General features: G+C 41.0%; 3 protein-coding genes and 1 non-coding gene across 6 annotated transcripts; 2 read left to right on the forward strand and 2 right to left on the reverse strand.

Annotated features, from left to right (window-relative positions):
• Positions 1 to 37453: 37453 nt before the first annotated feature.
• Positions 37454 to 61624, reverse strand: CGAS (cyclic GMP-AMP synthase). The gene is made up of 5 exons (XM_002690020.7): positions 60819 to 61624; positions 54699 to 54918; positions 49133 to 49375; positions 41297 to 41399; positions 37454 to 39392 (listed from the first exon to the last, which is right to left on the reverse strand). Exons 1-5 carry the CDS (start codon positions 61440 to 61442, stop codon positions 39041 to 39043), a joined length of 1542 nt encoding a protein of 513 aa, XP_002690066.3. The 5' UTR covers positions 61443 to 61624; the 3' UTR covers positions 37454 to 39040.
• An 11784-nt stretch (positions 61625 to 73408) lies between these two features.
• Positions 73409 to 103714, forward strand: MTO1 (mitochondrial tRNA translation optimization 1). Of its 3 annotated transcripts, none has more exons than XM_059889783.1 (12): positions 73409 to 73734; positions 75781 to 75980; positions 76079 to 76196; positions 80687 to 80976; positions 82858 to 82970; positions 83062 to 83252; positions 83489 to 83619; positions 84276 to 84480; positions 84563 to 84734; positions 88869 to 88987; positions 91707 to 91867; positions 94064 to 103714. In XM_059889783.1, the coding sequence occupies exons 1-12, from the start codon at positions 73518 to 73520 to the stop codon at positions 94070 to 94072; spliced, it is 1926 nt and encodes a 641-aa protein (XP_059745766.1). In that variant the 5' UTR covers positions 73409 to 73517; the 3' UTR covers positions 94073 to 103714. The 3 variants fall into 3 exon arrangements, with proteins under 3 accessions (XP_059745766.1, NP_001069537.1, XP_005210702.1); NM_001076069.1 differs by lacking the exon at positions 94064 to 103714 and adding an exon at positions 93710 to 94056 and having other exon boundaries at positions 73497 to 73734; XM_005210645.4 differs by having other exon boundaries at positions 73642 to 73825; positions 93710 to 103714.
• On the forward strand, positions 94207 to 94279 carry TRNAR-UCU (transfer RNA arginine (anticodon UCU)). The gene has a single exon. It is a non-coding gene; the product is annotated as a tRNA-Arg (tRNA).
• An 11190-nt stretch (positions 103715 to 114904) lies between the features above and the next one.
• Positions 114905 to 121404, reverse strand: EEF1A1 (eukaryotic translation elongation factor 1 alpha 1). Its single transcript, NM_174535.2, is given in 8 exon segments — positions 114905 to 118294; positions 118397 to 118631; positions 118715 to 118971; positions 119069 to 119219; positions 119298 to 119594; positions 119713 to 119892; positions 120149 to 120326; positions 121251 to 121404. Coding segments are annotated over 7 exon segments (1389 nt in total). The 5' UTR covers positions 120293 to 120326; positions 121251 to 121404; the 3' UTR covers positions 114905 to 118169.
• Positions 121405 to 144179: the final 22775 nt, after the last annotated feature.

Consider the following 144179-nt stretch of genomic DNA (forward strand, 5'->3'; position numbering starts at 1 on the left):
TTTCATCAGGCAATGCGTAGACGCAGGACCAGCAATGATGCAGGGTGTTGCCATAGCAGCGGCCGTAAAAGGAGATTCTTATCAACAAGCAGTTCAATCGTTTCTTACAGGCAAAAATTCCAGCAATCAAGGCCGGAATGCTGGCTTGTCCAAAGCCTGCTTTTCTTGTGGCCAGGAGGGGCACTTTACTCACGCCTGCCCCCAAAGAACAGCTAATTCTTCTCGGCCAAACCCTGCCTCCACGACTATGACTCCTAATCTCCCTAAGTCACCTGTCCTCGTTGTCAGAAGGGATATCACTGGGCAAAAGATCACATAAAAATGGAACCTTGCTAGTTCCTGACAAGCAGTCAAGAAACAGGTTGAAGGGCCAGCCTCAGGCCCCTATAACGATTGGGGCAACGACAATGAACCCATTCATACCCTTCGTCCCATCACAGAGCTCATCAGAGCAACCCCAGGCAGCGCAGGACTGGACCTCAGTTCCACCACCTCAACAATATTAACACCAGATAGTCCCACTATAAAAATCCCCTACAGGGGTTAAAGGCCCATTACCAACAGGCTTGGTGGGAATTATATTAGGCAGAAGCTCTTTAGCCATGCAAGGACTTACAATTATCCCTGGAGTAATTGATTCAGATTATACAGGAGAAATTCAAATAATGATTTCACCCCCAACTAAAACTATACAAATTTATAAAGGACAAAGAATAGCTCAACTTTTACTTTTACCTTATCACACTGCCATAGGGCACATTGCTACTCAAAGTGAGAGACAAGAGAGAGGATTTGGGTCCAGTGATATGGTCTTTTGGGTGACAGAGATTACTCAGAAATGCCCTATGAAAATTATCTTGGTTTGTGGCAAGTCTATTGTAGGGCTGTTAGATACAGAAGCAGATGTTTCCTGTATTGCTGGAAAGGACTGGCCCAGCTCCTGACCAACACATACTACTGAAAATGAATTAGTGGGAATAGGGAGAGCCCCCGCAGTAGTTAAAAGCACAAAAATGTTGGATTGGCGATTTGAAAATACCTGTGGAACTTTCCAACCCTATGTAGTTCCTTCACTCCCCTTTACCCTATGGGGGAGGGACATACTGTCTCAAATGGGAGTGCTGCTTTTTAGCGTGATGAAAAGGTGACCTCCCAAATGCTCCATATGGGCTATGATCCATCAAAAGGATTAGGTAAACAACAGGAAGGAATAATTGAGCCAATTTGCTCAACTCCTCGACAACTACGTGCTGGATTGGGGTATCCAAATTTATAATGGAGACCATTGTTTTTGCTGCCAACCCCATTACATGGAAATCTCAGGACCCAGTGTGGGTAGGACAATGGCCTCTGCCGCAGGAAAAATTACTGGCAGCTAAAATGTTAATCTCTGAACAACTACAATTGGGACATATTGAACCCTCCAATAGCCCCTAGAACACTCCTATTTTTGTCATTAAGAAAAAATCTGGCAAGTGGTGACTTTTACAAGATCTAAGAGCTATTAATGCCACTATGGAAGATATGGGGGCCTTACAACCTGGGCTTCCTTCCCCAGTAGCCATTCCAAAAGGACATAATATCATTGTGATTGATTTACAAGACTGTTTTTTCACCATTCCCTCAAGCACTGAAGACAAAAAGCAATTTGCCTTTAGTTTGCCATCAGAGAATTTTAAACAGCCTTATTTAAGGTTTCAATGCAAAGTGTTACCCCAGGGAATGAAAAATAGCCCTACTTTATGTCAAAAATTTGTCAATGCCGCTATAGAAGATATTAGGGCTAAATATAAACAAGTATATATGATTCATTATATGGATGATATTTTAGTAGCTCATCCAGATAGAGCTCATTTGCAAACTGTTCTCCAAGATTTGACTCAGGCACTGTCAGCCAGAGACTTAAAAATTGCCCCAGAGAAAATTCAAATCAATCCACCTATAACTTATTTGGGAAGGGTTATAAACTCTGAAACAGTGACTCATGAGCTGATACAACTAAGAAAGGACCATCTTGTTACTTTAAATGATTATCAGAAACTTTTCAGATCAGATCAGTCACTCAGTCGTGTCCAACTCTTTGTGACCCCATGAATCGCAGCACCCCAGGCCTCCCTGTCCATCACCAACTCCAGAGTTCACTCAAACTCACGTCCATCAAGTCAGTGATGCCATCCAACCATCTCATCCTCTGTCATCCCCTTCTCCTCTTGCCCCTAACCCCTCCCAGCATCAGAGTCTTTTCCAATGAGTCAACTCTTCGCATGAGGTGGCCAAAGTACTGGAGTTTCAGCTTTAGCATCATTCCTTCCAAAGAAATCCCAGGGCTGATCTCCTTCAGAATGGACTGGTTGGATCTCCTTGCAGTCCAAGAGACTCTCAAGAGTCTTCTCCAACACCACAGTTCAAAAGCATCAATTCTTCGGCGCTCAGCCTTCTTTGCAGTCCAACTCTCACATCCATACATGACCACAGGAAAAACCATAGCCTTGACTAGACGGACCTTTGTTGGCAAAGTAATGTCTCTGCTTTTCCATATGCTATCTAGGTTGGTCATAACTTTCTTTCCAAGGAGTAAGCATCTTTTAATTTCATGGCTGCAGTCACCATCTGCAGTGATTTTGGAGCCCAGGAAAATAAAGTCTGACACTGTTTCCACTGTTTCCCCACCTATTTCCCATGAAGTGGTGGGACCGGATGCCATGATCTTCATTTTCTGAATGTTGAGCTTTAAGCCAACTTTTTCACTCTCCACTTTCACTTTCATCAAGAGGCTTTTGAGTTCCTCTTCACTTTCTGCCATAAGGGTGGTGTCATCTGCATATCTGAGGTTATTGATATTTCTGCCGGCAATCTTGATTCCAGCTTGTGTTTCTTCCAGTCCAGCGTTTCTCATGATGTACTCTGCATAGAAGTTAAATAAGCAGGGTGACAATATACAGCCTTGGTGTACTCCTTTTCCTATTTGGAACCAATCTGTTGTTCCATGTCCAGTTCTAACTGTTGCTTCCTGACCTGCATACAAATTTCTCAAGAGAAACTTTTAGGTGATATTAACTAGATAAGGCCCTATTTAAAATTAACCACTGCTGAGGTAAAACCTGTCTTTAACATTCTATGTGGGGATCCTGATCCAATTTCAAAAAGGCAATTAACTGCTGAGGTTCGGGAAGCCCTAGACAAAGTAGAAAAGGCTTTATCTGATAGCTATGTAAAAAGAATTGAATTAGCAACTGCCTGGCAATTCCTTTGCCTGGCTACCCCAACTGTACTGACGACGGGAGTCTTATGGCAAAACGGCCCCTTAGAGTGGATCCATCTTCCCGCTCAAGCTAAAAAGGTAGTGGCTTCTTATCCAGGTTTAGTGGCTACTTTAATATTAAAGGCGAGAAAACGAAGTATTGAGTTATTTGGTAAAAAGCCATCAGAAATTGTAATTCCATATAATAAAGAACAGCTTGATGCTCTTCTAATGTTTGATGAAAATTGGCAAATTTCTATAGGAAATTATGTCGGTCAAATTTTACATCAATTACCTTCACATATTTTGCTAAATTTTATATCTAGACATCCAGTTATTTTCCCTGTTAGGTGTAAATACTCCCCCATTCCAGACGCTCAAATGGTTTTTACTGATGGTCAGCTAACAGCAGAGCTTCTATAGTTACAAGAGATCAGCATAAGGTTTTACAAACACAGGAGACTTCAGCCCAAAGAGCTGAACTCACAGCTGTTATTAAAGGCTTTTGTTATGTTTGCAGAGGAGGAATTTAACCTTTACTCTGACTCTCAGTATGTGGTCAGGCTGTTTCCACACATTGAGACTGCGGTTCTTCCCGAGAACAAAACTGCAATATTTCACTTGTTAACTAAATTACAGCAGCAAATTTGGAAACGAAACCGAGCATATTTTATTGGCTCATTCTGGATTGCCTGGACCTTTAAATGCCTTAAATGATCTGGCAGATTCACTAACTAAGGTCACGGTGGCTTCTGCTTTTGAAGAAGCCCGAGCTTCTCATTCACTTCACCATCAAAATGTTACTGCATTAAGATATCAGTTTCAGATTCCTCGAGAATCTGCTCAGGAGATTGTTCGTTTCTGCTCTCACTGTCCCACTGCTGTAAATAATTTACCTATGGGAGTTAACCCTCGCGGTCTCAGACCTAATGTACTTTGGCAGATGGATGTAACTCATGTCTCCTCCTTTGGAAAATTGTCTTTTGTTTATGTAACCGTAGATACTTTTTCTCATGTCATTATTGCAACTGCTCGCACTGGAGAGGCATATAAGATGTAGTACAACATCTCTTTACTTGTTTTTCATATTTGGGTTTGCCAAAAGCTTTAAAAACTGATAATGCCCCTGCTTATACTTATACTTCTAAGTCTTTCCAAGAGTTTTGTATAAAGTTTCATATAAAACATAACACAGGCATCCCCTATAACCCACAGGGAAAAGCTATAGTAGAAAGAGCACATCAAACATTAAAAATACAAATTCAAAAATTACAAGAAGGGGAATTTAAGTATAGTTCCCCCACCAGATCCTGCAGCATGCTCTCTTTGTAATAAATAACCTGAGTGTTGATTCATCTGGAGCCACTGCAATGCTTCACCATTGGTGCCCAGAACCACAGAATAAAAAGCCATTGAAGTGGAAGGACCTCCTCTTTGGACGATGGAGGGGTCCCGACCCATTATTAACTAGCGGCCGACGATATGCTTGTTTTTCCACAAGACGCAGGTTTTCCAATTTGGATCCCGGACAGACTGATTTGTCATGTCGCAGCCCCCCAGACACATGGTCCGCCCATTGCCTCGACCACAAAAAAGGAAGGGGCCTCCTCTACCTCCACTCCCTCTACCAATACAGGAAGTCCAGCTGACCTCTAGACAAATGACACCAGATATCCCGGATAAATAGGAAGAGGAACCACCCACCAGACAGATGTCACAACTCGGTATAAAAGATATTGTTCCCCCTAATTCTTTACCCCGCAGGAGACCACCGGGACGCCCAGCTCATACAACTCAACAAGCCTCCATACCCACCTGGGGACAGATTAAGATGCTCTGTCACCAGGCACATATGATATCTTCTCCGCAGGGCTCTTCAACTTCCCTTGAGAGAGTGTTTATTGCTATGCTTGCCTTGCTATCTTGCCAGGTAAGCGCCTCCTCTCCTGCTCCAGAAAATTATTGGGCATATTTCCCAAATCCTCTGACCTTCCAAGTAGTTACTTGGAACAGTGACCCTATACGGGTCCACACAAACCAGCCTCATCTTTTGGGAGGATCATATGCTTCCTGTACAAAGGATCAATACCCTATTAATTTCAATTATACCTTTAGGGGATTAACAGACGACCTTCCTGTTTGTTTTAACTTCCCCTTTGGTAATAGAGGAAGCTTTATTACTCTTACCAAAGAAGGATGTTTGGGAGCCTCTAAAAAGGCAATTCTGACAGATTCCCCATCCTTAAGATATCGGTCAGTTTGGATATTACAGGCTCATATGCCCGGGGTTCTTGACCCCTATAAATCCCTGCTTTTCAAATCTCCACCAGAATATCCAAATTGTAATAACGTTGCCCCTTCAGATGTCATATGGAACACCATAGATGGTCACTTAGGGTATCCGATTTGGAAATCTTGTACTTATAATTTGAGAATTGATTACAGAATACTGGGAGGAGGAAATTATACAATTCAGGACTGGAGCAACCCAAATCCAGGTCAGGACCCAAAGTCCAATGATGAATTTACCGGTAAATTTGATCAATTGGAAAGAATATTCAGTTCCTTGGCCACTAGCCGCCACTAGATGGCATCATAATCAATTTGTTCCTCCAATGTTGTCCTATACAGCTAAGGGCAGAACCTATTAGCAACCAGAAATTTGGAGAGCCCTTGCCACTACTGCCCCTATTACTTTAACCTGGCCAGAAAATAATTCTATTTACTCTATTTTAGCTTGTCTATCCTCTCCTTGTTTTTCTCTTCACTAATGACTCCAAAAGACTTAATATACAAATGAATTACTCAGGTGGACCTCATATAGTGTCTTGTGAACAATGTATGCTCTCATCCTGTTTGACCCCCCAATATAATGTTTGCTCTTTTGTTGTGTTACAACGTCCACCCTATCTTATGGTGCCTGTAACTGTAACCACACACTGGTATGATAATTATGGTCTTGCTGTATCACAACAACTACAAGATTTAATGCGATCACAATGGTTTGTGGGCTTACTTATCTTTGGAATAGCAGCTTTGATAACTTCAATTACTTCTGTTACTGTGGCAGCAATATCATTGACTCAACAGGTACCTACTGCTCAATATGTTGATACTGTGTCCAAAAATGTTTCTTTAACATTGGCAACACAGGAAGCTATAGACAGGAAGCTAGAGATGAGGATAGACGCCCTAGAAGAAGCAATAATGCATATTGGAACTGAATTGCAGGCTTTAAAAGTGAAATTGGCACTGTCCTGTCATGCCAACTACCGGTGGATATGTGTCACACCCCTGAAAGTAAACGAGACAGATTATAACTGGGAGAAAATTAAAAATCGTATTTCAGGTGTCTGGAAGAGTTCTGAGATTAGTTTGGATTTAGGGAGACTTCATAATCAAATAACGACCATAGAACACTCCCAATTAGATTTTACTGCCGCAGGAGTAGCAAGTGACCTTTTCCATACATTCTCTAACTTTATTTCAGGAAAAAACATGCTTTCTACTATATTTAGCTATGCTGCTGTAGCTGCTCTAATTCTGCTTCTCATAATTATTCTTCCTTGTATTGTCAGAACTCTTCGACAGAGCACTCAGAAGCTCGCTACTGAATTACATCTGGCTGTCTTAAGAAATAAAAAGGGGGAGATGCGGGGAGCCAGCATGGGAGTTCCCACACATGACAAGGTCATGCGGGAGAGCACTGATGGGCAAGGCGAGTCAGGGCTCGAGGACCCCCCTGGATCTGCCTCAGCGTCTACCCCAAACCCAGAATCTGTCTGTTTTACTATTTTATGACTTTTACCAACTCCTCTGACATTAATGGGGGGTTATCCCCGACCACCTTTCTCTGAAGAAAATTAACTTAGAGCTCTAGTTAATAAGTCTCCTGGGCATAAAAGAGTGTTTCAATTCAAACCCCTCTGATGACTTTCTAGCTTGCCTGACAGGTTTGTTCAGATTCCTGCAGCTACACATGTGATTGTTCACAGCCTCCCAACCACGAGAGGCACGGGAAGCTTAAGATAGTCTAACCATGCAGAGCTTCTCAGAGAGTTAAAATTGTTAGAATATAACTAGTAGAGGATTTCTTTGTTGAGCTAATGCTTGCTGCCAAGTTTCCATATCCCTTACCTACTGTGTCCCTGGGAGTGTATTGATTAATATAGTTGGTATATAGAAATGTAAGTAGTAGCTTTAATGTTTGTAACCTTGGACCCTTGAGTTAATTCTTTTCTTGTTATAGCCCACCACTTTTGCCCTATAGGAATGCAACTTTATCTAATGCTTTCAGAGGGTGGCACCTGACTTTAGAATAATCACCTTTAGAGAAAAATAAGTTTTCTGAAGAAAGGGTCATAAAATGTTAACAGGCCTCCTGGCTAGAAGATGATGTAAATCACCTAAAGCTTTTGCATATGATAAATTTGCAGGAAGAAAACCTGGCTTCGATAAGGATCAAGGACTGCTGACCTTGCATGACTCTACCCCAGCCCCCATTATCCTCTATGCACAACTTAAGGTATAAAAACTACTTTGGGAAATAAAGTGCGGGCCTTGCTCATCAGGCTTGGTCTCCCCGTGTCATTCTTTCTTGTTTCCTTTTCTCTCCTTTTCTTCTCTGTTCTTCCTTCAGGACAAATAATTGGAGCACAGGGGCCCTCTGAGACCACTTATTTGCCCAGGCTTCTAAGACCCACTCGAGAAGGTGCCCAAGGTGGGGCACCTTCCGCTATTCGAGAGGGCACCTGTGGCCTCCATGGTCGGTGCAAACTTGGTGTCACAGGTTTTATTGGCTTTCTGCGTAAACCAGTTATACTGAGTCTCTGATCTTTATCCTTTTAATCGCCAATGCCATCCTCCTGAGGGAATTCCTGGATCCAACCGGGGCTGGACCCCGGCACTTCCTCCCTCTTTTCTTCTCTGTATAATTCCGTGAACATCTCTGAGCAGTCCAGACTAGAGAGCGCATATAAGGAAGTGATTACTGGCTTGCTCTTTCCTCTTTTGATTCCACCTCATCTCATTCGGGTCACCTCTAACTCCCTCCTCCCTCTTCTCTTCTCCATGTAACTCTGTGAACCTCTCTGGGTGTCCCTCACTGTGGAGAAACTTTTCATCTTTAACCTAGATGTTTTATCAATGGTGCTGGATAGATGGAGAAGTCTTGAGACTACTGTAAAAATAAAACTGAAAACCAGAAGCAGGAGGATTAAGTACAAATCCTGAGAACACTAGAGAAATCCTGACTCCAGGGAACATTAATCGACAGGAGCTCATCAAATGCCTCCATAACCTCACTGAAACCAAGCACTACCCAAAGACCAACAAGTTCCAGAGCAAGACATACCATGCAAATTCTCCAGCAACACAGGAACACAGCCCTGAGCTTCAATATACAGGCTTCCCAAAGTTACTCTAAACCCATTGACATCTCATAACTCATTACTGGACACTTCATTGCACTCCAGAGAGAAGAAATCCAGCTCCACCAACCAGAACACCAACACAAGCTTCCCTAACCAGGAAACCTTGACAAGCCACCCATACAACCCCACCCACAGCGAGGAAATGCCACAATAAAGAGAACTCCACAAAGTGCCAAAATACAGAAAGGCCACCCCAAACTCAGCAATATAAAGAACATGAAGAGACAGAGGAATACTTAGCAGGTAAAGGAACAGGATAAATGCCCACCAAACCAAACAAAAGAGGAAGAGATGGGGGATCTACCTGATAAAGAATTCCAAATAATGATAGTGAAAATGATTCAAAATCTTGAAATCAAAATGGAATCACAGATAAATAGCCTGGAGACAAGGATTGAGAAGATGCAAGAAAGGTTCAACAAGGACCTAGAAGAAATAAAAAAGAGTCAATATATAATGAATAATGCAATAAATGAGATCAAAAACACTCTGGGGGCAACAAATAGTAGAATAACTGAGGCAGAAGATAGGATTAGTAAAGTAGAAGATAGAATGGTAGAAAGAATCAGAGAGGAAAAAAGAAAAACGAATTAAAAGAAATGAGGACAATCTCAGAGTCCTCCAGGACAATATTAAATGCCCCAACATTTGAACCATAGGAGTTCCAGAAGAAGACAAAAAGAAAGACCATGAGAAAATACTTGAGATAATAGTTGAAAACTTCCCTTAAATGGGGGAGGAAATAATCACCCAAATCCAAGAAGCCCAGAGAGTCCCAAACAGGATAAACTAAGGCAAAACAGCCCAAGACACATATTAATCAAATTAACAAAGATCAAACACAAAGAACAAATATTAAAAGCAGCAAGGGAAAAACAACAAATAACACACAAGAAGATTCCCATAAGGATAACAGCTGATCTTTCAATAGAAACTCTTCAGGCCAGGAGGGAATGGCAAGACATAAAGTGATGAAGGAAAATAACCTACAGCCCAGATTACTGTACCCAGAAAGGATCTAATTCAAATATGAAGGAGAAATCAAAAGCTTTACAGAAAAGCAAAAGCTGAGAGAACTCAGCACCACCAAACCAGCTCTCCAACAAATGCTAAAGGATATTCTCTAGATAGGAAACAAAAAAACGGTGTATAAACTCGAACCCAAAACAGTAAAGTAAATGGCAACAGTATCATACTTATCAATAATTACCTTAAAAGTAAATGGGTTGAATGCCCCAACCAAAAGACAAAGACTGGCTGAATGGATACAAAAACAAGACCCCTATATATGTTGTCTACAAGAGACCCACCTCAAAACAGGGGACACATAGAGACTGAAATTGAAGGGCTGGAAAAAGATTTTCCATGCAAATAGAGACCAAAAGAAAGCAGGAGTAGCAATACTCATATCAGATAAAATAGACTTTAAAACAAAGGCTGTGAAAAGAGACAAAGATGGTCACTACATAATGATCAAAGGATCAATCCAAGAAGAAGATATAACAATTATAAATATATATGCACCCAACATAGGAGCACCGCAATATGTAAGACAAATGCTAACAAGTATGAAAGGGGAAATTAACAATAACACAATAACAGTGGGAGACTTTAATACCCCACTCACACCTGTGGATAGATCAACTAAACAGAAAATTAACAAGGAAACACAAACTTTAAATGATACAATAGACCAGTTAGACCTAATTGATATCTATAGTACATTTCACCCCAAAACAATGAATTTCACCTTTTTCTCAAGTGCACATGGAACCTTCTCCAGGACAGATCACATCCTGGGCCATAAATCTAGCCTTGGTAAATTCAAAAAAATTGAAATCATTCCAAGCATCTTTTCTGACCACAATGCAGTAAGATTAGATCTCAATTACAGGAGAAAAACTATTAAAAATTCCAACATATGGAAGCTAAACAACATACTGCTGAATAACCAACAAATCACGGAATAAATCAAAAAAGAAATCAAAATATGCACAGAAATGAATGAAAATGAAAACACAACAACCCAAAACCTGTGGGACACTATAAAAGCAGTGCTAAGGGGAAAGTTCATAGCAATACAGGCATACCTCAAGAAACAAAAAAAAAGTCAAATAAATAACCTAACTCTACACCTAAAGCAACTAGAAAAGGAAGAAATGAAAAACTCCAGTGTTAGTAGAAGGAAAGAAATCTTAAAGATTAGGGCAGAAATGAATGCAAAAGAAACAAAAGAGACTATAGCAAAAATCAACAAAGCCAAAACCTGGTTCTTTGCAAGGATGAATAAAATTGACAAACCATTAGCCAGCCTCATCAAGAAACAAAGGGAGAAAAATCAAATCAATAAAATTAGAAATGAAAATGGAAATATCACAACAGACAACACAGAAATACAAAGGACCGTAAGAGGCTACCATCAGCAATTATATGCCAATAAAATGGACAACGTGGAAGAAATGGACAAATTCTTAGAAAAGTACAACTTTCCAAAACTCGACCAGGAAGAAATAGAAAATCTTAACAGGCCCATCACAAACACAGAAATTGAAACTGTAATCAGAAATCTTCCAGCAAACAAAAACCCAGGTCCAAATGAAAATAGCCATGGAGAAGACATACTTGCACTTCCATGTTCATAGCAGCATTAGTTACCATAGCCAAGATATGGAAACAGCCCACGTGCTCATCAACAGATGATTGGTTGAAGAAGGTGTGAAATGTGTATATACACACTCACACACGTGCATACATATATATACATGCATATATGCACATACACAAAATAGAATATTACTCAGCCTAAAGAGAATATAAGAGACTCAGGTTGGATCCCTAAGTTGGGAAGATTCCCTGGAGAAGGAAATGGCAACCCACTCCAGAATTCTTGCCTGGAGAATCCCATGGACAGAGAGGAACCTGAAGGGCTGCAGTCCATAGAGTAGCAAAGAGCCAGACATGGCTGAAGTGACCTTACATGCACACAATAAAAAAATGAAATATTGCTATTTTCATCAATATAAATGGATCTAGAGGTTATTATACTAAATGAAATAAGTCACACAAAGAAAGGCAAATTATATGTATGTAATTTATATGTGAAATCTAAAGAAATAATGCAAATGAATATATATACAGTGAATCTATATACAGAAACAGATTGGCCAACATGGAAAACAAACTTATGAGGAAGGATAAATTGGGAGTACGGGATAAATAGATACAAGCTACCATATATAAAATAAGCAACAATTCATTACTTTATAGTTCAAGGAACTATATTCAATATCTTATAATAACCTGTAATGAAAAATAATCTGAAATATATATAACTGAATCATTCTTGGTACACTTGAAACTAACACAGTATTGTAAGTCAACTATATTATATTCTGTAAAAAAAAAAAAAAAAGACAAGGGAAAGAATAGATATAACAAAAGGAGCATCATCTGATTCTCATGCTTATTTCACCATTATTTCAAACACTTTATGAGATGGTCTGTTTCTAGGAAAACTGGCCTTATTAAGATCTGTTCTGGCCAGCCAGCAAGGGTGCTGAGAGACAGACCTTGAGCAGCGCCGCGCGTGTCCTCAGCTCTGCGAACCCCTCTGGAGTGGCAGGAAGGGATCCCAGGTTCCATCCCTTGTCTGGGAACTACATCCCACACGCCCCAACTAAAGATCCTGCATGCTTCAATGAAGACTGAAGATCTCACATGTGGCAACTAGGACAGGACACAGCCAAATAAATAAATATAAATGAATGAAAGAAGAATGACAATATCCCATAGAAAGATGCAGGAGGAAGAGCCAAGATGGCGGAGGAGTAGGACAGGGAGAACACTTTCTCCCCCACTAATACATCAAAAGAGCATTTAAAAGCCGAGTAAATTCCACAAAACAACTTCTGAATGCCGGCAGAGGACATCAGGCACCCAGAAAAGCAACCCAAGTCTTCGAAAGGAGAGAGAAGAAATACAGCTCCACCATCCAGAACACCAACACAAGGTTCCCTAACCTGGAAACCTTGACAAGCCACCTGTACAAACCCACACACAGCAAGGAAACGCCACAAGAAAGAGAACTCCACAAACTGCCAGAATACAGAAAGGACACCCCAAAATCAGCAATTTAAACAAGATGAAGAGACAGAGGAATACCCAGCAGATAAAGGAACAGGATAAATGCCCACCAAACCAAACAAAAGAGGAAGAGATAGGGAATCTACCTGATAAAGCATTCCGAATAATGATAGTGAAATTGATCCAAAATCTTGAAATCAAAATGGAATCACAGATAAATAGCCTGGAGACAAGGATTGAGAAGATGCAAGAAAGGTTTAACAAGGACCTAGAAGAAATAAAAAAGAGTCAATATATAATGAATAATGCAATAAATGAAATTAAAAACACTCTGGAGGCAACAAATAGTGGAATAACAGAGGCAGAAGATAGGATTAGTGAATTAGAAGATAGAATGGCAGAAATAAATGAATCAGAGAGGAAAAAAGAAAAATGAATTAAAAGAAATGAGGACAATCTCAGAGTCCTCCAGGACAATATTAAACGCTACAACATTCGAATCATAGGGGTCCCAGAAGAAGAAGACAAAAAGAAAGACCATGAGAAAATACTTGAGGAGATAATAGTTGAAAACTTCCCTAAAATGGGGGAGGAAATAATCACCCAAATCCAAGAAACCCAGAGAGTCCCAAACAGAATAAACCCAAGGCAAAACACCTCAAGACACATATTAATCAAATTAACAAAGATCAAACACAAAGAACAAATATTAAAAGCAGCAAGGGAAAAACAACAAATAACACACAAGAAGATTCCCATAAGGATAACAGCTGATCTTTCAATAGAAACTCTTCAAGCCAGGAGGGAATGGCAAGACATACTTAAATGATGAAAGAAAATAACCTACAGCCCATATTATTGTGCCCAGCAAGGATCTCATTCAAGTATGAAGGAGAAATCAAAAGCTTTTCAGACAAGCAAAAGCTGAGAGAATTCTGCACCACCAAACCAGCTCTCCAACAAATACTAAAGGATATTCTCTAGACAGGAAACACAAAAACGGTGTATAAATTCGAACCCAAAACAATAAAGTAAATGGCAATGGGATCATACTTATCAGTAATTACCTTAAACGTAAATGGGTTGAATGCCCCAACCAAAAGACAAAGGCTGGCTGAATGGATACAAAAACAAGACCCCTACATATGTTGTCTACAAGAGACCCACCTCAAAACAGGGGACACATAGAGACTGAAATTGAAGGGCTGGAAAAAGATTTTCCATGCAAATAGAGACCAAAAGAAAGCAGGAGTAGCAATACTCATATCAGATAAAATAGACTTTAAAACAAAGGCTGTGAAAAGAGACAAAGACGGTCACTACATAATGATCAAAGGATCAATCCAAGAAGAAGATATAACAATTATAAATATATATGCACCCAACATGGGAGCACCACAGTATGTAAGACAAATGCTAACAAGTATGAAAGGAGAAATTAACAATAACACAATAACAGTGGGAGACTTTAATACCCCACTCACACCTATGGATAGATTAACTAAACAGAAAATTAACAAGGAAACACAAACTTTAAACAATACAATAGACCAGTTAGACCTAATTGATATCTGTAGGACATTTCATCCCAAAACAATGAATTTCACCTTTTTCTCAGGCGCACATGGAACCTTCTCCAGGATAGATCACATCCTGGGCCATAAATCTAGCCTTGGTAAATTCAAAAAAATTGAAATCATTCCAAGCATCTTTTCTGACCACAATGCAGTAAGATTAGATCTCAATTACAGGAGAAAAACTATTAAAAATTCCAACATATGGAGCCTGAACAACACGCTGCTGAATAACCAACAAATCACAGAAGAAATCAAAAAAGAAATCAAAATTTGCATAGAAACGAATGAAAATGAAAACACAACAACCCAAAACCTGTGGGACACTGTAAAAGCAGTGCTAAGGGGAAAGTTCATAGCAATACAGGCATACCTCAAGAAACAAGAAAAAAGTCAAATAAATAACCTAATTCTACACCTAAAGCAACTAGAAAAGGAAGAAATGAAGAAGCCCAGGGTTAGCAGAAGGAAAGAAATCTTAAAAATTAGGGCAGAAATAAATGCAAAAGAAACAAAAGAGACCATAGCAAAAATCAACAAAGCCAAAAGCTGGTTCTTTGAAAGGATAAATAAAATTTACAAACCATTAGCCAGACTCATCAAGAAACAAAGGGAGAAAAATCAGATCAATAAAATTAGAAATGAAACTGGAGAGATCACAACTGACAACACAGAAATACAAAGGATCATAAGAGACTACTATCAACAATTATATGCCAATAAAATGGACAACGTGGAAGAAATGGACAAATTCTTAGAAAAGTACAACTTTCCAAAACTGAACCAGGAAGAAATAGAAAATCTTAACAGACCCATCACAAGCACGAAATTGAAACTGTAATCAGAAATCTTCCAGCAAACAAAAGCCCAGGTCCAGAGGGCTTCACATCTGAATTCTACCAAAAATTTAGAGAGGAACTAACACCTATCCTGCTCAAACTCTTCCAGAAAATTGCAGAGGAAGGTAAACTTCCAAACTCATTCTATGAGGCCACCATCACCCTAATACCAAAACCTGACAAAGATGCCACAAAAAAAGAAAACTACAGGCCAATATCACTGATGAACATAGATGCAAAAATCCTAAACAAAATTCTAGCAATCAGAATCCAACAACACATTAAAAAGATCATACACCATGACCAAGTGGGCTTTATCCCAGGGATGCAAGGGTTCTTCAATATCCGCAAATCAATCAATGTAATGCACCACATTAACAAATTGAAAAATAAAAACCATATGATTATCTCAATAGATTCAGAGAAAGCCTTTGACAAAATTCAACATCCATTTATGATAAGAACTCTCCAGAAAGCAGGAATAGAAGGAACATACCTCAACATAATAAAAGCTATATATGACAAACCCACAGCAAACATTATCCTCAATGGTGAAAAATTGAAAGCATTTCCTCTAAAGTCAGGAACAAGACAAGGGTGCCCACTTTCACCATTACTATTCAACATAGTTTTGGAAGTTTTGGCCACAGCAATCAGAGCAGAAAAAGAAATAAAAGGAATCCAGATTGGAAAAGAAGAAGTAAAACTCTCACTATTTGCAGATGACATGATCCTCTACATAGAAAACCCTAAAGACTCCACCAGAAAATTACTAGAACTAATCAATGATTATAGTAAAGTTGCAAGATATAAAATCAACACACAGAAATCCCTTGCATTCCTATACACTAATAATGAGAAAACAGAAAGAGAAATTAAGGAAACAATTCCATTCACCATTGCAACGGAAAGAATAAAATACTTAGGAATATATCTACCTAGAGAAACTAAAGACCTATACATAGAAAACTGTAAAACACTGGTGAAAGAAATCAAAGAGGACACTAATAGATGGAGAAATATACCATGTTCATGGATTAGAAGAATCAATATAGTGAAAATGAGTATACTACCCAAAGCAATTTATAGATTCAACGTGATCCCTATCAAGCTACCAACAGTATTCTTCACAGCTAGAACAAATAATTCCACAATTTGTATGGAAATACAAAAAACCGTGAATAGCCAAAGCTATCTTGAGAAAGAAGAATGGAACTGGAGGAATCAACCTACCTGACTTCAGGCTCTACTACAAAGCCACAGTTATCAAGACAGTATGGTACTGGCACAAAGACAGAAATATAGATCAATGGAACAAAATAGAAAGCCCAGAGATAAATCCACACACATATGGACACCTTATCTTTGACAAAGGAGGCAAGAATATACAATGAATTAAAGACAATCTCTTTAACAAGTGGTGCTGGGAAATCTGGTCAACCACTTGTAAAAGAATGAAACTAGAACACTTTCTAACACCATACACAAAAATAAACTCAAAATGGATTAAAGATCTAAACGTAAGACCAGAAACTATAAAACTCCTAGAGGAGAACATAGGCAAAACAGTCTCTGACATACATCACAGCAGGATCCTCTATGACCCACCTCCCAGAATATTGGAAATAAAAGCAAAAATAAACAAATGGGACCTAATTAAACTTAAAAGCTTCTGCACATCAAAGGAAACTATTAGCAAGGTGAAAAGGCAGCCTTCAGAATGGGAGAAAATAATAGCAAATGAAGCAACTGACAAACAACTAATCTCAAAAATATACAAGCAACTCCTACAGCTCAACTCCAGAAAAATAAATGACCCAATCAAAAAGTGGGCCAAAGAACTAAATAGACATTTCTCCAAAGAAGACATACAGATGGCTAACAAACACATGAAAAGATGCTCAACATCACTCATTATCAGAGAAATGCAAATCAAAACCACTATGAGGTACCATTTCACCCCAGTCAGAATGGCTGCAATCCAAAAGTCTACAATAAATGCTGGAGAGGGTGTGGAGAAAAGGGAACCCTCTTACACTGTTGGTGGGAATGCAAACTAGTACAGCCACTATGGAGAACAGTGTGGAGATTCCTTAAAAAACTGGAAATAGAACTGCCTTATGATCCAGCAATCCCACTGCTGGGCATACACACTGAGGAAACCAGAAGGGAAAGAGACACGTGTACCCCAATGTTCATCGCAACACTGTTTATAATAGCCAGGACATGGAAGCAACCTAGATGTCCATCAGCAGATGAATGGATAAGAAAGCTGTGGTACATATACACAATGGAGTATTACTCAGCCATTAAAAAGAATACATTTGAATCAGTTCTAATGAGGTGGATGAAACTGGAGCCTATTATACAGAGTGAAGTAAGCCAGAAAGAAAAACACCAATACAGTATACTAACGCATATATCTGGAATTTAGAAAGATGCTAACAATAACCCTGTGTACGAGACAGCAAAAAAGACACTGATGTATAGAACAGTCTTATGGACTCTGTTGCAGAGGGAGAGGGTGGGATGATTTGGGAGAATGGCATTGAAAGAGGTATAATATCATGTATGAAACGAGTTGCCAGTCCAGGTTCAATGCACAATACTGGATGCTTGGGGCTAGTGCACTGGGACGACCCAGAGGGATGGTATGGGGAGGGATTAGGGAGGAGGGTTCAGGATGGGGAACACATGTATACCTGTGGCGGATTCATTTTGATATTTGGCAAAACTAATATAATTTGTAAAGTTTAAAAATAAAATAAAATTAAAATAAATAAATAAATAAAAGATCTGTTCTAAGACAACAAAATGAATAAACAATGAATCAGTTATTATGAAGATTCCTAGATTATTTTTTATTTTAGATATGGTCATAAACTACAAAAGTTTTTTTCAAAAATAGTACACTAACCATGCAAAATTGAAATGTATTGTCTGTAATTGAAAATGACTTAATAATATATTTGAACCATAGCTTTACATTAAGAGGAAAGCATTTTTACAGATATTTGACTGTAAAAGCAAGTCTATAGTCAAAATTTAGGGACTGCTCTATAAATTTCTAATGCCTTTTATTTTTAATCTCTGTGTGTGGCTTAAGGGATCTTAGTTCCCAGACCAGAAATCAAACCAGGGTCCCAGTAGTGAAAGCCTCAAGTCATACCCACTGAACCCCCAGGGTATTCTCTCTAATGCTCTTAGTAAAATCTTTATTTAGTTTAACATAATTTTCATCTTTCAACAGAATGTTTTTAGAAAAGTTTAAGCTAATAATAAATCAAGCATTATAATACGGTTAATCAAAATGCCCCAAACCAAAAAATAGTAAGGGAAAGATTTATTAAACATATTTGAAAGGTAATACAAAAAAGACGCTATCTTATTAATCCAGAATTTGCTGCAATATATTATGTGCTCAAGTATCAACTACTTTGGCCAGAATTATACATTTTAACAATGAGGACAAATCGTACCAAATTTAGAATGAATAATCTATTATTAATATTAACTTTTTGGTATCAGTTCAGTTCGTCGTTCAGTCATGTTCGACTCTTTGAGACCCCATGGACAGCAGCACAAAAGGCTTCCCTGTCCATCACCAACTCGCAGAGCTTGTTCACACTCATGTCCATTGAGTTGGTGATGCCATCCAGCTATCTCATCCTTTGTAGTCCCCTTCTCTTTCCGCCTTCAATCTTTCCCAGCATCAGGGTCTTTTCCAATGAGTCAGTTCTTCATATCAGGTGGCCAAAATATTGGAGCTTCAGCTTCAGCATCAGTCCTTCCAATGAATATTCAGGACTGACTTCCTTTACGATTGGCTGGTTGGATCTCCTTGCAGTCCAAGGGACTCTCAAGAGTCTTCTCCAACACTACAGTTCGAAAACATCAATTCTTCACCGCTCAGCTTTCTTTATAGTCCAACTCTCGCGTCCATACATGGCTACTGGAAAAACCACAGCTTTGACTATACAGACCTTTGTTGGCAAACTAATGTCTCTGCTTTTTAATATGCTATCTAGGTTGGTCATAGCTTTTCTTCCAAGGAGCAAGTGTCTTTTAATTTCATGGCTGCAGCCACTGTCTGCAGCAATTTTGGACCCCAAGAAAATAAAGTCTGTCATTGTTTCCATTGTTTCCCCATTTGCCATGAAGTGATGGGACTGGATGCCATGATCTTGGTTTTTTGAATGTTGATTTGTTTTAAGCCAGCTTTTTCATTCTCCTCTTCCACTTTCATCAAGAGGCTCTTTAATTTCTCTTCACTTTCTGTCATAGGGTGGTGGTATCTGCATATCTGAGGTTATTGATATTTCTCCCTGCAATCTTGATTCCAGCTTATGCATCATCCAGTCTGGCATTTTGCAAGATGTCTTCTGCATATAAGTTAAATGAGCAAGGTGACAATATACAGCCTTTACATCCTCCTTTCCCAATTTGGAACCAGTCCATTGTTCCATGTCCACTTCTAACTGTTGCTTCTTGACCTGTGTACAGATTTCTCAGGAGGCAGGTCAGGTGGTCTGGTATTCCCATCTCTTGAAGAATTTTCCAGTTTGTTTTGATCCACACAGTCAAAGGCTTTGATGTAGTCAGTAAAGCAGAAGTAGATGTTTTTCTGGAACTCTTGCTCTTTCTATGATCCAACGGATGTTGGCAACTTGATCTCTGTTTCCTCTGCCTTTTCTAAATCCAGCTTGAACATCTGGAAGTTCTCAGTTCACATACTGTTGAAGCCTTGCTTGGAGAATTTTGAGCATTACTTTGATAGTGTGTGAAATGTATATTGAACATATTACAGAATACCTAAGCCACTTTCCTTAAGCTTGTGTTTTATTCTGTATAAGACATAAATAGCATATGTTAGTTAGGGAAAAAAATTGATCCATGAATTAAAATGTTTTATTGTTACCTTTGAAAAATAAATTTTCAACAAATATTTTACTCCTTTATATAATCCTAATTTTAAGATTTTTGTAGGTACAGAATCGGAATACTTTGTTTGATCAAAGTTGTCTCAATTAAAAGAGCTTGGGCAAAACAGCAGGGTCAAAACAGAAGAATGAAAATGGCAAGACTAAATTTTCCTAGCCTCATTTCTCTGTACTTGTACTGTTAAAATAATATTTATATTGATGTAAAATTCACATAATGCACAATTCATCATCTTATTTTATGTGTACAAGTCATTACGTACATTTTAAGTATATTGTTGTTTTCAGTTGCTAAGTTGTGTCCAACTTTTTGCAACCCCATTGACAGAAACATGCCAGGCTTCCCTGTCCTTCACTATCTCCCAGAATTTGCTCATACTCATGTCCATTGAGTCAGTGATGCCATCCAACCATCTTATGCTCTGTTGTTCCCTCCTCCTCCTGCCCTCAATCTTTACCAGCATCAGGGTCTTTTCCAATGAGTTGGCTCTTCGCATCAGGTGGCCAAAGTATTGGAGCTTCAGCTTCAGCGTCAGTCCTTCCAAAGAATATTCAGGCTTGATTTCCTTTAGCATTGACTGGTTTGATCTCCTTGCTGTCCAGGGGACTTTCACGAGTTTTCTCCAGAATTATTAAACACATCAATATTGCTGTGCAACCGTCACCACTCGATCTTCAAAACTCTCATCTTGCAAAATGAAAACTGTATACCACTTAGTCAACAACTTTCCATTACCCCCTCCTCCCAGCCCCCTGGCAAACACCATTCTACTTTCTGATTCTGTGAATTTGACTATCTAGGTTCCTCCTACGATTGGAATCACACAAGTTTGTGTTTTGTGACTGTCATTACATTTAGCATAACAACCTAAAGATTCATCCATGTTGTGGCATATGTCAATATTTCCTTCCTTTGTAAAGATGAATAATGTTTCATTATTTGTATGTATATACCATATTTGACTTATCCATTCATCCCTGGATGATTGCTTCCATGTTTTATCCTTGGGTTGCTTCCATGTTTTAGCTATGATGAATAGTAATGCTATAAACATGGTGTTCAGCTATGTCTTCAAGACTATGCTTTCAATTATTTGAGGTGTATATCTGTACGTGAGGTTTGGGGCTTCCCTGGTAGCTCAGATGGTAAAGAACCTGCCTCCTATGTGGGAAATTGGGGTTCAATCCCTGAGTCTGGAAAATCTTCTGGAAAAGCTAATGGCAACACACTCCAGTATTCTTGCCTGGGAAATCCCATGGGCAGAGAAGCCTGGTGGGCTACAGTTCATATGGTCACAAAGAGTTGGACACGATTGAGTGACTAACACTACACTATCCATAGTGGAATTGCTAGATCATATGGCAATTTTTTAAATTTCCTTTTAGAAATGTTCATACTCATCTCCACAAAACTGTACCATTTTATGTTTCCACCACCATGCACACGGGTTCTAGTTTCTCCACACATTTGTCAATACTTCTTTCTCACTCTTTTTCTTTTTGGCCACACCTTATGGCATGTTGGATTTTAGTTGCCTGACCAGCGATCAAACCCATACCCCCTGCAGTGGAATCACAGAGTCGTAACCACTATACCACCAGAGAAGTCCTGTTGAACATCTTCTCATATGCTTATTAACCCTGCATATATCTTCTTTAAGAAAATGTCTTTTCACATTGTTTGCTTTTTACAGTTAAGTTTAAAAGTTCTCTGTTCCAGACATTAAGCCCTTATCAAATTTATGACTTGTAAATATGATCTCTCATTCTGTCAGTTGCATTTTCACTTGGTTGATAATGTCTTTGAGACACAAAAGTTTTTAATATTTATGAAGTCCAGTGTGTGCATTTAAAAATTTTTATGGCCTGTGTCTAGGGTGTCCTATCCATTAAATCATTACTAAAGCCTACTTTGTCAAGTTGCTAAAAATGATTACTATTGAACTTCATTTCCAGATATAAAAAAAAAAAACAAGTTTGGTTGGTGCTGTCTAGAGACAGCAGCCTCTAGAGCCCGTGGCAAGAGGGATGGGGCCATGACGTGTGACAGCATGGTGAGAGGAATATGCTTGGTGGGCAAGTGTGAGATGTGCACAGAGAATGGTAGCTTCTCCAGTGTTTATACTCTCTACATAATGATGGGAGCAGTGAGAGACACAGCTGGAATTGTCCCTAAGTCAGGTCATCTTCAAAGCTAGCCATTCATTTCACTGATTGCACTGATGTGTAGAGTTTCTTAATCCCATGAGAAGGGGCTTATCTCTTAACTGTAGGGTAATAATGAGAGTGTGGGGTGACTCCTAAATCCAAGAACTCATGATCCTCCTCAGTGTGATGTATCCAGTGTATGGAGTCAATTTTAAAAGAGTTTAGGATGACTGGAAGAGACCCAGTTCAAGCCCAATGGATAAACTGTATGTTATTCACATGCTAAGGAGAGTGAAAAAACTGGCTTAAAACTCAACATTCAAAAAAACCAAGATCATGGCATCTGGTCCCATTACTTCATGACAAATAGATGGCGAAACAATGGAAACAGAGAGAGACTTTATTTTCTTGGGTTCCAAAATCACTGCAGATGGTGACTGCAGCCATGAAGTTAAAAAACACTTGCTTCTTGGAAGAAAAGTTATGATGAACCTGGACAGTATATTAAAAAGCAGAGACATTACTCTGCCAACAAAGGTCCGTCTAGTCAAAGCCATGGTTTTTCCAGTAGTCATGTATGGATGTGAGAGTTGGACCATAAAGAAGGCTGAACACCAAAGAATTGATGCTTTTGAGCTGTGGTGTTGGAGAAGATTCCTGAGAGTCCCTTGGACTGCAAGGAGATCCAACCAGTCAATCCTAAAGGAAATCAATCTTGAATATTCATTAGAAGGACTGATGCTGAAGCTGAAGCTCCAATACTTTGGCCACCTGATGTGAAGAACTGACTGATTGGAAAAGATCCTGATGCTGGGAAATATTGAAGGCAGAAGGAGAAGGGGACGACAGAAGATCAGATGGTTCTATGGCATCACTGACTCAATGGACATGACTGAGCAAACTCTGGGAGATGGTGATGGACAGGAAGCCTGGTGTGCTACAGTCCATGGGGTAGCAAAGAGTCGAGCACAACTGAGTGACTGAACAACAACAAAGCTGGACTGAGGTGAGAACTTGAGACATTGGCTCATCAGCCCCTGTTCTTTTTCACTGATTTCTTCTAGTTTGTACATGGGAGAGATGAACTTATATGTAAAGGTGAGCTGCAGTGCCATTTCTCCTCTATGAATGTGATATGGACACTGACCCCCGTCACCCAGTAGGTGAAAGAACTGATCGATGTCACTAAAGGTAAAACCACTGATTGTGCCACGTGCAATGGGAAACTGAGAAGAGACTTACAGGTGGCATCAGGTGTACACCTGTAGTAGTAAGGTGACTCGTATTGAAGGAAAAACTGTGTTACAACCCAGTTATTTTTTTGTTTGTTTTGGCCATATGGCATACAGGATATTAGTTCCCTGACCAGGGATGGAACCAACACCCCCTACAGTGGAAGCATGGAGTCTTAACCACTGGACCGCCAGGGAAGTGCCTCACAATCCAATTAGGATGCCCATGATTCACACAAAGGGCACGGGGTTAAAATTGAGGACATTTAAAAACGCCTATTAAAGAGACTCACAGACTTAGAAAATGAGCTTATGATTGTGGGGGAGAAGGGATAGTTAGGGACTTTGGGAAGGTCATGTACACACTGCTGTGTTTAAAATGGATAACCAGCAAAGACCTATTGTGTAGTGTGTGGTGCTCTGTTCAATGTTGTGTGCCAGCCTGGATGGGAGGGGTGTTTGGGGGAGACTGGATACATGTACGTATATGGCTAAGTCCCTTCTCTGTTCACCTGAAACTACCACAACATTGTTAATTGGCTGTACCTCAATAATGGCACCCCACTCCAGTACTCTTGTCTGGAAAATCCTATGGATGGAGGAGCCTGGTAGGCTGCAGTCCATGGGGTCACTAAGAGTCGGATACGACTGAACGACTTCACTTTTACTTTTCACTTTCCTGCATTGGAGAAGGAAATGGCAACCCACTCCAGTGTTCTTGCCTGGAGAATCCCAGGGACGGGGGAGCCTGGTGGGCTGCCGTCTATGGGGTCGCACAGAGTCGGACACGACTGAAGTGACTTAGCAGTAGCAATACAAAATAAAAAGTTTAAAGTTAAAAAAAGCTTAATAGAATATTAGAAAGTTATAAAATAAATAAATAAATAAAAACACCAAAAGAATATTAGAAAGTTATAAAATAAATAAATAAATAAAAACACCTGTTGAGGACTGAACTGAAAATGTCAACATTTAGTGAGAGTTCCCGCATCTCAAATAATCCATTTTGTTTCAATGCTAATGGGAAGAATAAAATTGTCTTGTGTTTTTGTGTTTGGGGGGAAAAACCCCACAAATCTCAACTATTCTTTAAGACAATATGTTTGTATCTTTCAAATATCTACTGAATGTTACTCTTTTTAAAATAAGACGCATATCCTTTCACTAAAGGATATGTCCATTGAACTTTGAAAAAGGAAAGTTCTTCATTTTTCCTTCCTCAGTGATCGAGGAACATAATCTTTGTGTCAGGAAACTTTGTGTCATTGTTAAAGTGGTGACTGCACTAATTATTTGTAAAATGGGGGTGAATAGGGATGATAAATATTTTCCAAAAGTTTGCGCTTCTGAGATTCAGTGGGCATATAATCAAGTGCCCATTTGATTAAAAAGATGTTTTAAAATTATTAAGACATAGCCTTGTAGAATCCAGAAGCCAGATGTGTATAGCCATAATATGAATTATTTAAGTGAATTTCTCTACACATAAAATGTCGTGAATAGTACCTTTAGCTTGGAAAGAAAGCCAGGTATGTCTCCTTCCATATTATTAAACTCCACTGTTGCCCTTGGGTCTTTAAATTATCTTTAATGTAGATTTAGTTTCTGCCGGATGTGACTCTTACTACGACTCCCAGGGAGCACTTTCTAACCTTTACTATCAATAATATCCATGAATTCAAAGTCTTACATCCAGATGTAGGGCCAGCTGACTGGCACACCTGTCACCCTTAGTGATCACCAAAGTTGATCTGGCTGACAAGGCAGGTGACCCCCTCCATCCCACCACTCCACGTGTGTGCCTTCCTTTCTGCTTTTGCACGCTCTTGGTTCCCCAGGCCCCAAGCTCTCTCTCCTCTGAGGGACCTCCGTGAGCAGAAAGCATTTTTCCCAAGCTTATACAGCACAGTGGGTCGTGGTTGGAGAACTAAGGTTAACAGACCTTTCAAGCACACAGAACCCTTGGGGTCAGCCAACATAAGCATCCAAGGAAAGATACAGTCCCTCTTGCATGTAGCTTGTCTATCCTAGGAGATAGGGTGTATGTTCAGTCTCTCGGATTTGAGAGTGGTGGGCTGTAAAGCCCCAGGCCCTGTCTCCTGGAGGACACTATGGAAATGGCCCAAGCGCAGGCAGGACTGTAAGTATTTCGAGAATCCCCTTCATGCTGTGGACCTCCAGACGGATCGCCAGGGCAGTAGGTGTGCCTGATCCATGGCAGAGATGTCTCCAACTTCTCTCTCCTCTCTCACTTGTCACTTCTATTGTGTCTGTTCTTCCTTAACTACCCTCCCACAGTCCCCAACTGCAGAGTCTGTTTCTGTTGTGCACACCTCTGCGGTTATGGTAATGCAGAGAGATAAATGGCCTGAATTGTAAGGGGATGGCTCGTGTTCACCAAGATCTTAAGGGGCTTCATTTCCAAACTAAATATGATGGAGGGATTGAGTGGTGGCCTATGAAGCTGGAATCATCTCTTTTCTTCTGGATTCTGCCCACACACGTGCATGCATGCTCACTTGCTTGGTTGTGTCCAACTCTTTGCGACTCATGGACTGCAGCCCGCCAGCATCTTCTGTCCATGGGATTCTCCAGGCAAGAATACTGGCATGGGTTGCCACTTCCTCCTCCAGGGGAATCTTTCCGACTCAGGGACTGAACCCGCATTTCCTGCATCTCCTGCATTGGTAGGCGAATTCTTTATCACTGAGCCAGCTGGGAAGCCCCTTCTGCCCACAAACTGAGCTCCAAACCAGTCTCTACCTCTTGGGGGTCTCAGTTTCCCAATTATACACAGAGTGTCTGGACACAGAATTGCATAAACAGATGCATAGGTGGGCATATTCTCAGGCTCCATCAACACTGGATGGGTCGTGGGTGTGTGTGGGCTCAGGAGACACAGGTGCACAGGCCTCCTAATGTGGGCGGATGCAGGTGGATCTGTAGCAGGAGTGGCCAGGACTCCTGCCGAGGTCCCAGCTAAAACAAGTGGCCATGGACGGGCCCCACAACAGTGAGTGCATCTGAAACCCACCTCCTTGCACAAACACACACCCTGGACCAAGGGCTCTGTTCTGCTCAGGAGGTAAACTCTTTGCAGTCCTCCCACATGCAGCCTCTTAAGTACCTCACATCCTCTGGATTCCAGAGGGAAAACATAATTTTACATGTAAGTAGTTTTCAGTGAGGCAATGGGGGTGGAAGTGACATTTACCCATGTACAGGCTCATTTCCCCCTTAGGACTAAGTGGAATAAACCCAAGCAATGCAACAAGAGTTGAAGTCACATGTTGATTATGGCACATCCACACATTGAAGGTTGCTGATTCATTTCAGTTCTGTTCAGTTCAGTCACTCAGTCATGTCCAACTCTTTGCGACCCCGTGAATCACAGCATGCCAGGCCTCCTTGTCCATCACCAACTCCCAGAGTTTACCCAAACTCATGTCCATTGAGTCGGTGATGCCATCCAGCCATCTCATCCTCTGTCGTCCCCTTCTCCTCCTGCCCCCAATCCCTGCCAGCATCAGAGTCTTTGCCATTGAGTCAACTCTTCGCATGAGGTGGCCAAAGTATTGAACTTTCAGCTTCAGCATCAGTCCTTTCAATGAACACCCAGGACTGATCTCCTTTAGGATGGACTGGTTGGATCTCCATGCTGTCCAAGGGACTCTCAAGGGTCTTCTCCAGCACCACAGTTCAAAAGCATCAATTCTTCGGTGCTCAGCTTTCTTCACAGTCCAACTCTCACATCCATACATGACCACTGGAAAAACCATAGCCTTGACTAGACGAACCTTGGTTGGCAAAGTAATGTCTCTGCTTTTCAATATGCTATCTAGGTTGGTCATAACTTTTCTTCCAAGGAGTGAGCGTCTTTTAATATCATGGCTGCAATCACCATCTGCAGTGACTTTGGAGCCCCCAAAAATAAAGTCTGACCCTGTTACCACTGTTTCCCCATCTATTTCCCAAGAAGTGATGGGACTAGATGCCATGATCTTCGTTTTCTGAATGTTGAGCTTTAAGCCAACTTTTTCACTCTCCTCTTTCACCTTCATCAAGAGGCTTTTTAGTTCTTCTTCTCTTTCTGCCATAAGGGTGGTGTCATCTGCATATCTGTGGTTATTGATATTTCTCCTGGCAATCTTGATTCCAGCTTTTGCTTCCTCCAGCCCAGCGTTTCTCATGATGATGTACTCTGCATATAAGTTAAATAAGCAGGGTGACAATATACAGCCTTGATATACTCCTTTCCCTATTTGGAACCAGTCTGTTGTTCCATGTCCAGTTCTAACTGTTGCTTCCTGACCTGCACATATTTCTCAAGAGGCAGGTCAGGTGGTCTGGTTTTCCCATCTCTTGAACAATTTTCCACAGTTTATTGTGATCCACACAAAGGCTTTGGCATAGTCAATAAAGCAGAAATAGATGGTTTTCTGGAACTCTCTTGCTCTTTCTATGATACAAAGGATGTTGGCAATTTGACCTCTGGTTCCTCTGCCTTTTCTAAAACCAGCTTGAACATCTGAAAGTTCATGATTCACTTATTGCTGAAGCCTGGCTTGGAGAATTTTGAGCATGACTTTACTAGTGTGTGAGATGAGTGCAATTGTGCGGCAGTTTGAGCATTCTTTGGTATTGCCTTTCTTTGGGATTGGAATGAAAACGGACCTTTTCCAGTCCTGTGGCCACTGCTGAGTTTTCCAAATTTGCTGGCATATTGAGTGCAGCACTTTCACAGCATTATCTTTCAGGGTTTGAAATAGCTCCACTGGAATTCCATCACCTCCACTAGCTTTGTTTGTAGTGATGCTTTCTAAGGCCCACTTGACTTCACATTCCAGGGTGTCTGGCTCTAGGTCAGTGATCACACCATCATGATTATCTGGGTCATGAAGATCTTTTTTGTACAGTTCTTCTGTGTCTTCTTGCCACCTCTTGTTAATATCTTCTGCTTCTGTTAGGTCCATACCATTTCTGTCCTTTATTGAGCCCATCTTTGCATGAAATGTTCCCTTGGTATCTGTAATTTTCTTCCTGAATGAAATCAACAAGCAGAATCATTTTTTATTTGAGAGCCTCTGTTGAGGTGTGTTATGTGAAGTAAATAGAAGTTTATAAAAAGTTCAACTAATATGTTCATATACATCTGTTACAGCAGCTAACTAACTTAGAAACAAAAGAATTTTGCAGAGTTTTTCAAGAAAAAGTTTGTGCCAAAATCTGAAAACAGCATATATTGCTTGAGGTTCTGAAAAAGGATAAATAAAAAAATTCTTGGGTTCATTTATTTAAGAAACATAGATTGTATTCTAAGAAATTTTTTGGATATTCAAGATGTATCATATTTCAAATCTATTGCAATGGTTTTGTCTTCAGATGTTTTACAGCTGGAATGAGTGCTGCTTACTTTCTAGTGCATAAATATAATTAAGTAAGAGGGTCATGAGCTTAATGTTCTTCTTTATTTCTTTATATTTTGAGAGCAATTGATGAGAGAGAAGCACAGTTTGACCCCCTCCCTGACAAGCTCCAAGACTTCCCAGATGTATTCCTCTGCTTCAGATAGCTATTGCTTCCTTGGAATCTTCTCTGGAACTCAGTTCCCAGAGAATATTATACAAACAGCATGCCTGAACCCTCTCATTTTTCACCATAGCACTTACTGCTTTCTGCTTTACAAGATAATTATTTTCCATTTGTTACTAACAGCATGTGTGTCCTACATGATTATAAGGTAAAGACTAGATCGCAGACACCTAGAACACTTAGCATGTCAGATGATCAATGACCACTGACTAATGAGAAATGAATCTACATTCTTACTTAGACGGTCTCATCCATCATCAATGCCATTTATATTTACATGCAGCCCAAATGAATCCTCTGATCTCTAAATTCATATCCAACTACATTCTCAACATTCATTTCAATGTATCATAGGAATCTCTAAGGTAACATATCCAAAACCAAACTCTTAATTCATATCCCAGAATGTTACTTCAGACTCCTGCTGATGAAAGTAAAACTAATGACTTGATGGTGGTATTAGAATAAGCACTCAGGGGCTTCCCTTGTGGTCCAGTGGTTAAGAATCCACCTGCCAATGTAGGTGACACGGGTTCCAACCCTGGCCCGGGAAGATCCCACATAACCGCCAGCCAACTAAGCTCCCAAGCCATACCTACTGAGCTCATGTGCTGCAGCTATTGAAGCCCATGCACCTAGAGCCCATACTCTTTAACACAAGATGCCCCCGCAATGAGAAGCCTGCACCCCACAATGAAAAGTAGCCCCCACTTGCCTCAACTAGAGAAAGCCCACGCGCAGCAACAAAGACCCAGTGCAACCAAAAATAAATCAATAAATTTATTTATTTAAAAAACAAAGAATAAACACTTAGATCCCTGACTTTATCTTTTGCTTCAGGGCTGATCATTTATCAAGCAACCTGGGTATCCATGTCTATCAGGGTTTTCTGCATGGTAACAGAGAACAGAGTGATCGACAGAGAGCATTTAAAAACCTTGTACCAGCTACAGTTATACAGTATTGCGGTTTAAAAGTGTACAGTGCCTGGGCTTGCCTGAATGATAGTACCTTTTTATAGAATCCATTTCTGAGATCTGCCTTCATTTGCAGATCCAAGATGTGTAATTGTTAGAGTTCTGAATATTAATCAGATTCTGAAAAATATCTCAGGCTAATGTTTAAACTTGGATATTAAGGTAACAGTTGGCAGTGGGAGACATTCTCCTAATTTACCTGAAAGGCATATATCTTTGAATGGTTCAGATGATCCAGGACCATTTGAATGCAGTATCTATTGTGTTGTAATTTGCCAGCACAATATTGAATACTCTAACCATCACCTCCCAGTTTCATTAAATGTTTTAATATTAGTAGTAGTTTACCAGATTAGATATTAGCCAACAGATATGTCTTGGGTTGGTTTCTACCAGAATGTGTCTACATTTTTTTGGCTTTACTCTTTGGGTAAAATGCAAATACTGATTGCTACAGATTTAGCGTCTTGTGGTCTCAATGTCCATGATGTCACACATCTGTAATTAAGATTTTCCCCAGAACATTGATGAATATGTGCACAGAATAGGGCATAATGGAAGAGCAGGTTAAGTAAGCATAGTCTACCCACAAAAAGAGCTAACCCTGGCTCTTCATTTTCCTGACAATTCTTACCTTGTTTTTTTCATTTTAAGTCGTTCAGTGGTGTCCAACGCTTTGCAAACCCATGGACCGTAGCCTGCCAGGCTCCTCTGTCCATGGGATTTCCCAGGCAAGAATACTGGTGTGGGTTGCCATTTCCTCCTGCAGGAGATCTTCCTGGCCCAGGGATCACTCGTGTCTCCGCATCTCCTTCATTGCAGGCGGATTCTTTACTGCTGAGCAGTAAAGCCAACTCTCTAGCTGTCCCAGAACCTGCTTTACTGTTCTTCCTGTCTTTTTGGCCTGTTCCAGAACCATCAGACCCCTCTATGATTAGTGGCATGTAGCTGTTTCCGATTCCAGTCTTGGCTTTATTTCTATAGTGCCTCAACTTAGCTATACTCAGTGTCAAAGTTGGCATATGTAAGGGGACCTTTTTTTCCCTGTGAGTGTAATCATAAAACCCTTGAAACACGCTGTTTAAATAAGTGTGGATCATTTAGATTCCAAATTGCTGTTTGAATGGCAGACTTGAAGTTTTGCTGCTGCTGTTTTTATTCTATTTTGCTAGCTGAACCATAATGAGTATAAATCAAATTACATTGAAGTTCTTTTCGCCTTTGAAAGAGTATGAGGGTATCTATTACCCTTATCACCAGAAATAATTAGAAGATCACCAGTGAATTAATTTTCTAGAGGAAGCAGAGGCCATCCTCAGGCCTAGAAGTCAGACAGTGGCCCAAGGTAGGGGCACTGGGAAGCAACTGATGGGCCATGTGAGCAATAGAGCAGTATACTTACTGATGGGTGTTTTGTAAGATCAATCTGGATTTTAGAGCTTGAGGATTCAGTGCTTAATGCACAGACGGACATGTTTCACTTTGCTTGGAAGATGTCCTGTAATCACTGTGGAGATTCTCTCAAGATCTGGAGGCATTTCAGCATATTGTAGAAAAGCTGTTACACTGAAAGAATCATCTCAATCCTAATAACATATTTAATGGCTTCAGAGGATCCTGTGTGAGAGATATAAAACAAATAAATGGAAAAAAGAAATGGAAAACAAATTAGGAAGACCTCAAGGAAAACCCAAGTTTTACTGTCTGTTGAAAAGTGGTACCAGCCTACTTAAAAGAGGTAAAATTTGAACACATGGATCTTAAAATACCTATTTTCCTTAACTAGGCTTTGTTAGGTGTGTTTATTGCAATCAGTATTATCTCTAAGAGTTACTAACAGATATTATTCTTTATCTGTTACCTAAATTCTAGTTAATATATCTTAGCAGTAACAATTCAGAGGTGAGAAAAAAACGTTAAGTTGTACAGAAAGATCATTAAGAGCATAATGGACCTGGTGGAGGCATAATTTGGTAGAAACTCTTCTGCAATTAGGTAGTAATGCAGCAATTTTAAGTGCATATACCTTTTGACCCAGCAATTCCCTTTCTAGGAATGTAATCTATAAATATCTCTGTATATGCAAGTAAAGATTTACACATTACAGCAATATTTGCAGCAGGAAGACTATATCATAAATGCCCAGTAGGGGGCCACATGAACAAACTGTGGGGAAAAAACTCTTGCAAATCATATAGCACAAGGGATTAATACCAACATAGATTAATTAGGTCCCATTTGTTTATTTTTGCTTTTATTTCCAATATTCTGGGAGGTGGGTCATAGAGGATCCTCCTGTGATGTATGTCAGAGAGTGTTTTGCCTATGTTCTCCTCTAGGAGTTTTATAGTTTCTGGTCTTACGTTTAGATCTTTAATCCATTTTGAGTTTATTTTTGTGTATGGTGTTAGAAAGTGTTCTAGTTTCATTCTTTTACAAGTGGTTGACCAGATTTCCCAGCACCACTTGTTAAAGAGATTGTCTTTAATCCATTGTATATTCTTGCCTCCTTTGTCAAAGATAAGGTGTCCATATGTGTGTGGATTTATCTCTGGGCTTTCTATTTTGTTCCGTTGATCTATATTTCTGTCTTTGTGCCAGTACCATACTGTCTTGATAACTGTGGCTTTGTAGTAGAGCCTGAAGTCAGGTAGGTTGATTCCTCCAGTTCCATTCTTCTTTCTCAGGATCGCTTTGGCTATTCAAGGTTTTTTGTATTTCCATACAAATTGTGAAATTATTTGTTCTAGCTCTGTGAAGAAATAAAAGCAAAAATAAACAAATGGGACCTAATTAACCTTAAAAGCTTCTGCACATCAAAGGAAACTATTAGCAAGGTGAAAAGACAGCCTTCAGAATGGGAGAAAATAATAGCAAATGAAGCAACTGACAAACAACTAATCTCAAAAATATACAAGCAACTCCTACAGCTCAACTCCAGAAAAATAAATGACCCAATCAAAAAATGGGCCAAAGAACTAAACAGACATTTCTCCAAAGAAGATATACAGATGGCTAACAAACACATGAAAAGATGTTCAACATCACTCATTATCAGAGAAATGCAAATCAAAACCACTATAAGGTACCATTTCACCCCAGTCAGAATGGCTGCGATCCAAAAGTTTACAAGCAATAAATGCTGGAGAGGGTGTGGAGAAAAGGGAACCCTCTTACACTGTTGGTGGGAATGCAAACTAGTACAGCCACTATGGAGAACAGTGTGGAGATTCCTTAAAAAACTGGAAATAGAACTGCCTTATGATCCAGCAATCCCACTGCTAGGCATACACACTGAGGAAACCAGAAGGGAAAGAGACACGTGTACCCCAATGTTCATCGCAGCACTGTTTATAATAGGCAGGACATGGAAGAAACCTAGATGCCCATCAGCAGATGAATGGATAAGAAAGCTGTGGTACATATACACAATGGAGTATTACTCAGCCATTAAAAAGAATACATTTGAATCAGTTCTAATGAGGTGGATGAAACTGGAGCCTATTATACAGAGTGAAGTAAGCCAGAAGGAAAAACACCAATACAGTATACTAACGCATATATCTGGAATTTAGAAAGATGCTAACAATAACCCTGTGAATGAGACAGCAAAAGAGACAGTGATATATAGAACAGTCTTATGGACTCTGTGGGAGAGGGAGAGGGTGGGATGATTTGGGAGAATGGCATTGAAACATGTAAAATATAATGTATGAAACAAGATGCCAGTCCAGGTTCGATGCACAATACTGGATGCTTGGGGCTAGTGCACTGGGACAACCCAGAGGGATGGTATGGGGAGGGAGGAGGGAGGAGGGTTCAGGATGGGGAACACATGCATACCTGTGGTGGATTCATTTTGATATTTGGCAAAACTAATACAATTATGTAAAGTTTAAAAATTAAATAAAAATTTAAAAAAAAAAACCAACATAGAGAACTAAAACTGAACAACAACAACCTGATTTTAACATGTGCAAAGATACCGTACAGCAGAGATTGGCACAGCATAGTAAATCAATTAAACTTCAATTAAAACAATAAAAAATAATGAACTTGCAAAGGACTTGAATGACATTTCCTGAAGACATACAAATGGCTAACAAGTGAAAAGATGTTCACTTATCACTGCTGCTGCTAAGTCACTTCAGTCGTGTCCAACTCTGTGCGACCCCATAGATGGCAGCCCACCAGGCTCCCCCGCCCCTGGGATTCTCCAGGCAAGAACACTGGAGTGGGTTGCCATTTCCTTCTCCAATGCATGAAAGTGAAAAGTGAAAATGAAGTCCCTCAGTCATGTCTGATTCTTAGCGACCCCATGGACTGTAGCCCACCAGACTCCTCCATCCATGGGATTTTCCAGGCAAGAGTACTGGAGTGGGGTGCCATTGCCTTCTCTGCACTTATCACTAGGGAAATGCAAATTAAAGATCACCACACCTCAATTAGGATAGCTGCTATTTCATACTACTGGACTACATACTTTGAAATGGTTAGAACGATAAACTTTGTTATCTCAATTAAAAATTTTTAAAGGATTTGGGAACATCAATTTATGGGATTTTTGTTTTATTTTTACATTTCTCAAGTTTTCTTGGAGAAATTTTAAATAATATATGGAAGTACTGGATTCATGATGGCAGTATGAAGAGACTTGACTGATTCTTAAAACAAGTGTTTAAAAATGTAGAATTCAAACAAAAAAAATGTAGAATTCAGTATTTTATGTTTTTGTAAAACCCCAAGTACTTAAATTTGAGTGGAAATTTCTTGTATGGATCTTAAGGACTATAGCATTTTTTAAGGAGTATATACATTTTTACATAGGGTTTTACTATATTTAAAGAAAAGTAAATTTTATCTCCTATATTGCTGTGTTAAGGTCAGTCTTTAAAGAGTTTAAAGCTTCTTCAATGTTGTCAAAGCAGTGAAAAAGACGCTAACACAGTTTTTTTTCTATGACAAAAGAAACAAATTGATATTCCTCAATAGCAGTCTTTAAAGAGTTAAAAACTTTTTCAATGTTGTCAGTGAAAAAGCTGTTAACACAATAAATTTTTTTATGATAAAAGAAACAAGCTGATCTTTTTCAATAGCCTTTTATATTTACCAAATAGTATTTAGTACTTTAATACTTAACCTACTTTGAGATGAAACAGTGAAAGGATTTCATGGGACCAAAGTATGCAACAGCTATTTCTTACATTTAGATTAGCACCCCATGCTAGAACAAATCCTGGATAAATTCATCTCCATGAAAACATATGACTGATCGTGTTCCCTTACTTTCCCCTATACTTTTGTGTAGTTTTCTATTCCCTATATGATAATTACTATTAACATTTAGTATTTCTATTTGTGTATAATTAGTTAGGCCCTCATTACCTAATCTTACATTATTTATTTATGCAGTTAAGTTTCCTGGTATTACTGATAGGCAGATTGGAGAGAAAAGGAAAGGTGAAAGTAGAAATTAACAAATTAGAAAATACGAGTTCAGTGAAAAACGACGGACTCCTTTTATTTTTGTGTGCACGGAGTCTTCCTTGCTATACCTCAGTTTTCTCCAGTTGGGGCGGGCAGACTTATTGCAGTGGCTTCTCTTGCTGCAGAGACAGGCTCTAGGCTGTGCTCTCAGTGGCTGTGGCACACGGGCTTAGTCGCCCCCAAGCATGTGGGATCTTCCCAATTCAGGGATCTAACCCACGTCCCCTGTATTGCAAGGCAAACTCCTAACCACTGGAACACTGTATGTCAAATATAAACTCACAAGTGTGACTGCATCTTCCTAAATTAGCAAATTTAAGCTGGTAGTTAAATTGAATAGATAAAACAGAAGAAACAGGAAAAGTAATCAAGGGCTTTCAAGAGGGTAAATCTAGCATACCAGAAATAAAGATGAAAACTCTTCCAACTGATGTAAAGCTAGGATGTGCAGTGTGCTGTGCTGTGACAGACCAGAACATTTTTCATTGTACTCAACTATTATCAACCATAATTTATCAATTGCATTTATTAAACTTTAAGGAAATATCTTATCACTTATGGATAGGACTTCCGACTTTAAAAGTTCTCAGATCTTGAGAGTTGGAAAAAAGGGTATCAGGTAATGTTAGATAATTATTGTTAGCATGAGAATAGTATGAGGTAGGGAATTACTGGTTTGGGGAGGATGTTGATCTACTTAGGGATGAAGTATAGTAATACGTATAAATTACTTTGAAATGTTTTGCCAACACATAATGTGTACATGTAAGTAAAATTATACATGTATGTGAAAGTCAAAGTTGCTCAGTTGCGTCCAGCATATGCATATACATATGTCAAAGTGTTAGTCAGTTGTGTTCAACTCTGAGACCTCACGGACTAGGGCCCACCAAGTTCCTAATCCATGGGATTTTTCAGGCAAGAATACTGGAGAGAGTTGGCATTTCCTCCCCCAGGGGATCTTCCCCACCCAGGGATCAAACCTGTGTCTCCTGCATTGGCAGGTGGATTCTTTACAACTAAGCCACCTGGGAAGCCCAAAAGCTAGGATAACTGATAACAAAACTGAAAACATAGCATTAAATCAAGACAATCACTGAGGTCCAATAAAAACTCTCAACTCAGGTGAGCTTCCCTGGTTGGCAGTATTTGTGTTTATTGTTACTCACTAATGACAAGAGATAAAAACATATCCATGACTTCCCAGGCAAAAAGAACAGAACCTCAGTGTTTGGTACCCTTGTGGACATTTTCTTTCCCTTGGCTAATTTAAACCTGTATCTTTACCCTGTAATAAACTGTAACCATGAATATACTGGTTTAAGTTGAGTTCTATCTTCCAGTGACTTATCAAACCTAAGAATGATTTGGAGAACCTCCTCAAGCTGCAATTGGTGTCAGGACTGGTCTCAGGGGAACAGTCTTCCCCCTAACTATACAGTTGTTTAAACTGACCTAACACTCTTCAGTGATTCCCCTCCCTTTGAATATGGGTGGAAATAGTGACTTGCTTTCAACCAATTATGTGGTAATGGTTATGAGATACACACGATTACATGTTCGCTGTTAGGTGAAATAAGACTGTTGCACCCTCTTGCTGGAGTTTTTCCCTCCCTTGCCAGCAGTGAACTGCTGACATGCTGGGGGCTGCCAATGCTGGCCGGTTCACACGGCAGGGAACTGAAGGCAGTTTCTAGCAGCTGAGGACAATCTCTGGCCAACAGTCAACAAGAAATTGAAGTCTTCAGTCTTACAACCATAAGAAACTGAATTCTCTGGGGAAGCCTCAGATAAGACTGCAACCCCACTTACACCTTGACTGAAGTCTTGTGAGATGTTGTGTAGACCCATCCCAGAAGCCTGTCCCAGAGAAATGGTGAGATAATAAATGTGTATTGTTCAAGCCACTAATTTCATGGTAAGTTTAATGCAACAGTAGAAAACCAATATAGCCCAACTCCACCATCATTGTTACACATAAGCACTCGGACTGTTACCCTATCTTCTCCATATAACTAATCATAATTCTGATAAAATTAATAGCCAGTAGTTATAATATTACTTTGACTTCATAAATACAGCTGAGCAATATTCTCAAACTAAACTATGATTAATTTTCTTTTCTTGGACACAATTTTTCCTGGAGTTAAAAGAAGCTTGGATTTTTTTGTTTGCCCGATTTTCTATTTATTTATCATACTATTTTCTATTTATTTATCACTGAAACTCTTCTCCAAATGTCCAATGATTAGTATGTTCAAACACATTTGGTTGTTAAACAAGATACATAAAATTGCACATAAAGACTGATAAGTTCAAGAAGTAAATTTTAAAACCTCACTCACAAAAAGACACAAAAAATATAGACAATCCACACAGAAGTTAATCGTTACATGAGAATGACAACAAAATAAAATGATGATGAGAAAACAATAAAACAGCCAATAAGAAAATGTGCAAAATACATGAATAGAAAAAAGTTAACAAGCAGCAGCTCCCTCAAGTTGAATGCTGAGTAGAGGAGAGAGGGTAACATTTTCATACTCTTTCAGTTTTGTACCATATGTGTATTATTGCTTTTTCAGAAATACATATAAAATATTACTGAAAGTAAAAGAAAATAAGTTATGTTTTATATTTAGCCATGTAGTAAAGTATCCTATATTTTTCTATAAAAGATAATCAATTTCCCAAGACATGCAGAACCGATTTTTTCATTTCCCTCTTACCTATCCTATCACATAGGACAGGACACTACTTCCAAATATATTCATATGTTCAATAAAATCTACCCCGTTCATAGAGGCAATGATCATTTCTAACATTGTCCCTTGCCACCTTCCACACATTTGTGCTAGGTCAGGAGTGCTGTTCAGTAAGTGCTTGATGAATTTAATTGAGGTGATCTGTATTTTGTCCTTTTCACCCCACTCTGATAAAGCTTTTATACTTTAAATACTTCTTTGTTTTTAAAAGATTTACTTATTTATTTATTGATGGCTGGGTCTTTGTTGCTGCATGAGGGCTTTGTCTAGTTGCAGAGAATGAGAGCTATTCTCTAGCAGTTTGAGGACCTTTCACTGTAGTGACTTCTCTTGTTACGGAGCACAGGCTCCACAGGCTCTAGCGGGTACTGTAGCACATGGGCTCAGCAGTTGCGACTTGCAGGCTCCAGAGCTCAGGCTCAGTAGTGGTGACACGTGGTGAGTTGCCCCGGGACATGTGGGATCTTCTCAGAGCAAAGATCAAACTCATGTCCTCTGCATTGGCAGGTAGATTCTTAACCATTGGACCACCAGGGAGACCCTTAAATACTCCTTTGCTTCTATTAAATAATCTCTTTTCTAGGATAATCCATCCTTTTATATTGATTAGACTTGATGAAGACAAACTGATGGCTGAATAATTATATTCATTTTAGTCAATCACTGTTGTGATACATTTCAATTATTATAAAGTCACTCTAATTCTTGGGTTCTTCTTAAAAATAAAATTTCAAAACTCATCAAAAACCGGAAATCCATTGTTTTGCTCATATTCAATTTGCTTTGACAGAAATTCTTTACTTGGCTTGCCAATTTCGTCTCGAGAGAAGAGATTGACATCAGGAATGAAATAGTGCTCAAGGTGTTCTGTCTTGAGACACTGAAGAAAGTATGTCACACAGTTATCAAAGCAGAGCTCCAGGTCTTTGTAGAGCCACCAACTGTCATGCGGGTTCTGGGTACAGACATGAAGGAAGGCAGTCTTCACATGATAAGAACAGAACTTATCCAGTCCCCTTTGCTTTCCAAACTTTTTTTTCAGTTGTTCTAAAAGGTATTTCATCAGCTTTAAACACTCTTTCCTGTTGAATAGAAAACAGAAGCATTTATTTTTATTTCTTTACAACCTTTTTCATTCCACAAACAACTTCAGGCATCTTACAGGAAAAACATACAAAGATGTAGTAAACAATACAGATATATAATACATTTTTTATAAAGACACAAAAAACAATAAAGGTATGTATGTGTGCGTGCGTGCTCAGTCACTTCAGTCCTGTAGGACTCTTTCTGACCCTATTTACTGTACCCCGCAAGGCTCCTCTGTCCATGGGATTCTCCAGGCAAGAATACTGGAGTGGGTTGCCATGCCCTCCCCAGGGGATCTTCCCAACCCAGGGATTGAACCCACATCTCCTGCATTGCAGGTGGACTCTTTATGCTGAGCTACTAGGGAAGCCCAAAGATATGTATAAATAATATAATTATTATATTATATTATAAAACCTAATTATTTTTTCAAATACATACTTTAAAAGTTTCAAAAACATATTTTCTCCTTCCCTCTTCCCCATTCATAGCTTAAGTTTTTATTCTATTAGGATTAATTCAACTACATGAAAACTAACAGATATTTTACATTATTCATCCAGTTTAGTATTTAGAAAAATCTTGTTTTAATTTTTATAAAATCATTGTCTTATTTTGATTTAGATTAATCATTCAGTTATTTTGGTAGCTGACAAAACTTAATGTTTATAAAATTATTAAGCCTTATCAACAATAGACTTTTCTTAATGCTTGCTTCAAAGCCTGCATGTGAAGCCTTAAAGAACCCTCTGTGCCCACACTTTGGGTATCCTTGGTTTAACCTTTTAACTTCTGTGATCCTTATTCTATTCAGCTTTGAAAGTGAAAGTGAAAGTGACAGTCGCTCAGTCATGTCCGACTCTTTGCAACTCCATGGACTATACTCAGTCCATGGAATTCTCTAGGCCAGAATACTGGAGTGGGTAGCCTTTCCCTGCCCCAGGGGATCTTTCCAACCCAGGGATCGAACCCAGGTCTCCTACATTGCATGTGGATTCTTTACCAGCTGAGCCACAAGGGAAGCCCAAGAATACCGGAGTGGGTAGCCTGTCCCTTCTCCAGCAGATCTTCCGGACCCAGGAATCAAACTGGGCTCTCCTGCATTGCAAGCAGATTCTTTACCAACTGAGCTATCAGGAAAGCCCAACTTGAGAAACTGAAATGAATGATTCTTTTCAAAACTCAGTTCTTTATGGTATGTATGCTAATCAAGAAAAATAATTACCCACATCTTAGTGCTGTTTCAAACTTGGCTTGTCATTCCCTGGCCTTCCTCATAGCTAAACCATCTCAAAGCAAGCACCAGCACCCAATAAGAGTGGTCCTTTGGTCTCTTCCCATTATTGCAACATTATTATTCATTGCCTTGAACCAACCAGAACGTTAAGGCAAACCCAACTGTCATGGCTAGTATTCACACCCTCCACTCTTTCCTCCTCTCAGACGTCCATAGCATCCAGGCTCAGGTCTATGCTCCCCAGCAGTCCCTTTTTTTTTTAAGATTATTTTTTTAATATGGACCATTTTTAAAGTCTTTATCAAATTTTGTTACAATTCTGCTTCTGTTTTATGTTTTAGTTTTTGTGCCTCAAGGCACACGGGAATCTTAGCTTCCCGACCAGGGATTGATCCCGTACCCTCTGCACTGGAAGCTGAAGCCTTAACCATGGGCCACCAGGGAGGTCCCAGCATTGCTTCTAACAACATTCTTTCCTTAGTCCCTTGGACCTGGCGTCCTTGGTTTCATGTTTACACTCCAATACCCCTGATCAATCCAGCCATGTGCTGCCCCCAGGACTCAACCCAGCAGTGGTAATCTTCAGGTTTCAACTATGGAGTCAGCAAAGAACTAAGCATTCTATTGGTATGTCTGTCATTTACAAAATAAGGAGGTTACCTGCAACATTTTACTCCTTCAGTTTCACAGCATGTTTTAGTTTGTCCATGATTTGTCAAAATGGCCTTTTCAATGTGAGAGAAGGACAGCCGCCATGTTTCTTCTTAATATCCAAAAGAAAAACATAAAAGCACTTTACCAAAAGCATCCAGTAACAAATATTTAAGTGATTTCCTTCATTAAAATATAATTCTGAAAAATTTCTAGGAGGAGACAGACCAAAAGAAGTGAACGGATAAATAATGTGCTTACATATTAAAACAAGTGATTTGACCAAGCAAACAATGGGCCAAGATAGAGAACAATTAGGGGAAGAAGTCAGAGCTTAATATAGTGAGCTATGGTAAGATCTATTGCTTTTTATGTGTTGCTAAATTCTGTTTGCTGATGTTTTGTCTCTATATTGTTTATTCTTTTATACTATCCTTGCAAAGTTTTAGTATTTATGCAAAATGAATCAGGGAACATTTCCTTTTTTTCTATTTTTGGAATTTTACGTAATAGAATGATTTCCCCTGTCTCCCCAAGTTTTACCATGGATAGCTCTGACCCATCCTATCACTGTTGAGTTTTAATACCAGGCATTGGTTTTAAAAGTCAATCAATTCATTTTAAAAGTCAATCAACACAACCTGTAGCATTAACAGAACAGGGGAGAAACATATGACCAACTCAACAGATGCAGAAAATGCAGCCAATAAAATTTAATATTCATTCATCGTTTAAACACCTTTCAGTAATTTAAATGCAAATGGAACCTTGATCTGATGATAGCAATATGATAATCTAACATAAAAAGTTGAAGTTTTTTCTTTGAAAACAGGAATGTAGGCTGCTATCCTCATTCCGTTTGACATGCAATAGCTATCGTAGCAGGCACAGTAAGAGAAGGAAAAATAGGGTGATAGCACTGGAAAGAGAAAAACAAAGCCATCATTTCTGATCAATGATATAATCGTGTGTATAGAAAATACAAAAGAAACATAATGACAGGTATGTGTGAGTTCCATATATTCTTCAGTCTACTTATCTGTTTTACAATTTTTCATAATGTTACAACTGCCTATGAGTAAATCTGATAAAAGATATACAAAATTTCTGTGGAGAACATTCTAAAACTTCACTGAAAAGTATTAGAGGCAATCCAAATAAACAGAGATGTGCACCTGCACATGAATTAAAGACTCATTATTATAAATACATCACATCTCCCCAAATTCATCTGCAGATTCAATGCTCTCACAATCAAAACTCCAGAAAAAAATGTTTGTGGAACTTGACAATACCAACATTTTTATAAAAATAACAAAGGGTCAAGAATATCTAAAATGCTCTTGAAGAAGGACAGAGTGGGAAAGCAACTATTGAGACTTATAAAGTGACATTATGTATGACATAATGGTATATAGCCCATGGACAGACAAAGATTTTGGGGGGACAGAAAAAAGCATATAATACATACATAATATACAGATAATAAATATATGGAAAAGGTGGCACAGAGAGAGGTGTGCTCACTGCTGCTATATAAATCCATTTACAACAATCCATTCATGCCATTCTGGAAAAGGCAAACTCTGCAGAGATGGTAAACAGATCAGTGGTTGCCAGAGATTTGAGATGGGGAAGGTTGAGTAAGTAGAGGGACTTTTCAGGGAAGTGAAAACATTATGTAATTATAGATAATGATGCAATGCATTTGTCAAAACCAATAGGACTTCATGGCATGAAGAGTGAACCTTAACATACACAAACTGTTAAAAAAAGTCATTTAAGATGGTCAAGGGATCTCAGGAAGGAATGCACACTGTGAAAAGGGGCTCTAACTGTATCACAAACATATGACACAACCTCCCTGAAGGGGCTGGGGGCAAAAGGTGTTGACTGAAGTTGCTTTGGAAACAGGGTCTGTAAGACTGAAGGTGAAAGGAACGGTACATGTGCCCCGTGCACACAGGGGAATGGGTTTGCAATTCTGAAGCGCTCATATGTGTGGGTGGGAACTGAACAAGGAACGATGGGCTAGGTGGGTGGCAGATGGTAGGAGCCAGGTTTCTCACTGTTGGAATGAAAGGTTACAGATAGCAAGGAGGGAGGGCAAGATGACCCACGTGGTAACGGATTACAGTTAGAGGCATCAGCATGAACTCATGTACCACTTGATACAAATACAGGTGGTGAGCTGTGCATATCCTGGGGATAGTATACATACACTTATTTCCTTGCTCCCCTAGCTGAAAGGGATGACACCCTAGCAGCAGAACACACATAGCACCCAGATCACACTTCTACAGTTCTAGTATACATTCTACAATAAAATGATCCAGAAAGTTCCTTGGAGAAATGGCTGATTCTAGGACTGAAGCAGGAATTACGCAAGATGAGCCTGGAGCATCTTGTAGTGCCAGAAAGTGAATGAGTACTGAAAAATAAAAACCAAAAAAACCACAATTATGGGACATATGTCCAAAGGATACAGGAGCCAACTGCAAGAGCTCCTGAAGACCAAAGCTAGAACAATTTAGGCAACAAAATGAAAGCAGTATTGAATTATAGCCCAAAATATGAGACAAATACCCATGAGTCCATACTGATATGGTTTAAGTAAACAGATTAGAGAGAAGAGATAAATCTCCCATGCAGAAGAATTCTGAATAATTTGTGTAAATACTCTGCTCTTAAAGAGGTGAGCTTAAGTGTGAGCTGTGCACAGTGACTTCCTTCCAAAACGCACAGTATGAAAAGGGGGGAAAGAGAAGATCTTAACAGGGAAGAAACCTGGCAAACACTCCCTGAGCCAGGAGATTAAGGTCCACACCAGCAGTGTTAAGTCAGGCCCACGATGTACCATTGACGCAATGTTATGAGAACGGCACTTCATTTCTGTAGTCCTCCTCCCCCAAACCCAGAACTGCAATCTAATCACAAGAAAAACATGAGACACATGCCAAATGAGGGCTGTTCCACAAAATATCTGACTGGTACTCTTCAAAACTGTCAAGGTCACCAAAAACAAAGATTGAGAAACTGTCACAGTCAAGAGGAAACTAAGGAGACATGACGACTATATGGAACGTAGCATCCTACATGGGCTCCTGGAACAGAAGGAGGACATCAGGTAGAAACTAAGGAAATCTAAGTAACAGGACTACATTAATATTGGTTCATTAATTGTGACAAATGTGTCATATTAATGTAAGATGCTAAAATGGAAAATTGGTTATGTGGTATATAGGAATTCTCTATACTATCTTTGTACTTTTTTGGCAAATCTTAAACTATTCTAAAATTAAAAGTTTATTTTAAATAACGACATTGAGGTATCATTTCTCCCTTTTTTGAGTTATTGGCAAACATTCCAAAGTTTAATGAGTTCTGTTGATGAAGCTGAGGGTGAACTGGGTACTTTCCTACACGCAGCTGTTGGGAATGCAAATTGGTAATTCTGTATGGAGGTTACTTTGGCAATACTAGCAAAATTAGATATGGATTTACTATTCCTTGACAAACTGCAAAAATAGACTGTAAAAAGGAATGGGTGCTCAAAAAAACCCTTGGTGGGGTTTTTGAAAAGGTACACATACCTCAATGTTCACAGCCGCATTGTTCACAATTGTCAAGATATGAAAGTAACCCAAGTGTCCATCAACAGATGAATGGATAAAGCAGCTGTGGTATATATACAGTGGAATACTACTCAGTCATTAAAAACAAGAATGAAATTTTGCCATCTGCAGCAACATGGACAGACTTGAAGGGCATTATGCGAAATGAAATAAGTCAGACAGAGAAAGACAAAAACACTCTATGACATGATTTTATACATGGAACTTAAAAAAATAAACTAGTGAAAATAACAATAAGATTCACAGATAAAAGACAATAAATGAGTGGTTACCAGTGGAGGGGGCAATACAGGGGTGAGGAAGTGGGAAAGACAAACTACTGGGCATAAGACTACAAGGATGTATCATCATACAACACAGGAAATATATAGCTAATATTTTGCAATAATTCTCAATAGAAAGTAACCTTTAAAAAGAGCATAAAAATTTTGTTAAAAGAAGAAATGAGTGCTGGTCTTCCATGGTAGCTCAGTGATAAAGAATCCGCCTGGCAACAAAGGATCGGCAGTAGACACAGGTTAGGTCCCTGATCTGGGAAGATCTCACAGGCCTTGGAGAAACTAAGCCCGTGCACCATAACTATACAGCCTGTGCCCCAGAGCCTGGAGGCCACGACCACTGAAGCCTGTGTACCACAAGAGAGCTGCCGCAACAAGAAGTCTGCGCACCACAGCTAGAGAGGAGCCCCCAGCTCTCCACAACCAGAGAAAAGGCTAAGGAGCAATGAAGACCCAACATAGCCAAAAGAAAGTAAATACATAGAAGTATTTTAAAAAACAAAAAAAGGAATGAGTGCTATCTCTATATAGAGCTATGGCGTGATAGCCAAGATATTAAGTAAAAATAGAAAAAATGTACTCATTATCTTAAAAAGGGGGTTGCATATAAATATATATACATACGCATATATATTACAGACAAAAAATGCTTGTACTTTTTAAAAACGAAAGGTAAACCCAAAACAATTAATGGATTTCCAATCGGGAAAGGAGAGAAGAGGGTAGAAGAAACATACAGGGAAGCTGTGTTTCCCTAAGAATACTTTTCTCTGTAGCTTTGACTTTGAGACCATATGAATGCTTTATAAATTTAAAAAACAAAACTAAATCAACATTTAAAATCCAATGTCTAAAATTAGAAACAATAATGAAAATGAATTTTAAGCATGCTGAGTTGGTTAGCTTAACCCACCAGGCTTCAGTAGCTGCAGAACATGAGCTCGGTAGTTGCTGCTCCAGGTCTTAGAGCTCAGGCTCAGTAGTTTGTGGTGCCTGGGCTTAGCTGCCCTGTGGCATGTGGGATCTTCCTGTACCAGGGATCAAACCCATGTCCCCTGCACTGGCAGGTGGATTCTTAACCACTGTACTACCAGGGATGCCCGAGAAAAATGTTATTTTAAAACAAGTTGTGGAATTAGCTAGAATACTTTACCCATAAACATGTCAGCATGATTTTCGGAGGTCAGTATTTATCTGTGTGTGTTTGATACTTAAGGTAAGATTTGCAAACAGTGAAACACACAAATCTTAAATATTGCATTTGATGAGTTTTGACAAATGACTATACCTGTGTAATTTAAGCCGTATCTGGAGTTAAAAAGTTATCATCACTCCAGAAAGTTCTCTTGTGCCCCTGCCTAATCAATCCAGTCACCTCAGGCAACCCATGTTCTAATTAAAAATAAAAAACTGTAGATAAATCTCGCCTGTTCTCAAATGTAATATAATTGAGCTTATACAGTACGGACCTTTCGTTTGTTTTCTTTCACCTGTCTTAATGTTTTTAAGACCCTCTTTTATCAGTAGTTCATTGATTTCTGTTGCTGAGTAGTATTCTAGTTTATAAACATTATATCCATTATCTTTTGATGGACTTCTGGGCTATTTACAGATTTTGGCTGTTATGTATATTCTTGTATAAATGTGTTATGGACTTCATGTTGGATTAGGGAAGACATATGTTTTACTGTATAAGAAACTGCCAGACTGTTTTTCAAAGTGATTGTACCATTTAACACTTCCATCAACAGTGTATGGATTATTCTTTTTAAATAAAGCTTTTCATGTTCATTGACTGGAATATCAGAACTGAAATTGATGAATAACTTTTTTGCATTTAAATGAATTTAAAATGTAGGCAGACAATTTAGATATTTGAGAACGCTGCAGTTTTACTGATTTTTTTTTCTATTTTAGCATTCTTTGCATACATTTTGACATGAGGTATTGATAAATGTGATGAAATGTATAGTCCTTGCCATGCTCATTAAGTATCATTGTGAAAATGATCTTTAATGCAAAGAAATATCTTCTAGTTTTATTTTATACATAATGATACTTGTATTTAGTTGATGTTCAATCTCTTTTGTTAGATAAAGTCAACTATGGATGATTACCAGTTTGAAGGAATTTGTATTTTAATGTTTGTACATTTTAGTGTAATAAAAACTATTATGTTTCAAGTCTTAAGGTCAGAAAATAAACTTAATATTTTGATTGTCTTTTTATCTTAACAAAAAGAACTGCAAATAAAGTTTATACTTTTAAAAAATAATTATATTCTTGGTAACAACACCTGTATTATTATTTTGATAACAATTTTTTTTCATTTTTTGATAATATCAAAATCATTATTTTTGATTCAAAAAAGATTGAAATTTTTGATAAAAAAATCAAAGTATATATTTTAAAATATACCTGTGACCAGGATATTTTTAATAAGATATTTGAAAAGAAAAAAGCTAATATAGGTGTAATACATACCTATCTATTGATAATACAAGTTATTTTCATTGCCCCTCTTAGCCACTCAGATACACACAGACATAGCCACAGGGTTTTGCCTAAATATGAATAATCTGAAATGAGGAGAGATGGAGACCAGCCAAGGGTGCCAGAGCAGAGGTCAGCTGAGTGCCTGACCGCCTCCACTTTTATCTTAGGCATGGATATGAGGAACTATCTAACCACACTGGCCTTTGTATAGCCACATGGCCACTGAAGCATGCTTCCTCATCTCTAGGCTGATGGGTCTCCCAGTCACCCCCAAGGTAGTTGGCCAAGGGCCACAAAGAGAGCAGTATGGGTCCTGTTGAAATTTCTGTATCACATGCAATGAGGGTTTCTTGGGATAGCCCTGCTAGAAACTGTACACCCTTCTCCAGAAAGTTATATTCCTTTCACAAAATCATGATACATGTAATTCCTTCTTATAAACAACTTTTCTTACAGAAAATGACTCCTACATATATGCAATATAAAGTTATGAGGTGTGTCCACAAAACAAGCCATCAAACTAAGCATGATGGACGATTTCTTGGATATGTTCATTTGTTATCTGATCTCATCTGTTATCAGATAACTTGGCTTCTTTTGTTATCTGTCCTCCAATTTCCTTGGAGTCCAGCAGTAGTAGGTGCTAAAAGTCCTTTATAATTTATGAGAGAAAAAGAAAATAATCGGTGAATTTTTTTTCTACCTCAGAAGATATCACCATTATTCAGCTTCACCTGTAGACTATCTCAGCCCAGTCTTCACAACTTGAATGTTACCCAAGACCACCACCTGAAAACCTGTCCTGACCCAGAAGGCCACGGTACACAGGTGAGGAGACCCAACCAGTGGGCAGAATCGCAGCTGAGGCTGCAAGGAAGTTCTGCCAGCGGCATGGGGAGCAGTAGAAGCAGACAGAGGAGAGAGGAATGAGGCTGGAGTGACAGCTGAGGCTCTGGTGATAACATCAGGAATACACAGCTGCCATTAACTCAACTAGGGATTCTACAAGCACTGCCTCATTTTTATCTTCCCAGAATCTTTCAAGTAGTTTTGATTAACCCACATATGCAGATGACCAAAACAGGTTTAGAGGGGCTTGATAACTAGCTCCAGATCACACACCTAATGAGGGAAGAAGCCTCAGGATTCAAATCCAGGGCAGTCAGATTGCAAGGCCAGTCCTGCTTTTCTTTACTAGCAAGAAACAAACAAAAACAACATTCAAACGCAGGCTAGTAAACATTTTAAAGCTGAGTATTCGATATTACTATTAAAATTATGCCCTTTGCAATTCCATCTCTCACCAAACTCCCGTCTTAGCCCAATGGTTCTTGAAATGCCAACAGCACCAGTTGATCTTTCACTGCCCTAGAATGTAACATTAACGACTCTTTTATCTATGGATATCTTTACGTAAAGCTTCATAATCAAGATACCTTGGAAAAGACTTCCTTCCTTTGCGTGCTTGGGTACCAGGTAAAATGGCTGTCGTTTTAGATTGTCCTTAACTTTTGTTCCAAGCCAGTTACTGATGGGCAGGCCTTTCTGGGTGCTAGCAGGCCAGCTGCTTTTTGACTCCAAAGCCAGGATTATATCCACAGATATTTCTCTAGGTTTTCTAATCAGAAGTGTTACAGCAGGGCTCCCTCTTTTCTTCCTCTCCATAATGACATCAGTATCTGTTTAAAGATATAATAAGGAAGAAAGGGCTTATCAATCCATTTTTCTCTGACAACACAGGAAAAATAATTATAATTGGAGACCTGTAAATACTAACTGTAAGACAAAAATTAGTTCTAAAGAAGAAAATGACCCCACAAGGCAGTGTTTTACTCATTTAACCAGTATTGATTGATACCCCTCATGCAGTGGGGTATCATCAAGATTCTGTTTCATATATAAAACAAGGAGCCCCCAAGGATTGTGGGATCTGGGAGTGCTGTGATTAAATTTTCATTTCAATTTGTGTTTGGCAGTTGGAGGAAGGCCTGCATATGAGGTCGGATGAGCAGCACGAAGGAGAGACGTGATTTAGAAGACCTCACCAGGAAGTCCCTAGCAGTCCAGTGGCTGGGACTCTGAGCTGATGCTGTCAAGGGTGGGGGTTCAAACCCTGGTCTGGTAACTAAGATCCTACAAGCCATGTGGGGCAGCCAAATTAAAAAAAAAAAAGATCACAGCAACAGACCAACTCAGAGGGCAGAGGCCTGTCGTACAGAGAGGCAGTGAGCATTAAGACACAGGGAGCAACTGTCATTCACTGTAGCATGATTCACAACAGCCAAGATATGGAGACAATCCACTGACAGATGAATAAGTAGAGACTGTGGCATATACAGACAATGGAATATGATTCAGCCGTAACAAGGAAGAAAATCCTGCCATTTGTTAACAATGTGGATGAATGTGGAAGTCATTCAGTTCAGTCACTCAGTAGTGTCCAATTCTTTGAGACCCCATGGACTGCAGCACGCCAGGCTTTCCTGTCCATCACCAACTCCCGGAGCTTACTCAAACTCACGTCCATGGAGTTAGTGATGCCATCCAACCATCTCATCCTCTGTCATCCGCTTCTCCCACCTTCAATCTTTCCCAGCATCAGGGTCTTTTCAAATGACTCAGTTCTTCACATCAGGTGGCCAAACTATTAGAGTTTCAGCTTCAGTATCAGTCCTTCCAATCAGGACTGATTTCCTTTAGGATAGACTGGTTGGATCTCCTTGCTGTCCCAGGGGCTCTCAAAAGTCTTCTCCAACACCACAGTTCAAAAGCATCAATTCTTTGGTGCTCAGCTTTCTTTATAGTCCAACTCTCACATCCATACATGACTACTGGAAAAACCATAGCTTTGACTAGATGGATTGTTGTTGGCAAGTAATGTCTCTACTTTTTAATATGCTGTCTAGGTTGGTCATAGCTTTTCTTCCAAGGAGCAAGTGTCTTTTAATTTCATGGCTGCAGTCACCATCTGCAGTGATTTTGGAGCCCAAGAAAATAAAGTCTGTCACTGTTTCCACTGTTTACCCATCTCTTTGCCATGAAGTGATGGGACCAGATGCTATAATCTGAATGTTGAGTTTTAAGCCAACATTTTCACTCTCCTCTTTCACTTTCATTGAGAGGCTCTTTATTCTTTGCTTTCTGCCATAAGTGTGGTATCTGCATATCTGAGGTTATTGATAATTCTCCCAGCAATCTTGATTTCAGCTTGTGCTTCATCCAGTCCAGCATTTCACATGATGTACTCTGCATAGAAGTTAAATAAGCACAGTGACAATATACAGCCTTTACTTACTCCTTTGCCGATTTGGAACAGTCTGTTGTTCCATATCCATTTCTAACTGGATACAGATTTGACCTGCATATAGATTTCCTAGGAGGCAGGTCAGCTGGTCTGGTATTCCCATCTCTTGAAGAATTCTCCACAATTTGCTGTGATCCACACAGTCAAAGGCTTTGGCATAGTCAATAAAGCAGAAGTAGATATTTTTCTGGAACTCCCTTGCTTTTTTGAATGTTCAGCAGATGTTGGCAATTTGATCTCTGGTTCCTCTGCCTTTACTAAATCCAGCTTGAACATTTAAGAGAGGCTGACATGGTCTAGGCTTGAGGCCTCAAGGTCTTAAAGGGATTAAGATGAAAGTATGAAAGGAAAGAAAGGAAGAGGGAGCAGAGTGAACCAGATACAAGCAAACCTTTGGGGAGGATGGACCCTTGCCCAGCCAGTGACACAGAGGGAGAGGGAGCTAGAGCCTGGGGAACAAAGCTCCACCAGAATGCTGGAGTCCCCTCCCAAGGAAGGGGCAGAGCAGGGCGAGAGACAGGAGCAGCCCCAACCCCGCCTACTTCCTATCCAGTCTCAGCGTCCTGGGCAGGCCATCTGAGTGCTTCCCATGTGTCAGTGTGTGTAATACCTGCACTGAAACCCTGCTTGTGGGAGCAGGTAACTCAGCTGTCACTCAGCCCTGTTTTCCAGGTTTGCGCATGACCCCTCCATCTCAGGAAACATGCGCACCACTCAGAAGACACTCAGGGACAGCCCTGACAGTCCAGTGGCTAAGATGCCTCGCTCCCAATGCAGAGGCTGAGAAGCACTGGAGCATCTTTGAGGAGCTACCCCATGTCCGGGCAGGGGAGAAGCCCCAGCAAGACGGTAGGAGGGGCAAAATTACATTTAGAATCAAACCCCATACCTGCCAGAGATGCTCAGAGGGCTCAAACAAACCTTGTGCACACCAGGACCCAAAGACCCCACAGAGACTGAGACAGAACTGTGTTTGAGTGTCTCCTGCGGAGGTACAGGTCAGCAGTGGAAGTCATTGTGCTAAGCAAAATGCATGACCTCATTTACACAAAGAATCTAAAAAAGTCGAATACATAGCAGCAGACTATACAACAGTGGTTACCAGTGGTGGGCAGGTGGGGAAAATGGGAAGACGTTCATCAAAGAGTACAGAGTTGCAGTTATATAGGGCGAGTAAGTCTAGAGATCTAACATACAGATCTTACAGTACTGTTAATACTGTTAATACAGTACTGTTAATACAACTGTACTGTTTATGGGCATTGTGCTAAGAGAGTAGGTTTCAGATACTCTCACTTCACACACAAAAGGCAACTCTGCGACAAGATGCTAATTAGCTTGACCGTGCTAGTCAGTTCATTATGTGTATCAAAACATCACGTTGTACACCTTGATTATGGACAATTTTTATTTAAAAAAAAAAAAAGACCCATGTATTGGAAGTGAAAGCAATAAAGAGGTTCAAATTAATAGAACTGGTAGATAAAACTGAATCTGTGAGGTAAGGGAGAAGGTAGGAGTCGGGGAGGCCATCTCGTGATGCTGGCCTGGGAAATGGTTGACGCTGAGTCTACTGTTCAACACAGAGTTGGCTGAAGGAAGAAAGACTGGACTGAGATGAACTTCATTTCATCTACACTGAGTTCTAGGTGCATGTGGGACACCCAACTGGAGATGGCCACTGGCTAGAAATTTGGGAAAGGCTTCTAGAGGAGAGATACTGGCTTTGGGGGGCGGGGTGTACAAGCAGTAGTGAAAGACCTCTCCCAGATAAGACTTTCGCAAAGGACGACAATGGGAGAGAGGACATATCTCCAAGGAGAAAATCCCACCACATACCCTCATTTTCTTTGTCACTAAATCCAGAAACCCACTTCCTTCTTACCCATGACGTCTCCTTTAGTCCTATTACCACCTAGGAGTGTCCATCCACTTTTCAGAGGCCCCCCAACACATGGTCTCTGGATCCCTTCCTTCTTACCTCGCTCCTTCCATCGCTCCCTCTCCTGCATTGGTGGCCTCCCCTCCTACCGGATCATTCCTGTCTTCACACAAAGGGGATCCAGTGTCTCTCATCCTAAAGGACACTCTCCGTTGACCCTGCATCTATGCTGCCTCCCCACTTACCCATCCTTCTTCCTTTGCAGCCAACACTTTCTAAAGAATTACCATTATGCTGTCTCTACAGCATCCTGACCCTTCTCTCTCACGTGCTGAGGACTCCACTGAAACTTCTGAGTCAAACTTACCAACAATCCCCAAAAAACAAACCGAACCAAGTGCAAACATGATCTGGACGTTAGTGCGCTGTAAACACTGAGCATTCCTGCAGAACACGCATAGTCTCCTTTTGCTCCCTCTCTTCTCTCCAGCCCCTAATGAGATCCTCTTCTTATCACTCTGCTTAATACTGCAATTTCCCCCCGGGCCATCCCCCAGCATTCCTGAACCCTCTCATTTTACTATACTTTTTCACCATAGGATTCTCTTAACTTATCCAAAGCCAAACTCTCAACTGCCTTCTTAAACTATCTTCTTCACAGAAGTCAGAGCAAATTTTTAAAAGCGTGAAGCCAATCAATCATTAATGAATGAAAGTCACTCAGTCATGTCTGACTCTTTGTGACCCCATGGACCTTGCAGTCCATGGAATTCTCTAGGCCAGAATACTAGAGTGGGTAGCCCTTGCCTTCTCCAGGGGCTCTTCCCAACCCAGGGATGAACCCAGGTCTCCCGCACTGCAGGCAGATTCTTTACCAGCTGGGCCACAAGGGAATCAATTACCCTCTAATTAAGACCTGAATTCTCAATGGAACATGGCATAAAATCTGAACTCCTTTCCAGGATCCACAAGTCCTCCTAGAATCTGGCCCATAGCCACTTTTACTTCATTTCATGTCACTCCTCCCCTTGTCCACATGGCCCTCTTTTTGCTCCTTGAGCTTATCAAGCTCTTTTCTGCCACAGGGCTTTACTCCACCACCCCCACTCTATCCCAACTGCTACCACGTCTCCCAGTTCATTCCCTTCAAAGCACACACTGTAATTTGCTTTTGCAAATTCAGGAGGGGAGTCCCGCTGATTTTACTCAACCACCTATACCCAAGGGTGCAGGCAGCTTCTCAGCAAATATTCAGTGAAGATTAAAATAGAGCCAACTGGAAATTCTCTGGTGGTCCTGTGGCTAGGACTCTGTGCTTTCACCACCAGGAGCCCAGGTTCAATCCCTGATCAGGGAACTAAGATCCCACAGGGCCACATGGTGCGGCTAAAAAAAACAAAGGCAAACAAAAGAGAGCCAATCAGCATTTAGGATGAATACCAAGAAAATGCAGTAGACGAAAATTAAGAGCAAAAGCTTGTTTCTAGAAGGTAGTTTGGGCTTCCCAGGTGGTGCTAGTGGTAAAGAATCCGCCTGCCAATGCAGGAGACATAAGAGACACGGGTTCAATCCCTGAGTCAGGAAGATCCCCTGGTGGAGGGCATGGCACCTACTCCAGTATTCTTGCCTGGAGAATCCCATGGACAGAGGAGCCTAGTGGGCTACAGTTTCTGTAGGGTCTCAAAGAGTTGGACACAACTGAAATGACTTGGCATGCATGTAGTCAACAGTCTACTGCAGGGAAATCAAAAAAGATCAGGAGAAGAAATTAGTGCATATGATTAGACCTTAAAGAATCAAAAGTCAAAGATCTTACCTTCAATATGTTTAATTTCTTCCTTAATGATTTTCCTGAATTTGAACAGCATCTTAGAAGCCGATAAGATTCCCCCTTCTAAGAACTGATCCAGAGGACTTCCTTTGGGATTTCTTTTGAATTTCACAAAGTAATGAGCACTACTGTTGCAATATTCTTCCAGCTGAATTCGGGGAACCTCCAGTGTGAACATAAGATCAAATTCATTAGGAGCAGAAATCTAAGAAACAGGAAAAATAGCACTGATTGTGTTTGCCTGTAAATATGTTCCAACCCACTACAATCTTTTTCATGAAATTTCCACTTAAAATCATACTGTGAAAAGCAAGATTCCTAATATTTATACCCACTGAGACTAGTAGAGCTGGGAAAATATTATTGGTTTCAATTTTCAGGTTCTATACTCATTTATAAAAACTATACTCATTTTTAAAAACAATTTAAAATAATATTCAAGGTTTAAAATCTGTACCAGTTTTTTTCCCTGAGTTCAAAGCTTGATAAAATTAAAGACCTTTAAGATGCCACCTTTTATGTCACAAGCTACACACTGAGCCACCCTCCTGTCACTGGTCTCAAAAATGTGTGTAGTTACTTCCTGGCTAGTTGATCAAGGCCCCTTGCCTTACAGCTGTCATCCAAATTAAGTGTTAGCTCCAAGTCACACACTAACTAAATAGTGTCTTTGAACCACAGCATTTTAAAAGCTTCAGGGTATTTCCTTGAAGTCCTGTGGTTAGGACTCCAAGTTTTTGCTGCCAAGGGCACATGTTCAGTCCCTGGTGGGGGAACTAAGATATCAAAAGCTGCACAGCATGGCTAAAAAATAAATATCATCATATATATAAAGAGCATCAAAGAATCTTCTTCATCACCACAATAATAATGATAGCAATTATAATCAATGATTACTTTCTTATATTAAAAATGCAGGGACTTCCCCAGTGGTTAAGAATCTGCCTTGCAATGCAGGGCACATGGGTTCAATCCTTGTCAGGGAATTAAGATTGCACACGCCGTGGGGCAGCTGGGCCCAAGACCTGCACCTACAGAGCCTGTGCACTCCAGTCTGTGTGCCACAACTCCACAGAAGCCCACATGCCACCGCATAAGATCCCATGTGCTGCAACTGAGACCCCATGGAGCCAAAATAAATTAAAAATAAATAATATTTTAAATGCACGAGTCTTTCACTCATTAGCGGTAAGCTTCAAATACAGCTACTGGACTGTCTTATTGAACACAATTATCTGGTGGCCGTATGTTTTTTGCCCCCCACATCAATGTGGCTAGTCCACATTGAGATGTACAGGTGCTGTGTGAACTATATCCTCTCCAAATTCATATACTGAAGCCCTAGCCCTCAATGTGACTATACTTGGGAGACAGGGCTTTTAGGAATTAATGAAGGTAATGAGATCATAAGGGGTAGGGTCTTAGTTGACAGGACTGGTGGACTTATAAGAAGTGAGATCAGTCATGTCTCTCTGAACACGTGCTGAGGAACACGGTGAGGATACAGGAACAAGGTCTGCAAAGCAGGCTGAGAGCCCTCACCAGAACCTAGCCATTTTGGTACCCCAATCATGGACTTCCAGCCTCCAGAACTGTGAGAAAATAAATGTCTGTTGTTTAAGCCTCTCAGTCTATGACATTTTGTTATGGTAGCCCAAGCTGACTAGGAGATACTACAAGGGTTAAACAAACACTTGAAGTGCCATCCATGGGAATGAAGTACAAGCCTCTGAAAATCCACTCCTCCAGAAATGGTCAAATTCAGCTTTTTCAGATCTCTGTAAATTAACCAAATGGCCTACAACAATCCAAGGAGGATTTATTCAAGAAAAATGGCTGAATCTCAGTAAGGACAGTGAGCCTTGTGGACATTCTAAATTCTACATTCTACCGCCATGCCCAGCAGCATTCCCACTTCTGATCAGAAACCTCCATCAAGAGTAGCCACGACCCTGACTTCTAACAGCAAATGCTAGGTTTGCCTGTTTGGGAACATCATATAAACTAAATCATATAGTAGGAACTCTTTACATCTGACTTCTTTCATTCATCATTGTGAGACTCATCCAGATCACTGTATCTATAGTGGCAGTTCTCATTCTTTATAGTATTCCAATCAATTAATGGAATATACCAAAATAGGTTTATTTATGTATTCTGTTGTTGAATATTGTTTCCAATTTTAACTACAAATAGTTCTGAGTTTAATTATTATAGGTATTCTGAGCATTCTTACATGTCTTTGGGTGGCCATGGGCACTCATTTCTATTGGATATACACCCAGAATAGGACTGCTGGACCATAGGATAGGCAAACCTTTAACTTTAGAAAAAAATTTTAGTTTTCAAAAGAGGAAGTACCAACTTATCCTCCCATCATCAACATAAAGGAGTTTCAGTTGCTTCACATCTTCCTCAAACTTGGAATTGTCAAAATTTTAAATTTAAAATTTAACATTTAAAATTTTAGCTCAATGAGCAAAAATTAGGTCCATGTGGACAAGAGGAAGATGACATGAAACAAAGCTGAAGAGGAGGCTATGGCCCAGATTCTGCGAGGACATGTAGATCCTGGAAAGGAGTTCAGATTTATTCCACTGTGTTCATTGAGAATGTAGGTTTTAGTTTTATATTTTTGAAAATTTACTCTGGCCTCTGTGGAGAAGATATTACAAGAAGGCAAATAAGGAGATCAGAAAGGCAAAAGTTCAGGTGAAAGATGGTGGCTTAGATGGGGGTGGGGGTGAGGTGCTGGGGACTGACAAAAAGAACATATGAACTGGCAAGCCCACAGGGATTTCTACAAGAAAATTTCCAGATTTTCACCCAGAATTTGATACTACATACAATAAAATGCATGAATGGAAATGCATCAATATGAATCCAAGTGAAAGAGTTAATGAGAAGTATCTTTTACTTCTCAAAGTAATGGAATCAATTCAGAAAGTTTGGAACCCCATTTTGAAATTCAAGTGCATGCATAAAATAAAAAATACACCAAAATAACAGTGAACAAAATAAAAAGCAATAATATTGTTCTTTTATGTGCTTTTCTGAATTTTCCAGGGAAATCAACACAGAACAGTGGCAAATACAGGAGAGGCTGAGGACAGAGGTACAGAGGGTTAGTACTGCTGTGCCATGGTCTACTGGAGGGCAGGCAGTGGGTCAACTCTAAAATGAACATGAAGACCTTTTAGAATCAATTTTTAAAAATCAATAGATGTTTTAGATAAAACAAATTTCATTGGATTTCATCAGCTTGATTTTAAAAAGGAGACTTGTGAATGGATAACAAGGAACTCTGCTCAATATAACAACCTAAATGGGAAAAGAATTTGAAAAAAAATAGATACATATATATGTATAAATGAATCATTTTGCTGTACTCCTGAATCTATCACAACACTGTTAATCAACTATACTCCAATATAAAAGTTTTTAAAAAAATAAATAAAAATGAGAGTGATTCTGACTGGACACCGCTCTCTAAATGTCTTAATTGTCCTTGAGTTCTAACTAATAACTTTCTCTTTTCCTTTGAACCATGCATAGAACTGAACAGTTTGATATTTATGTAATAAGAATCATGCTCTAGACAGATAGTCTGATATAAGTTTTGCTCATTTGGCTTTCAAGTAGCTTTAGATGAAATTATGAGTGGTCTTCAGTGTTAAAAGCATTTAAGATCTAAAACCAGGTACATACACTACATCTTCCTGTGATAAATATCACTGCATGTGTGACTGCTCAGTCCTGTTCAACCTGTTGGGACCCCGTGGTCTGTAGCCTGCCAGGCTCCTCAGTCCTTGGAATTTTCCAGGCAAGAATACTGGAGTGGGTTGCCATTTGCTACTCCAGAAGAACAGTACAAAAAAAAAAAAAAAAAGTCTTAAAAAAAAAAAAGTCTTAATGACTTGGATAACCACGATGGTGTGGTCACTAACCAGAGCCAGACATCTTGGAGAGTTAAGTCAAGTGGGCCTTAGGAGGAATTACTACAAAGCAAGCTAGTGGAGATGATGAATTCCAGCTGAGCTATTTAAAATCCTTCAAGATGATGCCGTTACAAGTGCTTCACTCAAACTGGCAGCAAATTTGGAAAACTCAGCAGTGGACACAGGACTGGAAAAGATCAGTTTTCATTTCAATTCCAAAGAAGGACAAGGCCAAAGAATGTTCAAACTATGTGCATCCATTTCACATGCTAGCAAAGTAATACTCAAGATCCTTCAAGCCAGGCTTCAGCAGTAAGTGAACCAAGAACTTCCAGATGTACAAGCTGGATTTAGAAAAAGCAGAGGAACCAGAGATCAAATTGCCAACATCTGCTGGATCACAGATAAAGCAAGAGAATTCCAGAACAACATCTACTTCTGCTTCACTGGTTATGCTAAAGCCTTTGACTGTGCGGATCACAACAAATTGTAGAAAATTCTTAAAGAGATGGGAATACAAGACCACCTTACCTGCCTCCAGAGAAATCTGTATGCAGGTCAAGAAGCAACAGTTAGAACGGAACATGGAACAACGGACTGGTTCCAAATAGGAAAAGGAGTACGTCAAGGTTGTATATTGTCACTCTGCTTAATTAACTTCTATGAAGAGTACATAATGCAGATGATAGGCTGGATGGAACTCAAGCTGGAATCAAGATTGCAGGGAGAAATATCAATAACCTCAGATATGCAGATGATATCACCATCTGGCAAATTATACCACCTAATGGCAGAAAATGAAGAGGAACTAAAGAACCTCTTCATGAAGCTGAAAGCTAAGTGAAAAGCTGGCTTAAAACTCACCATTAAGAAAACTAAGATGATGGCATCCAGTCCCATCACGTCATGGCAAATAGAAGGGGAAAACATACGAACAGTGACAGATTTTATTTTCCTGGGCTCCAAAATCACTGTGGACAGTGACTGCAGCCATGAAATTAAAAGATACTTGCTCCTTGGAAGAAGAGCTATGACCAACCTAGACAGTGTATTAAAAAGCAGAAACATCACTTTGCCAAAAAACGTCCATCTAGTCAAAGCTATGCTTTTTCAGTAGTCATGTATGGATGTGAGAGTTTGACCTTAAAGAAGGTTGGACCTGTGAAGAACTGATGCTTTCAAACTGTGGTGCTGGAGAAGACTCTTCAGAGTCCTTTGGACAGTAAAGAAATCAAACTAGTCAATCCTAAAGTAAATCAACCCTGAAAGTTCATTAGAAGGACTGATGCTAAAGCTGAAGCTCCAATACTTTGGCCACCTGGAAGAGCTGACTCATAAGAAAAGACTTATGATGGGAAAGATTGAGGGCAGGGGGAGAAGGGAGAGACAGAGGATGAGATGGTTCCACGGCATCACACAATGAATGGACAGGAGTTTGAACAGACTCCCAGAGATGGTGAAGGACAGGGAAGCCTGGTGCGCTGCAATCCATGGTGTGGCAGAGTCAGACAAACACGACTTAGTGACCGAACAAGAACTACTCCAGGGGATCTTCGCCATCCAGAGATCGAATTCAGGTCTCCCACATTGGCAGGCGGATTCTTGACCACTGTGCTAACCAGGGAAGCTCAAATAGAACTGTTCAGTTCAGTCACTCAGTCGTGTCCAACTCTTTGCGACCCCGTGGACTGCAGCACGCCAGGCCTCCCTGTCCATCACCAACTCCCGGAGTTTACTCAAACTCATGCCCATTGAGTCGGTGATGCCATCCAACCATCTCATCTTCTGTCGTCCCCTTCTCCTCCCGCCTTCAATCTTTCCCAGCATCAGGGTCTTTTCAAATGAGTCAGCTCTTCCAGGTGATCAAAGTATTGGAGTTTCAGCTTCAACAATGAACTTCAAATAGCACTGAGTCCACACCAATAAAATGAGCAGCCATATAGCGTTCCAAGTTGTGACCAATAAAAATGAGCAGCCGTATAGGGTTCAAAATGGTGTAAAACATTCTCTGACGGTGCAATTTACAATCTAAATGGAAAGCCAAAACAAATCAGCGTTTTAATGAGGTGTCACAAACCACTCAAGCATTACTTCCGAAAGGAAGTGAGGGGCGCGCAGGAGGTGGGTATTCTCCCGGGAACTGCGGAGGAGGCGCCCGGCGACTCACCTTCACTCGCTCGTAGTAGCTCCCAGTGCGGAGCAGGTCTACGCCTTTGAACTCCGACTCGCGGCTGTTCAGCCGCCGCAGCAGGTGGTCCCCCAGCCTGTTCACCACCTCCGCCGCTACGGATATCTCCTGACGGCTCAACTTCAACTTCTCCAGCACGGCCCGGGGCTTCCAGGCATCGGGCGCCTCCTCCCTTCGCCCGAGATGCGGCGAGGGGGCCCGCGGGCCGAGGCCGGGGCCTTCCGGGGGCCCGGACTGGGGTCTCCGCGCCCGAGCGGAGCTCGCGGTTCCCCGGCTGCGAGTCGAAGCCCTGGGCAGGGAGTGCCCGGGGGCCGCGGGAGGCTCTGCGTCCGCGGTCGGAGCCGCCGGGCCCTCCGCCTGGTCCTCGGCGCGGGCTGCCCGCGCGCGGACCTGCGGCTTCTCCCGAGGGTCCAGGCGGCTCTTCTCCCTCCGGGAGCCCGACGCCCCAGCGGCACCGCACCTGCGTGCGCCGGGCCGGGGGGCCTCGGGGACAGCCGCGGGCTCGCTGGGCTCCGCGGACAAGCCGCCTTCCACGCACGGCGCCGAGACCCCGGAGGCGGTTTCCGAAGCTTTCCGCGTCGCCTTTCGCCGCGGTGGGGCCATGGCTGGCGTTCTCTTGTTCCCCTGAGGGAGACCAGCTCCGGGAACTGGCGGCGCAGGAGGAGGAATCGGCAATCGCGGTAGGAAATGAAACTTAAAAATGTGGCGGGAAATGAGCGAACGCGGTGGGACGCACGCGCGGAAAACCTGACGGGGCGGGGCGGGGCGGTCACGCAGAGGCACGCCTCCGCCTCGGAAGCGCGGGCCCACGCCCGCCCAGGAGTCCGCTGGATTTCCTTGCTTCGAGCGCTGCCTTGTGGCTTGGGAACTAGGCAGAACCGAACCCAGGAAAGCGCAAAAGAGCTTCCCGAGCTTTGAAAGCGAGAGGGGTTTAATGGCGTGTCGCCCAAGAACATTTGGGAAAAAACTATCTCACATATTCGGAGAAGGCAATGGCACCCCACTCCAGTACTCTTGCCTGGAAAGTCCCATGGATGGAGGAGCCTGGTAGGCTGCAGTCCATGGGGTCGCTGAGGGTCGCTGAGGGTCGGTCACGACTGAGCGACTTCTCTTTCACTTTTCACTTTCATGCATTGGAGAAGGAAATGACAACCCACTCCAGTGTTCTTGCCTGGAGAATCCCAGGGACGGGGGAGCCTGGTGGGCTGCCGTCTATGGGGTCGCACAGAGTCGGACACGACTGAAGTGACTTAGCAGCTTAGCATCGAACATATTGAACTTGGCGGAGCAACTTTCTAAATGCAAGTTTAAGTAAAGGATTTTCTTATTAATAGTAAACATATTTTTTTAAATAGGTGGAATCATATGGATTGAATATTGAATAATAATTGGATTGAATAATATGGATTGAATATGGAATAAATATTTATTACTTAACCTTTTTTTTAAACTTATCGTTTTAAAAGCACCCACAATCAAACTGTAAAGTTCTTATTGGTGAGTTTTATCCACTGGTTCTCAAAAGCCTATCAAACATCGGCACTTATATTTTAAATAATTAATACTGCTTTGGCCGTTGTGATTCCAGAGTATTTCAATACAGGCTTTCAAGTATCGATTTCTAAAGCCAAGTCCTTTACAGAAATACATATTTGATAGAAAGTCCTAGGTTTAGCATGCCTTGGTACTTTTTTTTTTTTTAACCATTCTAACCATTTTAAGTGTACAGTTCAGGGTGAAACCATCACCACCATCAGTCTCAAGAACTCTTCATCTTGAAAAACTGAAACTCTACCCATTAAACACCCCATTCCCTCCTGCTTGCTCTGACTTCTGGAAAGCACTCTACTTTCTGTCTCTGAATCTGACCATCTAGGTTCCTTATGTAAGTGGAAACATATTTTTCCTTTCATGATGAGCTTATTCAATATAAAGTCCTCAAGGTTTATCTATGTTGTAGCAGGCCTCAGCCTTCCTTTTTAAGGCTGAATAATTTCATTGTATTATATGTATGTAGCGGGGAAGAGGACGACAGAGGATGAGATGGTTGGATGGCATCACCAACTCGATGGACATGAGTTTGAGCAAATTCCGGAGTCGGTGATGGGCAGGGAGGCCTGATGTGGTGCAGTCCATGCGGTCACAGAGTCAGACACGACTGAGCCTGAGCGACTGAACTGATATGTATGTATATAATACACATTGTTTTCCATTGATCTGTCAAGGGACAAAATGCCTTGATTACTTTTCGAAAAGGTTTCTTTGAAACCAGTATTTTGATGTATCCTTCTCTGAATTTTAAAAGATGTTTTTCTTTTGTAAAATGGAAGGAGGACTAGTGTGTAGTCAGACTTCTTCTCAAGCAGACCAATTTCAGGCAAGAGTAAAACGGAAGCTGAAAGGTGGAAGCCATTTCCTTAAAATCACAGTCCCTTGGACTGTCTTCCAGGATGTGCAGGAGTATGCCTCTTCCACGTTGAAGACCTCTGCTCTGTGATTCTGTTTTTGTCCTCCAAGGGCTCCATGCCTGTCCTGAAATCCTATAAATGCCGAGGTAGCCGGCTTAATGCTGTTTTCTGCTGCTGCTGCTAAGTCGCTTCAGTCGTGTCCGACTCTGTGCGACCCCATAGATGGCAGCCCACCAGGCTCCCCCGTCCCTGGGATTCTCCAGGCAAGAACACTGGAGTGGGTTGTCATTTCCTTCTCCAATGCATGATAGTGAAAAGTGAAAGTGAAGTCGCTCAGTCGTGTCCAACTCTTCCAGACCCCATGGACTGCAGCCCACTAGGCTCCTCCATCCATGGGATTTTCCAGGCAAGAGTACTAGAGAATGCTGTCTTCTAGCTGTTTTCAAAGTGCACTAGTGTTAGCTTCGGAGAAGGCAATGGCACCCCACTCCAGTATTCTTGCCTGGAAAATCCCATGGATGGAGGAGCCTGGTAGGCTGCAGTCCATGGGGTCGCTAAGAGTCGGACACGACTGAGCGACTTCACTTTCACTTTTCACTTTCATGCATTGGAGAAGGAAATGGCAACACACTCCAGTGTTCTTGCCTGGAGAATCCCAGGGACGGGGGAGCCTGGTGGGCTGTCATCTATGGGGTCCCACAGAGTTGAACACGACTGAAGTGACTTAGCAATAGCAGTGTTAGCTTAACCAAAAGCATGCAAGCAACAGGCCACCAGACCACAGTCAAGTACCTCTTCTGCTGACCTGTCAAAAGAGGAAAACTTATTCCTTGCTCAATCTTGTAGCAACAATCAGTGTCCAAATCACAGAAGGAATGACTATATGGAGTTTGGACTTTATCAGGTAGGAAAAAACAAGAGATTTGCTTGTGGGTATATATTTTACCTAGATGATTTTATATCTTTTCTTTTATGTCCCATGTTTATCTCAGTAATTCACTTATTCAACAAATATTTGGCACAAATACTATGTGCCAAGCTCAACCCTAGGCGCTCAGGATATACTGACAAACAAAGATCTTGCCCTCCTAGAGCTTACACTCTGGCAGGAAAAAACACACAATAAAATAATACATACATAAATTACTCCATATCACAGAAAATGATGAGCTGTATTAAAAAAAGGTGGAAGTCACTCAGTCATGTCCAACTCTGGGATCCCATGGACTGTAGCCCACCAGGCTCCTCTGTCCGTGGAATTCTCTAGGCAAGAATACTAGAGTGGGTTGCCATTCCCTTCTGCAGGGGATCTTTCCGACTGAGGGATCAAACACAGTCTCTTGCATTGCAGGCATATTCTTTACCACCTGAGGCACCAAGGAATCCCAAATAACTTATGGAACATGGGACCATTTAGGGTTGAAGTGAAATGTTAGTTGCTCGGTCATGTCCGACTCTTTGCGACCCCATGGACTATAGTCTGCAAGTTTCCTCTGTCCAAGGATACTGGAGTGGGTAGCCATTCCCTTCTCCAGGAGCTCTTGGAGATCCCCAAGGTGGGGCTCAAGGGATCCCGTCTTGCAGGCAGCTTCTTTACTGTCTGAGCTACCAGGGGAAAACAGTGCAAGAAATAACAGGGGAAAAAAATAGTGCAAGAAAAATCAGGAATGAGGAATCATACAATTCTAAAATAGTGTTCAATTCAGTTCAGTTGCTCAGTCGTATCTCTTTGCAACCCCATGGACTGTAGCATGCCAGGCCTCCCCGTCTATTACCAACTCCTGGAGCTTGCTCAAACTCATGTCCAACCATCTTATCCTCTGTCATCACCTTCTCCTGCCTTCAGTCTTTCCCAGCATCAGGGTCTTTTTCAATGAGTCAGCTCTTCCCATTAGGTGGCCAAAGTATTGGAGCTTAAGCTTTAGCATCAGTCCTTCCAATGAATATTCAGGACTGATTTCCTTTAGGATTGACTGGTTGGATCTCCTTGCAATCCCAGGGACTCTCAAGAGTCTTCTCCAAACCACAGTTTAAAAGCATCAATTCTTCGGCGCTCAGCTTCCTTTATGGTCTAACTCTCACATTCATACATGACTGCTGGAAAAACCATAGCTTTGACTAGAAGCTATGAAAGAAGCTTTGACCAAGCTTTGACCTTGGTCAGCAAAGCAATGTCTCTGCTTTTTAATATGCTGTCTAGGTTGGTCATAGATTTTCTTCCAAGGAGCAAGCATCCTTTGATTTCATGGCTGCAGTCACCATATGTAGTGATTTTGCAGCCCAAGAAAATAAAGTCTGTCACTGTTTCCATTGTTTCCCCATCTATTTGCCATGAAGTGATGGGACCAGATGCCATGATGTTAGTTTTCTGAATGTTGAGTTTTAAACCAGCTTTTTCACTCTCCTCTTTCATTTTCATCAAAAGACTCTTCAGTTCCTCTTTGCTTTCTGCCATAAAGGTGGTGTCATCTGCATATCTGAGGTTATTGATATTTCTCCTGGCAATCTTCATTCCAGCTTGTGCTTCACCCAGCCTGGCATTTCGCATGATGTACTCTGCATATAAGTTAAAGAAGCAGGGTGACAATATACAGCCTTGATGTACTCCTTTCCCTTTCTCAATTTGGAACCAGTCTGTTTGTTGTGAACCACACAGTCAAAGGCTTTGGAGTAGTCAATAAAGCAGACACAGGTGTTTTTCTGGAATTCTCTTGCTTTTTTGATGATCCAACGGATGTTGGCAATTTGATTTCTGGTTCCTCTGCCTTTTCTGAATCCAGCTTGAACATCTGGAAGTTCTCGCTTCACGTACTGTTGAAGCCTGGCTTGGAGAATTTTGAGCATTACTTTGCTAGCGTGTGAGGTGAGTGCAGTTGTGCGGTAGTTTGAACATTCTTTGGCATTGCCTTTCTTTGGGATTGGAATGAAAACTGACCTTTTCCAGTCCTGTGGCCACTGCTGAGTTTTCCAAATTTGCTGGCATATTGAGTGCAGCACTTTCACAGCATCATCTTTCAGGACTTGAAATAGCTCAACTGGACTTCCATCACCTCCACTAGCTATGGTTGATGCTTCCTAAGGCCCACCTGACTTCGAATTCCAGGATGTCTGGCTCTAGGTGAGTGATCACACCATTGTGGTTATCTGGGTCATTAAGATCTTTTTTGTATAGTTCTTCCGTGTATTCTTGTCACCACTTCTTAATATCTTCTGCTTCCATTCGGCCCATACCATTTCTGTCCTTTATTGTGCCCATCTGCATGAAATGTTCCCTTGGTATCTCTAATTTTCTTAAGATCTCTGGTCCTTCCCATTCTATTGTTTTCCTGATAGCTCAATCGGTAAAGAATCCGCCTGCAATGTAGGAGAACCCCTGGTTCTATTCCTGGGTGAGGATGATCCGCTGGAGAAGTGATAGGCTACCCACTCCAATATTCTTCGGCTTTCCTTGTGGCTCAGCTGGTAAAGAATACACCTGCAATGTGGGAGACCTGGGTTTGATCCCTGGGCTGGAGAGGGAAAGGGCTACCCACTCCAGTATTCTGGCCTAGAGAATTCCACGGACTGTATAGTCCATGGGGTCACAATGAATCAGACAAGACTGAGCAACTTTCACTCTCAGTAAAATAGTGAGAGAATGACACTTGAGCAAAAGTTAAAGGAGGGGATACCCAGGGGAAGAGGGTGAGTTATCCCCTTAATGCCTCTCAGCTTCAAACACGCCCTTCAATAAAAGCTTACTGATAAACAGAATTCCTCTAAGCATTCCTCTTTTATTTTAAATTAATTATATATTTAAGAAAAATTTTTGCCTTTGCTGGGTCTACCCTCTGGTTGCAATGCTCAAGCTTATAATTGTTGTGGCTTCTCTTGTTGCAGAGCATGGGCTCTAGATGTGCGGGCTTCAGTAGTTGTGGCATGTGGGCTCAGTAGTACAGCTCCCAACTCTACAATAGAATGGGAAGGACCAGAGATCTCAAGAAAATTAGAGATACCAAGGGAACATTTCATGCAAAGATGGGCACAATAAAGGACAGAAATGGTATGGGCCGAATGGAAGCAGAAGATATTAAGAGGAGGTGACAAGAATACACGGAAGAACTATACAAAAAAGATCTTAATGACCCAGATAACCACAATGGTGTAATCACTCACCTAGAGCCAGACATCCTGGAGTAGTAGCCCAGCTCTAGAGCCTGGGCTCACTAGTAGTGGCTCATGGGCCCAGTTGCTCCACGGCATATGGACACTCCTGGACCAGAGGTCAAACCAGTGTCTCCTGCGTTGGCTGGTAGATTCTTTACAGCTGAGCCACCAGGGAAGCCCAAGCATTTCTCTTTGAAAGTGCCCACTATGGTAACTTTTCTCAGCAGAAATTGCTGGAGGAACATTGCAGGAAGATGTTTCCCGCTGTTTCCACATAATAGAGGGAGTGGCAGGGGATTGACAGAATGAAGGTATCAAGGTTCAACCTGACACCCAGGTCTCCTGCATTGCAGGCATTCTTTACCATCTGAGCCACCAGGGAACCCCAAGGAAAAAAACACTAATTTGAAAAGATATGTACCCCTATGTTCACCACAGTATTATTAAAATTAACAATAGGCAAAATATGGAAACAACCTAAGTGCCCATTGACAGATGAATGAATAAAGAAGATGGGTCTATATGTACAATGGAATACTACTCAGCCATTAAAAGATGAAATCTTTCCATTTGCAACAATATTGAGGATATTATGCAAAGTGAGATAAGTCAGATGGAGAAAGACAAACAGCATATGATTTTACTCATAGGTGGGATTTAAAAAAACCAAAATAAGTGAACTAAGCAAACCACAAAAACACACAGATATCCAGAGCAGAGTATTGGTTACCAGAGGGGAAAGGGAGTGAAGGGAAAGTGAATGGGTAAAGGGGGTGAACTCTATGGTGACTGATGGAAACTAAACTTTTGCTGGTGAATACCCTTCTGTGGTGTATACAGAGAAGACACAGTGTGGTACATGTGCTCAGGTCCACAGCTGTGTCTGACTCTCTGCAGCCCCATGGATCGTAGCCCGTTTCTCTGTCCACGGAATTCTCCAGGCAAGAATATTGGAGTGAGTTGCCGTTTCCTCTTCCAGGGGTCCAACCCACGGATTGAACCTGTGTCTCTTGTGTCTCCTGCATTGGTAGGTGGATTCTCTATCACTAGTGCCACCTGGGAAGCCCATAATATGGTACAGGTGAAACACATAATGTTATGATCCAGTATTACAAAAAAGAAACAGCTGTGAAGGGGAAAGTATTAACATACAAATATCCACCTTCTTGCCTACAATTAACTTCCTTTTGTGCTGAATGCTATTCTTTTTTTAAGTATGAAATACCATAAAGTTTGTGGGGAGATGTGGATGCAGGGCAAGAGTTAAAGGAAAACTGTATTACAGGCTGAAGGAACAGCAAATGCAAAAGAAAAAAGACTAAGAAGGTATTTGGAGGCCAGATAATAAGCAATCCAACCACTGTGCTTTCCTTTTAGGATGACTGACTTCAAGTCCATTTCATAAATCAGTTCTTTTAAGAAGCAAGCATTTCCTATCATCTGTCCTGGGCAGGATCATGCCCTCTGTATTGCAGCTCACTTTGGCTTTATTCCAGAGCCCAGGAGCTGCAAATACTGACGCCTAAAGCCTGTCCTCTACAAGAGAAGTCACCACAGTGAGAAGCCTGTGCACCGCAACTAGAGAGCAGCCCCTACTGGCCACAAATAGAGGAAGGCCCACGCAGCAGCACAGCCCAGCACAGCCGATACATACATACATAGTTAAAAACAAATAAATAAATATGCACCATGTAAAGGGAAGAGTCAAATTGAAGATGTAGGCCTGTGATTCTCTAATCAAAGGCTCAAGCTACTAATTTTAAAATACTTATTAATAAAACAGTACATTGTGTAGCCTTGAAAATGACATAAACCTGTATTCCTTGGCATAGAAAAATGTCCATGATAAACTATTATGTGAAAAAAGTTACAAAACAGTGTATATAGATCACAGTATGACCATATTTTCATTAAAAGATAATGAAAATACATTTATAATTAAAACTTAATTAAAATCCAGTGCTGGCTACGATGAGATGAAATAATCTTACACTGTCCATGCAACCTGACACAAAGATTTTAGAAAGTTAATTTAGTAGTTATGAAAAATTTAAACATTGAGGAGTCCTTTTACCCAGAATTTTCATTTATAATGAGTCCCATAACTTTTTTAAAAAATAGTTTTTATGTAGTTATTTTTGGCTCTGCTGTTTTCATTGCTGTGAGGGCTTTTTCTCTAGTTGCGGCAAGCGGGGACTACTCTCCAGTGGCAGTGCACGGGCTTCCAGAAGTTGTGGCACGTGGGCTTAGTCGCTCTGAGCAGGTGGGATCCTCCTGGATCAGGCAGGGATCAAACTCGTGCCCCCTGCATTGGTAGGTGGGTTCTGTACCACTGAGCCACCAAGGAAGCCCAAGAGTCCCATAACTTTTAAAAGATACATGTACAAAGATGACCATAATATCAAAAAATTAGAAATGCGAACTAAGAGTGCTGCCTGCCATATCAGTAAACAAAGGATGTTGGAGCCATCAAGCCACCACACGTCTGGATGGTGAGCCCTGAGGGAACGCAGGATGGAAACCGGGAATGCCCACCATCTAGCAATCAACTGCTATAGCCATCCGCTCAAAAATAAACTATGGTTCATATAAACAACTGACTATATCACTAAAAAGTGAGATAGATTCATACATATTGGCAATAGAGATAGTAAAAAAAAAATTGTTTAAAAAAGTAGCAAACTAAAAAACAATATAGTCACATGTAATATATTACATGTGCAAAATAATAGTAGCATTAGTATAACTATAAAAAATGAGGCACTGGGACTTTGCTGGTGGTCCAGTGGCTAAAACTCCACGCTCCCCACGCAGGGGGCCTGGGTTCGATCCCTGTCAGAGGAACTAGATTCCACATGCTCCAGCTATGTTTGCATGCCACAAATAAGACCTGGTGCAGTTAAATTAATAAATAAAAATTAGGAGGCATTAGCAAGAAGAGATAAGAAAGCCTTCTTCAGCGATCAATGCAAAGAAATAGAGGAGAACAACAGAATGGGAAAGACTAGAGATCTCTTCAAGAAAATCAGAGATACCAAAGGAACATTTCATGCAAAGATGGGCTTGATATACGACAGAAATGGTATGGATCTAACAGAAGCAGAAGATATTAAGAAGAGATGGCAAGAATACACAGAAGAACTGTACAATAAAGATCTTCATGACCCAGATAATCACGATGGTGTGATCACTGACCTAGAGCCAGACATCCTGGAATGTGAAGTCAAGTGGGCCTTAGGAAGCATCACTACGAACAAAGCTAGTGGAGGTGATAGAATTCCAGTTGAGCTATTCCAAATCCTGAAAGATGATGCTGTGAAAGTGCTGCACTCAATATGCCAGCAAATGTGGAAAACTCAGCAGTGGCCACAGGACTGGAAAAGGTCAGTTTTCATTCCAATCCCAAAGAAAGGCAATGCCAAAGAATGCTCAAACTACCGCACAATTGCACTCATCTCACACGCTAGTAAAGTAATGCTTAAAATTCTCCAAGCCAGGCTTCAGCAATATGTGAACCATGAACTTCCTGATGTTCAAGCTGGTTTTAGAAAAGACAGAGGAACCAGAGATCAAATTGCCAACATCCGCTGGATCATGGAAAAAGCAAGAGAGTTCCAGAAAAACATCTCTTTCTGCTTTATTGACTATGCCAAAGCCTTTGACTGTGTGGATCACAAGAAACTGTGGAAAATTCTGAAAGAGATGGGAATACCAGACCACCTGATCTGCCTCTTGAGAAATCTGTATGCAGGTCAGGAAGCAACAGTTAGAACTGGACATGGAACAACAGACTGGTTCCAAATAGGAAAAGGAGTACGTCAAGGCTGTATATTGTCACCCTGTTTATTTAACTTATATGCAGAGTACATCATGAGAAATGCTGGACTGGAAGAAACACAAGCTGGAATCAAGATTGCTAGGAGAAATATCAATAACCTCAGATATGCAGATGACACCACTCTTATGGCAGAAAGAGAAGAGGAACTCAAAAGCCTCTTGATGTAAGTGAAAGTGGAGAGTGAAAAAGTTGGCTTAAAGCTGAACATTCAGAAAACAAAGATCATGGCATCCGGTCCCATTACTTCATGGCAAATAGATGGGGAAACAGTGGAAACAGTGTCAGACTTAATTTTTCTGGGCTCCAAAATCACTGCAGATGGTGACTGCAGCCATGAAATTAAAAGACGCTTACTCCTTGGAAGGAAAGTTATGACCAACCTAGATAGCATATTCAAAAGCAGAGACATTACTTTGCCAACAAAGCTCTGTCTAGTCAAGGCTATGGTTTTTCCTGTGGTCATGTATGGATGTGAGAGTTGGACTGTGAAGAAGGCTGAGCGCCGAAGAATTGATGCTTTTGAACTGTGGTGTTGGAGAAGACTCTTGAGAGTCCCTTGGACTGCAAGGAGATCCAACCAGTCCATTCTGAAGGACATCAGCCCTGGCATTTCTTTGGAAGGAATGATGCTAAAGCTGAAACTCCAGTACTTTGGCCACTTCATGAGAAGAGTTGACTCATTGGAAAAGATTCTGATGCTGGGAGGGATTGGGGGCAAGAGGAGAAGGGGACGACAGAGGATGAGATGGCTGGATGGCATCACTGACTCGATGGACGTGAGTCTGAGTGAATTCCGGGAGTTGGTGACGGACAGGGAGGCCTGGCGTGCTGCGATTCATGGGGTTGCAAAGAGTCAGACACGACTGAGCGACTGATCTGATCTGATCTGAGCAACAAAATACTGACAATTATTACAGAGATGAAAGTCCGAAGGCCCGATGGAAATTACAAGTTCCTTAACTCAAAGTTTTGTATTTCTGTTTAAGCTTTAAACTGTGTATAAAAAAATACTTACTAATAATGTAATGACAAAAATTATGTATTCAATAGATATTAATAATCAGAATAATAAAACAGCCACATGGATCGTTTCACAATCCAACCAGTGATAAGTTTCCTCTCTAAGGAAGGTGTTGGGTTGCACACTACCCTCCTCCCCCTAACCAGGGTGTGTTTGCACAGCTTCAAAACTGAAGAAACATCTTGGAGTCAGCACAGAGACGTCAATGGTTTAAGGGACAGGAGTGCTTGCTTGTCTGCAGCAAGGTCCTCAAGAGACACCCCACTGCGTACCTTGGAGGGGGGACAGACCACAGCAGCAGAATTCGCTCCCAGTGGAAGGGAGAGGTTAGCAGTTACATGGTGAAGTAACTGGGACATGACCCTCTCATTAGCCCTTTGCTTAGCGGTCACCAGCTAAGGCCTGGGGCAAGAGTATGTAGGAAGGTCAGTCATGTGAGTAGGGTGTAGGTGAGGTAGACACTGGCTAACTAGGGCATGCACACAGAGCAGGGGATGTACCTGACCACATAGAGGTTTTAAAACTATCAGTTCCCTAAGGCTGGACATTTAACCTTCAACCCTTCAGTTCTTCTAACTAGGCTTCATGAACCTTTCATCCACAAATACATTTGAATATCTCTGGAATCTATCCCAATCTTCATAAACAGAGGCAAGGTGATGGCTGCACCACAAATTTCAAAGACTCATGTAAAGCAAAGGGACCTAAATTATTGTTTGTAGGCAGTCACCTAGTGATTAGGGCAGCAATTCGCTTAAAAGGACAAAAGATGACTGAGTAGAAGTGCCGCCCCCCGCCCCCCCGCCCCCAAATCCAGAACCATAGGTAATCCAACAGCCTCCGCCAGGAAGAAACGGGGTTCAGTTCAGTCGCTCAGTCGTGTCCGACTCTGCGACCCCATGAACCGCAGCACGCCAGGCCTCCCTGTCCATCACCAACTCCCTGAGTCCACCCAAACCCATGTCCGTTGAGTTGGTGTTGCCATCCAACCATCTCATCCTTCGTCGTCCCCTTCTCCAACCACAGGTAATCCAACAGCCTCCGCCAGGCAAGAAACGAGGTACACACGCACCAATCCACGTGCACACACTCCAACGCGCTTCGCCAGGAAAGTCGCGCCAAACTGCCAATCAGCGGCGACGCTGGACGTAGACGTGACGCTGTGACATCATAGCAAGATGGCTGCTTCCTGAAGGCTTTCTCTCCTAAGTGTTTTCCCCTCGCTAGTGTCAGGATCCGAGTTAACAGACTGCCTTTCTCCAGCAATGTTCTGTATCCGAGGCTGTGGCCGCCGGGTCGCGGCTTCCCTCACCAAACAGCACCTTGCGTCGGTCCGGTTCGGCGGTGACAGCGCGGCGCCCTGGACTCCGCACTTCGACGTTGTGGTCATCGGCGGAGGACACGCAGGGACCGAAGCCGCTGCCGCCGCAGCTCGGTGCGGCTCCCGGACTCTGCTGCTCACGCACCGAGTGGACACCATCGGTGAGTGGCGCGGTGTGAGGCTTGCAGAGAGACGCACGCTGCCAGGATCCTCCTTCTCCCCTTCCCAGTGCCTTTTCCTCCAGTTACTCTGGTGAGAATCCTACCGAATGTCGTTTTAGCCTGATGTGTGTTTCGCAGATCAAGCGGGACCGGGCCAGAACTCTGGTTTCGGCTGTTCTGTGGACCACGAATTGTGCTGCTGTTGACAGAAATAATTAGTTGGAGGAGGGTTGAGGGAGAGGTGCCTTGAGAAAAGAGCAAACTCTTAATACTGGTGATACTTCATTTCAATTTTGCCTTTTGCCCTTTACTAGCTTGTTGTTTCGGTTAGAGTGAATCAACGTTATTAGTGCTCGTTTATTAAATACCCATTGTGTTTTTCTCGAGATTTTGTGGAACCCTTTTGAAGAACGAGGCTACTTTTTAAATTGTATTTTATATTCGTACTGAATGTTTATTCCCCAATTTTATGGTCAGGACCCGACTGTGCTTTTTGGCACTTCACAAGCAGTGGTTGGACGGCCATTATTTAAAGCAAGACCCCTCTGTGGCATCATCATAGATGCCAGCTAGGACACTATCTTGTAAACTATGCATGCCTGTGTCTTTCCTTGTGCATTTTGCTTACGAGGGAACTGTAATTGAAATGTTAACAATGCTTTCTGTACTGAAATACTGTTTAGAAATAACCATTCAGTTTATAACTGTGGAGAAATATATACTTTTGTTAACAGCGATTCTTTTGGATAGAGGCTATGTGATTACCCAAGTAAAAACCAGGTACTGCATTTCAATAATAATAATTTTAAAAGTTGAATGAACAAAAAAGTATTATTGAACTAAGATGATAAGATAATACTATAAGTGGTGTAGCTTTGTCAAGGATAAAGGAATTCCCATCAAAACATGTATTTATATTTTTATACCAATACAATGTGACCTATGTTATCTTTTTAAATAAATGAATTTCAGAGATATGTAATAACTCTTATAAATGAGCTTAATGAATGACAGTTCTATCTTAAAATCAAAGTCTCATTTTTTTTAAGGTACTTTGATGTCATGGAGTATGAAGTATTTCTGCTTGTTCTCAGAAAGATAGCTTTGACTTAGAAGGTTAAACTTCCATAGGAATACAGAATGCAGGAATTGTCCTGTATCAATTCCGTCGTATCATCTGCCATAATAAAGTCAGAGGTAGAAAATTTTTTATTTTATTAATAACCTGGGAAATAGTGCTTTTTGACAAACTCTTGTTTGCCATTCATGACGAAAGAGAAGAGTCTTTTAACACTAAACCACTCACTGGCAAGTAGGAACAGGATTACTTTAGATCAATAAAGATTTATCCCTAAAATAGTTTAGGTCACACTCCCCAAGCACAAAGCCTCATCAGGAAGAGTGTTTACCTAAATAAACAGTGGTTCTGTATCAAAGGAAGGAGGAAGATAATCTATGAAGTTGTCATCCCTGTTTTTACAGTAGGGACACTGAGATACAGAATATTAGACAACTTACCAAGATCACCTAGAGCTTCTAAGTGGTGAATATAGGAGCTGAACCAGAACTCTGCCTTGCTCCTAACCCATGCTCATAAGGACGGCACTATTCAGCCTCCCTCTGGAGACCGTGAAAACTTTTGGAGGCCTTAATGCTGGTCACAGGATCAGCAGATGGCCTTTATGGAAGACATAATTAATTATAACTGTGAACCAGTACAAAGAAATCTCTTAAATTATGCTTGATTTAGGAAGGTTTCATGAGGTAAGGTTTTCAAAATCACATTGTAAAGGAAGAAGCAGCATAATGAAGTGCTAAAAATATGTACAAGAGACAGATTCAAAAGAAACGTCCAGCAGTTGTTTGTCTTCCACAATGCCCTGAATAACTCTTGCATCCCATTGGGACTTCAGCAGTTTTAGTGTTTGCATCATTTTTTATTTTTAATCACATGATTCTAGTCACTTGTACAGACATTTTCCTATCAGGCACGCACTGTGTGCAAGATGCTCGTATATTTATTTTGTTTATGTCTGTTCTCTTTAGGTCAGATGTCCTGTAATCCTTCCTTTGGTGGCATTGGAAAGGGGCATTTAATGAGGGAAGTCGATGCCTTGGATGGCCTGTGTTCTCGAATCTGTGACCAGTCTGGTATACATTACAAAGTATTAAACCGGCGCAAGGGACCAGCTGTTTGGGGTCTGAGAGCTCAAATTGATAGGAAGCTTTATAAGCAGAACATGCAGGTAAGAACAGGGCATGAAAACAGGAAGGATTGTAGTGATTATTTAACATGCAAGTTATTTTTAACAAGTTATTTTCAACTTGCATTCTCTTTTGCTAGAAAGAAATCCTAAATACACCGCTGCTTACTGTTCAGGAGGGAGCTGTAGAAGATCTCATTCTTACAGAACCAGAGCCTGAGCACACTGGGAAATACCGTGTCAGTGGTGTTGTTTTGGGTATGTACTGCTTACAGATAATAATAACAGTATCAAACTCCATGTGAAAATTTTATCCTGAGTAGTGTATGGAGATGTTTTGCTTATTTTAGGAAATTGTTGTGTTTTCTGCTCAAGTATGAGGGAAACTGTATAGAAAAAATCCTATTCCTCATTTTATTTTTACCATGAAGCTCACCTTCTGTACCATCTTATTTTGGGACTCTATAGCCTGCAAAATTATGTATTTTCCTCTTGGTATTTCTGTGGTAATTTTTATTTTTCTTAGTTCTGACTTTAAACATTTTAAATTTATATTTTACAAGATTATTATGTATGTTTTTATTTGAGTTACATATTAATTTTTTAAATAAAATTGCACATGCACATATTTTTTACAGAAGAATGGAAAAGCAATTTATCTCTGTTTTCTCCCTTTAAAGACTTAACCACTTTAGCTCTTTTAGCCTTCACTGCAAACACTAATTGGAAGATTTGTGTGTGCATAGTTATTTTATGGCTTGACTGACTCTGTACAGTCTGATGATTAGGGATTGAACTGGCCTTTTTTTGGGGAATTCCCAAACATCTATGTCTGTTAGTCCTAAAGAGAAGAATCAGTCTTCTGCCAGAGGACTGGACTGTTAGCTTTCTAGGAACAAAGTGGTAGGAGGGGCTGCACTGGAGAAATTTATCCTTTTTTTTTTTAATTGGAGGATAATTGCTTTACAATGTTTTATTGGTTTCTGCCATACAACATCTCAAATCAGCCATAAAAAATTCATCATTTAAAATACTTATTAACTTATTTTCCCTGTTTAAATTTTATTATAGACATTTTTTAGAATGGGATATACATATTAATTTTCTTACTTAGAAATAATTGAGTGTGTTTGTCTTACACGATAAGAAGGACATGGGTAGACAGTCCACCTGGAAGTCCTAGCCATGTCACCAGACACCCATGCCCTTCCATTGTCCTGCTCTGTCACCTTTGGCTGTAGCTTTCATCCCAGTGTTCACAAGACCAAAGTCACATATCCAGGCATCCATTATCAGAAAGAAAAGGAAAAAGAGGGAAAGGGTAAAGACCAAATAAAGACAGAGCAAACAAGGTGCATTTCCTTTTAAACAGGATTTCCACTTTCCTATTAATAGACGTCTAGCCCAGCATCTTCTTGAAGTCCATTGACCAAAACTTCATCCTAATGGCCTTCTATGGCCTCAAATTGGTGTGAGAAGATAAATATTTTTAATTGGTATATTTCACCCAAGGAAAATTAGAGTTATTAGTCAAGAAAGTGTGTCAGTTGGATAAGGAATTACTTACATTGAGAGTGCTATCATAACAAATATATTACCTATAACTCCCATCCCACATAGGCATTGAACATATCCGGTGTTACAAGTAAAAACAATAATCAAATACTGTGGTAGCCATACGATGCAGCAGTCCCACTACTGGGCATATACCCTGAGAAAACTTCATGATTCAAAAAGACACATGTACCCCAATGTTCATTGCAGCACTATTTACAATAGCCAGGACACGGAAGCATCCTAGATGTCCACCGACAGATGAATGGAGAAAAAGAGTGTGGTACATATACACAATGGAATATTACTCAGCCATAAAAGGAATGAATTTGAGTCAGTTCTAATGAGGTGGATGAACCTAGAGCCTGTTAAACGAGTGAAATAAGTCAGAAAGAGAAAAACAAATATTGTATATTAACGCACAATATGGAATATAGAAAAATGATACTGATGGACCTATTTGCAGCACAGCAGTAGAGACACAGACATAGAGAACAGACTTGTGGACCCAGTGGGGGAAGAAGAGGGTGGGACGAACTGAGAGAGGAGCATTAAAATGTATACAAAACCAGGTGTAGAATAGATAGCAAGTGGGAAGTTGCTGTATAATACAGGGAGCTCAATCCAGGGCTCTGACAACCTAGAGGGGTGGAATCGGTGGGGAGTCGGAGGGAAGGTTCAAGAGGGAGGGGACGTGTGTACATCTGGCTGATTCATATAGTTGTTCTACGGCAGAAACCAACACAACTTTGTAAAGCAGTTATCCTCTGATTAAAAGGAAAAGGAAAGACAAAATGAAGAAAAGCAGAAAGATACTGCTCAAACTTTACTGTGAGGAATTTGGTGGACTCAAAGAGTAAAAAGAAAATACATTGACTGGAGAAGGTGCTTTGGAATTAGACTAGTGTTCAGACTTAGCTTTGGGTTTCAGTTTCTTCATCTACAAAATTGGGAGAGTAATGTATATTTCACGAAATGTGAAAAATGTGACTTAATGTTGAGGCTGGCATATAGTAAGGATTTAACAGATTACAATAAAATATTTAATAAATAATTATACTTAATTACTTAATAAATAACTGCAACATTAATAGTAAAAAAACATGGTAGCTGCAGCCAGCTAATGCCTAAAAAAATTTTTTTAAGAAAAAATAAATTGCCATTTACCACAGACAATTAAAGCCAGGGATCTGAAAAAATTTTCAATTTGCTCTATATTCCACCTGAATTTTTAAAATTCCATATAAGTATATTTATGATGTAGGCATATCTTTTTTATAGATTAGAATGCCAACTTTCGTAAAGTTCAAGTAGTTTCCCCAAGTCCCACAGCTAGAAAATATCACAGTCAAGAACTCAATCCAGGTATTTAAAAACTTAAATGTTCCTTTTGCATCATCAACAGTTTAAAGGGGATGAAAGAAGGCAGAGTGAAAAGGTGGTCTCTCTCTCATCTTGTGCTCCAGGCAGCCGGTTTCCTTCTTCAGGAGCATTCCTAGGCACTGGCGTGGTCTTTCTGTCTGTGATTTTATCCTTGACTTCATGCAGAGGTATATATATTCCACCCCCACACACAGTAGTAACATATTGTACACACTCTGCTATACTTTTTTTTTAACCACTTAATCTGTGTTTGCTTTGCCTTTTAGGAGCTATGTTTCTTTCTTATAAGTTCATGGCTTTTGTTCTGTGATTACCTTAGTAACTATGATTTTGTATAATACACCCCATCTTCCCTTTCTTCTGTCAGTGTTTCCTGACTTCCCTATGTTGAACAGTTACTACTTTTATTTTCATTTCCTTTTCTCTCTGCCTCCTTTCCTCGCCAGACTTGATGATTATATTGTTTTTATTAAGGTAGCCCTTTATGTTTTTTAATTATTTTTACTTGTTACTTAAATTAGTATCTTCAAACGCTATTTCTTGGACCTTGTCTATATTTTATGGGCCCAACAATACAATTTTTAATTAACTTTTTTTACTGAAGTGTAGTTGATTTACAGTGTTCCAGATGTACAGTGAAGTGATATATTCTTTTTCAGTCTTCTCCATTATAGCTTATTAATAATCGGGTTTTTATTGTAGTAAAATGTATATAGCATAAAGTTTGCCACTGTAGCCATTTCTAAGTATACAGTTCCACGCCCTCAAGTACCCCCACAGTGATGTGCAGCTGTCACCACTCTCCATTTCTAGAACTTCGGAAATTTAGTTGAAATACTGTACCCATTAACAGTAACTTTCTATTACCCAAGGAATTAACCCACATTTTCTTGTATGGTAGATCCATCTGTAGACAAGCCTTTATATGTGGTTTTCAGCTCTTTCTCCTCTTCAGCCCCCAGCTGCATTCCCACATTTTTCACACTCAGTCCTCCCGTTTCTGTGTCGCTGCAGGGCAGAGTACTTCACTGTCATCTGTATGTTCTCTTCAGGTTCTTGAGTTATAGCATTCTCCCCTCTGCTCAATCAGTTATCACTCTTCCAACCACTTCAAAAAAAATTTTTATTTTATGTAGAGTATAGTTGATTTACAATATTGTGTTAGTTTCAGGTGTACAGCAAAGCAATTCAGTTAAATGTATATAATGTATATATCCATTCTTTTCTCAGGTTCTTTTCTACTGTAGGTTATTATAGAATATTGAGTAGAGTTCCTTGTGTTATATAGTAGGTCCTTGTTGACTATTTTATTTATTTTGGTGTGTATAAGTTAATCCCAAATTCCTGATTTATCCATCCCCCCCAACCACTTTCTATCTTTCAAAAATATTTGAAATTTTTCATCTTTTGACAAATTCTTTTCCATTCTTGTGGTTCTCATGGTTTCATATCTTTTTTGCTCCTTTATTTTCTTTTGGAATTTTAAGAAGGAGAAGAAATCATGTGAGGTGGGATCTGTTAAATTTAACTAGAAGTCTAAATTTAATTAATTTTAAAAATTAACTGAGACCAGCTATTCAGTGCTGACAAGACTTTAGGAACATGTGTACCTGTGATAATACATTATGCTCTCCGTCTCAGCTTTCTTGCATTCTTTAGATTGATGACATGTAGCCTTCTTACTGATTTAAAATCTTTTTCAGGTTTCTAAAGATGAATTTTTCTGTAGTTCTCCTACAAAAGCGTAACATTCTAATTTGACCCATGGTGACAATTAGGACATGAGTTTTGTTCTCTTTCCTGTCCTTTAGCTGATGGAAGTAAAGTGTATGCAGAGAGTGTGGTTCTGACTACTGGGACGTTCCTGAGAGGCATGATTGTAATCGGATTGGAAATGCATCCAGCAGGACGTTTAGGGGATCAGCCTGCCGTAGGGTTGGCTCAGACCCTGGAGAAGTTGGGGTTTGTGGTGGGAAGATTGAAGACTGGGACTCCACCCCGAATTGCCAAAGAATCCGTTAATTTCAGCATTCTAAACAAGCAGACACCAGATAATCCATCAATACCTTTCAGCTTTATCAATCAGACAGTGTGGATTAAGGTGAGATAATTTATGAAAATCTGGCCTTAAATAGGGAATATAGACTTTTTTGGTATTCATTTTTCATCACTATTAATTAAGGCACAAAAATGTGTTCTTTAAAAGGAGTAGCTGATTTGGCTACTTGGGTATTTCCTCATAAATTCTTTTAAGTGGTGGTGGTTTTTGCCATACATTCACGTGAATCAGCCATGGGTGTACATGTATTCCCCATCCCGACCCTCCCTCCACCTCCCTCCCAAAATCCCATAAATTCTTAAATTTCATTGATTTGATAACTTTACCTATTTAAACTTTTTGTAATAATTTCAGAAAAGTTGTAGGACTGTTACTTGCCCTCTCCATATATATAGACATAGATACATATATTTAACATATAGAACAGTAACATACACATTTATTTTTATTCTTTTTTCTTTTCCCAAAACATTTAAAAGTTGCAGAGATCATGACCCTTTACCTCTAAATACCTCAGTCTGCATCTCAGCTAAGCCCAAAGACATCCTCATGTAACCTCAATGCAGTGATGAAATTTGGGGACTTTAACATTGACACAGTGCTGTTATCGAAAATAAAATTCATAGAGTTTTCTGACCACCCCAATACATTTTTTTGTCCCAACGTTCTTTTTCCAACCTAGGATCATATATTGCATTTAATTGTCATTTCTTCTTAATCTGGAATAATTCCTCAGCCTTAATAGTACTGATACTTTTGAAGATATAGGCTACTTTTACCTATCTTTGTAATTTAAAAAAAAACAAGCTATATATTGTGTGTTTAGAATCAAGGGCTAGTAGTTGACACTCCTAATTTCTGGTGAGTGTTACCCTGATGAGTGGCTATTAATTTATTTATTTGGCCATGCTGCACAGCTTGTGGGAACTTAGTTCCCCGACCAGGGATTGAATCCATGCCTCCTACAGTGAAAGTGTGGAATCCTAACCACTAAACCATCAGGGAATTCCCTCTTTTGACATTCTTATCTTTCCTCAACACTTTGTCTTACTTAGTTTTAAAATAAGTCTCAGACATCATTTCATCCAGAAATACCTTGGTACATGTCTTTAACAAATAAGGATTTTGTAAAACTCAACCATAATACTGTTATCACATATAGCAAAACATAATTTCTTAATATCATCTGATACTCAGTGCTCAATTTTCCTTAGTATTAAATATAGATATATTATTGAAGTATAGTTGAACTACAATGTTCCAGGTGCATTCCAAGTATTTTATAGTTGTTTTATTTGAACCAAGAACCAAATGAGGTTCATACATTACATATCTTATAATAATTCCTCTCTTTTTTACATCTGTGTGCTGTGCTGTGCTGTGCTTAGTCGCTCAGTTGTGTCTAACTCTTTGCAACCCCGTGGACTGTAGCATGCCAGGCTCCTGTGTCCATGGGGCTTCTCCTGGCAAGAATACTGGAGTGGGTTTGCCATGCCCTCCTCCAGGAGATTTTCCTGACCCAGGAATCGAACCAGGGTCTCCTGCACTGCAGGTGGATTCTTTACTAGTTGAGCTACCAGGGGAGCCTCTTTTACATCTACATGGGGAAGAAACTGAGACATTTCTCTTCTGGAATTTCCTACATTCTAGATTTGTAGATTTGTCTGATTTCACTGCTCTGGTGCCTTAAACATGTTCCTGCATCATCAGTATTTCCTATGAACTGTTGATCTGGAGGCTTGTGTCAATTTACGTTCATCTTTGGGGTTGTTTTTCACAAACATACTTCACCATTAGTATTTGGCTTTGTGCATAGATTTGATGTATATACAAGTAAGTTTATATCATGTGTGGAATTTATTTGAATTAGAGGCAAACTAATAGAGAAGCAAAACAGTGTTTTGACGAGTTCCCATGTTTTAGCCAGAAGATCAGCTGCCATGTTACTTGACTCACACTAACCCTCGAGTGGATGAGATTGTCCTTGAGAACCTTCACCTTAACTGTCACGTTAAGGAAACTACAAGAGGACCCCGGTAAGGACAAAATACCAGTGCTTAATTACAGTAAGGATTGTCAACCCTCTTTTGTTTAATTGCATTTTTAAATTCCAATGTCTTATTCTAGATACTGTCCCTCCATTGAATCAAAGGTCTTGCGTTTTCCAAACCGTGTACATCAAGTTTGGTTGGAACCTGAAGGAATGGATTCTGACCTCATCTACCCCCAAGGGTTATCTGTGACACTGCCAGCTGAATTACAGGAGAAGATGATCACATGCATCAGAGGCTTGGAGAACGCTAAAATGATTCAGCCAGGTAAAGAGACTGCCAGCTGCCCTTTGGTCTGAGCTCAGTATTGCCTAGCAGACAGCGGAAAATTGAAGCTACAGTCATGGTGCTTAGAGCCCCAGAAGACAAAACCCAGCATCTGCACGTTTATTTATAAAATAGTCTTCACATTTGAAGAGCATTTAATGATAATCTTTGCATCTCTGCTTGAGGCAAACCCAGCGCTGTTTTTGCTTATTTTGTACCATCTGTTCTTTGGCCAGGCTACGGTGTTCAGTATGATTACATGGACCCCCGGCAGATCTCTCCTTCTCTCGAGACTCATTTGGTGCAGCGGCTCTTCTTTGCTGGACAGATAAATGGCACTACTGGTTACGAGGAAGCTGCAGCTCAAGTAAGAAGTGGTTCAAATGTTACTATAAACAGAAAAGGACTATTTAACTGGTGTTCCTCCTCTTGACATCTGTCATGATTGCTATATAGAGCTTAGATACAACTCATAACTGGAATAGCAAACTGACTTCTGTTTCAGGAACTATGGGGGTGGCTTCTGTATACAACAAGATTTTTTAAACACTGTGTCTTTGTTACTCTTTTCTGAGCTCCTAGATCCAGTTGCATATTTTGATTAGATTTTTGTATTGCTTCTGAAATTTAAAAAAAGAAAAGTTAGTTCTTTTAACCTAACCTAACTTTATTGAAAATTACCCTGTTATTACTCCTTTTTAAACAGAAAGTTATGTTATTTTTACTTGTAAATGCGCAAAGGCTAAAAAAGTCTTACAAGTGGATTTTTTTTTTTTAAAGATTAGCCACCTGGTTTATCAAGAATATTAGATATTTTTGAAAACAATGAATTATAGCATTCTAAAGTGGTATATTACCCATATTCTGTTTGTGAATATGAACCACATTTTCTGTCTCTGTTTTGTCCCTTCTGGGCAGGCCTGCTTCCTTACTGCCTGAACCATTTTTTCCAGGTAGTGTCTGAATAGGATAGCTTTTTGTTCAGTTCATAATGGCCTTTTAAACATTTCAGTCCTCTTGTAGGGTGTGATAGCTGGAATCAATGCAAGTCTTCGGGTCAGACACAAGCCTCCTTTTGTCATTAGCCGAACAGAAGGTTACATAGGAGTCTTGATTGATGACCTCACCACACTGGGCACCAACGAACCATACCGCATGTTTACCAGCCGAGCCGAGTTCCGTTTGTCACTGCGTCCTGATAACGCCGACAGCAGGCTCACATTCCGAGGTAACTCTTACACTGAGTCCTGCAACCAGACTTTCTCTCCTTTAAGACCTCTTTCATTATAATCTCCCCCTCCCCCTTCTAGGGTACAAGGAAGCTGGTTGTGTGTCCCAACAACGATATGAAAGAGCTTCTTGGATGAAGTCTTCTTTAGAAGAAGGCATTTCTATGCTAAAATCCATTGAGTTTTTAAGTACTAAATGGAAAAACTTAATTCCAGAGTCTTCTATAAGTAGTGGTAAAAGTCTGCCTCTCAGGTATGCATTTTTTGTATAAACTTTCTTTTTGTAGAAAAATGGAGTCATCTCAGAGAGATACTACCATAGATTCCCTACCTACACATTTTAAACGAACGCAGCTCTTATGTTTGCTTCTTTTCAAAATTCTTTAGAGATAATCTCCTTACTCACGAACGACAATATATATGATTCTAAATTATTCTTTATTTTATTTCTCTGTGGCTCCCATTGAGTTCTGCCTTTCCTAAGATCTAGCGGGCATAAACCAAGAAATAGCATCTGCTTTCTTTTTTAGGCATTGAACAATTGGAATGGTCTCATCTTGCCTATGAGCCATAGCAGGGAAACTTTGATTAAGCAGTGTTACCAATTCTTGAAGAGTCCCTTACTACATTTTAGGAGTTTTTTTGTCCTTGTTTTTACCATTCTGGTTGTATGGACTCTAAATCTAAAGGACATTAATAGAGATCTTTCTTGATTCAGAGATACATTTCTGAAAACCTCATGTAATTCAAAATTTACATCAGTCACCACTGATTTTTCCCATTTAAAAAATGTAAGCTAACGTGGGGAGCGGGGGTTGGAGGGTGGGTTTAGAAGGTATAAACCTACAATCATTGTATTTTAGAAGGACACATGCTGACTTGATCTTGCTGCTGTGTCTCCAGTATGTTTTTTGTTTATAGTTTTCTTTTTCTCAGTCCTTGTTTTGCTTGTGAGGAAATTTGTAGATTTAATGGTATATTCATTTTAATGCCACTTTTTATCATCCACAATCTCTCTAAGCGCTCTCTCTCTTTTTAACTAACAGCCAGGCATAACATGTCTTTGACTTTCATCTCATCACAGTGTTTTTTGTTTACAACTTGTGTTCCCAAATTTTCATTTTCATGAGAATTTCCCAAAGCACTGGCATCACTGAAGAGGAGAATAAGCAGGTTTTTAATTATAGTAACGGTAAATAATCGGCTTCCCAGGTGGCGCTAGTGGTACAGAACCCACCTGCCAATGCAGGAGACCTAAGAGATGTGGGTTCGATCCCTAGGTCAGGAAGATCCCCTGGAAAAGGACATGGCAACCCACTTCAGTATTCTTGCCTGGAGAATCCCACAGACACAGGAGCCTGGCAGGCTACAGTCCATAGGGTAGTAAAGAGTCAGACATGACTGAAGTGCCTTAGCAACAATAAATAATAAAGAATCTGCATGGTTGTCACCCAAATCAGGGGGTCTCATTTACAGGAAAGACAGCTTGGTTCACAGATAAGGGTGGCAGATTTATTTGTGTACCAGTTAAGTGGTACTGGGAGATGGTAGTAGTATAAGCATAGTTTTATATTTCACTCTGTTTTCCAGCTATTTGTTTAAATTTAAGAGGGTTTATTATTATTTCAAGCTTTGCAGAAGAATTTATAGCATTATGCTTCATTTAGGTCAAATATTGCACTGTGTTAGATTTTATATAATTAGAATTTTCATTCAATGTGACTCATGTGGATTGAGGTCATAGTGAGAGCAAGGGAAGTGATTGTTTTCAACACAGTTTAGAATGCTAATTGATGAATAAAAATATGAAAAAGGAGGGGGCTGTCAGCTTTATATTTTACCTAATCCTAAGAGTACCCATTTTGTTAAGGTAACTTTTTTTAAAACAGTAATTTGACCAAATGCTTTTCTTGTTAATTTCAGGTGTCTTTCCTTTCAGAAGGAAACAGGGACCTCATCCTCCTGTTTGATTTTGGTAGAATATTTATAGTGTAGTGTTGAGCCTCCCTGAAAGAACTCACTTGATCAATTCCTAGATATATAAAGCTAGAAAATTGGTCCACGGACATGTATTGTGTCTGCCGCACACATAGCAAGCTGTGCGCCAGGCACTGAGGGGTGGAACTGGACTTTGAGCTACCGTTTTGACAGAAGAGATCCACAGAGCATGCGCGCACACATTTCCTGTTAGGATCATAGGGAGACGCACTGATGCGTCAGGTAGTGCAGAAACTGTCTCTTGTGTTCTGCAGAAGCGTGCTAACTTGTCCTTCAGTGGCAGCCCTCTGTACTCTGAGGCTTAGGCTTCATTCAAAGCTGGTCTTGAAGTTTGGACCTACAAATAGCTCCAAGCCTTCTAAACAAATTGTTTAAAAGCCTTTTAAAAGATGTATTTATTTTTGGCTGCTCTGGGTCTTCACTGCTGCCTGTGAGCTTTCTCTAGTTGCAGCAAGCGGAAGCTGCTTTTCACTGTGGTACCAGGGCTTCTCATTGCAACAGCTTCTCCTGTCTATGAGCACAGGCTTCAGTAGTCACAGCTGGTAGGCTCCAGAGTGCTGGGTCAGTAGTTGTGGCTCACGGGCTTAGTTGCCCCACGGCCCGCGGGATCTTCCCAGACCAGGGATCAAACCTACGTCCCCTGCATTAGCAGGCAGATTCTTAACTTTAACACTGGACCACCAGGGAACCCTAAAACCTTCTTAAAAGTTAAATGGTCATAGGCTTTTCTTTGAGGTCACCATCCTCTAAGATTCCTCTCTTTTTGGTTAGTCATTAGATGTGTTCCTGTATGTTCTGTAATTTTTTTATTTTATTTTTGGCCACCCTGGGTCTTCGTTGCTACTTGCAGGCTTTCTCTGGTTGTGACTGGTGCGGGCTGCTCTCAAGTTGCAGAGCATGGGCTTCTCGTTGTGAAGGCTTCTCATGTCTCAGAGCGCCAGTTCCAAGGCGAGTGAGCTCTGTAGTTCTGGCACACAGGCTCAGTTGCCCCATAGCATGTGGGATCTCCCCAGACCAGGGATTAAACCCATGTTCCCTGCATTAGCAGGTGATTCCTAACCACTGAGCAACCAGGGAAGTCTTGGTTTTATAATTTCTGAAAGAACAACCCCTTTTCTTGTGGAGTTTAGGGTTATTTGGTTTCATTGTATCAACAGCTTATCTGATGAGACTTCTGAAATTAATTGACATAATTCATCTTGTGGAGCACAACAAAGTTGACAGCTCCTTGTGGGAAGAGGTGTCTGGCCTTTCCTAGACTGTCTGAGATGAGACAGGCCTCTGCAGAGAGTGTGACACATGACTGTGGTGATAGAATGAGCTGTAAAAAACAAACAAACAAACAAATAAACACATCTGGGAGGCCTGAAGGGACTTGGAACCCTGGGATGGGCAGATTTGACCTTCTTTTGACTTAATAAATTAATTGGTTTGATTGATTTTGGGTGGACAGAGTTGATAAAAAAAGCAATCTATTGAAAGAGGGAAAGGGCAAAGTAAATAAAAATAAAGTTAAGGCAGTAAGTGTACTGTAGGGAAAGTGTACAGATCAGTGAAACCTTGTGAGAACCAAGCAAAATGAGAAGGAAACTGCAGGGTATTTTCCAGTCTTGGAACAAGCAGATCTCCTTTAGTTGGTTCTAAGCATGCGTGTAGAAGGATGGCGCATTCAACGGACATGGGCTTAATGTGACTTAGATGTAAATTCTTAGGGAGTTCAATCACACCCTTGTTTTCAGAGGATATTCTGTCCTAATAGGAAAGCTCCAGAGGACAAATGGATTGTTGCAGTACCACTTTACCAACTACTTACCCCTCTTGATAAAGGAAAGGAGTTGAGAATCACATGCTCTCTTTCAAAAAATTGCAGAGGAAGGAACACTTCCAAACTCATTCTATGAAGCCACCATCACCCAGATAACAAAAGCAGACAAAGACATCACAAAAAAAGAAAATTACAGGCCACTATTACTGATAAACATAGATGCAAAAATCCTCAACAAAATTCTAACAGAATTCAGCAACACATTAAAAAGATCATACACCATGATCAAGTCAGGTTTATCCCAGGGATGCAAAGATTCTTTAATATACGCAAATCAATCAATGTGATACATCATATCAACAAATTGAAAGATAAACACCATATGATAATCTCAGTAGATGCAGAAACACTTTCGACAGAATTCAGCCTGAGAATCACATGCTGATCTCATGGAGGTCCCGCTGTGTCACAGATGCTGCTGTTTGCTCAGTGTACTTGGGGAAAATTAGAAATATATTGATATTGTCTATTCTGAGATTTGGTATTATTTTCAAGGAATTTTGTTCTTAATCTGCCTGATATGATATGGACCCTTGTGTTAATGAAACTTTTCTGTGTTTGTAGAGCTCTTGATGTTCTGAAGTATGAGGAAGTTGACATGGAGTTGTTGGCCAGGGCTGTTCCAGAGCCCTTGAAGAAGTACACCCAATGTAGAGAGCTGGCCGAAAGACTGAAAATAGAAGGTAGAAAATTTTTTACTTAGGATGTCTGTATGCTCCCTTCTTCGTTTATGCAAATAATGAATGAATTGCAGATACACAGAGAGCTCTGTGTCAAGAGGAGCCATTATTACCGTAAGACCAGCATCGTCTTAGGCTCTGACCACTCAGAGTAGGTTTCCCAGGTAGCATTGTAACACATCATAATGTGTTGGGAAGACTCCACCCCAGACCCACTGAGTGAGCATTTGCATTTTAACAAGATCCCTAGGAGATCTGTGTGTATATTTCATGTTGGGAAGTGCCACTGTAGAGCTCTCCTTTTTAAAAAAAAAAACTTAAATCTTTTTTCCTTTTGAACTTTTTTTTTAATGTTTTCTCCACTTAAATGTTCTACTAATGAGGAAAATAATGCTATCTTTGGCTTTGATGATATACTTTTCTATTAACAAAGACTTATTTTGTATCAGGCAAAGAAGTTCACATTCTGCCCCTGTATGTTATAACATTTGACGTGCTCTCATATTCTTGGTCAGTATATTGACCATCAAAGTCACATGTGACTTTTGGAGTTGTACTGCAATTTATAATTTTTTCTTTATAAAAAAAAATTTCAGAAGTTCCCTGAAGACTCCATACGCCAAATGCAGGGGGCACAGATTTGATCCTCAGTCAGGGAGATCCCGCATGCCAAAAAAAAAAAAAAATTTCAAACAGAAATACTGATAATAGCATTAGCTTCTGCATTGTGATAGAAGATTTTTTTTTTCCTCCACTGGAAAATTGTGTGCAGAAAAAGTCAGGGAACAGAATGAGATGGGAGAGAAGGGTAGGAAAAGCAGGATAAAAGGTGGACTGTTTACACAGGAAAGGCCTTCAGGCTCCTTGGGGACCAGTGAAGGTGGTGAGAATGCTGCAGTCCTAGCAGTAACGTTTTCTTTCAGTTCCAGAGAGGTCTGTTACCTTGCTATGCTTTGACTGCTTATATAGAATGACCCAAGTGCTGCCTATCATTCTTCCAAATGAACATGCCCTGGTCATTTGCTAATGTGTAAGAAGTATTGTTAACCTTATATCTCAACATCATGATCTTTCTATTGAGTAAAAGTTACTTTATTGAACATTTAGGCCATTAGCATCTGGGAAAAGGTGATTAAACTCCGTATTTTAAACTTGGTTTGCAGTTTTACTGTGTCCAGTAAATGGTCCAAAATAATTATCTTCAACTTGTTTATAGGAAACCCTGACTTCAGCCATGGAGTAGTTACTGTTTTGCTTTGTTCTTTAAGACTGGCGTATATAAAGACTCTAACTAATACCCATGGCTTAAAAGAAACCACACTAGGTTAAAATATAGCGTATATCAGTAGTTTTCAAATCACTACCTAGATCCTCCACTGGATAAGTTTTTTCTTTTTTTTTAATGTGGACCATTTAAAAAATCTGTTGAATTTATTACAATATTGCTTCTGTTTTATGTTTTGGTTTTTTTGGCCCTGAGGCATGTGTGATCTTAGCTTCCTGACCAGGTATCAGACCTGCACCCCTTGAATTGGAAGGTGAAGTCTTAACCACTGGACTGCCAGGGAAGTCCTTAGACAAGTTTCTTGAAGGCAGAAATCAGTTTCAGATTCTTCTTTGTACTATCTCTCATGTTTTGCTATACATATTTGAAAAAGTAAATATATCTTTAACATATACATTATTTATATTCTGTGATCCTATAGTCTATTCCTGAGTCATAAAATTTCATTACAATTTGTCATGCTGATGTGTTATATGTTATATTAATCCCTTTACATGAATTATTTCATTTGATAATTAAAAAGTGTCATGTGAAAGATAGCTACTAGCATTATGTCTTAATTTACAGATAGTTATAACTTGCCCAGGGTCACACAGTTGGGGAGTGGCAGAACTGGGCTTTGAACCTAGTATATCTGTCTACAAGGCTTGTGCACCTCACAGCTCTCCTTTATTGTCAAAAAGACCATCATAAGTTTCTGGGTCAGCCCATAACATTTCTAGATAATGTGGCTGAGGCCCAGAAGTATCATGATGTGTTCATTGTCAGAGGGTAATTTATTGGTAGAGCCAGGCTCAGAGCTGAGATTTTCTGGCTACCAGTCAAGTGATGGAAGCAGAAGCTGCCAGAACCTCTAGGGAAGACTTGCTTTTCTTAAACAGGACAGAATGACCACCTCAGTATAGGTTTTAAAACAGGTCTTGGATTTATTTTTCTAAGAATGGAATGCTTTAATTACAAAATAATTGCTGAATTGTCTTTCTAAGTTCACTCTGAATAAAACTTCAGTTAATTTATTTAAATTATATGTTATCATCCAAGAATATATACTTTTAACAATTATAGCTTTATTTGAAAACCATCTTCATGAGAAACACCTAATCTTTAGAACTTCAAACCTATAGCCTGTTGAAGAAAGTGTTCCACCAAAATTTGCATTGAGAAAGCAATTTTTTTTTTTTAACTTAAAATTTTCTAGTTTTTTTAAATGAGAAGGACATGGAATAAACTGCCAGACAGAATATTGTAGTTAATACACAGGATACTCCCTCTCTTTATTTTAACCCCAGTCTCCTCTTCTGCGAAAGGGAATACGTACCACCTATCGGGGTACTAAGATCATATATGCAAAAGCTCTCTGTAAATTGTAAAAAGCTAGAAACATGTAGGTTGTTAATATTATCTGAGTATCACAACATAATTAATTTTGTTCACCAGCTACTTATGAATCAGTACTGTTCCATCAGCAACAAGAAATAAAGGAAGTTCAGAGAGATGAAGCTCTCCAACTGCCAAAGGACCTAGATTATTTGACTCTCAAGGATATATCTTTGTCCTATGAAGTTCGAGAGAAGCTCCATTTCAGTCGCCCACAGACGGTAAGAAAACAGGCAGTGGATAGGAACAGATCATAGAGAGCCAATGCTTTAATTTTTAAAAGCTGGATTTGTAGTGGCCATATAACTAATGTTTTATTTCATCATAAAAAGCTTAACCTCTTATTTTCATATTCTCTTTGTATAACAGGTGTCATTATATTTTTTATGAGAGATAAAAAAAAGCTTAGTCTAAATAAGTATCTGGAAGTGAAGAATTGGGTTGATTATAATTAGCCAACCATGTGCATGCTTGTTTATATGCATGACTTAAACTACTTTGGGTTAAAATAGAATACATGTCAGTGGTTTTCAGATCACTGCTTGGATCCCTCCAAGGCGTTCCATAGTGTTGCCTTGGGAGCCAGTAGGAGGAAGTAGAGGGCCAGAGATGATCCTGTGTGTGTCTGTGTGTGGTTTGTATTTGCATGAGTACATGGGCACCATGCTGTATACATCTGTTAAAAACTTCAGCATACAGTATTGAATTTGTAATAACAAATATTTAAAGACTTGTAGGCTGTATTTATTGATTCTGAGATACATTTTTAACATCTCTGAGTTGTAGCTTAAAAATTGATGGTGTATCATAGTTTAATGGGCATTGCGTTGGGTTTTTTATTTTTTTCAGTGGTTCATAAAATAAAGGGGTACTTAACCAGGAGAAGGCAGTGGCACCCCACTCCAGTACTCTTGCCTGGAAAATCCCATGGACGGAGGAGCCCAGTAGGCTGCAGTCCATGGAGTCGCTCAGAGTTGGACAGAACTGAGCTACTTCACTTTCACTTTTCACCTTCATGCATCGGAGAAGGAAATGGCAACCCACTCCAGTATTCTTGCCTGGAGAATCCCAGGGACAGGGGAGCCTGGTGGGCTGCCATCTATGGGGTCGCACAGAGTCGGACACGACTGAAGCGACTTAGCAGTAGCAGTAGCAGTAACAAAACCATGGCCTGCAAAAATTTTTGAAAAGATTTTTTTTAAAGAGGAGTGATTTCATCAACTAACATGATATTCTTAGTCATATTCATCATGGAAAGCAGCAGAGAGGCCTTAAGTTTTATAGCTGTATCTTACTCATTTTGGGTTATGTTTTTGTGGATAGTCATAGGCTACACTGCCCAATATGATAGCCGTTAACCAAGTGCAACCATTTACAGTAATTAAAATGAAATAAAGTTAAAAATTCAACTCCTCAGTCATAATAGCCACATTTCAGATGCTCAGTAGCTACAAAAGGCTATTGGCTGTCATACTGGACAGTTATCATATTTTTACACTGCCAGTGTTACAGAAATTTTCCATTATCACAGAAAAGTTCAGTTGCATTGTATTGGTCATCACAGTTCACCTCTTAACCAAAATTCTGAAATACCATAAGCTCTGACAAACGTTTGCTACAGAGTCATTTGGTGGCAAAACAGACCTGAACTGATATGAGGTCTCTATACCACTTGGAGTGAATAAGTCATCCATTTCACTGCAAAAATATACCATAGAAATATTACTGAGATTAGTCATAGGGTGCTGATCAACACACTGCTAGTGATGTTAGTTTAGTTTAACGAAAAGAAAAGGTTAGATACTCTAACATCTGTTAATTACATGATCTTAGACAAGTCATTTTAATATCTCTTAGTCTCAGTTTCCCCTGTTTTTAAAGTGAAGATATTAATTATAACCACATTTCTTTTATCTACTTTCTAAAGTTATTTTGACAATACATTAAGATAAAGTTTTGAAAATATTTTATAAACTGTAACATACAGATCGTTATCAGGAGGAAAATAAATTTGCTTATAACTAACATAGCTCATTTATGTTTCTCGTGGATTTAATTCCTAGATTGGGGCTGCCAGTCGTATACCTGGAGTGACAGCTGCTGCCATCGTCAACCTGCTCAGATTTGTGAAGACCACTCAGCAAAGACAGGCAGCTATGAATAGAATTCCCAAAACTGATCAACAGTTACATGATACAGACAGACTTGAAGAGAGTCAGTTATAGCTTTCTATTCATAGAAGAGTTAATCTGAACAAGAGTGTAGACAGGAGATGAGAAGTATTTATATTTAGCACCTGTTAAAATAACTTTATTAGGTTTTGTGGCTTTGTCATTAATTTGTAAATAGGTTATAATTCTGCTTTTTTGTATATCTGAAAAAATAGTTATAAAGTCCATTTATACTCTTTCTTTCAGGTGTTCTAATACAGTATACCTATTAATATAAGTTTGGGCAGTGTTCATCAAAGAGAGATACAGTGGAACTAAAACTGAATCTGGAAAAAAAAAAATCTCAGCTTGCGGATTTGTCTACTCATAAGGACAAATTTACTGGGAATTCCCTGATGGTCCAGTGGTTAGAACTCTGCACTTCTACTGTAGGAGACCCAGGTTGGAACCCTGGTCAGGGAACTAAGATCTGCGTGGTGTGGCCAAAAATAAATAATAAGAACTTTGTCCATAAAAGGTACCAAATTAAAAGTCTTATCTTTCACCTAGTTTTGAAAGTTGGCAGGCTTCTGCTTAGTTACGTTATTTCAAAGCCCTCAAATTCTTAAGGCTAAAAATTTGAAACTGTACAAAATCATCCAGAATCATTCAGCTAATTTCCAGTGCTGGCTGCAGCATGGCGACTAAAGTTCCCCTATTGAAAGTCAGAATTGACAGAAAAATCTGAATGGCGCTGGGACTCTCCAGTACTTGTGATACATGGTTACTGGGGTTAGCGGGGGTGACCAGCCGGGTCTTTGGCTAGCTCCTCAGACACCTTGACCTTTCTTCACTGACTAGAGGATGAATGTAGCCAAGCAGACAAGAGGACCCTACTTATCCTTGGAAATGCCAACTCAGACCTTTCCTGTCAGTCCAGGGAGAAGCTCCCATATCAGCCTCAAGCCAAAGCAGGTATCTCAGACAGTTCTAAGCGCCCTGAAATCACTGGTGTGATTTCAGTGGGTGTGGGGCAAATACCTTCTTACTATAATCATGTATAGCCTCTTGGATGTAGCTCGGTTTCCATGGGTTTCATCTAATTTTGTCTTTCCATAACACAGTCCAGATCAGTAGCAAGTAAAAAGCATTGGGTTAGCCAAAAAGTTTGTTCGGAAGATGTTACAGAACACCTGAGTGAACTTTTTGGCCAACCCAATATGTGTAATGCTGGATGTTTTAGCAATGATGAGTTCTTTTTGATACTTGAGGTAGTAATTTCAGTAAGTGGTAACTTTTAGTTATTATGGCCATTCCTAGGCAGAATTCTTACCACAGAGGCATATTGAGTACACTTCTGCATGGTGTTTATTAAGAGGGTATTTTGTACTAGTGTTTATCACTAGGGGGGAACCATTGATTGTAAACTTTTCTTTTTCTGGCTAATTGCAGGAGTAAAAGCAATGAGTGGGGTGCTTATTGAATGGAATATAGCAAAAATTGATTTTGAGGAAATAAATTCCTAAATGCTTTGGAAGGTTCTCAACAGCTGTAATTTGGGCCTAGTGATACTACATATAATGAAGCTTGGGTTTTATAATGTGATTCCATTACAGTAGTAACCATCTTACTGAAAAATGTTTGATAGAAAACATGTTTTAGGTTCTGCATTTAGTTTAGCATATGAAACCTCTTTAAATCCACAATTTAAAATATGTTGTTACATATATTATACAAAATTATCTCACTTAACAGAATATTTCAGAACAAACCAGCTAAAAATGTAACCTTAGTCCAGTTACTCCATGGGAACCCCCCAACAATGACAACAGCCAGCATCCAACAGAAGTTGGCCTTATGATTTTCTCCACCCACCGCAGACCACATAGCCTGGGAGTTTGAAAAGCTGGGCACATACTGAAGTTCCTTTCAACAGGAACACCAAACTTAAAATGAGGAAATGAGGGATTTCCCTGGTGGTCCAGTGGTTAAGAATCTGCGCTTCCAACGTAGGGAGCATGGTTTGATCCCTGGTCAGGGAACTAAGATGTTACGAGCCACACTGAGCAGCCAAAAAAGGAAATGACTAAGAAACACTAAGCATTTGTCAAATTGGTTGAGGAGGGAGAGAATATGAACATAAGGACCTATGCTAAATGAAACCATCACAGCCTTGAATTACGAAGTTACCTTATAGACAAGTGTTTTAGTTATATTACTGATTGTTTTAAACTGGTTTGTCATTTTTGAGTTTCAGCCTCCATTGGAATAGCCATGACTTTTTCCCTTCAGAAATTTCAACTCCTAGAAGAATGCCCTGCTCAGGAGAAGTGGTCAGAAGTACCAGGAAAGCCACCAGCAGACTAGGGGTTCCCTCTGAGTTGGCAAAGCTGCTTACACTAGAAGGTACACAGTATCGATAAACTTTACCCAGGCTCCCTCTTCACAGTCTTCTCTTGTTGCACTTACCTCATCCATCTTAATTTTTAATACCTGTCTTACTCTAACTTAACTCTTATTAACATGTAAACCTCTTCAAGCAGGCAGTGGCATGGTTGTAGACAGTCAGAACATGTTTTTTGAATAAATGAAAAAATAGTACTAAAGGCAAGAGATGGCAAAACTAAAACTTAACTGAATAATTAAATGGGATAAAAAGATTTATAACATATTAAGAACTGCATACTTAAGCGTTTGCCTTTCTCTTTCTCTCTCTTCTGTCTTCACATTCTCTTCAGTTTCATTTCCTCTATCTTTCTTTACTGTTATCCCTGCTTATCATTGCTCCTGATATGATACTAAAGCCTATATTTTATATTCAAGCCATTTTATTCAACCAGAAAATATTTCCTAACTTAAAAGCCAGATTAAAGACACAATTGAGGGAATTCCCTGGCAGTCCAGTGGTAAGGACACAGTGCTTTCATTATCAGGGCCTAGGTTTGATCCCTAGTCAGGGAACTAAGATCCAATAAGCCACATGGTACAGCAAAAAAGTAAAAAGCATTTGAAAGAAAATTAAAATGGGCAAAAGGCTTGAATAGACATAGCTCCAAAGAAGATATGCAAATGGCCAATGACCCCGTGAAAAGATGCTGAACATCCCTAGTCATTAGGAAAGTGCAAATCAAAACCACAGTGAGGGACTCCCTAGACTGTCCAGTGTCCAGACTTCAAGCTTACACTGTAGGGGCATGGTTTCTCTCCCTGGTCAGGGAACTAAGATTCTAAATGCTGCACAGTGTGGCCAAAAAAAAGAGATACCATTTCATGCCTGTTAGGATGGCTGTTAACAATCAGGAAATAATAAATGTTGGGACTTCCATGGTGGTCCAGTGGCTAAAACTGCACTCTCAGTAAGGGGAGCATGGGTTTGATCCTGGTGGGGGAACTGGAGCCCACATGCTGCAACTAAAGATCCCTGGTGCCACAACAAAGATCCAAGATCCAGCATGCCACAGCTAAGACCCAGTGCAGCAAAATAAATACATAATGTATTTTTTACAAAGAACAACAAATGTTGAGAACACTGTGGAGAAAATGGAACACTTAGAACTGCTGGTGGAAGTGTAAAATGGTGTAGCCACTTTGGAAAACAGGGTGACAGTTCCCCTCAAAAGTAGAGTTACCGTATGACCCTGAAATCTCACACATACATATTCAACAGTATTGAAAGCAGGGTCTGAGATCTGTTCAAGGGTCATGTTCATAGCGTTATTCACAATAGCCTAAGGTGGAAGCAACCTAAGTACATCAACAGATGTATGGATAAACAGTGTATATACATGCAATGAGATATTTTTCAGCCTTTTGAAAGGAAGCAAATTCTGACACAAGCTACAACTTGGACAGACTTTGAGGACATTATGCTAACTGAAATAAGCCAGTCACAAAAGGACAAACCCTGTATTATCCCACTTACATGGGGTATTTAGAGTAGTTACATTTACAGAGACAAAGCAGAATGGGGATTGCCAGGAGTTGGGGCAAGAGAGGAATGGGAATTTACTGTTTGATAGAGTTTCAGTTCTGCAAGATGAAGAGTTCTGCAGGAGGATGGTGTTAATGGTTGCACAACAACGTGAAGGTACTTACCACCACCTTACAGTTAAAAACAATTTAAGATGTTGGGACTTCATCTGGTGATCCACTGGCTAAGACTCCACGCTCCCAATGCTGGGGGCCTGGGTTTGATCCCTGCTGGTCAGGGAACTAGATCCTACATGCCACAACTAGGAGTTTGCAAGCCACAACTGAAAAAAAAAAAAAAAAAAAATCCCACGTACTGACTATTCCTTGTGCTGCAACTAAGACCTGGCACAGCCAAATAAATTTTAAAAAAACTGATTAAGATGTTAAAATTTATATTGTATAACAATTTTAAAAGCCATGAATTCACTTGTATCTCAGACTCCAAAACCTGCTGATTGATAACTTACCCCCTTCTTATTTCTAAAAATTGAGATATTTTAAATAGAAGGGTCTGAGGAAAAGGCACATTGCATTTAAATGTTAAACCCCAGTTCTTTCTGCCCCATCAAGGGGACCAGAAGAAAACTTTTTCCTATTAGCTAAAATTAAGAGAAATCACATAACCCCATAGGGAGAATTATGCTTTTCATTGTTGTTCAGTCGTTAAGTCATGTCCAACTCTCTACAACCCCTTAGGCTGCAGCATGCCAGGCCTCTCTGTCCTTCACCATCTCCCTGAGCTTGCTCAAACTCAGGTCCATTGAGTCTTTATGCCATTCAACCATCTCATCTTCTGTTGCCTCCCCCTCTGCTCTGTCTTCAGTCTTTCCCAGGATCAGAGTCTTCTCCAATGAGTTGGCTCTTTGCATCAGGTGGTCAAAGTATTGGAGCTTCAGCTTCAGCATCAGTCCTTCCAGTGAATATTCAGGGTTGATTTCCTTTGGGATTGACTGGTTCCATCTTGCTGTTCAAAGGACTCTCAAGAGTCTTCTGCAGCACCACAATTCGAAAGCATTCTTTGGTGCTCAGCCTTCTTTTAAAAGAGTAGCTACTACCTAATAACGTTTACTGTGTGTCAGATATGAAGTTAAGGGCTTTACATGGATTCTTGCTCTTTAACCCATGATAAAACAGTTATCTTCCTGTTCTACAGACAAGAGAAACAAACAACACTTGGAAACATTAAGAAACACTGCTGGTTGTCTTCCTGACAGCCATGTCTGTGCACTGCCCTCCTCGTTGCCTAAAGAACCATGCTTTCGTTCACTCTTTGCTTCTGCAGCCCCAGAAGCTTAAACTCTTCATTAGTTTAGAGTAATCTTGGTCATGGCAGCCCCCCAGTATTTGGTCTAGGCCTGAGGCTGGTGTGCAGACTGACCCAATGAGTTGGAAAGGCAGTCCTCTAGGTAGCATTTTTGCTCTTTAAAAGGGCACCTTTTTTTAAGGTGGTATGTTCTGAAATTAGATTGTTGTACAGTTTTGTGAACATACTAAAGACCACTGGATTGTATGCTTTAAAAGGGTGAATTTTATAGTATGTGACATATATCAATAAAGCTGTTAAAAAAAATGAAGTATGTATGATTGGCAAGCCCTTGAGCAGTGATTTTTTTTTTCATCTTTTAAAAAAATGTTTAAAAAATATATATTTTTTTTCATTTGGCTGTGCCAGGCTTTAATTGTAGCATGCAGAATCTAGTTCCCCTATCAGGTATCTAACCTAGGCTCCCTGCATTGGGAGCATAGAGTTTTAGACACTGGACCACGAGGGATGTCACTGAACAGTGATTCTTGGACCCAGATGTGTATATGTGCTAAGTTGCTTCAGTTGTATCTGACTCTCCTATGGACTGTAGCCTGCCAGGCTCCTCTATCCATGGGATTCTCCAGGCAAGAATACTGGAATGGGTTGCCATGCCCTCCTCCAGCGGTCTTCCTGACCCAAGGATCAAACCTGCGTTTCTTCTGCATTGGAAAGCAGTTTCTTTACTACTAGTGCCACTTAGGAAGCCCCAAAACCTAGTTGAAAAATGTGAAAGTCACATCCGACTCTTTGCAACCCCATGGACTATACAGTTCATGGAATTGTACAGGCCAGAATAGTGGAGTGGGTAGCCATTTTGTTCTCCAGGGGATCTTCGCAACCCAAGGATTGGACCCAGCTTTGCCACACTGCAGGCAGATTCTTTACCAGCTGAGTGAGCAGGGAAGCCCAAGAATACTAGAATGGGTAGCCTATCCCTTCTCCTGCAGATCTTCCTGACCCAGGAGTCAAACCAGGGTCTCCTGCACTTCAGGTTCTTTACAGTTGATCTAGTTAGACATCGGAATTTTCAATACTAGCTTGTAGACAGCCAACTTTATCACACTCAATTCTAATTTAGTTTCCCTGGAAATGTCTTGGCATCTGGCAGGTCAGTTTCTCTCTCTTCCTGAGTTCCTGTCTTGTTAAAACAAAAATTTAGAGCTGTCGTTAAAGAGTATAAAAAACAACAGACAAGTTATAGCTCAGTTCAGCTCAAGCAGACAGATCTTTTATTAAACAGACATTCCCAAGACATGGGAGCAGGCTGATCCTAAAGGAGTCTTCCTCATTCTTCAACGTGATCCCACTTGGCTTCCCCTTTTTGTACTTCCAGTCTCCTCCTTTTGGTTATGGTGTGTGCAAAGTAGGGCTTATACCCACCACCAATCAATGAAAGGGAATGCAAATGAGCATATGCTTAAGGCCAGTTGATAATTTTAAGTTATATAACAGCAGGCTGTGTTATGTCTTCACATATGTCTTCCAATAATTTAGTGTGTTAGAATTAGATGTAGAATATTCCTAAATCCTTACTGGGCTCCTAACTGCCTAAAGTTCCTTGGAAAAGCCCCTGTGGTTATTTTGTATCCACTGTGTGCCGAGGGCGCATGTGCACCAGTTGAAAAGTCTCTGTGGTTTATAGCGTATGTCAGCTCTCCTGGGTGCATCTGGGCTGGAGCTTAGAGATCAGCCTGCCTCCCTTTCAGCCAAGCCTCCCCTTGTGGCTCATGTCTAACTTCCTTCCTAACACATCTGTGTTTCTGATGCTCAGCCAACTGTGAGAATCACTGACTTTCCTTCATAAATAAATATCCACTCAGTAGCTTGTGGCAGAAACAAAGCTATAACTTTATAATGTGTGATGGCTCAGGAACCTAGATGACAAATAATTTGTACTGTTGAAGGAAGTACTAGAGCAGCTCAGTTGTGCAGAAAAGTGAGCTCACGTTGTTAGAGAAATTCAAGTCTAAAAGCTGTTCCAGCTTGCAGTCAGAGGTGGGCTATGGTAATTTGTGGGCAAGGCCACATTTTTTTTTTTTCTTTCAAATTGTACACTTCTTTGGATATACTTGATGCCTGTGGACAAATATATATAGGTTGAAATCCTGTGCCTCTTGACCTACTTATGTTTTGGCTGTGCTGGGTCATTACTATGCTGGCTTTTCTCTGGTTGCAGGGAGTGAGAGCTACTGTCTAGTCGGGTGCTCGGGCTTCTTACTGCGGTGGTTTCTCTTGTTGTGGAGCACAGGCTCCAGGTGCATAGGCTTCGGCAGGTGTGGTGCGTGGGCTCGGTAGTTGTGGTTCCTGGGCTCAAGAGCATAAGCTCACTAGTTGTGGCGCATCGGCTTATTTGCTCCGCTGCATGTGGAATCTTCCCAGACCAGGGATCGAACCTGTGTCCCGCATTGACAGGCGGATTCTTTACCACTGAGCCACCTGGGAAGCCCTGAGGTCCTATGTTTTTATGCCATAAAGAAATAAATGCTACTATTTTAATCTAGAAACCTCATTTTTGACTGTCACTGAGCTAAATCGACATTTTTATAACTGCTGTCTGCAGTTCATTATCAGATCATGAAATTAGTTTTTTGTCATATGCAGCAAGTGTTCTAATACTTTTGTTTCAGTAATTTATATACAAATTGTATTTCATAAATTTTAAGAGGCATATTTGTTCCATGTAGGAAATGGCAACCTGCTCCAGTATTCTTGCCTGGAAAGTTCCACGAACAGAGGAGGATGGTGGGCTATGGTGCATGGGATCACAAAAGTTGGACATGACTGAGCACACACACACATACATTCCTCAAATTTTTCTAAAAAGCTTTTAAAAACAAGACATTGGTCTCTCCGTATGCTGTACCTGATTAAGTGATGTGATTTAAATGTAATTCCAAGTTGCTATTGAGCATGAATCTCAGATATTCTAACTTCACAATGCCTATCACTTTCAAGTAGGTTTTTTTCCTCCCAGGAAAGGTCCTCCACTGGATAAAGTGTTTCTTCCTCCTTGTTAAACAATATAGGGTAGAAGTCTGTTTTGGCTTACCCTTCAGTTCCCACACTCACTCTTTACAGACCATTTCATACTATGCATTTATGGAGTTATGCTTTTTTTAAGTGTTTGCTAGACTATTTTTTAAAATCCACTGCCTCCTGATTAATTCATTTTTAGTCTTACGTTGGTTTTTCTTTTAATTCTTTTACAGTTAGTCTGTACCCTTTTATACATTTTCAAAAATTTATTTTTGGCTACACTGGGTCTTCATTGCTGCATGCAGGCTTTTTCTAGTTTGGGTGTGCAAGCCTCTCATTGCAGTGGCTTCTCTTGCTGCAGAGCTCAGGCCCTAGGACCTTCAGTAGTTGTAGCTCGCAGGCAGCACGTGTAATCTTCCTGGACCAAGGATAGAACCCGTGTCCCCTGCATTGCACGGCAGATTACTAACCACTTGATCACCAGGGAAGTCCAGTCTATACCCTTTGAATACATGGGAAATTGAAATTTTTAAATGCATAAATATACATAAAAACACACTGCATAAATTTAAAACGAAACATTTCTAGACTCTACTGTATTTAATACAAGATCAGATTATGTTTGTGTGTGCAAGCATGTGGTGTTTCAAACAGTGAAACTTGACTGATCTTATTTCCAATTTTATACAGAAAAACCTCAAGGGGGGCAATTTAACAAACTGCAGAGACAGGTATCAGAGCTTTGAAGAAAAAAACTTACAAGCAGTTACATAAAATATGAGAAATTGAGTTCCAAGAGATGCATCCCCTAGACTCAAAGAGTTAGTTTGGGAAAATGTTTTTTATACCCAACCATGACTGAATAGGAGAAGGCAATGGCACCCCACTCCAGTACTCTTGCCTGGAAAATCCCATGGATGGAGGAGCCTGGTAGGCTGCAGTCCATGGGGTCGCTGAGGGTCGGACAGGACTGAGCGACTTCACTTTCACTTTTCACTTTCATGCATTGGAGAAGGAAATGGTAACCCACTCCAGTGTTCTTGCCTGGAGAATCCCAGGGACGGGGGAGCCTGGTGGGCTGCCGTCTATGGGGTCACACTGAGTCGGACACGACTGAAGTGACTTAGCAATAGCAATAGCAATGACTGAATAAAAACCACCTCAATTCTCAGACATTTACTGAGTTGCCAGTTTCTACACAGAATCCTGTAGGAGGCTAAACAGAGAAGTTCAAAGGGTCAGTCAGGAAGGTATGACAATAGTTAAAAGAGAGGGGCTACAGGTCAAGTCTAGATCAGGTCCTTCCTTTGTTGCAATGGCATAGCTGCAATCCTTACACCTGAAAGGTTACAACCCAAGTCTCAGAAAATTTTGCAGATGGCTTCACCAGCAGGCTGAGAAGACTACATCCCCACCTTGGCTTCCTCCAGACAGCACTGGAACTCAAACTCCTTATGTGGCAGCCCTACAGTTAGTGCAACACCAACTAGGGTATTCTCTCAACCACATGATTTTACTGAAAACTCAACCAAGTGGAATATTTTCGGGTTTTTAGTTGTTATTTTTTATATTAGCCATCCGTTGTTTAACCACACGTGCATGATCATACCACACTCTCTTGGCTTGGTTTTTGCTGCCAGTTAAAATAAACTACCTACTTTTGATTCTGTCTGTTTTAAAATTGATTTGGCTTTATACAAGCAATAACCTACATTTTATACAATGTATCAAGAGAGACAGTGTTAAAGGCAATATCCAGACTGCATATGTTGTTAACTTTGACAAAAACCCAAAACTACCTGAACTCTTTTAGGGAAAGTGTGACTGGTTAAAATAGAAACTGTAAATTCTGCAGATTTTTTTTTTTTTTTTTTTTGGTCTGCCCAAAAAGGCCAAGTCAGTTTAAAGCTTTCACCTACTTCACTTTTCTTTAACCAAACATTTGATAAAATTTTCACTATGGTAACCCTGTGATTAAAATGGTAAAGTATGGCACAGGTTATTGTATTATTAGGTGAATTTGCAATTGGTGAGACCAAAGTCAAACAACAGTTCTCTACTGTAATACCAAGTTCCCTGTTTTTGGACCTGGTTTGCTTAGTACTTAACAATAATTAAAGTAAAACTACAGAAACACAAAATACAAGATGTATAAATGACAAAGCCCATATTTGTATTTAATGTGGCTCCAAATGCAAAATTATCTCAACAAAATGATAAAGTATAGCAGAGATGTAAATGTAAACTCCCAACATTTGAGTTTTTAAAGTTAATCACACAGTGATGTCTTGGGTTGTGTCCTGAGACAGGTAAAAAGGCCATTTGAAAAAAAAACTGGCAAAGTCTGAATAAGTCTAGAGACTAACGTTGGCTTCTTAATTTTGATAAATGTTTTATGGTAATGCAGGATGATAACATGAGGAGAAGCAAAATAGGTAAGGGGTATATGGGAGCTTTTACTTATCTTTGCAACTTTTCTATAAATCTAAACTTATTCCAAAATAAAGGTTTATCTGTTAAAAAAAACAATGCAGTACAACTTAAAAGAGATCTTCCTAAAATATAATTTATGTTTAAAAACATCAGTTCTTTTAAGTTTAATTAGGTCCCATTTGTTTATTTTTGCTTTTATTTCCAATATGTTCATCGCAGCAATGTTTATAATAGCCAGGACATGGAAGCAACCTAGATGCCCATCAGCAGATGAATGGATAAGCAAGCTGTGGTACATACACACAATGGAGTATTACTCAGCCATTAAAAAGAATACATTTGAATCAGTTCTAATGAGATGGATGAAACTGGAACCTATTATACAGAGTGAAGTAAGCCAGAAAGAAAAATACCAATACAGTATACTAACGCATATATATGGAATTTAGAAAGATGGTAACAATAACCCTGTGTACAAGACAGCAAAAGAGACACCGATGTATAGATCAGTCTTATGGACTCTGTGGGAGAGGGAGAGGGTGGGGAGATTTGGGAGAATAGCATTGAAACATGTATAATATCATGTATGAAACGAGTTGCCAGTCCAGGTTCGATGCACGATACTGGATGCTTGGGGCTGGTGCACTGGGACGACCCAGAGGGAGGGGAGGGGAGGGAGGAGGGAGGAGGGTTCAGGATGGGGAACGCGGGTATACCTGTGGTGGATTCATTTTGATATTTGGCAAAACTAATACAATATTGTAAAGTTTAAAAATAAAATAAAAATCAGTTCTCATGGCAGGTCAGTGAGAGAGAGGGCAGAGGATCCCTTGGCTGTGCTCAAGCATAGGTAAGGCTGGGAATGGTGCATAGTAACAGCAGGACTCTGACCCTTGGCTGTCACTCTTGTTTTCTGCCATTTTATATATACATATATATATGTACATATATATACATGTTTTTGTGTTTTTTTTACAACATAGTTTACCCTTTTAAAATGTACAGTTCAGTGGTTTCTAGTATATTCATTTGCAAGGTCACAAAACTACCATTCACTATCTGCTTCCAGAACATTTTCATTACCCCATCTAAGAAAACCTGAATTAAAGATCACTCCCCAGTCCCCCTTCACCAGTCTCTGGCAAGCATCAGTCAACTTTCGGACTTACCCGTGTGGTGCAGTGGTAAGAATCCACCTACCAACGCAGGAGACGTGGGTTCAGTCCCTGATCTGAGAAGCTTCCATATGTCATGCAGCAACTAAGCCCTTGCACCACAACCACTGAGCCCTTGCTCTAGAGCCCAAGAGCTGCAACTACTGAGCCTGTGAGCTGGAACTACTGAAGTCCACGTGCCTAGAGCCTGTGCTCTGCAACAAGAGAAGCCACTGCATTGAGAAGTCCACACACCTCAATTAAGAGTAGCCCCTGCTCAACACCAGAGAAAACTCAAACAACAACAAAAAAGCAACGAAGACTCAGTTCAGTGGCTTAGTCTTGTCCAACTCTGCGACTCCATGGACTGCAGCACACCAAACTTCCCTGTCCATCACCAACTCCCAGAGCTTGCTCAAACTCATATCCATCAAGTCGGTGATGCCATCCAACCATCTCATCCTCTGTCATCCCCTTCTGCCTTCAATCTTTCCCAGCATCAGATGGCCAAAGTATTGGAGCTTCAGCTTCAACATCAGTCCTTCCAATGAATATTCAGGACTGATTTCCTTAACCATAGACTGGTTTGATCTCCTTGCAGTCCAAGGGACTCTCAAGAGTCTTCTCCAACACCACAGTTCAAAAGCATCAATTCTTCGGCACTCAGCTTTCTTTATAGTCCAACTCTCACATCCATACATGACTACTGGAAAAACCATAACTTTGACTAAATGAACCTTTGGTAGCAAGTAATGTCTCTGCTTCATATGCTGTCTAGGTTGGCTATAGATTTTCTTCCAAGGAGCAAGCGTCTTTTAATTTCATGACTGCAGTCACCATCTGCAGTGATTTTGGAGCCCAAAAAAATAGTCGTCACTGTTTCCATTGTTTCCCCATCTATTTGCCATGAAGTGATGGGACCAGATGCCATGATCTTAATTTTCTGAATGTTGAGTTTTAAGCCAGCTTTTTCACTCCTCTTTCATCAAGAGGCTCTTTAGTTTCTCTTTGCTTTCTGCCATAAGGGTGGTGGTATCTGCATATCTGAGGTTATTGATATTTCTCCCAGCAGTCTTGATTCCAGCTTGTGCTTCATCCCGCCTGGCATTTCGTATGATGTATTCTGTGAAAGTTAAATAAGCAGGGTGACAATATACAGCCCTGACATACTCCTTTCCCAATTTGGAACCAGTCCATTATTCCATGCTGGGTTCTAACTGTTGCTTCCTGACCTGCATACAGATTTCTCAGGAGACAGGCCAGGTGGTCTTGTATTCCTATCTCTTTAAGAATTTTCCACAGTATGTTGTGATCCATACGTAAAAGGCTTTGGCATAGTCAATAACGCAGAAGATGTTTTTCTGGAACTCAAAGACCCAGAACAGCCAAAGGTAATTTTTAAAAAATCAGTCAATTTTGTCTCTATGGATTTGCCTATTCTGGATATTCCATATAAATGGAATCATATTAAAAAATCAGGTAATGTTTAGAATAATCCAGAAGTACAGTGTGCTGCGCTTAGTCACTCAGTTGTGTCCAACTCTTTGTGACTCCATGGACTTTATCCCAGCAGGCTTCTGTGTCCATGGGAATTATCCAGGCAAGGACACTGGAGTTGGTTGCCATGCCCAAGGGATGGCAAGGGATCTTCCCAACCCAGGGATCAAACCCAGGTCTCCTGCATGCAGGCAGATTTATTTTACCATCTGAGCCACCAGAGGAGCCCAAGAATACTGGAGTGGGTAGCCACACTCCATTCTCCATTCCCAACCCAGGAATCAAAACCGTGTCTTCTGGATTCTTACCAGCTGAGCTACCAGGGAAGTCCAGAGAAGTAGAGTGGTATTGCTCAAAGCAACTGTGATCTTCCAAATGACTAATGATGATAAAAGTTACCTTTTATTGGCAGTTTTTCACCCTCACAGCAGTCTTAAGAGATAGATAGTATTGCACCCACTGGCTAGATGATGAAAAGGACAGCTTTTATCCATTTACACCACTCTGATGATCTAGTCAAATATATCAGTTTAGGAACTAGGAAATTTGGGTGACTATCTCTTGGGTCACATTAATAAAAGTACACTCTAGGCTAAGAAATCAGTCTTTTAATGCATCCGTGGTCATAATGTTTAATTTTGGTGAAAACACTCTAAACTGTCTGGGAGAATGGCATGGAAAGAATCTAGGTTAAGAAACTGCTGCTGCTGCTGCTGCTAAGTCACTTCAGTCGTGTCAGACTCTGTGCGACCCGATAGACGGAAGCCCACCAGGCTCCCCCGTCTCTGGGATTCTCCAGGCAAGAACACTGGAGTGGGTTGCCTTCTGCAATGCATCTAAGTGAAAAGCTGTAGGGCTCAATGTTAAAAAAACGAAATCCAACAACCCAGTCAAAAAATGAACTACAGACCTAAAGAGACATTTCTCCAAACACATACAGATGGCCAATAAGCACATGAAAAGATGCTCAACATTACTATTAGAGAAGTGCAAATAAAAACTACCATAAAGTATCACTTCATACCAGTCAGAATCAGATCAGATCAGTCGCTCAGTCGTGTCTGACTCTTTGCAACCCCATGAATCGCAGCACGCCAGGCCTCCCTGTCCGTCACTAACTCCTGGAGTTCACTCAGACTCACGTCCATCGAGTCAGTGATGCCATCCAGCCATCTCATCCTCTGTTGTCCCCTTCTCCTCCTGCCCCCAATCCCTCCCAGCATCAGAGTCTTTTCCAATGAGTCAACTCTTGGCATGAGGTGGCCAAAGTACTGGAGTTTCAGCTTCAGCATCATTCCTTCCAAAGAAATCCCAGGGCTGATCTCCTTCAGAATGGACTGGTTGGATCTCCTGGCAGTCCAAGGGACTCTCAAGAGTCTTCTCTAACACCACAGTTCAAAGGCATCAATTCTTCGGCGCTCAGCCTTCTTCACAGTCCAACTCTCACATCCATACATGACCACAGGAAAAACAATAACCTTGACTAGACGAACCTTTGTTGGCAAAGTAATGTCTCTGCTTTTGAATATGCTATCTAGGTTGGTCATAACTTTCCTTCCAAGGAGTAAGCGTTTTTTAATTTCATGGCTGCAGTCACCATCTGCAGTGATTTTGGAGCCCAGAAAAAGAAAGTCTGACACTGTTTCCCCATCTATTTCCCATGAAGTGATGGGACTGGATGCCATGATCTTCATTTTCTGAATGTTGAGCTTTAAGCCAATTTTTTCACTCTCCTCTTTCACTTTCATCAAGAGGCTTTTGAGTTCCTCTTCACTTTCTGCCATAAGGGTGGTGTCATCTGCATATCTGAGGTTATTGATATTTCTCCCAGCAATCTTGATTCCAGCTTGTGTTTCTTCCAGTCCAGCGTTTCTCATCATGTATTCTGCATATAAGTTAAATAAACAGGGTGACAATATATAGCCTTGACGAACTCCTTTTCCTATTTGGAACCAGTCTGTTGTTCCATGTCCAGTTCTAACTGTTGCTTCCTGACCTGCATACAAATTTCTCAAGAGGCAGATCAGCTGGTCTGGTATTCCCATCTCTTTCAGAATTTTCCACAGTTTATTGTGATCCACACAGTCAAAGGCTTTGGCATAGTCAATGGTCATCATCAAAAAGTATTAAAATAATAATAAATGCTGCAGAGGGTGTGGAGAAAAGGGAATACTCCTACATTACTGGTAGGAATGTAGATTGATGCAGCCACTATGTAGAACAGTATGGAAGCTCCTTAAAAAAAAAAAAAAAAAAAACTATAGTTGCTATATGATCCAGCAATCCCACTTCTGGGTATTTATCTGGAGAAAACTGTATCTTGAAAAAATACATGCACCCCTATCTTCATAACACTATTTACAATAGATAAGAAATGGAAGCAATGTAAAGGACTATCAAAAGATGAATGGATGAAGATGTGGTGTATATACACAACAGAGTATTACTTAGTTATACAAAAGGAATGATGCCATTTGCAGCAACATAGATGGACCTAAAGATTATAATTCTAAGCCAAAGACAAGTATGATTATCACTTGTATGTGGAATCTAAAAAGTAATACAAATGAATTTACATACAAAATAGAAATAGGCCCCTAGATAGAAAACAAACTTATGGTTACCAAATGGGAAGGGCTGGGGGAGGATAAATTAGGAATTTGTGAGTAACATGCTGCTGCTGCTAAGTCGCTTCAGTCGTGTCCGACTCTGTGGGACCCCATAGACGGCAGCCCACCAGGCTCCCCCGTCCCTGGGATTATCCAGGCAAGAACACTGGAATGGCTTGCCATTTCCTTCTCTAATGCATGAAAGTTAAAGTGAAGTTGCTCAGTTGTGTCCAACTCCCAGTGACCCTATGGACTGCAGCCCACCAGGCTCCTCCATCCATGGAATTTTCCAGGCAAGAGTACTGGAGTGGGGTGCAATTGCCTTCTCTGTGGGAGTAACATATACACACTGAATTTGGAAAACTCAGCAGTGGCCACAGGACTGGAAAAGGTCAGTTTTTACTCCAATCCCAAAGAAAAGGCAATGCCAAAGAATGCTCAAACTACCGCACAATTGCACTCATCTCACACACCAGTAATGCTCAAAATTCTCCAAGCCAGGCTTCAACAGTACATGAACCATGAACTTCCAGATGTTCAAGCTGGTTTTAGAAAAGGCAGAGGAATCAGAGATCAAATTGCCAGCATCCGCTGGACCATCAAAAAAGCAAGAGAGTTCCAGAAAAACATCTACTACTGCTTTATTGACTACGCCAAAGCCTTTGACTGTGTGGATCACAACAAACTGTGGAAAATTCTTAAAGAGATGGGAACACCAGACCAACTGACGTGCCTCCTGAGAAATCTGCATGCAGGTAAAGAAGCAACAGTTAGAACTGGACGTGGAACAACAGACTGGTTCCAAATTGGGAAAGTACGTCAAGGCTGTATGTTGTCACCCTGCTTATTTAAATTACATGCAGAGTACATCATGAGAAATGCTGGGCTGGATAAAGCACAAGCTGGAATCAAGATTGCTGGGAGAAATATCAATAACCTCAGATATACAGATAACACCACCCTTATGGCAGAAAGTAAAGAGGAACTAAAGAGCCTCTTGATGAAAGTGAGAGTGAAAAAGTTGGCTTAAAAGTCAACATTCAGAAAACATGCATCTGGTCCCATCACTTCATGGCAAACAGATGGGGAAACTGAAACAGACTTTATTTTGGGGGGCTCCAAAATCATTGCAGATGGTGACTGCAGTCATGAAATTAAAAGATTATGACCAACCTAGACAGCATATTAAAAAGCAAAGACAATACTTTGCCAACAAAGGTCCGTCTATTCAAGGCTGTGGTTTTTCCAGTGGTCATGTATGGATTTGAGTTGGACTATAAAGAAAGCTGCTGCTGCTGCTAAGTCGCTTCAGTCGTGTCTGACTCTATGCGACCCCATAGACGGCAGCCCACCAGGCTCCCGTCCCTGGGATTCTCCAGGCAAGAACACTGGAGTGGGTTGCCATTTACTTCTCCAATGCATGAAAGTGAAAAGTCAAAGTGAAGTCGCTCAGTCATGTCCGACTCTTAGCGACCCCACGGACTGCGGCCCACCAGGCTCCTCCATCCATGGGATTTTCCAGGCAAGAATGCTGGAGTCGGGTGCCATTGCCTTCTCTGTGAGCGCCGAAAAATTGATGCTTTTGGACTCGGTGTTGGAGAAGACTCTTGAGAGTCCCTTGGACTGCAAGGAGATCCAACCAGTCCATCCTAAAGGAAATCAGTCTTGAATATTCACTGGAAGCAATGATGTTGAAGCTCCAATACTTTGGCCACCTGATGTGAAAAACTGACTCATTTGAAAAGACCCTGAAAGATTGAAGGCAGAAGGGGATGACAGAGGATGAGATGGTTGGATGGCATCACCGACTCAATGGACATGAGTTTCAGTAAACTCCAGGAGTTGGTGATGGACAGGGAGGCCTGGCATGCTGTAGTCCATGGGGTCCCAAAGAGTTGGACAGGACTGAGAGACTGAACTATACACACTATCATAAAAATACGGTATTTTCCAAAGATGACCACAACTTCTATCTCACATGCTCTTCCTACCACATGACAGTGACACTCCTCTCACCTAGTTGGGGTCTGTGGAGTGAGCCAGTGACTACAGAAATGACATTACATGAATTCCAAAGCTGAGTCCTATTAAAGATAAGGCTTCCATCTGTTTCCCTTAAAATTCTCACTCATGGAACCCAGTGCCTGCCGCAAAGAAACCCAGGACACATGAAATGGTCACAGGTGATTTTATGTGAAGAGCAAACTCATTGGAAAAGACCTGATGCTGGGAAAAATTGAGGGCAGGAGGAGAAGGGGGCAACAGGATGAGATGGTTGGATAGCATTGCCAATTCAATGGACGAGTTTGAACAAACTTCAGGAGACAGAGAAGCACAGGGAAACCTGGTATGCTATGGTCCACGGGGTTGCAAACAATCAGACATGACTTAGTGACTAAATAACAGAAAACTGGGACACATTCCTTCCTCTCCCCACTCACATACCCAAAAGCCAACCAGGGCCTGCTACACAGGTGGTTCTGCTTCAAGTCACTTTAATTGACAAGCCATACACACATTCACACACCCCACCAGTATCAACCTATTTAGGGAAATTGAGATCTCTCAATTGTGCTGATTTCTACTAGGGCAAAGAACTAGTAACCTGTGTAGTAACTGCCTTGTGTAGTGTGTGGATCAAAGACAGACTGCACAATCAACCCATGATGGACATTTGGCCTTAAACAACTGACCTCCGGGCTGTCCTGATACCTGACATTTTTTTAAAAAGCTATGAGATGTAACTCACATACAACATTCACCTCTTTAAAGTATAAAAGTCAATGATTTGGAGTGTATCTACTGTTGTGTAACCATCACTAAATTTTAGAATATTTTTAATCATTGCTTTCTCTCTGGCTCTGTCTAGTCTGGACATTTCATATAAATGGAATCATACAAAAGGAAAAAGATAACCAGGGACTTCCCTGGCAGTCTAGTGGTTAAGACTCTGCACTTCCACTGCAGGGTGTGTGGGTTCAATCCCTTGTCGAATGTGGAATTAAGATCCAACGTGTTGCCGTGCAGTGAGGCCAAAAAACCCAACAAAACAAAAACAGAAATATATAACCAACAAAATCTACTGTATAGTACAGGGAACTATATTCAGTATTTAATAACCTATATAGGAAGAGTCTGGGAAAAAATGTTAAAAACCCTACGTCATGTCCAACTCTTTTGCAACCCCATGGAATATGGCCCTCGTGGGAATATAGGGATTTCCCAGGCAAGAATAGTGGAGTGGGTAATACCATTTCCCAATCCAGGGATGGAACCCGTATCCCCTGCTTGGCAGCCAGATTCTTTACCACTGAGCCACCTGGGAAGCCCCTGAAACTGAATATATACACATATAACTGAGTCACTTTGCTGTACACCTGAAAAAAACATTTTAAATCAACTATACTTCAATTTAAGAAACAGCTGTAGGAACTGAAGTGTTTAGTTCAGATGTGACTGAGAGGTACTGACTGGCGTCTTCAGGTAAATTAGTAACTCTTAAAGAAAATGGAATCAATTAGACAAAGAGAATACCCTAGTTATGTTACCAACAATAATATTTAAATAAAGAAAAAATTTCATCCAGCAAGGGGATCATCTAGTAGCCTCCATACCTCGGTCTCATTTGTAATAGCAGTGACAGCGATATGGGGCTTCCCAGGTGACTCAGAGATAAAGAACCTGCCTGCCAAGGAAAGGGATGCTGGAGACGAGGGTTCAATCCCCACCCCAGGTCAGGAAGCTCCCCTGGAATAGGAATGACAACCCACTCTACTATTCTTGCCTGGAAAATTCCATGAACAGAAAAGCCTAGTGGGCTACTGCCCATGGGGTCAAAAAGAGTCGTGGGCTACAGTCAATGAGCTCAGAAAGTGTCAGACACAACTGAGCAACTGTGCTTCTGACAACCCCACACTGACAAAGTAATCAACCAAAAACTGCCATGAGCATATTCAAAATCGATTTGAGTAGTTAAAAGGTTCTTAGGTTTTCGACTTTTCTAGGGCTTTCTTGGTAGCTCAGCTGGTAAACAATCTACCTGCAATGCAGGAGACCTAGGTTCGATCCTTAGGTTGGGAAGATTCCCTGGAGAAGGAATAGGCTACCAACTCCAGTATTCTTGTCTGGATAATTCCATGGACAGAGGAGCCTGACAGGTTACAGTCCATGAGCTCCCAAAGAGTCAGACACAACTGAGTGACTCACACCCACAAGACTTCTGATTCTATGTAATTGTTACAGAGTAGTGCAACATTTTCACATTTTTCAATTCATAATTTTTACTTATCCTTTAAGATCTCAGCTATTTCTGACAAATAACCTTCTCTAGACAATCTAAATTACATCTCTTTCACTCTTTCTGCTCAGAGCATCCTTCTTTCCCTTAAGAGCATCACCAGAACTCAGATTTTGCCTACTTAACTCAGTATCTAGTTCCCCCAGTAGACCATCAACTCCAAGGGCATGGACTATGTTTTGTTCACAATCCTATCCCAAGTTTGTGGAATAGAATAGTGTCTGGCACCCCTGTCCTAGAATCTCAGTGTAACACTTAGTCAAATTAAGTGTTAGTCACTCAGTTGAGCCCAACTCTGCAACCCTATAGATTGCAGCCCACCAGGCTCCTCTGTCCATGACATTTTCCAGGTAAGGATACTGGAGCAGTTTGCCATTTCCAAGGGATCTTCCCAACCCAGGGATCGAACCCGGGTCTCCTGCACTGCAGGTAGAATCTTTACTGACTGAGCTACAAGAGAAACCTTACTCAAATTACTTTTCATTAAAAAAAGAATCACATCAGCAACTTCCTTGGTGGTCCAATGATTAAGAATTCACTTTGTAATGCAGAGGATGTGGGTTTGATCCCAGGCAACTAACCCTATACTCCTCAACTAGAGCCCCTAGTTGTGCTGCAACGGGAGATAATGATGCAACTAAGATCCCATGTGCCACAACTGAGACCTGACAACAGTAACAGAGCCAAATGAATTATTTTCAAAAAATTCATATCAAAATAAAACTTAACTTCCCTTAAATTACTAACGGTTCAATTTGAAATTTTTTAGCAGTTTCTTAAAAAGCATACACTTGCCAAGAGTAAGCAATCCCACTCCTAGGTTTTTACACAAGGAAAATGAAAGCCTATAATCACACACAAACCTATATGTGAATGTTTAGTGGTTTATTTGTAATTATCCAAAACAACCAATGTCCCTCAGCTGTAAACAAGCTTATAGTTATTAAAAAGGAACAGATTACTGATACATGCAAAACAGATCATCTCAAAGGCATCATGCTAAGTAAAGAAACCAGATTCAAAGGCTACATATGGTATCAACTCAGGTATGTGACACTGCTAAAAATCGAAACGGGGAAAGAATATAGGTCAGTAGTTACCAAGAATAAGAGGTAGAGAAGAGTGATTGACCATACAGGGACGTGGGAAATTTGGGAAGGGGAAAAGTGACGGAAATATTCTATACCATGATTGTGGTAAATAAACTGTTTTTTGGTAAACTTTATCAAAACTTGCAAAATGCTTTTTACAGGGTAAATTTTAATGAAAAAAGTTGTAAGAACTTTATATTCTGCTAACTTTTCTATTATTGCTTACTTGAAATATTAACATGCTCTTTGTTGTCACTGAGCACTCAAGGCTTGGTGATCCATGGACCTGCTGAAGGTTGTCCAAGGTATATGACAAACTCACTAATCTCACTCATTTCTATTAACAGCAGAACTATGTAGCATAACCTATTTAGAAAAGAAACCCATATGATCCTTTCCAAGTTTTCCATTGGATCAGAGGTCAATGACCTCTCAGAAGCCATGTGGCAGTTTCCAAAGTTTTTTCTAAATCACTATCACCTGAGCAAGCAATGCAACTTCAATTGTGATTTTAACTAGTCTAGGAAGTTCCCGGAGGCCTGCAAACAGAGGACTCTGATGCCACCTGGGTGAGAGAACCTCTAAGTTTGGAAGAAAAAAGGACAGAAGTCATGAAAACCAAAACCAGATCAGGAAAAGTTTCAGGAACGTTGCAAATAAAGGAAGATGCATTTCATTCCACCTTCTTTCTCATATGGAAGAGCTTGCTCTTCTCATCACAAGATTGAGAACTCATGCTGCTCATTCCTTTTAAGATACAAGGGAATAACTAATATACCTTTAATAATTCCCAAGTGACTATACATCATCTTGCAGCATTTCACAAGGACATCTAACACCTATCAACAGAAAACATAAAAGGACATCTTGACACACAAGTTTTCATCCCTTTTCTAGAGCTGCCCATTTCAAGAATTGTATACAGAGCCAGAAACAGCCTGTTTTTGGCATGAGCTCAGTGCTCAACCTAACAAAAGGTAACCAAGGTAAATACATTTTAATAAAAATATCTATAGTCCTGTCCTGGTATTTATATACCCCATTCTGCAAATTACTAATAATCAAGCTCTTCAGTATATGCAATTTGCTTTTGGGCAGACCAGAACCCAACCACATGAATTGCTCATGCTCTTGAAAAAACCCCTGAAGCATAGTTAATCTGGCCAAAACTCAACTATACTGCCTATCCTGGGAATAGGGTTAAGAATCATTTTTTCAGAAATCATACTGCCTCTCATATTCTGAAACCACACAAGAATTCCTGGGGCCAAGTTTCAACAAGATTCCATTTCAACAGCTAGGCAATTTTAAAAATGGGGTTTAAGGTCAAGCACCAGTTTGTTTTATAAATCTTTTCAGTCAGTTCATATTCAGAAAGCAACTGTATAAAACTGAGCAAAACATTCATCCTGAATCTAGAAATTCATGTTTTAAACTAGTCTGTAGTGACCACCAGTAGGTGGCGCTCACAGCACTTCTGTACAGACAAATCTATGGCTCCAAGCATGCCAACTGTCCTGCTCTCCTTAAACTTCCACTTAAAAGCTATTTTCTGCAATGAAACCTTCCTTGTGAAGACAAGTCTTCACCAGCTATTTACTAGCTAGCAATCTTTATTCATATCTCCTTTCATCAGTTAACACCATATCTATCAAAACATTAAGGAACAAGCTAGGGACCAAATCCTTTGTCATTTTAGAGTCCCTACCAATGGCCATATAAATTATTTTTATCCAGGAAAAACTGCAATTAATCCATCTGTCTACAGCTCACAGGATGCTTTCTATTCATAAAAAAGGCTTCTAGAATGGTATCTGGTGTGATTTCACCAGTTTCAGCTGGATTAATTTTCCTATTATAAAAGCCTAGTTATCAGATACAGAATTACTCAGTTTCTGCAAATGTGTAAGACTATCAAAACCAAGGTTAACTTAGAATTACATTGCTTATACCAGAGATCAATTATCAACTGACCACCTAGTTTTTCCCATTTGTGAACAAGCCCTACAATTGACAGGTTATGAAAGTAATTCCTCTAGAGTTAAGGGTTATTTTCATTCAACTGTCAAGTTATAGCAACCTGCAAATGACAAGTTCCAGTTTCCTTTCTAGTTTTTAAAATGGCAGTTAACTTTGAAAACATTAACTAGATGAACCTACACTCAGACCCAAATGGGCCTTACCTCCTCACCAATGTAGCAATGTTCTCATTCACCCAACCTTGCCCATTTGATGAGAATTCCTATAAAGTTCATTTCTATTTAAGTGACAGGAAACACAATTAGCCTCCAGCATCTTTTATTTTTCCTAGAACCTGTATACAATTAACTCTAGCAAGGCAGTACTCAATACTATTAAGTCTCACATTTTAGATTAACTACTTATTATAAATGTGAATGCACATCCTCATACCTGGCAAACTAAATGACATAGATTTATTCATTTATGTAACCATACAAAATTTTATATGCAACAGGAGCTTCTATACTATAGAATCTGACCTTACAAACTAGCTTACATATAAAACATAGTTACTTTGTTCATCTGTCCTAATCTAGAAAAGTGTTGCACCAATGCTTAAGATGTTATTAAAACAGATGAGTTCTCAACACAAGGTTAACAAACCTGAAGCTCCACCCTAGAAATACAAACCCATAATTTGAAAATTGTTTTACCAGAAATAGCTTATGAGCAACTCTTACCAAAGTAGTACTGTAGGGAGTTACAGTGTTGACCAAAAGGAAGACACAGGTTTCTCATTAAACTTTTTTTAATGGGTCTCAAATTCTGTGACAGATTTTTGGTCAAGTTGTTTTCATTAAAAAGTACTGATTTTAAAAACTAATAACTTAAACTGCCACACACAAAACATATGGTCCACAAAAACATTCTCCTTTCCTTCTGAAGGTTTTACGATGCATTGTTATCATTAACCAGTCTTTTACTATTAAACTTAAATGGCCAATTGAGACAAACAGTTCTGAGACCGTTCTTCCACCACTGATTAAGACTGGGGTGGCAGGTATTGGGGATAATATTCATTTAGCCTTCTGAGCTTTCTGGGCAGACTTGGTGACCTTGCCAGCTCCAGCTGCCTTCTTGTCCACTGCTTTGATGACACCCACAGCGACTGTCTGTCTCATGTCACGCACAGCAAAACGGCCTATGAAAAACAAACATTGTATTACCATTAGAGACATTTTTCAAACCTTTAAGTTTACTTCTAAAACTTAAGTTTTAAATTACAGCAGAAAAACATCCTTACCCAGGGGAGGATAATCAGAGAAGCTCTCGACACACATGGGCTTGCCAGGAACCATATCAACGATGGCAGCGTCACCAGATTTCAAGAATTTAGGGCCATCTTCCAGCTTTTTCCCAGAACGACGATCAATCTTCTCCTTCAGCTCAGCAAACTTGCAAGCAATGTGAGCTGTGTGACAATCCAGCACAGGTGCATATCCAGCACTGATTTGGCCTGGATGGTTCAAAATAATCACCTGGAAAGACGACTTGCATTTAGTTGTGTCTCAAAGACCCTTAAAATTATAGCATTAAATAAAAACCTGTCTCTAAGTGTTACCTGAGCTGTGAAGCCAGCAGCTTCCATGGGTGGATCATTTTTGCTGTCACCAGCCACATTGCCACGACGGACATCTTTGACAGACACGTTTTTGACATTAAAGCCCACATTGTCCCCAGGAAGGGCTTCACTCAATGCTTCATGGTGCATTTCTACAGACTTCACTTCAGTTGTTACATTGACTGGAGCAAAGGTGACCACCATGCCAGGTTTGAGAACACCAGTCTCCACACGACCCACAGGGACAGTACCAATACCTAAAATAAACGTTTACAGCACTTAATAAATGCCTCAAACGCAGGCAGAAGGTATTGTACCAACCCAGACAAATTCTAATGGTTTTATTCTACTTACCACCAATTTTATAGACATCCTGGAGAGGCAAACGCAAGGGTTTGTCAGTTGGGCGAGTTGGTGGCAGAATGCAATCCAGAGCTTCAAGCAGGGTGGTTCCACTGGCATTGCCGTCCTTACGGGTGACTTTCCATCCCTTGAACCATGGCATCTAAAACAAGAAAGGCTGTTACCATCAAACTAAACCCTCTTACAGAACTTAAGTGTTAAAAACTTGAAAATCACTTACATTAGCACTTGGTTCTAGCATGTTGTCACCATTCCAGCCAGAAATTGGCACAAATGCTACTGTGTCGGGGTTGTAGCCAATTTTCTTAATATAGGTGCTGACTTCCTTAACAATTTCTTCGTATCTCTTCTGGCTATAGGGTGGCTCAGTGGAATCCATTTTGTTAACGCCAACAATTAGTTGTTTCACACCCAGGGTGTAAGCCAAAAGGGCATGCTCACGGGTCTGCCCGTTCTTGGAGATACCGGCTTCAAATTCACCAACACCAGCAGCAACGATCAGGACAGCACAGTCAGCCTTTGAAAGAAAACAAGTCCACATCCTGTTAAACCAAGTTCTTCAAAAGGATTCATGGCTTTGCCAGTGTAAAAACAGACCCAAAGAGTTATTTTCAGTAGTTTTTAGTCTCACAAACCTGGGATGTGCCTGTAATCATGTTTTTGATGAAGTCTCTGTGTCCTGGGGCATCAATGATGGTAACATAGTACTTGCTGGTCTCAAATTTCCACAGGGAGATATCAATGGTGATACCACGCTCACGTTCAGCTTTAAGTTTGTCCAAGACCCAGGCATATTTGAAGGAGCCCTTTCCCATCTAGAAAGATTAAGGACGATTACTTGGTAACTAAACCATGAACTCCAGCATGAAATTCTTTTCCCTAATTTGGAAAAAATGCTGGATTTCACTTACAACTGTTACACTTAAGTTCATCTACCTTATTTTCAAAAGTTAACTGACTTAGCAAACTTTGCAATTTACCTTTTAACTAGTAAAACTCTAGACTAGTGGCTAGTTTTCGGAAAATCACCACTCAATTCATTTGCTCAGCCAATATTCTTAGTTTGCCTACCTCGGCAGCCTCCTTCTCGAACTTTTCAATTGTTCTCTTGTCGATCCCGCCACATTTATAGATCAGATGGCCAGTCGTGGTAGACTTCCCTGAATCTACGTGCCCAATGACAACGATGTTGATGTGGGTCTTCTCCTTTCCCATTTTGGCTTAGGTTTAACGGTGGTTTTCACGACACCTAATTGGAAAGGGGTGGAGGTGTGGGAAACTTTAAACCACTGTCCGGAAGCTGAAGAAAAAGCTACGATCCAAACTCCAAGGGCAAATTCCAAGGAGCATTACAACTAGCGCCAAGCTGGCCCAACTCAAGTCTCCACCCATAAGCTCCACCGTCCAGATTCCCCTCCCCCACCCCATGTGTCGCTCTGGAACCACGAGGCATCGAGGGGCCAGGACGGCACCCGGTCCGCCGCGGGGGGCGGGGGGGTGTCCCAAGGAAGCGGCGCCAGGCAGGGACGGGCCCGGGCCCTTTGTGCGGGTGACTCACCGGCCGCTCCCCTCCCGGGCCGCCGCGTCCTCCATTTTGAAGCCGTGCAGAGGGGCCGGGGAGCGGCCATCTTTCCGCGCACGCAACTGGTGCCGGGCGGGGCGGCGCTCTGCTCGCCCGGCCGCCACGGCTCTCCCGCCCCGCCTCGGCCCAGCGAGGCCGCTATGGCATGTGCGCCGGGAAAGCAGGCCCGCGCTCTCTGCGCCTCGCGGCCGCCCCCTACCCCGAATCCCGACGAGCGCCGAGAAGCCCAGCCTGTCAGCCCCCGGCCGGCCCCGGATGAACCGCCCCGGCCGAAAAACCCGCGGCTGTGTGGAGTTGTTCAATAGTGTGTGTGTGGCGGCGGGGTGGGGGGAACAGAGCGGCAAAGCGCGGCAGGATCCACACGCAGCGGCCACGGTGCCACAGCCCAGGCCTCAACCCAAGCACGAGGCGAAGGGACTGTGAGAAAAGCGCAAGGCCTCGAACTCTCCCCACCCCCCCACCCTCTCACACCCCGAAATTCCGGTGAAGAACATGGTGAAAATGCCCACGGGCGCGGCGGGAGATACACGCACGCGAAGGCCGCGGCCGTCGGCGGAGGCTGGGCCCACCGAAGCCACACCCGGCACTCACCTGTGTCCCGGCGGCAAACCCGTTGCGAAAAAGAACGTTCACGGAGACTACGGCACTTATATACGGTTCTCCCCCCACCCTCGGGGAAAAGGGCGGAGCCAGCACACGACACCACTTTCCCAGATTACCCCGCGCCGCCTCCACCAGGCACCAGTTCAATCTCCGTCCCCTCCCCCCACGTCTCGGGGACCGTGGGCGATGTACGCTCAGCCCACTGACGAGCGCTGGGCGCCCCGCGCATGCTCCTCTAGACCCAGAGGAGGACGAGAGCGGGTGGGTGGGGGGCGGGGACGAGCACTCCCTCGGTTCCAGGGTAGTGGGAGTTTATCGACGGTCCCTGGGCTTCCCCGGGCAGAGGCGAGTCCGCCTTTTGTATGAATTACTCGCTGCACAGCTGGGGGGTGGGGCGGCGAGGAGGCGGCCGGGTGGGGACATCCAGAAGCTTCCCTCTATACCATTCCCGGTTTAAGTGCAGAGACCGATATTGGGGTATCCCTTTATCCTGCAGTCCATCTCCTGTGCCCAGCCTTGCAGTCTCGCGGGTTCCGGACCAACTCCTCGAGCCGTCTGCTGTACCAGGGCTGGTGTCTCACCGGCTCCTGCCCTCCGCGCCCCTTCCGACTGGAGAGAAGTCTAAGGCCCGGGGACCCGGGCGGCGGGCGAGGGCGGAGGCCGACAGGGCCGGAGAATCCACGAGTGGTTCGATTCGGAGGCCAGCAGCCGGACGAATATGCTCCAGGGGCAGTCTCTTGGGTTTCGCCATTCAGAGCTTTTATTCAAAGTTCATACCACACAGTCATGCCATGTGGTACTCCAGCTGTCCGGTTTTTCAGTTTAGAACAGACTTAAATCCTGCAGTTTGCTTTACTTCTAACTCTAGTATTATTACGTTAACGAAATCCTGAGTCTGTGCCTGGTCTCCTGGTACATTTTCCAGTGTACACTCGTTTGATTGCAAGCATGGAAAACCTAAAAAGAGTTTCTCATATTCAGCCTTTCCACATGATCTCATGTAGAGACTAAGATCTCAGCATCAGCAAGCTTATCCACGCAGTTTACTGTCTCCGACACTGCTGTGAAATCACTGCTTCCCAAAAATGGCCTATCCCGTTTAAGTAAATAGCCTCATTTTCCGTCATCCTGTTGATTTTAACTACATTTTAGGCATAAATCTAAGGTGAGACTGGATGAGGCCTTTTTAGTTTAGCAATAAGGGCAAACTCTCAGAAACACTCCTGCAGAAGAAGCTTTATCTTTAATGAGCTTAATTACTAGATCATTTGCTTGGAGAAGAAAATGCCAACCCACTCCAGTATTCTTGCCTGGAGAATTTCATGGACAGAGGAGCCTGGTGGGCGGCAGTCCATGGGATCGCAAAGAGTCGGACACGACAGAGTAACACACATTTTTGTCTCTTCTTCCACATATATAACATCAGGACAACTTTTTGAGCCAATCTGTTAACACAGTTTGAGAACCTACTATGTGTCCAGGGCAAAGTGGCAAGTGCAAAAGAAGTACCTCCTTTTGGAAAGGAACCCACAATCAAATTAGAAAAGGAAAACATATATAGAACAGTGGGAAGCAGTTATAGGCAAATTCCCATGGTGTTTACTTTCAATTTCATTCTATAATACAGTTCTTCCAGTCCTAGCTTTCAGTCACTTCTCAGAATCCAAATGCCTTTTTTTTCTTTTTTAAAAGAAAGTCTTTTGTTACAACCTTCCTACATCTTGTTTTACCATTCTTGGTAGCCATACATTTCTAAAAATCAAGTTTTTCTTTCTTCATTAGGAGTCTGTAGGCTTGTTTTAACATTGAGATAGTTTTCATGAAAGAAACTAGGCCATATGAAGTTTCTCTAGAAATACGTGTAACATCTGTTTCTAGCAACAAAAGCCTTTTCTATAATGTCTATATTTCTAGCTTTTCTTCTTCCACAAAATCTTTTTTCACAGTGCGTTTTCCTAGTGTCCTTACCCAGTCATATGCATGTGGAATGAAATTATCTTGATATGCTAGTCCATGTTTGCAATAAGATAAAGATGTAAGAAATACAAGTGAAAATAAATCACTAGCAATAGAACAATGCAAATACCTCTGCTCTTATTAACTTGGAAATATTAATTAATGGCTAATCTCTTGGAACTATATTCCCACAGTCATATCTGTGTATCACAGTGATATTAACAGCACAGTGTTACTTCATATTAAAATTAGGTTGCCACATTAGATTTATTATTTTACGTGCTTCTTTACCATGCTTTCTTCCCATACTCTTCAGATGGTTTAGGTGTGTACATTATTGGAGGTCATACTAACAGGACTGACAACATTTTGGAAACTTAAAGAACCGGTTATTTAGTGACAGGAGGGAAGGAAGCAAAGACTAAAGACACCAAAAGTTGAATATTTCAAAGTTTTACATGAAATCCAGAATTTCAGTTAGCATCTAATCTAAGAAAGAAAAGTCAAAATGAAAGCAGATATTGGTAAGAGGAAAACATCCAATATAATTTCAGTTTAGAAAAAAAATAAAAGTGAGACACGTGACCTCTGTAAACTAGGCACAATTAATTGAAAGTTGCCCCCAAGGCCTGAGCCTGCGGATCCGTATATACACTTTATAAATACCTTCCAGAGAATCCTTCTTCAAAATAGTTCCTAAGGAACTGCAAAATTCTACAACAGTCCTTGATTGATCACATAAGTGACCTACTGAGCACCACCGACCGACCGGGTGCTTATAGTCCTGCTGCCCTAATGGCCGAGACTTTAGAGAACTGGAGGGATCTCGAGCCACAGAGCGAGTTAGGGTTAGACGGCGGCCACAAGCCGCTGCTTTGAGCAGAGCCCACGTCCGTGCTCCGGGTGGACGCGGAGCGCGGCGGGAAGCGCGTCGCACGGCAGAGCCGCGCAGCTCAGGGCGCGCCGGCGTGCACGCGAGGGCGAGCCCGCGCCCCGCGTGCGCTCCGACACCTGTGGGCCCGCCAGGCGGGCGGCGGCCGCGGAATCAGCTCACTCTGCGCCGAGGCGGCCCCGCCCCGGCCCCGCCCCCTGCTTGAGGTCACTCTCTGGACCCGGACGGCGGAAGGAAGCACCCGGGAGGAGGCCGAAAACCCAGCGTGGCCGGGGCGGGGGATGGTTTTCGTTAGATTCGCGCGTCCGCCCTTTTCCCCGGACCCCCTGTTTTGCACGTAATCCTAGCACATCTTTTCCCACGACGTTACAGCAGTTAGTGTGCCTTTAACTTAGATACTCAAGCGGTAACAGTAACTCAAGCAACAACAAAAACGTTGTTGAGACTTGTAAATGTGTTTTGGGGGTCGCAATCTAAGGTCGTTATTTTGCTTTAGATTTTCCTTCAAGTTGCTTATACCCTTCAGAGTAACAAGCTGTTAAAATACATTGTCGTCAACATCTTCGCGACCCCTTTGGGGAGTGGTGGGGGGAAGATCTTGGTAATAACCAAATAAATGTATTCAGTAAAATAGGGAACAATTTCTTTGGGATATCTGTACAGTAATTGTGATTCACCAAGCGTCTTTCGGTATTGGCTAATCATTCTGTTTCGGGCCAAATTTAGAGCAGCTTTAAGTAATTACATTTTTGCTGTGGCTTGCCACATTTTCATCTTGCCTCTGCAACTGAAAATGATTTTTAAAAGGGTAGTTTAGAAAATGATTATGCCAGGGAATTTGAACTGAGAATCCAAGTAAAATGATACTTCAGAGTGCCAGGCCCTGTTGTAATATTTGCAATATTTAATGTAATCCCAGCACCCATACTTTACACATGGAGAGCCTGTAGGCAACAGAGAGTATGTGGGTAATAGGCAAATGCAGACATAAATTCTTTTTAAAGTTTCGCTTTATTTCTGTGAAAGTAGTAAAAATATATCGCCTTGCTTTTTACACTTAATACATATAGAAGATCTTTTCTGTGAGGACATTGTGTCCAGCAGAGCAGCATTGAAACCCGAAAAATATGACCAGAGAGCTAGTCCTGACTTTTACCAGCAGGTCTAGGCAGTACATGGAGAAGGAAATGGCAACCCACTCCAGTGTTCTTGCCTGGAGAATCCCAGGGAAGGCGGAGCCTGGTGGGCTGCCGTCTATGGGGTCGCACAGAGTCTGACGCGACTGAAGCGACTTACAGCAGCAGCAGCAGCAGCTAGGCAGTACAATCTAATGAAAATTGCAGAGGTTTTGGTTCAAGGAGACCTCTGTCTGCTGCTTACATATCTGTGATACCCAGCAGTCTTCGCTTCTCAGTTCATGTGTTACATGGGTCTCCTCATTACTCTTACTGAGCACCTACCTCACAATTCTATTGTGAGGTAATGTAATGTAATGTAATGACATGAAGAGATACCAGCAAGGGCATTCAATTATCTAGTAAAGACCATGTTTCTATAGGTATTTTGGAGAACACCTGCCCTCAATTGGTATGCCGTTGTGATGCTAATTTAATTCAGTAGAGAAGATGAACTCTTTGCTATCATTTTATTTGTAAATATGTTGAAATAGGTACATAGTAAAAAAATTGTACAGAAGTTATACAGCGAAATGTTACTCATTTTTTTTTAGTAGTTTAGAGAAAGTATAAAGGATATGCCAAGAAAAGTAAGGAAACTAAAAATATTTGTACAGCCACTATGGAGAACAGTGTGGAGATTCCTTTAAAAACTGGAAATAGAACTGCCTTATGATCCAGCAACCCCACTGCTGGGCATACACACTGAGGAAACCAGAAGGGAAAGAGACACGTGTACCCCAATGTTCATCGCAGCACTGTTTATAATAGCCAAGACATGGAAGCAACCTAGATGTCCATCAGCAGATGAATGGATAAGAAAGCTGTGGCACATATACACAATGGAGTATTACTCAGCCATTAAAAAGAATACATTTGAATCAGTTCTAATGAGGTGGATGAAACTGGAGCCTATTATACAGAGTGAAGTAAGCCAGAAGGAAAAACATAAATACAGTATACTAACGCATATATATGGAATTTAGAAAGATGGTAACAATAACCCGGTGTACGAGACAGCAAAAGAGACACTGATGTATAGAACAGTCTTATGGACTCTGTGGGAGAGGGAGAGGGTGGGAAGATTTGGGAGAATGGCAATGAAACATGTAAAATATCATGTAGGAAACGAGTTGCCAGTCCAGGTTCGATGCATGATGCTGGATGCTGGGGGCTGGTGCACTGGGACGGCCCAGAGGGATGGTATGGGGAGGGAGGAGGGAGGAGGGTTCGGGATGGGGAGCACATGTATACCTGTGGCGGATTCATTTTGATATTTGGCAAAACTAATACAATTATGTAAAGTTTAAAAATAAAATAAAATTAGAGAAAAAAAAAAAAAAGAACCTGCCTGCCAATGCAGGAGACACAAGAGACACAGGTTCGATCCCTGCAGGAGGGTATGACAACGCACTTCAGTACTCTTGCCTGGAGAATCCCGTAGACAGAAGAGCATGGTGGGATATAGTCCATAGGGTTGCCCAGAATTGAACATGACTATATCGACTTAACATACATAGATAGCATAGAACGAACACTGGATTAAAAGAAGAGCTGGAGTCTGCTCCCAGCAATTTATTTTTAGAATTATTTCTTTTTATTTCTTACATTATTTATTTATTTGGCTATGCTGGATCTTAGTTGCACCATGCAGGATCTTCAGTTGCAGCATGGGGGATCTAGTTCCCTGACCAGGGATTAAGCCCAGGTACCCTGCATTAGAAGCTCAGTCTTAGCCACTGGACCACCAGGGAAGTCCCCAAGCAATTTTATTTATTAGCTGTGTGATCTTGGGGTGAAAAGTCACCCTTTAACTCATTATTCTACTGTACAGTATCTTATGACATGTATTTTACAGAACTGAGATAATGTAGCTGAAGATGCAGACCATTTTTACAAACATTAGTGCTCTTATAATTAGAAAAGAATTTGTTAGCACTTTCAAAAAGCAAGAAAGAAAAATCTGTTCGAAACACAGAGAAATTTACTCTGCCAATTGTCATTATTCATTCTAATAATGAGTACTTTAATCCATTCCTTGTAAATATTAGAACTGTCAATTCACCAATATGTGTGACTGTGTGACTGTGTGTGTGTGTGTGTAACTGAGTTCCATAAATGGCAGCGACTTTCAACTTGTGGCCTTCAGTACGATATAGTAATTGAATAGGACTTCAGAGGTCACTGTTTATTTATCCAGGCATCAAACATTAGTTGAGAGGTTTGATCCCTGGTTGGGGAACTAAGATCCCGCAAGCCCTTAGAAACTTATTTTTAAAAAACACTCAATCATCTTACATTTAATGATTGCTTGGGGAAACAGCATGACACACAGTCATTAATGAAAAGGGAAAACCAAGTCTCAGTATCTGGGGAACCACTATGATAAGCTCTTAGATCATCTATTTTTTTTTTAGAAAACACTCACTCAAAATGAAAACAGAATCTAAAAGCCACCATGTGAATGTGTGTGTGTGTGTGTGTGCACATGTGGGCGTGCCCTCAGTCATGTCTGACTCTTTGTGACTCCGTGGACTATAGCCCACCAGGCTCCTCTGTCCATGGAATTTTCCAGGCAAGAATACTGGAGTGGTCTGCCATTTCCTACTCCCAGGGGATCTTCCCGAGCCACTGATCAAACCAGCATCTCTTGCATCTCCTGCTTTGGCAGGCAGGTTCTTTACCACCAGCACCACCTGGACTTTACCACTAGTCCCTTGGACTGCAAGGAGATCCAACCAGTCCACCCTAAAGGAAATCAGTCCTGAATATTCACTGGAAGGACTGATGCTGAAGCTTCAGTACTTTAGCCACCTGATGCGAAGAACTGACTCACTGGAAAAGACCCTGATTCTGAGAAAGAGTGAAGGCAGGGGGAGAAGGGGATGACAGAGGATGAGATGGTTGGATGGCATCACTGACCCAAAGGACATGAGTGGGAGCAAGCTTCAGGAGTTGGTGATGGACAGGGTGTGTGCTGCAGTCCATGGGGTCGCAAAGAGTTGAACATGACTGAGTGACTGAACTGAACTGAGTCCCACCTGGGCATCCCAGGTGGCTTTTAGCTCATGTGCTTAAAAGCTGTTAACAATATCTCCATGAATTTATCTTTCTGCCACCTATGGATCCACAGCAGCGTGGTGACTATTTCCTTTTCTGTATAGTACTGTATTGTTTCCTCACTTGGTTTCATTAATTCCATTTGATTCCACTAATTCCAGTTAAGCTGTACTAACCTTTGCGATAATAATAAACTCTCCAAGCTGAAAGAGAGTTTAGTCTTTGGCCATGCTACACGGCTTGTGGGACTTTAGTTCCCTAACCAGGGATTGAACCTGGGCCCCCGTGCAGTGAGATCTCAGAGTCCTAACCACTGCGCCACCAGGGAGTTGCCAAGAGATTAGTCTTGATTTACCTTGTGCTCATGAAGCTAAAAGCAACAGCTGCCCATCTTTATAGCCTCCATTCTTTTGCCTTCAGTGGTAAAGTGGCAAGGATTTTATTTATTTTTCAGTCAGCAAGGATTTTAAAGTGCACATCTTACAGCCAGACTGCTGCTGCTGCTGCTAAATCGCTTCAGTCGTGTCCGACTCTGTTCAACCCCATAGACGGCAGCCCACCAGGCTCCCCTGTCCCTGGGATTCTCCAGGCAAGAATACTGGAGTGGGTTGCCATTTCCTTCTCCAATGCATGAAGGTGAAAAGTGAAAGTGAAGTCGCTCAGTCCTGTCCGACTCTGAGCGACCCCATGGACTGCAGCCTACTGGGCTCCTCCATCCATGGGATTTTCCAGGCCAGACTAGTTAGGTTCAAAGTCCAGCTCTGATATGTGACCTTTGACATTGCTTAATCTCTTTAAGTTCTATTTCTTCATCTGTAAAATAGGGATACTCATGTTACCGAGTTGTTATGATAATTAAATAAGTTAATTTACTTTGTTTGTTTGCCTCACTACACAACTTGTGGGATCAACCAAGGGTTGAACTCAGACCTTTGGCAGTGAAAGCATAGAGTTCTAACCACTGCACCTCCAGGGAATTCCCATATAATGTATATTTTTAATATTCGTTACATTTTCTAAGTGTTATATAATTTTGTGTGTTTATTAGCCTATCCTCAGCACCTAAAACAGTTCCTGCCCAGTAATTGTGTATTAAATGAATGAATGAATGAATAAAGAATTAGTTGCATTCCTGTGCCATTGTTAACTAATTGACTCAAAATTTAAAAATATATATATTTTAGTTGTAGGAAGTGTGTATATGCTATTGGTAGAACTACTTAAAAATTTGGGGTAGAGGGTCAACATTAATCAGTATGTTATGGAAAAATAATGGCTGAACACTTCCCAAATCTGGTGAAGGAAAGTCAATTCATTCAGTGAAACTTAAGCAAGACAATAAGACCCTTCTTAGGGAAGACTTCCCTGGTGGTCCAGTGGTTAGGAATTCATCTGCCAATGTAAGGGACAAGGGTTCGCTTGCAAGTTCAGGAAGATTCTACATGGCTCAGGGCAACTAGGCCCATGTGCCACAACTACTGAGTCCATGCACTGCGACCATGTACTCTAGTCATGCCATAGAGCCCGAGCTCCACAATAAGAGAAGCCACCGCGAGGAGAAGCTCAAGCACGGAAACTGGGGAGTAGCCCCCACTGGCCCCAACTAGAGGAAGCCTGAGAGTAGCCACAAAGACCCAGCACAGCCAAAAATAAATAATGAAACAAGGTAAACAAATTTAAAAACAAAGAATCTGCCTGTCAATGCAGGGGACACAGGTCCCATCCTTGGGTGGGGAAGATCCCACAAGCTGCAGAGGAACTAAGCCTTTGGGCCACAAGTACTGAAGCCAGTGCTCTAGGGCCCATATGCCACAGAGGAGAAGCGGCCACAATGAGAAGCCTGAGCACCCCAGCTAGAGAGTAGCCCCAGCTCCCCACGACTAGAGAGTGGCCCTGGCTCCCCACGACTAGAGAGTGGCCCTGGCTCCCCACGACTAGAGAGTGGCCCCAGCTCATCACGACTAGAGAAAGCCCTCACACAGCAACAACACCCAGCACAGACAAAAAGAAAAAAAACAAGCCAACAACAACCAAAAAACAATTATAGCTTAAAGGACAGGTATGGAAGGTGAATGGGCCGATCCAGTTGCAAGGTTTCTAGTTAAGGGTGTGTACTGTAAACCTTAGAGCAAACAGTAAAAACAAATGCCAGACGATACAGCTAAAAAGCCATTAGATAAAATGGAATTCTAAAGAATGTCCAAGCAATCCAAAAGAAGAGGAACAAAAAGCCGAAGGAATAAAGAAAATAGTAAAATGGTAGACCTAAACCCAATAATTACAATAAATGTTAATGGGGAGAATGCTCTGACTGTGCAGTGATTAGGCCTCTGCACTTCCATTGCAGGGGACACAGGTTCCATCCCTGGCCAGAAAACTGAGATCCTGCATGCCGCATGGCATGGCCAAAAAAAAAAAAAAATTAATGGGCTAAGCACTTTAATAAAAAGCAGAGTTTATGGGACTTCTCTGGCAGTCTGTTGGTTAAGACTCCATACTCCCAATGCAAGGGAGCATGGGTTCCATCCCCAGTCAGGGAACTAAGATCCCATAATCTGAGTGGTTTCAGGAAAGAAAATTCTTTTAAGTGATTATAATGGACTTGGCAAATACTGTTTGGTGGAATTATCATTTCCTTATAACAATTACGTAACGTATGCTACTTTAGTCATTTCATTGTTTCTTTCTGAGCAGGCTCATTAATGTTTAATATAAGCATTATTCCATTTATAATATTACCTTACTTAATGACATATTTTACCAGTCAGGCTTCCCTAGTGGCTCAGTGGTAAAGAAACTGCCTGCCAATGCAGGACGCATAGATTTGATCCTTGGGTTGGGAAGATCCTCTGGAGAAGGAAATGGCAACTCACTCCTATATTCTTGCCTGGGAAATTTCATGAACAGAGGAGCCTGACGGGCTACAGTCCATGGGGTCACAAAAGAGCTGGACACAAATTAGTGACTAAAACAACAACCCCTGAATTATTCTTGCCTCTAATATTTATTCTGCATCCTTAGGCAAGTTCCTGAGCTTTACTGAGCTTCTGTTCCTTCACTTGCAACAGAATGTAATACTTAATAGATTAAATGAAATAATGAACGTGAAATGCTTAGCACACAATCTGGCACACAGTGAAAGTCCAATAGACAGTAGTCATCATCATTAATGATGACAAAAGTTAATTCATAATTCATAAATCTTAAAAACATTACAACTAACTGATGAGAAGAGACATTCTAAAGTTTTACTTTCCTGTTGGTACTTACAACAAATTCGTGATTATCATTGTATTTTAAGGAACTAAATGGGAAAAAAAAAACCGTAATAACCCAAAGGAAGCAAAAAATACCTCACTATATATATACCCCTAAGTAAATCTCTAAATGAACAACAAAGCAAAAAAAAAAAAAAAAATATATATATATATATATATATATATATAGCATTTTTTACAAAATTAAGTTAGTCTCTGGTAAAGTCTTCCTAAATTCAAAAACATTTATTCCAACACTAAACTTTAACAATAAAGGAAGTAGATGAGAGCCAGACAGCAGAAGGAACCTATTATTAGATTCCTAACCTGAAGCAAAAGTTGCCTACAGAAACCCTCTTCAGATGTGGGCACATCCATTATGTGACAGGAATGTGGGAGAAGATAAAAATCACCGCTATAGAATGGAAACTGGGACCCTTCACTCTCAGAACACTCAGTTGGAATTAGAAAACAGGATTCTATGAAAGCAGGAGGAAAAAATGCATTCTATGTTAATTAACTGTCATAAAATGAAACAATCAGTGCAGGAACGTTTTGCTCACAGAACCTTTCCGTGGCCACAGGAGTTGCTAACATGAGCCAAGCACAGGTTGAAACATGGCTGGTCCAGCTCCTCCCTCTAGTCTCATTCCAGATGCTCTGTTCTCAGAGCTATCCTCTCTCTCCATCACTGTTCTTTTCCATTGTAGCTCCTTCTTTCTTTTCTTCTTGACACTTTATCAGAACACGCAATTGCCTTATCCATTGGCTACTATTGATATTTCACTTTTGTCTTGTCTCTTGGAATGTATAATCCACGAGAGCAGAGACCTTGTCTGACTTTTTCTTACCAGGGTATCTGGTGCCTGGCACATAGCTGCTGTTGTTCAGTTGCTCAGTCGTGTCAGACTCTCTGTCCCCATGGACTGCAGCACGCCAGGCTTCCCTGTCCTTCACCATCTGCAGGAGTACATAGTAGATGGTCAATAAACATTTGTTGAATGAATGATCGAATTAATGTAATAGAGAGGGAATCTAGGACTTTAATCTGCTTTTCCTCCAATAAATTTCTTACACTGACACATGTTCCCATGTGGCACTAGTGGTAAAGAACCTACCAGCCAATACAGAGGACGTAAGAGATGCAGTTTCCATCCCTGGGTGAGGAAGATTGCCTGGAGGAGGGCACGGCAACCCACTCCAGTATTCTTGCCCTTAGAATCCCCATGGACAGAGGAGGAGAAGCGGGCTGCAGTCCATACGTAGCACAGAGTCGGACACGATGAAGCAACTTCACACGCACACACTGACACATGTACACTCTCTTCAGTTTGAGAATCAATCATAGAAACCTTCTTTTGGTATTAAAAATCATTCCAAAATTCATGTGTTTTCCAGCAGCCCTCCTAACGAGCCCTGGTCTTTTCCTTTTTTGAGTTTGTACTATGTTTTCTTGGGCTTCCCTGGTGGTTCAGACGGTAAAGCGTCTGCCTGCAGTGCAGGAGACCCGGGTTCGATCCCTGGGTTGGGAAGATCCCCTGGAGAAGGAAATGGCAACCCACTCCAGTACTCTTGCCTGGAAAATTCCATGGACGGAGGATGCTCGTAGGCTACAGTCCATGAGATCACAAAGAGTCCGACACGACTGAGCAACTTCAGTTTCAGTTCAGTTATGTTTTCTTGTTTGATTTTTCTAGGAGTTTGTTTAGGAGTTAGGGGTTCACCTAGGCCCTCAGAGGAGACCCTAGACATTGCTGCTTGCAGCAAATGTGTGTGTTATTTGCGCGGTCGTATCCGATTCTTTGTGACTCCATAGACTGTAGCCTCTCTGTCCATGGAATCCTCCAGGCAAGAACACTGGAGTGGGTAGCCATTTCCTCCTCCAGCGGATCTTCCTGATCCAGGGATCAAACCGGGGTCTCCTGCATTGCAGACAGATTATTTACCAGCTGAGCTCCCAGGGAAGCACCTGTTTCTTCTACCCACCCATGAATCCTCCCCTCATTCAGTCATTATAGCATTTACTGAGCTCATACCTATACTGGAACTCTTCTAAGTGTTTTGTGGATATTAACTAATTTAATCCTTACTGTTATTCTAAGTGTTGGTACTGCTATCCTCAGTTTACAAATAGGCAAGCTTTAAAAAAATTTTCATTTTATTTATTTTGTTTTAGGCTGTGCTGGGTCTTCATTGCTGCACACGACCTTTCTCTAGTTACAATGAGCTGGGGCAGCTCGATAGTTGTGGCTTCTCTGTTGTGGAGCCCGGGCTCTAGGCACACGGACTTCAGTAGCTGTGATACACAGGCTTAGCTGCTCCGAGGTATGTGGGATCTTCCCGGACCAGGGATTAAAACTGTATCCCCTGCACTGGCAGGCGGAGTCTTAACCACTGGACCACCAAGGGACGTCCCTAAGCAAACTTTTTAAGCATTATTGTTCAGTGGTCCTTGAGAAGGAACTGACAATCTTTTATAGAGTCACATAGATAATGTTGTTTTTTAAAAGTGATGTTAATTTTCCAAATTGCTTTTGGCACATATAAAACTGATGGAACTGTCATTAAGCAAAATTACATATAGTGCCCTCTAATTAGGGGAAGTGCTGCCATATAAAGCCTGTTGGGATGAAGTCAGTGCTGAACAGGAGAAATGAGCTGAGTGCTGGGGCTGCAAGGAGGAGACTGGAGAGTGGAAGGAGCAGGGCTTGGGATGGAGAGGTTTGAGGCTGATCAGGTCTGTTCTCCTCCTGAGCCCCGTGATCTTGGGTGAGGGGTGTAAGCTTCAGTTTTCTAGTCTGTGAGGAGGAGTGACAAAGCCTCTTGAGGTCCTTCCTGAATCCCCACGCTGGACTGAATGCCGCACTCTGGACCTCACCCTGTTTTTGCATATCATTTGCCACACTGAAAGCACGTTTAACATGGCCCTCTTACTCCTGGATTGTAAATTCCTTCACGGCAACAGTGTCTGGAAATGTTCCCAGCTCCCACCAGGACCTGGGTGAACCCCTCATTTCCGGTGAAATCTGACTTGGTTAAGAGCTCAGCTCAGTCACATTCTCAGGGAAGCCTGCCCAGACCCCTTTCCCACACATTCTATTGTTTCATCATCCCCCAAATCTAGGACAGTTTCCTTTGCACAATATTTTTAAAAATATATGTTTGCTGTCATTTATTTATTTATTTGGCTGCACCAGATCTTCATTGTGGCACGTGGGATCCCATGCCACAACTGAGCATGCAAACTCTTCCTTGTGGCATAAGGAGTCTAGTAGTTCCCTGACCAGGGGTCGAACCCCGCATAGGGAGCAGAGTGTTAGCCACTGGACTACCAGGGCAGTCGCTGCATACATTTTTTTATACAAAAGTTTCTGTATTGTCTTCCTTCGGCACACTTGACTTAGTTTATAAGGCAAACTAACCCCTCCCCTACAAACGCCACAGACCACATAGGCCTTAAGAAAACAAGGAGGGACCGGGTATATATGGTTTCCCATTGGATTCTCTGCACCTGAGGAATTCTCAGAGAATTCCTCACAGAGAATATGGGTCTTAAAAGATGTAAAGAATTTCTGCTGTCATTTGAGACTGAGAAAGCAGTAATGATTCAAGACATGGCTTGTTTAAGGAAAGTTGAGTCGTCGTAGAATTGAGTGGTTCTAGAACACTGCTTCTCAACCAGGGGATGGGTAGCAATGTCTGGTGACATTTTTTATTGTCATGACCTGCGGATGTTCCTGGAATGGAGTAGGTAGAGGAGAGCTTAGAGATGCTGTTCCTGTCTTACAGGGCTCCCTCAGGACAGCCTCCACAATAAAGGATTATCCAGCCCAATAGGCCAATAGCACTGAGTTGGAGAAATGCTGTAAACAAAGCTGGGAATCCCCCTGCGGTCCAGTCTTTAGGACTTGGTGCTTTCACTGCGGTGGCCCAGGTTCAATTCCTGGTCAGGGAACTAAGATCACACAAGCTGCATGGCATGGATAAAAAATAAAAATATAATAAAATAAAGCTGAATACACAGTTTGAGGTTTTATCATGGAAGTTCCTGAGTCCATCTTTACAACTTCCAATACTGATTAGGACACACAGGTACTAACAAATACTTGTGGGGAGGATTTAAGACCTGAATAACCAATTAAAAGTTAAACTGGGGGCAAATGTTTGAAAGGACATTTTGCCACATACAGAATGAAAGAGGAAATACTTTTCCTCTTTAGGCAGGTAGATGTAAGCTCAGTTCTCTCCAGATATTTGTCATCTTTGAAAGAGTTTTTCTCTAAAAAAAAACCACTTTCTATTTCCACAGAAGGATGGACATTTTTGAAACAATTCAGCAGTTTCATCATGACTGGGTTGGGCTTGACCTAATCACAAGTCCTTCCAAATTAGAGAGTTTTCTCTGGTTGGCGGCCAAAGAGGAAGTGAGAGGTCTGAAGTATGAGAAGTATTAGGAACATTTGAAGACAGAGGGGCCATGTGACAAAGGACGCAGACAGCCTCTGGGAGCTAAGAGCAAGCAGTTCCTGACTGCTCAGCAGCAAAGAAATGGGACCTCGGTTTTATGACTAAACAGTGAGATAGGAGGGAAGCGGGCAGGGCAAAACCTTAGAAAGAATGGTCTAGCCTGAGTACGTGACATAAGCTCATTAGAATCAAATGATGGTCCAAGACGGCAGATGAGTCGACCACCACTAGACCTCAAGCCTCAGTATGTGCTCATTGTAACACATCAGCCTGGAGTGCTGCGGTCCATGGGGTCGCAAAGAGTAGGACACGACTGGGTGGCTGAACTGAACTGAACTGAACACATCAGCAGGCTAAATGACACACCCGCAGGAAGAGTTCCAAGCCTAGCAAAGACCAGAAAGTGGGCAGTAGCCCAATTCCTGGAAATCTCCACCCCTTTCCCAAAATATTTGGAATAATCCTTCCATTCATTAGCCTATGAAATTAACCAGCCCATATAAGATGTGAAAGTAGAAAGTGTTAGTCATTCAGTGTGTCCAACTCTTTGTGACCCCATGGACTGTAGCCCACCAGGCTCCTCTGTCCATGGAATTCTCCAGGCAAGAATACGGGAGTGGGTAGCCATTCCCGTCTCCAGGGAATCTTCCCAACCCAGGGATTGAACCTGGGTCTTCTGCATTGCAGGCAGATTCTTCCAGTCTGAGTCAGGAAGTTCCTCCATAAAAGCTCTTTCTCCTTCTGAGATGATCCACACTCCCTGGAGTGTGTTTCCTCTCTAAATAAAACCATTTCTTACCTATCACTTTGTCTCTCACTGAATTCTTTCTGCCATGAGGCATCAAGAACCTAAGCTTCATTAGTCCTGAAACCAGGTATGTGATATCAGTTGGAAGAAGCGGGTTTTGGCTCAGTTCAAGTCCCAATCTGAGTTACAAGGGTTTGGTGCAATGGCTGTCATATGTGGAGACATCATTTAAGTCAGTTCCTAGAAGATGTGACAAAAAGTTTAAGGAAGAATGGGAAGAAACCAGAATGCCTCCTATATAGATTTTTTGTTTTTAAAGGCTGTTAGCTTCTTTAATTGAGGCCATGCTAGTTATTATTAACATTGTCATCTAAAGGTCAAGGTTGAGCGGCCCCTAAGGTATTCGACCAGTGTGGCTGGTACTTGGAGCCAAATTTCCTAGAATTTGTAATGAAGGGCTTAGAGAACATTACCATCCCCTGAAGAGCTTTGTCCTGAGGTATAGTGAGATGGAAGAGAAGCTAGCCTAGGGTGGCCAGCCAAGTCTTCAGGATTATGTTACCAGATGTTGTGATTAATATTCATGCATAACAAAATACTTAGGTTATTTTTTAAAATAAACCTTCTACTAAATGAGAGTATGGGTTTCCCCGGTGGCTCAGCAGTAAAGAATTTGCCTCCCTGGGTCAAGAAGATCTCCTGGAGGAGAAAATGGCAACCCACTTCAGTATTCTTGACTAGGAAATCCCATAGACAGAGGAGCCTGTCTGTCTACAGTCCACGGGGTCACAAAAGAGTTGGATACAACCTCGTGACTAATCAACAAATAAGAGTATATGGGAACTCTCTGCACTACTTTGCAAATTCTCTGTAAATCTAAAATTATTCTAAAATACAGTTTGAAAGTCTTTTAATGACATCTTAACTATTTTTCTTCCCTTCCCCAACAGTGCTTTTTGTAAGCCCCATGAAATCCTACTGGCCTTTTATTCTTAGAAGTAAAAACCCTAGAAGTTACCCCAAGAACTTAACTACCTTATGTGTAAACCTAAATAATCAATATTCGTTCTCACATAAAATGAGTTGAATCAATAGTTTCAATTTTATTCACAATGTTAGTGCAGTAAAATTGTTTTTTCAGATTGACCTGCAAAATATAAGCCATTAAAAAATTCCATTCCTGTATTGGGATTTCCTTGGCAGACTGGTGGTTAAGGCTCAGCACTCTCACTGACAAAGGCCCAAGTTAGATCCCTGGTCAGGGAACCAATGTCCCACAAACCACTCCAAGTGGAAAAAAAAAAAAAAAATCCATTATTCACATTTTTAAACAACTTAGGTATTATAATAAGAAAAGGAAAAAATTATAACAGAAATATTCTAATGTCTGAAATGTCAAACCCAAGCATTCCCTCCCGTCTGACTTCTCTTTCGCTGTGAAAGTGACAGTCACTCAGTTGTGTCCAACTCTGTGACCCCATGTACTAAACAGTCCATGGAATTCTCCAGGCCAGAGTACTGGAGTGGGAAGCCATTCCCTTCTCCACCCCAGGGACTGAACCAGGGTCTCCTGCATTGCGGGCAGATTCTTTACCAACTGAGCTATCAGGGAAGCCCATCCCATATATCCCTGAGGGATATCTCAACCTAAAAGAAATAAAAGTTTAATCACTAAAAAAGTCTTTATGGTAGTATCTAACTTTCCCCAGTAAACTGTTTGCAAACAGATAAGCCTTTGATATGTAGAAATGAACATTTATTTACTGTATCCCAGCTGCCTTACAAATGCTGTATCATTTAGTCTTCACAAAAGTGCCTGGAATGGTGATAAGTGTTTTTATCTCCAGCTGGCCTGTGAGGAAACAAAGATTAACTTTTTACTGATCCACAGCTAGCTACAAAGTAGAGGCAAGTTTTCATCCAGACTGACAGATTCCAAAGCCTTTTGCCAACATCCATTATTGACTCAATGCGCACGAGTTTGAGCAAACTGCCGGAGATAATAAAGGACAGAGAATCCTGGCATGCTACAGTTCATGGGGTCACAAAGAGTTGGACATGACTGAGCAACTGAACAACAAAATGATACTTAACAAGAAATGTTAAAACTCTTCCCGATTTATCTAAAGTATATTTTTCCTCACACTTAAGTACTGCTAAATTTTAAAGCCAAGCAGTATTTCTCAAAGTGTGGTCCATGACGATTTGCATTAAAATTATCCAGGACACAGGCTAACAATGTAAATTTGGGGACTCCACCCAATCTCATATCAACTAAATCAAAATCTCTGGGGAGGGGCCTGGAAAACTGCCCATTTAAACAGCTCCTCAAACAATTCTATATACATTCAAGTGTGGGGGAAAAAAAAGTCAAAAGGAGAGAGGAGATGCCAGTCCATATGACCTCCCAATTCTCCCAGAATCCTTCTGGCTGGAATCCATCTTGGCTGAGTGATACAAGAGCCCCCAGAAAGGACCCTGAATCTGGAAACTAACCTTATCACCATAAAACCCGAGGCAGAGCAGTTCTCTTGGGTCCCCTTACCCTGCTGCTCTCTGCCTGGGAGCTCCTTCCCAGTCAAGTCTCTTGCTCTGTCAGCACATGTGTCTCCTCTGACAATTCATTTCTGAGTGTTAGACAAGCACCTACTCTCAGGCCTCGGAAGGGGTCCCCTTTCCTGCAACATATATGTACTGCATCTTCTTTATCCATACCTCTGTTGATGGACATTTAGATTGCTTCCATGTCCTGGTTATTGTAAGCAGTGCTTCAACGAACATTGGGGTGCATGTATCTTTTTGATACAGATAGAGCTTTTTGATATAGCTTTCTCCAGATATAAGCACAGGAGTGAGATTGCTGGATCACACAGCAGCTCTATTTTTAGTTTTCATAAAGAAACCTCGGTACTGTTCCCATAGTGGCTGTACCAATTTACATTTCCACTCACAGTGTAAGAAGATTCCTTTTTCTCCACATACTTTCCAGCATTTATTGTTTGTAGACTTTGTGATGATGGCCATTCTGATGGGTGTGAAGTGATACCTCATTGTTGTTTTTATTTTCATTTCTCTAATAATTAGTGAAGTCAAGTATGTTTTCATATGATTTTTGGCCATCTGTATGTCTTCTTTGGAGAAATGTCTGTTTATGTCTTCTGACCATTTTTTGAATTTTTTTTCCTTGATATTGAGCTTCAGGGACTGTTTGTATATTTTTTGGCGGTTACTCCCTTGTCAGTTTCTTCATTTGCAAATATTTTCTCCCATTCTGAGGGTTGTGCTTTCATTTTGTTTATGGTGGCTCAGATGGTAAAGCGTCTGCTTGCAATGCAGGAGACCGGGGTTCGACCCCTGGGTTGGGAAGATCCCCTGGAGAAGGAAATGGCAACCCACTCCAGTACTCTCGCCTGGAAAATCCCATGGACAGAGGAGCCTGGTAGGCTACAGTCCATGGAGTCGTAGAGTGGGACACAACTGAGCGACTTCACTCACTTCACTTGGTGTGCAAAAGCTTTTAAGATTAATTAAGTCCCATTTGTTTATGTTTGTTTTTATTTCAGTTACTCTAGGAGATGAATCAAGAAACATCTTGCCATGATTTATGGCAAAGAGCATTCTGCCTTTATTTTCTAAGATTTTAGGTGTAGTTTTTGAAAATAGCAAAGAAAAATTAAAACTTTCTCTAGGTGGTTTTTATTCCTCATTGTGCCTCATTTTCTTTTTTTTGACTGCAGCTTTTATTTTCATTAAAAAAATTATTTATTTTTAATTGGAGGATAATGGCTTTACAGTGTTGTGCTGGTTCTGCCCTATATCAGCATGAACAGCCCCATTTTCCTCTTTCTCTTGCTGATCCTATCTTCCTCCCCGCACCTGTCAATTCTGTGCTGCGGAAGCAGCTGGATGACATTTGCTGGAATGAAAGAGCCCCTGTCTGGTCTTGCAATGTGAGTATAAACCGCACTGCCTTCATGTATAGCTTCTTCCCCGCGGAGGGTTGGGATTCCTCTTTATAACTCCACTGCTGTTTTTAGCATCTCTACGGGGCAAGGAGAAAGTGAGTCCCTTCATTTTGGAGCCAGTCACAGTTTTTCAAAATCTCCATTTTACCCTGAAGTATATAATATAGAGGTGAAGAAATCAGACGGTTTAGAAAGTGCATACTCACAACGAAGCCAGACCGCTTAGTTCTTAAAAGGCCAGAGAGAAATCCCAAACAGCTGTACACGCTTTGTATTTGGGGAAGGCTCTCATCATGGTCTGTAACCTCTGCAGCATCACTCAGTTTTGTCCTCCAAGCAAGAATGGAGAAAGTCCCAGAGAGCTGCCAACAGCCTAGCACATCCGCAAAGGCAAAGGAAACTGGGGCCCAGCTCTCCAGGCTCTCAATCCCCCAATCCCCAGGCCAAGCAGCCTTGATCATTTTCCTCATTACTCTAGAGACTGTTAATTTTTCAGTCTGCCTTTGAGACTCAGCTATACTTGTCCTCTGAGCACAGAGGGAGAAGCCAAGTCAGCCCCTGGAGATGACTCCCTGAGCAGGACTCTTTGCCATGCCTGCCTCCTGGAGGCTCCGGGCTATGCTCGCCTGAGAGCAGAAAGCTTAACAATTGAAAATCAGCAAGCTGCATCCTAATCACTAGTAGAAAAATTAATTTTAGCAGCCAATGCAGAGCTCATTTTTAGGTATATGGGGACTATTTTAGCAATCTCAAGCCTGAGTTTTTCTTAGAAGTCTAAAAGCCTCATTTAAATATTTTAAACTAGTACTGGGCTTTGCTGGTGGCACAGTGGTAAAGAATCTGCCTGCCAAGGCGGGAGACAGGGGTTTGATCCCTGGTTGGGGAAGATTCCTTATGCCTTGGAGCAACTAAGCCCCTGCGCAACAATTACTGAGTCTGGGCTCTAGAGCCCTGGAACCACAACTACTGAGCCTACATGCTACGACTACCGAAGCCCAGGTGCCCTCACACCCATGCTTGGCAGCAAGAGAAGCCACCACAGTGAGAAGCTCCTGCCCTGCGACTAGAGAGCAGACCTGGCTCACCGCAACTAGAAAAAAGCCTGCACAGCAACCAAGACCCAGCACAGCCAAAAAGAAAATCTAATCAAAATTTTAAAAATAAAAAAATATAAACTACTATTAATGCTAATAGCAGAAATCCCTTGATTCTGCAGAAAAATGGGAAAATAATTTGAGGCAATGTCACCATGTAAGTGGCTGTGGGTACAATTGCATTAATAGTTGTTATCGCTTTATAAAGGGCTCACCCTTTCTAAAGCTGCTAAGAGCCAACTTCAACCACATCTGCCCTCAACTTTCTTTTGATTTGGGGTTATTCTTTTACATTAGAGGCTAAAAATAGGCTAGTGGGTGAGATTTCAATGTGACATGGAAATTAAGAAGCTTTAAACGGGGTTTTACACTGATAGGAATCTCTTAACTTGAATTCCTGGTAAAAATATAAACCAAAAGCAAATAAATTTGGAACCTCACCCACTGCTGCTACATTTATACCTGAGAAAAAATGTACATGAGACCAGAATCTCTAATCAATAGTAATCTGTATAGTGACTTTTTCCAGTTTAGAACAACTTAAAAACATAGCCCAGGGACTTCCCCAGAGGTCCAGTGGTCAAAACTCTACACTTCCACTGCAGGGGGCATGGATTCAATACCTCGTCGAGGAACTAAGATGCTGCATGCCATTTGAGGTGCAGCCAAAGGAAAAAAAAATAGCCCAGTGAACACTCTTGTATTGCTGATCCTGCTCACAGTGCCAATTCTCTTGCTGTATCTCACTGTGTGCGCTGTTCACTGAACCCAGGGTAGCCAAGGTGTGAGCTAAGAGACTGGAAAGAGACTCGAAGAGCCACAGGAACTGCAGACACATTTATTCTCTCCTGGCTGGCGCAGCAGCTGTAGCAGCAAACATGTTATATTCTCTCCCCTCATGGCTGACCCAACGGACACAGCCCTGACCCAGCAGTAATCCCTCAGTGTTTTAGGTGGAGCTCATATATGCATACAGCACAAAGTAGCCCATCACCAAGCAAGAACCTGGTGATGCTCATGCCCAGTGCTCTAAATGATCTCAGCTGTTACATAGTCATTATTTACAAAACATGGGGCGAGGGAGCCTGAACACACCATCTTGGCTCATCTGCTCTCTCCCAACTCTCGTGCTCCAGTGAATGATTGCTGTTGTTGTTCAGTCCCTAAGGCGTGTCTGACTCTTTGCAACCCCATAGATTGCAGCACACCAGGCTTCAGGGTCCTCTGCTATCTTCTGGAGTTTGCTTAAATTCATGTCCATTGAGTTGGTGACACAAACTAACCATCTCATCCTCTGCCACCCTCTTCTCCTTTTTTCTTAAATCTTTTCCAGCATCAGCATCTTTTCCAATGAGTCAGTTCTTGGCATCAGGTGGCCAAAGTAGCTTTGGAGCTTCAGCATCAGTCTTTCCAAAGAATTTTCAGAGTTCATTTCCTCTAGGATTGACTAGTTTGACCTTCTTGCAGTCCAAGGGACTCTCAAGAGTCTCCTGTAGCACCACAATTTGAAAGTATCAATTCTTTGGTGTTTAGCCTTCTTTATGGTCCAACTCTCACATCCACACATGACTACTGGAAAAACCATAGCTTTGACTATGCGGGCCTTTGTAGGCAAAGTGAAGTCTCTGCTTTTTAATAAGCTATCTAGGTTTGTCACAACTTTCCTTCCAAGGAGCCACAATGCTTAGTGGCTGAGACGGTAAAGCATTTGCCTACAATGCAGGAGACCTGGGTTCGATCCCTGGGTCAGGAAGATCCCCTGGAGAAGGAAATGGCAACCCACTCTAGTACTCTTGCCTGGAGAATCCCATGGATGGAGGATCCTGGTGGGCTATAGTCCATGGGGTCCTAAAGAGTCGGACATGACTGAGAGACTTCACTTCACTTCCTTCCAAGGAACGTGTCCTTTAATTTCATGGCTGTGGTCACAGATCCAAAATCTGTGATTTTGGAGCCCAAGAAAATAAAATCTGTCACTACTTCCACGTTTTCCCCTTCTATTTGCCATGAGGTATTGAGGTCTCAATGCCATGATCTTAGGCTTTTCAATGTTGGATTTCAAGCTAGCTTTTTCACTTTCCTCTTTCAACCTCATCAAGAGGCTCTTTAGCTCCTCTTCACTTTCTACCATTAGAGTGGTATCATCTGCGTATCTGAGATTATTGAGATTTCTTCTGGCAATCTTGATTCCAGCTTGTGATTCATCCAGCCTAGCATTTTGCATGATATACTCTGCATATTAAGTTAAATCAGCAGGTTGACAATATACAGCCTTGTGGTACTACTTTCCCAAGTTTGAAACA

This window comes from Bos taurus, chromosome 9 (genome assembly GCF_002263795.3).
Source record: "Bos taurus isolate L1 Dominette 01449 registration number 42190680 breed Hereford chromosome 9, ARS-UCD2.0, whole genome shotgun sequence".
Lineage (NCBI taxonomy): Eukaryota > Metazoa > Chordata > Mammalia > Artiodactyla > Bovidae > Bos > Bos taurus.

Bases quoted from the DNA above. Each gene is read 5' to 3' on its own strand.
- CGAS (XM_002690020.7), bottom strand. From the start codon at position 61,442: ATGGCCCCACCGCGGCGAAAGGCGACGCGGAAAGCTTCGGAAACCGCC. The intron at 41,400-49,132 runs GTATCTTGATTA...TTGGATATTAAG, and splicing joins GGAAGGAAGTCTTTTCCAAG to AAGAAACATGGCGGCTGTCC. The intron at 39,393-41,296 runs GTAACCTCCTTA...TCTATTCAACAG, and splicing joins GAAGGAGTAAAATGTTGCAG to GAAAGAGTGTTTAAAGCTGA.
- MTO1 (NM_001076069.1), top strand. From the start codon at position 73,518: ATGTTCTGTATCCGAGGCTGTGGCCGCCGGGTCGCGGCTTCCCTCACC. The intron at 73,735-75,780 runs GTGAGTGGCGCG...TGTTCTCTTTAG, and splicing joins GCACCGAGTGGACACCATCG to GTCAGATGTCCTGTAATCCT. The intron at 84,481-84,562 runs GTAACTCTTACA...TCCCCCTTCTAG, and splicing joins CAGCAGGCTCACATTCCGAG to GGTACAAGGAAGCTGGTTGT.